Consider the following 143,414-nt stretch of genomic DNA (forward strand, 5'->3'; position numbering starts at 1 on the left):
GAGTGCCATCCTGTGTCCCAGACTGAATCACAAGCACATTGTGCAGTAACAGTGCAGTTCTGTTTCAGTCACTGAGGACGATCCACTTGCAAAGAGAATCTGCCAGGCGCTGCTTTCGCGAGGCCTTCTGACGACTGGAACACTCTGCCTAGGCATCCCAGAAAGGAGTACGTTGCCCTTGCTATGAATGTGAAGACTGCTCCAGGGGACCTACTTTGCCTAGGCTTCCTCAGAAGCCAGCGACCGCTCTTGTAGCACACAGTGGTCATCACGAGAGATTGGTGCACGATACACTGCCCTATGTGTTCCCAGGGGCATAGCAGAGTTAAGGCACTCCTTTTCAGAGTATGGCTTCGTGGCTACCACTGCACACTCAACTCTGCTGATGTGAAACACTGGACTTTACCTTGTAGACTTAGGTCACCTTTCATTTGTATGGAGCTGAATCTGCAGTGCCGTGGGATGAGTTTCTAGAAAGCAATTGCCAGCACATTATTGCCATTGAGAGAACGCAGCCTTGGCCCAAAGCCACATTCCTGCAGTGAAGAGAAGATGAGCCGCTAAGGCTGTTCAGGCAGCCTTGAAGCCCAAAGCAAGTGACTTCCATTCCAGGAGAATAAAAGGCTCCCATCGGTGTCCCACTTTCAAGCTTGATGACACAGCATGTTATCTGAAGATTAAGCCTAGCTATGTAGTACTAGGGAAAGACTGCCTCCTTCTGCTAAGAAAGGTTTTCACGTGGGGAGTGCTGTACGTGCAGAAGAGCATTCCCCCGCCGGGCAAAAGTTAGGCCTTGGTGAATCTGGATGGTCCCAGAAGTCCAGCATTGTCACAGAAAAAGCTGTTCGTTGTTTTCAGGCTGGAACTAAACATCTAGCATCCGACTGCCGTAGGGAGACGTATTTGGGAGCCCACAGGTTTCACTGGTGAGGCACAGTGGTGTTTCTCCGAAGAATCCAAATGCCTCCCTGGCTACGCCAGCATGGAATGTAAGGCTGCTTGGAACGGCGTTCCTGAGGCCGTTTGAATGCTGTATGAACGAGAGCTGTGGAGCAATCCGGGCAGGGCTTTGCCATTACCGCTGCACTTTCACAGCCTTAAAGCCAGCGAACCCAGTTGCTTCCTGGGACTCAAACACAGCAGAAGATTTGGACGGCATTCAGTGCCCTTTCACAGATGTTACAACGAAGGTGAGTGCACAATGAGTCGTGAAATACCAAACAGTGTTGCAGCCTTCCTCTATCACATGCTTCTTCGCTCCTAGGGCATAGCTAAGCTGACTATGGGAGAAATCTGGACTTTTACTTGAGCACAGGGGTGTCAGTTCTTTGCCGGCAAGCTCCAGTGTGCTCCTGGAGGAGCTCCCAGCAAGGAACCGAGACCAGCATGCCTCAAACGATTACACTCAAGTTCTTTCGTGATGCCGTCAGGAAGCAAAGAGAAGATGGGCAGCAGGAGTGATTTTTCTGGCAGCTTTCAAACCGCACCTGTCTCGCCTACCCCCGACGAAATGAAGGTTTTGCCAGGGTTGCCCGGTTTCAAACTTGAGCTCATAAGGTTATCCTCAGTAGTTTCTGACTACCTCAAGGAAACACACGGGACACACAGGGCTCTTCTCTGGAGACCCTTTGGGCTCTGGGGCCTCTGCATTGGCTGAAATGGGTAAGTATTTCAGGACCTTAGGTAGGCCTCGGTGAGCATGGCTGTGGCACATACTTAACAGTGTGAAGTGTGAAAAATGTACTGGTCTTCAGGCTGGATGCAAAGGTTAGCTTTCGCCTCTGTGAGATTGCTATCCTGTGTCCCAGACTGAATCACAAGCACATTGTGCAGTAACAGTGCAGTTCTGTTTCAGTCACTGAGGACGATCGACTTGCAAAGAGAATCTGCCAGGCGCTGCTTTCGCGAGGCCTTCTGACGACTGGAACACTCTGCCTAGGCATCCCAGAAAGGAGTACGTTGCCCTTGCTATGAATGTGAAGAGTGCTCCAGGGGACCTACTTCGCCTAGGGTTCCTCAGAAGCCAGCGACCGCTCTTGTAGCACACAGTGGTCATCACGAGAGATTGGTGCACGATACACTGCCCTATGTGTTCCCAGGGGCATAGCAGAGTTAAGGCACTCCTTTTCAGAGTATGGCTTCGTGGCTACCACTGCACACTCAACTCTGCTGATGTGAAACACTGGACTTTACCTTGTAGACTTAGGTCACCTTTCATTTGTATGGAGCTGAATCTGCAGTGCCGTGGGATGAGTTTCTAGAAAGCAATTGCCAGCACATTATTGCCATTGAGAGAACGCAGCCTTGGCCCAAAGCCACATTCCTGCAGTGAAGAGAAGATGAGCCGCTAAGGCTGTTCAGGCAGCCTTGAAGCCCAAAGCAAGTGACTTCCATTCCAGGAGAATAAAAGGCTCCCATCGGTGTCCCACTTTCAAGCTTGATGACACAGCATGTTATCTGAAGATTAAGCCTAGCTATGTAGTACTAGGGAAAGACTGCCTCCTTCTGCTAAGAAAGGTTTTCACGTGGGGAGTGCTGTACGTGCAGAAGAGCATTCCCCCGCCGGGCAAAAGTTAGGCCTTGGTGAATCTGGATGGTCCCAGAAGTCCAGCATTGTCACAGAAAAAGCTGTTCGTTGTTTTCAGGCTGGAACTAAACATCTAGCATCCGACTGCCGTAGGGAGACGTATTTGGGAGCCCACAGGTTTCACTGGTGAGGCACAGTGGTGTTTCTCCGAAGAATCCAAATGCCTCCCTGGCTACGCCAGCATGGAATGTAAGGCTGCTTGGAACGGCGTTCCTGAGGCCGTTTGAATGCTGTATGAACGAGAGCTGTGGAGCAATCCGGGCAGGGCTTTGCCATTACCGCTGCACTTTCACAGCCTTAAAGCCAGCGAACCCAGTTGCTTCCTGGGACTCAAACACAGCAGAAGATTTGGACGGCATTCAGTGCCCTTTCACAGATGTTACAACGAAGGTGAGTGCACAATGAATCGTGAAATACGTAACAGTGTGGCAGCCTTCCTTTAACACATGCTTCTTCGCTCCTAGGGAATAGCTAAGCTGACTAAGGGAGAAATCTGGACTTTTACTTGAGCCCAGGGGTGCCAGTTCTTTGCCGCCAAGCTCCAGTGTGCTCTTGGAGGAACTCCCAGGAAGGAACCGAGACCAGCATGCCTCATACGATGACACTCAAGTTCTTTCGTGATGCCGTCAGGCAACAAAGAAAAGATGGGCAGCAGGAGTGATTTTCAGGCAGCTTTCAAACCGCACCTGTCTCGCCTACCACGGACGAAATGAAGGTTTTGCCAGGGTTGCCCGGTTTCAGACTTGAGCTCATAAGGTTATCCTCAGTAGTTTCTGACTACCTCAAGGAAACACACGGGACCCACAGGGCTCTTCCCTGGAGACCCTTTGGGCACAGGGACCTCTGCATAGGATGAAATGGGTAAGTATTTCAGTACCTTAGGTAGGCTTCGAGGACCATGGCTGTTGCACATACAACAGTGGAAGTGTGAAAAATATACTGGTCTTCAGGCTGGATGCAAAAGTTAGCTTTCGCCTCTGTGAGAGTGCCATCCTGTGTCCCAGACTGAATCACAAGCACATTGTGCAGTAACAGTGCAGTTCTGTTTCAGTCACTGAGGACGATCGACTTGCAAAGAGAATCTGCCAGGCGCTGCTTTCGCGAGGCCTTCTGACGACTGGAACACTCTGCCTAGGCATCCCAGAAAGGAGTACGTTGCCCTTGCTATGAATGTGAAGACTGCTCCCGGGGACCTACTTCGCCTAGGCTTCCTCAGAAGCCAGCGACCGCTCTTGTAGCACACAGTGGTCATCACGAGAGATTGGTGCACGATACACTGCCCTATGTGTTCCCAGGGGCATAGCAGAGTTAAGGCACTCCTTTTCAGAGTATGGCTTCGTGGCTACCACTGCACACTCAACTCTGCTGATGTGAAACACTGGACTTTACCTTGTAGACTTAGGTCACCTTTCCTTTGTATGGAGCTGAATCTGCAGTGCCGTGGGATGAGTTTCTAGAAAGCAATTGCCAGCACATTATTGCCATTGAGAGAACGCAGCCTTGGCCCAAAGCCACATTCCTGCAGTGAAGAGAAGATGAGCCGCTAAGGCTGTTCAGGCAGCCTTGAAGCCCAAAGCAAGTGACTTCCATTCCAGGAGAATAAAAGGCTCCCATCGGTGTCCCACTTTCAAGCTTGATGACACAGCATGTTATCTGAAGATTAAGCCTAGCTATGTAGTACTAGGGAAAGACTGCCTCCTTCTGCTAAGAAAGGTTTTCACGTGGGGAGTGCTGTACGTGCAGAAGAGCATTCCCCCGCCGGGCAAAAGTTAGGCCTTGGTGAATCTGGATGGTCCCAGAAGTCCAGCATTGTCACAGAAAAAGCTGTTCGTTGTTTTCAGGCTGGAACTAAACATCTAGCATCCGACTGCCGTAGGGAGACGTATTTGGGAGCCCACAGGTTTCACTGGTGAGGCACAGTGGTGTTTCTCCGAAGAATCCAAATGCCTCCCTGGCTACGCCAGCATGGAATGTAAGGCTGCTTGGAACGGCGTTCCTGAGGCCGTTTGAATGCTGTATGAACGAGAGCTGTGGAGCAATCCGGGCAGGGCTTTGCCATTACCGCTGCACTTTCACAGCCTTAAAGCCAGCGAACCCAGTTGCTTCCTGGGACTCAAACACAGCAGAAGATTTGGACGGCATTCAGTGCCCTTTCACAGATGTTACAACGAAGGTGAGTGCACAATGAATCGTGAAATACGTAACAGTGTGGCAGCCTTCCTTTAACACATGCTTCTTCGCTCCTAGGGCATAGCTAAGCTGACTAAGGGAGAAATCTGGACTTTTACTTGAGCCCAGGGGTGCCAGTTCTTTGCCGCCAAGCTTCAGTGTGCTCTTGGAGGAACTCCCAGGAAGGAACCGAGACCAGCATGCCTCATACGATGACACTCAAGTTCTTTCGTGATGCCGTCAGGCAACAAAGAAAAGATGGGCAGCAGGAGTGATTTTCAGGCAGCTTTCAAACCGCACCTGTCTCGCCTACCACGGACGAAATGAAGGTTTTGCCAGGGTTGCCCGGTTTCAGACTTGAGCTCATAAGGTTATCCTCAGTAGTTTCTGACTACCTCAAGGAAACACACGGGACCCACAGGGCTCTTCCCTGGAGACCCTTTGGGCACAGGGACCTCTGCATAGGATGAAATGGGTAAGTATTTCAGTACCTTAGGTAGGCTTCGAGGACCATGGCTGTTGCACATACAACAGTGGAAGTGTGAAAAATATACTGGTCTTCAGGCTGGATGCAAAAGTTAGCTTTCGCCTCTGTGAGAGTGCCATCCTGTGTCCCAGACTGAATCACAAGCACATTGTGCAGTAACAGTGCAGTTCTGTTTCAGTCACTGAGGACGATCGACTTGCAAAGAGAATCTGCCAGGCGCTGCTTTCGCGAGGCCTTCTGACGACTGGAACACTCTGCCTAGGCATCCCAGAAAGGAGTACGTTGCCCTTGCTATGAATGTGAAGACTGCTCCAGGGGACCTACTTTGCCTAGGCTTCCTCAGAAGCCAGCGACCGCTCTTGTAGCACACAGTGGTCATCACGAGAGATTGGTGCATGATACACTGCCCTATGTGTTCCCAGGGGCATAGCAGAGTTAAGGCACTCCTTTTCAGAGTATGGCTTCGTGGCTACCACTGCACACTCAACTCTGCTGATGTGAAACACTGGACTTTACCTTGTAGACTTAGGTCACCTTTCATTTGTATGGAGCTGAATCTGCAGTGCCGTGGGATGAGTTTCTAGAAAGCAATTGCCAGCACATTATTGCCATTGAGAGAACGCAGCCTTGGCCCAAAGCCACATTCCTGCAGTGAAGAGAAGATGAGCCGCTAAGGCTGTTCAGGCAGCCTTGAAGCCCAAAGCAAGTGACTTCCATTCCAGGAGAATAAAAGGCTCCCATCGGTGTCCCACTTTCAAGCTTGATGACACAGCATGTTATCTGAAGATTAAGCCTAGCTATGTAGTACTAGGGAAAGACTGCCTCCTTCTGCTAAGAAAGGTTTTCACGTGGGGAGTGCTGTACGTGCAGAAGAGCATTCCCCCGCCGGGCAAAAGTTAGGCCTTGGTGAATCTGGATGGTCCCAGAAGTCCAGCATTGTCACAGAAAAAGCTGTTCGTTGTTTTCAGGCTGGAACTAAACATCTAGCATCCGACTGCCGTAGGGAGACGTATTTGGGAGCCCACAGGTTTCACTGGTGAGGCACAGTGGTGTTTCTCCGAAGAATCCAAATGCCTCCCTGGCTACGCCAGCATGGAATGTAAGGCTGCTTGGAACGGCGTTCCTGAGGCCGTTTGAATGCTGTATGAACGAGAGCTGTGGAGCAATCCGGGCAGGGCTTTGCCATTACCGCTGCACTTTCACAGCCTTAAAGCCAGCGAACCCAGTTGCTTCCTGGGACTCAAACACAGCAGAAGATTTGGACGGCATTCAGTGCCCTTTCACAGATGTTACAACGAAGGTGAGTGCACAATGAGTCGTGAAATACCAAACAGTGTTGCAGCCTTCCTCTATCACATGCTTCTTCGCTCCTAGGGCATAGCTAAGCTGACTATGGGAGAAATCTGGACTTTTACTTGAGCACAGGGGTGTCAGTTCTTTGCCGGCAAGCTCCAGTGTGCTCCTGGAGGAGCTCCCAGCAAGGAACCGAGACCAGCATGCCTCAAACGATTACACTCAAGTTCTTTCGTGATGCCGTCAGGAAGCAAAGAGAAGATGGGCAGCAGGAGTGATTTTTCTGGCAGCTTTCAAACCGCACCTGTCTCGCCTACCCCCGACGAAATGAAGGTTTTGCCAGGGTTGCCCGGTTTCAAACTTGAGCTCATAAGGTTATCCTCAGTAGTTTCTGACTACCTCAAGGAAACACACGGGACACACAGGGCTCTTCTCTGGAGACCCTTTGGGCTCTGGGGCCTCTGCATTGGCTGAAATGGGTAAGTATTTCAGGACCTTAGGTAGGCCTCGGTGAGCATGGCTGTGGCACATACTTAACAGTGTGAAGTGTGAAAAATGTACTGGTCTTCAGGCTGGATGCAAAGGTTAGCTTTCGCCTCTGTGAGATTGCTATCCTGTGTCCCAGACTGAATCACAAGCACATTGTGCAGTAACAGTGCAGTTCTGTTTCAGTCACTGAGGACGATCGACTTGCAAAGAGAATCTGCCAGGCGCTGCTTTCGCGAGGCCTTCTGACGACTGGAACACTCTGCCTAGGCATCCCAGAAAGGAGTACGTTGCCCTTGCTATGAATGTGAAGAGTGCTCCCGGGGACCTACTTCGCCTAGGGTTCCTCAGAAGCCAGCGACCGCTCTTGTAGCACACAGTGGTCATCACGAGAGATTGGTGCACGATACACTGCCCTATGTGTTCCCAGGGGCATAGCAGAGTTAAGGCACTCCTTTTCAGAGTATGGCTTCGTGGCTACCACTGCACACTCAACTCTGCTGATGTGAAACACTGGACTTTACCTTGTAGACTTAGGTCACCTTTCATTTGTATGGAGCTGAATCTGCAGTGCCGTGGGATGAGTTTCTAGAAAGCAATTGCCAGCACATTATTGCCATTGAGAGAACGCAGCCTTGGCCCAAAGCCACATTCCTGCAGTGAAGAGAAGATGAGCCGCTAAGGCTGTTCAGGCAGCCTTGAAGCCCAAAGCAAGTGACTTCCATTCCAGGAGAATAAAAGGCTCCCATCGGTGTCCCACTTTCAAGCTTGATGACACAGCATGTTATCTGAAGATTAAGCCTAGCTATGTAGTACTAGGGAAAGACTGCCTCCTTCTGCTAAGAAAGGTTTTCACGTGGGGAGTGCTGTACGTGCAGAAGAGCATTCCCCCGCCGGGCAAAAGTTAGGCCTTGGTGAATCTGGATGGTCCCAGAAGTCCAGCATTGTCACAGAAAAAGCTGTTCGTTGTTTTCAGGCTGGAACTAAACATCTAGCATCCGACTGCCGTAGGGAGACGTATTTGGGAGCCCACAGGTTTCACTGGTGAGGCACAGTGGTGTTTCTCCGAAGAATCCAAATGCCTCCCTGGCTACGCCAGCATGGAATGTAAGGCTGCTTGGAACGGCGTTCCTGAGGCCGTTTGAATGCTGTATGAACGAGAGCTGTGGAGCAATCCGGGCAGGGCTTTGCCATTACCGCTGCACTTTCACAGCCTTAAAGCCAGCGAACCCAGTTGCTTCCTGGGACTCAAACACAGCAGAAGATTTGGACGGCATTCAGTGCCCTTTCACAGATGTTACAACGAAGGTGAGTGCACAATGAATCGTGAAATACGTAACAGTGTGGCAGCCTTCCTTTAACACATGCTTCTTCGCTCCTAGGGAATAGCTAAGCTGACTAAGGGAGAAATCTGGACTTTTACTTGAGCCCAGGGGTGCCAGTTCTTTGCCGCCAAGCTCCAGTGTGCTCTTGGAGGAACTCCCAGGAAGGAACCGAGACCAGCATGCCTCATACGATGACACTCAAGTTCTTTCGTGATGCCGTCAGGCAACAAAGAAAAGATGGGCAGCAGGAGTGATTTTCAGGCAGCTTTCAAACCGCACCTGTCTCGCCTACCACGGACGAAATGAAGGTTTTGCCAGGGTTGCCCGGTTTCAGACTTGAGCTCATAAGGTTATCCTCAGTAGTTTCTGACTACCTCAAGGAAACACACGGGACCCACAGGGCTCTTCCCTGGAGACCCTTTGGGCACAGGGACCTCTGCATAGGATGAAATGGGTAAGTATTTCAGTACCTTAGGTAGGCTTCGAGGACCATGGCTGTTGCACATACAACAGTGGAAGTGTGAAAAATATACTGGTCTTCAGGCTGGATGCAAAAGTTAGCTTTCGCCTCTGTGAGAGTGCCATCCTGTGTCCCAGACTGAATCACAAGCACATTGTGCAGTAACAGTGCAGTTCTGTTTCAGTCACTGAGGACGATCGACTTGCAAAGAGAATCTGCCAGGCGCTGCTTTCGCGAGGCCTTCTGACGACTGGAACACTCTGCCTAGGCATCCCAGAAAGGAGTACGTTGCCCTTGCTATGAATGTGAAGACTGCTCCCGGGGACCTACTTCGCCTAGGCTTCCTCAGAAGCCAGCGACCGCTCTTGTAGCACACAGTGGTCATCACGAGAGATTGGTGCACGATACACTGCCCTATGTGTTCCCAGGGGCATAGCAGAGTTAAGGCACTCCTTTTCAGAGTATGGCTTCGTGGCTACCACTGCACACTCAACTCTGCTGATGTGAAACACTGGACTTTACCTTGTAGACTTAGGTCACCTTTCCTTTGTATGGAGCTGAATCTGCAGTGCCGTGGGATGAGTTTCTAGAAAGCAATTGCCAGCACATTATTGCCATTGAGAGAACGCAGCCTTGGCCCAAAGCCACATTCCTGCAGTGAAGAGAAGATGAGCCGCTAAGGCTGTTCAGGCAGCCTTGAAGCCCAAAGCAAGTGACTTCCATTCCAGGAGAATAAAAGGCTCCCATCGGTGTCCCACTTTCAAGCTTGATGACACAGCATGTTATCTGAAGATTAAGCCTAGCTATGTAGTACTAGGGAAAGACTGCCTCCTTCTGCTAAGAAAGGTTTTCACGTGGGGAGTGCTGTACGTGCAGAAGAGCATTCCCCCGCCGGGCAAAAGTTAGGCCTTGGTGAATCTGGATGGTCCCAGAAGTCCAGCATTGTCACAGAAAAAGCTGTTCGTTGTTTTCAGGCTGGAACTAAACATCTAGCATCCGACTGCCGTAGGGAGACGTATTTGGGAGCCCACAGGTTTCACTGGTGAGGCACAGTGGTGTTTCTCCGAAGAATCCAAATGCCTCCCTGGCTACGCCAGCATGGAATGTAAGGCTGCTTGGAACGGCGTTCCTGAGGCCGTTTGAATGCTGTATGAACGAGAGCTGTGGAGCAATCCGGGCAGGGCTTTGCCATTACCGCTGCACTTTCACAGCCTTAAAGCCAGCGAACCCAGTTGCTTCCTGGGACTCAAACACAGCAGAAGATTTGGACGGCATTCAGTGCCCTTTCACAGATGTTACAACGAAGGTGAGTGCACAATGAATCGTGAAATACGTAACAGTGTGGCAGCCTTCCTTTAACACATGCTTCTTCGCTCCTAGGGAATAGCTAAGCTGACTAAGGGAGAAATCTGGACTTTTACTTGAGCCCAGGGGTGCCAGTTCTTTGCCGCCAAGCTCCAGTGTGCTCTTGGAGGAACTCCCAGGAAGGAACCGAGACCAGCATGCCTCATACGATGACACTCAAGTTCTTTCGTGATGCCGTCAGGCAACAAAGAAAAGATGGGCAGCAGGAGTGATTTTCAGGCAGCTTTCAAACCGCACCTGTCTCGCCTACCACGGACGAAATGAAGGTTTTGCCAGGGTTGCCCGGTTTCAGACTTGAGCTCATAAGGTTATCCTCAGTAGTTTCTGACTACCTCAAGGAAACACACGGGACCCACAGGGCTCTTCCCTGGAGACCCTTTGGGCACAGGGACCTCTGCATAGGATGAAATGGGTAAGTATTTCAGTACCTTAGGTAGGCTTCGAGGACCATGGCTGTTGCACATACAACAGTGGAAGTGTGAAAAATATACTGGTCTTCAGGCTGGATGCAAAAGTTAGCTTTCGCCTCTGTGAGAGTGCCATCCTGTGTCCCAGACTGAATCACAAGCACATTGTGCAGTAACAGTGCAGTTCTGTTTCAGTCACTGAGGACGATCGACTTGCAAAGAGAATCTGCCAGGCGCTGCTTTCGCGAGGCCTTCTGACGACTGGAACACTCTGCCTAGGCATCCCAGAAAGGAGTACGTTGCCCTTGCTATGAATGTGAAGACTGCTCCCGGGGACCTACTTCGCCTAGGCTTCCTCAGAAGCCAGCGACCGCTCTTGTAGCACACAGTGGTCATCACGAGAGATTGGTGCACGATACACTGCCCTATGTGTTCCCAGGGGCATAGCAGAGTTAAGGCACTCCTTTTCAGAGTATGGCTTCGTGGCTACCACTGCACACTCAACTCTGCTGATGTGAAACACTGGACTTTACCTTGTAGACTTAGGTCACCTTTCCTTTGTATGGAGCTGAATCTGCAGTGCCGTGGGATGAGTTTCTAGAAAGCAATTGCCAGCACATTATTGCCATTGAGAGAACGCAGCCTTGGCCCAAAGCCACATTCCTGCAGTGAAGAGAAGATGAGCCGCTAAGGCTGTTCAGGCAGCCTTGAAGCCCAAAGCAAGTGACTTCCATTCCAGGAGAATAAAAGGCTCCCATCGGTGTCCCACTTTCAAGCTTGATGACACAGCATGTTATCTGAAGATTAAGCCTAGCTATGTAGTACTAGGGAAAGACTGCCTCCTTCTGCTAAGAAAGGTTTTCACGTGGGGAGTGCTGTACGTGCAGAAGAGCATTCCCCCGCCGGGCAAAAGTTAGGCCTTGGTGAATCTGGATGGTCCCAGAAGTCCAGCATTGTCACAGAAAAAGCTGTTCGTTGTTTTCAGGCTGGAACTAAACATCTAGCATCCGACTGCCGTAGGGAGACGTATTTGGGAGCCCACAGGTTTCACTGGTGAGGCACAGTGGTGTTTCTCCGAAGAATCCAAATGCCTCCCTGGCTACGCCAGCATGGAATGTAAGGCTGCTTGGAACGGCGTTCCTGAGGCCGTTTGAATGCTGTATGAACGAGAGCTGTGGAGCAATCCGGGCAGGGCTTTGCCATTACCGCTGCACTTTCACAGCCTTAAAGCCAGCGAACCCAGTTGCTTCCTGGGACTCAAACACAGCAGAAGATTTGGACGGCATTCAGTGCCCTTTCACAGATGTTACAACGAAGGTGAGTGCACAATGAATCGTGAAATACGTAACAGTGTGGCAGCCTTCCTTTAACACATGCTTCTTCGCTCCTAGGGCATAGCTAAGCTGACTAAGGGAGAAATCTGGACTTTTACTTGAGCCCAGGGGTGCCAGTTCTTTGCCGCCAAGCTCCAGTGTGCTCTTGGAGGAACTCCCAGGAAGGAACCGAGATCAGCATGCCTCATACGATGACACTCAAGTTCTTTCGTGATGCCGTCAGGCAACAAAGAAAAGATGGGCAGCAGGAGTGATTTTCAGGCAGCTTTCAAACCGCACCTGTCTTGCCTACCACGGACGAAATGAAGGTTTTGCCAGGGTTGCCCGGTTTCAGACTTGAGCTCATAAGGTTATCCTCAGTAGTTTCTGACTACCTCAAGGAAACACACGGGACCCACAGGGCTCTTCCCTGGAGACCCTTTGGGCACAGGGACCTCTGCATAGGATGAAATGGGTAAGTATTTCAGTACCTTAGGTAGGCTTCGAGGACCATGGCTGTTGCACATACAACAGTGGAAGTGTGAAAAATATACTGGTCTTCAGGCTGGATGCAAAAGTTAGCTTTCGCCTCTGTGAGAGTGCCATCCTGTGTCCCAGACTGAATCACAAGCACATTGTGCAGTAACAGTGCAGTTCTGTTTCAGTCACTGAGGACGATCGACTTGCAAAGAGAATCTGCCAGGCGCTGCTTTCGCGAGGCCTTCTGACGACTGGAACACTCTGCCTAGGCATCCCAGAAAGGAGTACGTTGCCCTTGCTATGAATGTGAAGACTGCTCCCGGGGACCTACTTCGCCTAGGCTTCCTCAGAAGCCAGCGACCGCTCTTGTAGCACACAGTGGTCATCACGAGAGATTGGTGCACGATACACTGCCCTATGTGTTCCCAGGGGCATAGCAGAGTTAAGGCACTCCTTTTCAGAGTATGGCTTCGTGGCTACCACTGCACACTCAACTCTGCTGATGTGAAACACTGGACTTTACCTTGTAGACTTAGGTCACCTTTCCTTTGTATGGAGCTGAATCTGCAGTGCCGTGGGATGAGTTTCTAGAAAGCAATTGCCAGCACATTATTGCCATTGAGAGAACGCAGCCTTGGCCCAAAGCCACATTCCTGCAGTGAAGAGAAGATGAGCCGCTAAGGCTGTTCAGGCAGCCTTGAAGCCCAAAGCAAGTGACTTCCATTCCAGGAGAATAAAAGGCTCCCATCGGTGTCCCACTTTCAAGCTTGATGACACAGCATGTTTTCTGAAGATTAAGCCTAGCTATGTAGTACTAGGGAAAGACTGCCTCCTTCTGCTAAGAAAGGTTTTCACGTGGGGAGTGCTGTACGTGCAGAAGAGCATTCCCCCGCCGGGCAAAAGTTAGGCCTTGGTGAATCTGGATGGTCCCAGAAGTCCAGCATTGTCACAGAAAAAGTTGTTCGTTGTTTTCAGGCTGGAACTAAACATCTAGCATCCGACTGCCGTAGGGAGACGTATTTGGGAGCCCACAGGTTTCACTGGTGAGGCACAGTGGTGTTTCTCCGAAGAATCCAAATGCCTCCCTGGCTACGCCAGCATGGAATGTAAGGCTGCTTGGAACGGCGTTCCTGAGGCCGTTTGAATGCTGTATGAACGAGAGCTGTGGAGCAATCCGGGCAGGGCTTTGCCATTACCGCTGCACTTTCACAGCCTTAAAACCAGCGAACCCAGTTGCTTCCTGGGACTCAAACACAGCAGAAGATTTGGACGGCATTCAGTGCCCTTTCACAGATGTTACAACGAAGGTGAGTGCACAATGAATCGTGAAATACGTAACAGTGTGGCAGCCTTCCTTTAACACATGCTTCTTCGCTCCTAGGGCATAGCTAAGCTGACTAAGGGAGAAATCTGGACTTTTACTTGAGCCCAGGGGTGCCAGTTCTTTGCCGCCAAGCTCCAGTGTGCTCTTGGAGGAACTCCCAGGAAGGAACCGAGATCAGCATGCCTCATACGATGACACTCAAGTTCTTTCGTGATGCCGTCAGGCAACAAAGAAAAGATGGGCAGCAGGAGTGATTTTCAGGCAGCTTTCAAACCGCACCTGTCTCGCCTACCACGGACGAAATGAAGGTTTTGCCAGGGTTGCCCGGTTTCAGACTTGAGCTCATAAGGTTATCCTCAGTAGTTTCTGACTACCTCAAGGAAACACACGGGACCCACAGGGCTCTTCCCTGGAGACCCTTTGGGCACAGGGACCTCTGCATAGGATGAAATGGGTAAGTATTTCAGTACCTTAGGTAGGCTTCGAGGACCATGGCTGTTGCACATACAACAGTGGAAGTGTGAAAAATATACTGGTCTTCAGGCTGGATGCAAAAGTTAGCTTTCGCCTCTGTGAGAGTGCCATCCTGTGTCCCAGACTGAATCACAAGCACATTGTGCAGTAACAGTGCAGTTCTGTTTCAGTCACTGAGGACGATCGACTTGCAAAGAGAATCTGCCAGGCGCTGCTTTCGCGAGGCCTTCTGACGACTGGAACACTCTGCCTAGGCATCCCAGAAAGGAGTACGTTGCCCTTGCTATGAATGTGAAGACTGCTCCCGGGGACGTACTTCGCCTAGGCTTCCTCAGAAGCCAGCGACCGCTCTTGTAGCACACAGTGGTCATCACGAGAGATTGGTGCACGATACACTGCCCTATGTGTTCCCAGGGGCATAGCAGAGTTAAGGCACTCCTTTTCAGAGTATGGCTTCGTGGCTACCACTGCACACTCAACTCTGCTGATGTGAAACACTGGACTTTACCTTGTAGACTTAGGTCACCTTTCCTTTGTATGGAGCTGAATCTGCAGTGCCGTGGGATGAGTTTCTAGAAAGCAATTGCCAGCACATTATTGCCATTGAGAGAACGCAGCCTTGGCCCAAAGCCACATTCCTGCAGTGAAGAGAAGATGAGCCGCTAAGGCTGTTCAGGCAGCCTTGAAGCCCAAAGCAAGTGACTTCCATTCCAGGAGAATAAAAGGCTCCCATCGGTGTCCCACTTTCAAGCTTGATGACACAGCATGTTATCTGAAGATTAAGCCTAGCTATGTAGTACTAGGGAAAGACTGCCTCCTTCTGCTAAGAAAGGTTTTCACGTGGGGAGTGCTGTACGTGCAGAAGAGCATTCCCCCGCCGGGCAAAAGTTAGGCCTTGGTGAATCTGGATGGTCCCAGAAGTCCAGCATTGTCACAGAAAAAGCTGTTCGTTGTTTTCAGGCTGGAACTAAACATCTAGCATCCGACTGCCGTAGGGAGACGTATTTGGGAGCCCACAGGTTTCACTGGTGAGGCACAGTGGTGTTTCTCCGAAGAATCCAAATGCCTCCCTGGCTACGCCAGCATGGAATGTAAGGCTGCTTGGAACGGCGTTCCTGAGGCCGTTTGAATGCTGTATGAACGAGAGCTGTGGAGCAATCCGGGCAGGGCTTTGCCATTACCGCTGCACTTTCACAGCCTTAAAGCCAGCGAACCCAGTTGCTTCCTGGGACTCAAACACAGCAGAAGATTTGGACGGCATTCAGTGCCCTTTCACAGATGTTACAACGAAGGTGAGTGCACAATGAGTCGTGAAATACCAAACAGTGTTGCAGCCTTCCTCTATCACATGCTTCTTCGCTCCTAGGGCATAGCTAAGCTGACTATGGGAGAAATCTGGACTTTTACTTGAGCACAGGGGTGTCAGTTCTTTGCCGGCAAGCTCCAGTGTGCTCCTGGAGGAGCTCCCAGCAAGGAACCGAGACCAGCATGCCTCAAACGATTACACTCAAGTTCTTTCGTGATGCCGTCAGGAAGCAAAGAGAAGATGGGCAGCAGGAGTGATTTTTCTGGCAGCTTTCAAACCGCACCTGTCTCGCCTACCCCCGACGAAATGAAGGTTTTGCCAGGGTTGCCCGGTTTCAAACTTGAGCTCATAAGGTTATCCTCAGTAGTTTCTGACTACCTCAAGGAAACACACGGGACCCACAGGGCTCCTCTCTGGAGACCCTTTGGGCTCAGGGGCCTCTGCATTGGATGAAATGGGTAAGTATTTCAGGACCTTAGGTAGGCCTCGGTGAGCATGGCTGTTGCACATACTTAACAGTGTGAAGTGTGAAAAATGTACTGGTCTTCAGGCTGGATGCAAAGGTTAGCTTTCGCCTCTGTGAGATTGCTATCCTGTGTCCCAGACTGAATCACAAGCACGTTGTGCAGTAACAGTGCAGTTCTGTTTCAGTCACTGAGGACGATCGACTTGCAAAGAGAATCTGCCAGGCGCTGCTTTCGCGAGGCCTTTTGACGACTGGAACACTCTGCCTAGGCATCCCAGAAAGGAGTACGTTGCCCTTGCTATGAATGTGAAGAGTGCTCCAGGGGACCTACTTCGCCTAGGGTTCCTCAGAAGCCAGCGACCGCTCTTGTAGCACACAGTGGTCATCACGAGAGATTGGTGCACGATACACTGCCCTATGTGTTCCCAGGGGCATAGCAGAGTTAAGGCACTCCTTTTCAGAGTATGGCTTCGTGGCTACCACTGCACACTCAACTCTGCTGATGTGAAACACTGGACTTTACCTTGTAGACTTAGGTCACCTTTCATTTGTATGGAGCTGAATCTGCAGTGCCGTGGGATGAGTTTCTAGAAAGCAATTGCCAGCACATTATTGCCATTGAGAGAACGCAGCCTTGGCCCAAAGCCACATTCCTGCAGTGAAGAGAAGATGAGCCGCTAAGGCTGTTCAGGCAGCCTTGAAGCCCAAAGCAAGTGACTTCCATTCCAGGAGAATAAAAGGCTCCCATCGGTGTCCCACTTTCAAGCTTGATGACACAGCATGTTATCTGAAGATTAAGCCTAGCTATGTAGTACTAGGGAAAGACTGCCTCCTTCTGCTAAGAAAGGTTTTCACGTGGGGAGTGCTGTACGTGCAGAAGAGCATTCCCCCGCCGGGCAAAAGTTAGGCCTTGGTGAATCTGGATGGTCCCAGAAGTCCAGCATTGTCACAGAAAAAGCTGTTCGTTGTTTTCAGGCTGGAACTAAACATCTAGCATCCGACTGCCGTAGGGAGACGTATTTGGGAGCCCACAGGTTTCACTGGTGAGGCACAGTGGTGTTTCTCCGAAGAATCCAAATGCCTCCCTGGCTACGCCAGCATGGAATGTAAGGCTGCTTGGAACGGCGTTCCTGAGGCCGTTTGAATGCTGTACAAACGAGAGCTGTCGAGCAATCCGGGCATATCTTTGCCATTACCGCTGCACGATCACAGCCTGTAAGCCAACGAACCCAGTTGCTTCCTGGGACTCAAACGCAGCTGAAGACTAGGATAGCATTCAGTGCCCTTTCACAGATGTTACAACGAAGGTGAGTGCACAATGAATCGTGAAATACGTAACAGTGTGGCAGCCTTCCTTTAACACATGCTTCTTCGCTCCTAGGGCATAGCTAAGCTGACTAAGGGAGAAATCTGGACTTTTACTTGAGCCCAGGGGTGCCAGTTCTTTGCCGCCAAGCTCCAGTGTGCTCTTGGAGGAACTCCCAGGAAGGAACCGAGACCAGCATGCCTCATACGATGACACTCAAGTTCTTTCGTGATGCCGTCAGGCAACAAAGAAAAGATGGGCAGCAGGAGTGATTTTCAGGCAGCTTTCAAACCGCACCTGTCTCGCCTACCACGGACGAAATGAAGGTTTTGCCAGGGTTGCCCGGTTTCAGACTTGAGCTCATAAGGTTATCCTCAGTAGTTTCTGACTACCTCAAGGAAACACACCGGACCCACAGGGCTCTTCCCTGGAGACCCTTTGGGCACAGGGACCTCTGCATAGGATGAAATGGGTAAGTATTTCAGTACCTTAGGTAGGCTTCGAGGACCATGGCTGTTGCACATACAACAGTGGAAGTGTGAAAAATATACTGGTCTTCAGGCTGGATGCAAAAGTTAGCTTTCGCCTCTGTGAGAGTGCCATCCTGTGTCCCAGACTGAATCACAAGCACATTGTGCAGTAACAGTGCAGTTCTGTTTCAGTCACTGAGGACGATCCACTTGCAAAGAGAATCTGCCAGGCGCTGCTTTCGCGAGGCCTTCTGACGACTGGAACACTCTGCCTAGGCATCCCAGAAAGGAGTACGTTGCCCTTGCTATGAATGTGAAGACTGCTCCCGGGGACGTACTTCGCCTAGGCTTCCTCAGAAGCCAGCGACCGCTCTTGTAGCACACAGTGGTCATCACGAGAGATTGGTGCACGATACACTGCCCTATGTGTTCCCAGGGGCATAGCAGAGTTAAGGCACTCCTTTTCAGAGTATGGCTTCGTGGCTACCACTGCACACTCAACTCTGCTGATGTGAAACACTGGACTTTACCTTGTAGACTTAGGTCACCTTTCCTTTGTATGGAGCTGAATCTGCAGTGCCGTGGGATGAGTTTCTAGAAAGCAATTGCCAGCACATTATTGCCATTGAGAGAACGCAGCCTTGGCCCAAAGCCACATTCCTGCAGTGAAGAGAAGATGAGCCGCTAAGGCTGTTCAGGCAGCCTTGAAGCCCAAAGCAAGTGACTTCCATTCCAGGAGAATAAAAGGCTCCCATCGGTGTCCCACTTTCAAGCTTGATGACACAGCATGTTATCTGAAGATTAAGCCTAGCTATGTAGTACTAGGGAAAGACTGCCTCCTTCTGCTAAGAAAGGTTTTCACGTGGGGAGTGCTGTACGTGCAGAAGAGCATTCCCCCGCCGGGCAAAAGTTAGGCCTTGGTGAATCTGGATGGTCCCAGAAGTCCAGCATTGTCACAGAAAAAGCTGTTCGTTGTTTTCAGGCTGGAACTAAACATCTAGCATCCGACTGCCGTAGGGAGACGTATTTGGGAGCCCACAGGTTTCACTGGTGAGGCACAGTGGTGTTTCTCCGAAGAATCCAAATGCCTCCCTGGCTACGCCAGCATGGAATGTAAGGCTGCTTGGAACGGCGTTCCTGAGGCCGTTTGAATGCTGTATGAACGAGAGCTGTGGAGCAATCCGGGCAGGGCTTTGCCATTACCGCTGCACTTTCACAGCCTTAAAGCCAGCGAACCCAGTTGCTTCCTGGGACTCAAACACAGCAGAAGATTTGGACGGCATTCAGTGCCCTTTCACAGATGTTACAACGAAGGTGAGTGCACAATGAGTCGTGAAATACCAAACAGTGTTGCAGCCTTCCTCTATCACATGCTTCTTCGCTCCTAGGGCATAGCTAAGCTGACTATGGGAGAAATCTGGACTTTTACTTGAGCACAGGGGTGTCAGTTCTTTGCCGGCAAGCTCCAGTGTGCTCCTGGAGGAGCTCCCAGCAAGGAACCGAGACCAGCATGCCTCAAACGATTACACTCAAGTTCTTTCGTGATGCCGTCAGGAAGCAAAGAGAAGATGGGCAGCAGGAGTGATTTTTCTGGCAGCTTTCAAACCGCACCTGTCTCGCCTACCCCCGACGAAATGAAGGTTTTGCCAGGGTTGCCCGGTTTCAAACTTGAGCTCATAAGGTTATCCTCAGTAGTTTCTGACTACCTCAAGGAAACACACGGGACCCACAGGGCTCCTCTCTGGAGACCCTTTGGGCTCAGGGGCCTCTGCATTGGATGAAATGGGTAAGTATTTCAGGACCTTAGGTAGGCCTCGGTGAGCATGGCTGTTGCACATACTTAACAGTGTGAAGTGTGAAAAATGTACTGGTCTTCAGGCTGGATGCAAAGGTTAGCTTTCGCCTCTGTGAGATTGCTATCCTGTGTCCCAGACTGAATCACAAGCACGTTGTGCAGTAACAGTGCAGTTCTGTTTCAGTCACTGAGGACGATCGACTTGCAAAGAGAATCTGCCAGGCGCTGCTTTCGCGAGGCCTTTTGACGACTGGAACACTCTGCCTAGGCATCCCAGAAAGGAGTACGTTGCCCTTGCTATGAATGTGAAGAGTGCTCCAGGGGACCTACTTCGCCTAGGGTTCCTCAGAAGCCAGCGACCGCTCTTGTAGCACACAGTGGTCATCACGAGAGATTGGTGCACGATACACTGCCCTATGTGTTCCCAGGGGCATAGCAGAGTTAAGGCACTCCTTTTCAGAGTATGGCTTCGTGGCTACCACTGCACACTCAACTCTGCTGATGTGAAACACTGGACTTTACCTTGTAGACTTAGGTCACCTTTCATTTGTATGGAGCTGAATCTGCAGTGCCGTGGGATGAGTTTCTAGAAAGCAATTGCCAGCACATTATTGCCATTGAGAGAACGCAGCCTTGGCCCAAAGCCACATTCCTGCAGTGAAGAGAAGATGAGCCGCTAAGGCTGTTCAGGCAGCCTTGAAGCCCAAAGCAAGTGACTTCCATTCCAGGAGAATAAAAGGCTCCCATCGGTGTCCCACTTTCAAGCTTGATGACACAGCATGTTATCTGAAGATTAAGCCTAGCTATGTAGTACTAGGGAAAGACTGCCTCCTTCTGCTAAGAAAGGTTTTCACGTGGGGAGTGCTGTACGTGCAGAAGAGCATTCCCCCGCCGGGCAAAAGTTAGGCCTTGGTGAATCTGGATGGTCCCAGAAGTCCAGCATTGTCACAGAAAAAGCTGTTCGTTGTTTTCAGGCTGGAACTAAACATCTAGCATCCGACTGCCGTAGGGAGACGTATTTGGGAGCCCACAGGTTTCACTGGTGAGGCACAGTGGTGTTTCTCCGAAGAATCCAAATGCCTCCCTGGCTACGCCAGCATGGAATGTAAGGCTGCTTGGAACGGCGTTCCTGAGGCCGTTTGAATGCTGTATGAACGAGAGCTGTGGAGCAATCCGGGCAGGGCTTTGCCATTACCGCTGCACTTTCACAGCCTTAAAGCCAGCGAACCCAGTTGCTTCCTGGGACTCAAACACAGCAGAAGATTTGGACGGCATTCAGTGCCCTTTCACAGATGTTACAACGAAGGTGAGTGCACAATGAATCGTGAAATACGTAACAGTGTGGCAGCCTTCCTTTAACACATGCTTCTTCGCTCCTAGGGCATAGCTAAGCTGACTAAGGGAGAAATCTGGACTTTTACTTGAGCCCAGGGGTGCCAGTTCTTTGCCGCCAAGCTCCAGTGTGCTCTTGGAGGAACTCCCAGGAAGGAACCGAGACCAGCATGCCTCATACGATGACACTCAAGTTCTTTCGTGATGCCGTCAGGCAACAAAGAAAAGATGGGCAGCAGGAGTGATTTTCAGGCAGCTTTCAAACCGCACCTGTCTCGCCTACCACGGACGAAATGAAGGTTTTGCCAGGGTTGCCCGGTTTCAGACTTGAGCTCATAAGGTTATCCTCAGTAGTTTCTGACTACCTCAAGGAAACACACGGGACCCACAGGGCTCTTCCCTGGAGACCCTTTGGGCACAGGGACCTCTGCATAGGATGAAATGGGTAAGTATTTCAGTACCTTAGGTAGGCTTCGAGGACCATGGCTGTTGCACATACAACAGTGGAAGTGTGAAAAATATACTGGTCTTCAGGCTGGATGCAAAAGTTAGCTTTCGCCTCTGTGAGAGTGCCATCCTGTGTCCCAGACTGAATCACAAGCACATTGTGCAGTAACAGTGCAGTTCTGTTTCAGTCACTGAGGACGATCCACTTGCAAAGAGAATCTGCCAGGCGCTGCTTTCGCGAGGCCTTCTGACGACTGGAACACTCTGCCTAGGCATCCCAGAAAGGAGTACGTTGCCCTTGCTATGAATGTGAAGACTGCTCCCGGGGACCTACTTCGCCTAGGCTTCCTCAGAAGCCAGCGACCGCTCTTGTAGCACACAGTGGTCATCACGAGAGATTGGTGCACGATACACTGCCCTATGTGTTCCCAGGGGCATAGCAGAGTTAAGGCACTCCTTTTCAGAGTATGGCTTCGTGGCTACCACTGCACACTCAACTCTGCTGATGTGAAACACTGGACTTTACCTTGTAGACTTAGGTCACCTTTCCTTTGTATGGAGCTGAATCTGCAGTGCCGTGGGATGAGTTTCTAGAAAGCAATTGCCAGCACATTATTGCCATTGAGAGAACGCAGCCTTGGCCCAAAGCCACATTCCTGCAGTGAAGAGAAGATGAGCCGCTAAGGCTGTTCAGGCAGCCTTGAAGCCCAAAGCAAGTGACTTCCATTCCAGGAGAATAAAAGGCTCCCATCGGTGTCCCACTTTCAAGCTTGATGACACAGCATGTTATCTGAAGATTAAGCCTAGCTATGTAGTACTAGGGAAAGACTGCCTCCTTCTGCTAAGAAAGGTTTTCACGTGGGGAGTGCTGTACGTGCAGAAGAGCATTCCCCCGCCGGGCAAAAGTTAGGCCTTGGTGAATCTGGATGGTCCCAGAAGTCCAGCATTGTCACAGAAAAAGCTGTTCGTTGTTTTCAGGCTGGAACTAAACATCTAGCATCCGACTGCCGTAGGGAGACGTATTTGGGAGCCCACAGGTTTCACTGGTGAGGCACAGTGGTGTTTCTCCGAAGAATCCAAATGCCTCCCTGGCTACGCCAGCATGGAATGTAAGGCTGCTTGGAACGGCGTTCCTGAGGCCGTTTGAATGCTGTATGAACGAGAGCTGTGGAGCAATCCGGGCAGGGCTTTGCCATTACCGCTGCACTTTCACAGCCTTAAAGCCAGCGAACCCAGTTGCTTCCTGTGACTCAAACACAGCAGAAGATTTGGACGGCATTCAGTGCCCTTTCACAGATGTTACAACGAAGGTGAGTGCACAATGAGTCGTGAAATACCAAACAGTGTTGCAGCCTTCCTCTATCACATGCTTCTTCGCTCCTAGGGCATAGCTAAGCTGACTATGGGAGAAATCTGGACTTTTACTTGAGCACAGGGGTGTCAGTTCTTTGCCGGCAAGCTCCAGTGTGCTCCTGGAGGAGCTCCCAGCAAGGAACCGAGACCAGCATGCCTCAAACGATTACACTCAAGTTCTTTCGTGATGCCGTCAGGAAGCAAAGAGAAGATGGGCAGCAGGAGTGATTTTTCTGGCAGCTTTCAAACCGCACCTGTCTCGCCTACCCCCGACGAAATGAAGGTTTTGCCAGGGTTGCCCGGTTTCAAACTTGAGCTCATAAGGTTATCCTCAGTAGTTTCTGACTACCTCAAGGAAACACACGGGACCCACAGGGCTCTTCTCCGGAGACCCTTTGGGCTCAGGGGCCTCTGCATTGGATGAAATGGATAAGTATTTCAGGACCTTAGGTAGGCCTCGGTGAGCATGGCTGTTGCACATACTTAACAGTGTGAAGTGTGAAAAATGTACTGGTCTTCAGGCTGGATGCAAAGGTTAGCTTTCGCCTCTGTGAGATTGCTATCCTGTGTCCCAGACTGAATCACAAGCACGTTGTGCAGTAACAGTGCAGTTCTGTTTCAGTCACTGAGGACGATCGACTTGCAAAGAGAATCTGCCAGGCGCTGCTTTCGCGAGGCCTTTTGACGACTGGAACACTCTGCCTAGGCATCCCAGAAAGGAGTACGTTGCCCTTGCTATGAATGTGAAGAGTGCTCCCGGGGACCTACTTCGCCTAGGGTTCCTCAGAAGCCAGCGACCGCTCTTGTAGCACACAGTGGTCATCACGAGAGATTGGTGCACGATACACTGCCCTATGTGTTCCCAGGGGCATAGCAGAGTTAAGGCACTCCTTTTCAGAGTATGGCTTCGTGGCTACCACTGCACACTCAACTCTGCTGATGTGAAACACTGGACTTTACCTTGTAGACTTAGGTCACCTTTCCTTTGTATGGAGCTGAATCTGCAGTGCCGTGGGATGAGTTTCTAGAAAGCAATTGCCAGCACATTATTGCCATTGAGAGAACGCAGCCTTGGCCCAAAGCCACATTCCTGCAGTGAAGAGAAGATGAGCCGCTAAGGCTGTTCAGGCAGCCTTGAAGCCCAAAGCAAGTGACTTCCATTCCAGGAGAATAAAAGGCTCCCATCGGTGTCCCACTTTCAAGCTTGATGACACAGCATGTTATCTGAAGATTAAGCCTAGCTATGTAGTACTAGGGAAAGACTGCCTCCTTCTGCTAAGAAAGGTTTTCACGTGGGGAGTGCTGTACGTGCAGAAGAGCATTCCCCCGCCGGGCAAAAGTTAGGCCTTGGTGAATCTGGATGGTCCCAGAAGTCCAGCATTGTCACAGAAAAAGCTGTTCGTTGTTTTCAGGCTGGAACTAAACATCTAGCATCCGACTGCCGTAGGGAGACGTATTTGGGAGCCCACAGGTTTCACTGGTGAGGCACAGTGGTGTTTCTCCGAAGAATCCAAATGCCTCCCTGGCTACGCCAGCATGGAATGTAAGGCTGCTTGGAACGGCGTTCCTGAGGCCGTTTGAATGCTGTATGAACGAGAGCTGTGGAGCAATCCGGGCAGGGCTTTGCCATTACCGCTGCACTTTCACAGCCTTAAAGCCAGCGAACCCAGTTGCTTCCTGGGACTCAAACACAGCAGAAGATTTGGACGGCATTCAGTGCCCTTTCACAGATGTTACAACGAAGGTGAGTGCACAATGAATCGTGAAATACGTAACAGTGTGGCAGCCTTCCTTTAACACATGCTTCTTCGCTCCTAGGGCATAGCTAAGCTGACTAAGGGAGAAATCTGGACTTTTACTTGAGCCCAGGGGTGCCAGTTCTTTGCCGCCAAGCTCCAGTGTGCTCTTGGAGGAACTCCCAGGAAGGAACCGAGACCAGCATGCCTCATACGATGACACTCAAGTTCTTTCGTGATGCCGTCAGGCAACAAAGAAAAGATGGGCAGCAGGAGTGATTTTCAGGCAGCTTTCAAACCGCACCTGTCTCGCCTACCACGGACGAAATGAAGGTTTTGCCAGGGTTGCCCGGTTTCAGACTTGAGCTCATAAGGTTATCCTCAGTAGTTTCTGACTACCTCAAGGAAACACACGGGACCCACAGGGCTCTTCCCTGGAGACCCTTTGGGCACAGGGACCTCTGCATAGGATGAAATGGGTAAGTATTTCAGTACCTTAGGTAGGCTTCGAGGACCATGGCTGTTGCACATACAACAGTGGAAGTGTGAAAAATATACTGGTCTTCAGGCTGGATGCAAAAGTTAGCTTTCGCCTCTGTGAGAGTGCCATCCTGTGTCCCAGACTGAATCACAAGCACATTGTGCAGTAACAGTGCAGTTCTGTTTCAGTCACTGAGGACGATCGACTTGCAAAGAGAATCTGCCAGGCGCTGCTTTCGCGAGGCCTTCTGACGACTGGAACACTCTGCCTAGGCATCCCAGAAAGGAGTACGTTGCCCTTGCTATGAATGTGAAGACTGCTCCCGGGGACCTACTTCGCCTAGGCTTCCTCAGAAGCCAGCGACCGCTCTTGTAGCACACAGTGGTCATCACGAGAGATTGGTGCACGATACACTGCCCTATGTGTTCCCAGGGGCATAGCAGAGTTAAGGCACTCCTTTTCAGAGTATGGCTTCGTGGCTACCACTGCACACTCAACTCTGCTGATGTGAAACACTGGACTTTACCTTGTAGACTTAGGTCACCTTTCCTTTGTATGGAGCTGAATCTGCAGTGCCGTGGGATGAGTTTCTAGAAAGCAATTGCCAGCACATTATTGCCATTGAGAGAACGCAGCCTTGGCCCAAAGCCACATTCCTGCAGTGAAGAGAAGATGAGCCGCTAAGGCTGTTCAGGCAGCCTTGAAGCCCAAAGCAAGTGACTTCCATTCCAGGAGAATAAAAGGCTCCCATCGGTGTCCCACTTTCAAGCTTGATGACACAGCATGTTATCTGAAGATTAAGCCTAGCTATGTAGTACTAGGGAAAGACTGCCTCCTTCTGCTAAGAAAGGTTTTCACGTGGGGAGTGCTGTACGTGCAGAAGAGCATTCCCCCGCCGGGCAAAAGTTAGGCCTTGGTGAATCTGGATGGTCCCAGAAGTCCAGCATTGTCACAGAAAAAGCTGTTCGTTGTTTTCAGGCTGGAACTAAACATCTAGCATCCGACTGCCGTAGGGAGACGTATTTGGGAGCCCACAGGTTTCACTGGTGAGGCACAGTGGTGTTTCTCCGAAGAATCCAAATGCCTCCCTGGCTACGCCAGCATGGAATGTAAGGCTGCTTGGAACGGCGTTCCTGAGGCCGTTTGAATGCTGTATGAACGAGAGCTGTGGAGCAATCCGGGCAGGGCTTTGCCATTACCGCTGCACTTTCACAGCCTTAAAGCCAGCGAACCCAGTTGCTTCCTGTGACTCAAACACAGCAGAAGATTTGGACGGCATTCAGTGCCCTTTCACAGATGTTACAACGAAGGTGAGTGCACAATGAATCGTGAAATACGTAACAGTGTGGCAGCCTTCCTTTAACACATGCTTCTTCGCTCCTAGGGCATAGCTAAGCTGACTAAGGGAGAAATCTGGACTTTTACTTGAGCCCAGGGGTGCCAGTTCTTTGCCGCCAAGCTCCAGTGTGCTCTTGGAGGAACTCCCAGGAAGGAACCGAGATCAGCATGCCTCATACGATGACACTCAAGTTCTTTCGTGATGCCGTCAGGCAACAAAGAAAAGATGGGCAGCAGGAGTGATTTTCAGGCAGCTTTCAAACCGCACCTGTCTCGCCTACCACGGACGAAATGAAGGTTTTGCCAGGGTTGCCCGGTTTCAGACTTGAGCTCATAAGGTTATCCTCAGTAGTTTCTGACTACCTCAAGGAAACACACGGGACCCACAGGGCTCTTCCCTGGAGACCCTTTGGGCACAGGGACCTCTGCATAGGATGAAATGGGTAAGTATTTCAGTACCTTAGGTAGGCTTCGAGGACCATGGCTGTTGCACATACAACAGTGGAAGTGTGAAAAATATACTGGTCTTCAGGCTGGATGCAAAAGTTAGCTTTCGCCTCTGTGAGAGTGCCATCCTGTGTCCCAGACTGAATCACAAGCACATTGTGCAGTAACAGTGCAGTTCTGTTTCAGTCACTGAGGACGATCGACTTGCAAAGAGAATCTGCCAGGCGCTGCTTTCGCGAGGCCTTCTGACGACTGGAACACTCTGCCTAGGCATCCCAGAAAGGAGTACGTTGCCCTTGCTATGAATGTGAAGACTGCTCCCGGGGACCTACTTCGCCTAGGCTTCCTCAGAAGCCAGCGACCGCTCTTGTAGCACACAGTGGTCATCATGAGAGATTGGTGCACGATACACTGCCCTATGTGTTCCCAGGGGCATAGCAGAGTTAAGGCACTCCTTTTCAGAGTATGGCTTCGTGGCTACCACTGCACACTCAACTCTGCTGATGTGAAACACTGGACTTTACCTTGTAGACTTAGGTCACCTTTCCTTTGTATGGAGCTGAATCTGCAGTGCCGTGGGATGAGTTTCTAGAAAGCAATTGCCAGCACATTATTGCCATTGAGAGAACGCAGCCTTGGCCCAAAGCCACATTCCTGCAGTGAAGAGAAGATGAGCCGCTAAGGCTGTTCAGGCAGCCTTGAAGCCCAAAGCAAGTGACTTCCATTCCAGGAGAATAAAAGGCTCCCATCGGTGTCCCACTTTCAAGCTTGATGACACAGCATGTTATCTGAAGATTAAGCCTAGCTATGTAGTACTAGGGAAAGACTGCCTCCTTCTGCTAAGAAAGGTTTTCACGTGGGGAGTGCTGTACGTGCAGAAGAGCATTCCCCCGCCGGGCAAAAGTTAGGCCTTGGTGAATCTGGATGGTCCCAGAAGTCCAGCATTGTCACAGAAAAAGCTGTTCGTTGTTTTCAGGCTGGAACTAAACATCTAGCATCCGACTGCCGTAGGGAGACGTATTTGGGAGCCCACAGGTTTCACTGGTGAGGCACAGTGGTGTTTCTCCGAAGAATCCAAATGCCTCCCTGGCTACGCCAGCATGGAATGTAAGGCTGCTTGGAACGGCGTTCCTGAGGCCGTTTGAATGCTGTATGAACGAGAGCTGTGGAGCAATCCGGGCAGGGCTTTGCCATTACCGCTGCACTTTCACAGCCTTAAAGCCAGCGAACCCAGTTGCTTCCTGGGACTCAAACACAGCAGAAGATTTGGACGGCATTCAGTGCCCTTTCACAGATGTTACAACGAAGGTGAGTGCACAATGAGTCGTGAAATACCAAACAGTGTTGCAGCCTTCCTCTATCACATGCTTCTTCGCTCCTAGGGCATAGCTAAGCTGACTATGGGAGAAATCTGGACTTTTACTTGAGCACAGGGGTGTCAGTTCTTTGCCGGCAAGCTCCAGTGTGCTCCTGGAGGAGCTCCCAGCAAGGAACCGAGACCAGCATGCCTCAAACGATTACACTCAAGTTCTTTCGTGATGCCGTCAGGAAGCAAAGAGAAGATGGGCAGCAGGAGTGATTTTTCTGGCAGCTTTCAAACCGCACCTGTCTCGCCTACCCCCGACGAAATGAAGGTTTTGCCAGGGTTGCCCGGTTTCAAACTTGAGCTCATAAGGTTATCCTCAGTAGTTTCTGACTACCTCAAGGAAACACACGGGACCCACAGGGCTCTTCTCTGGAGACCCTTTGGGCTCTGGGGCCTCTGCATTGGCTGAAATGGGTAAGTATTTCAGGACCTTAGGTAGGCCTCGGTGAGCATGGCTGTGGCACATACTTAACAGTGTGAAGTGTGAAAAATGTACTGGTCTTCAGGCTGGATGCAAAGGTTAGCTTTCGCCTCTGTGAGATTGCTATCCTGTGTCCCAGACTGAATCACAAGCACGTTGTGCAGTAACAGTGCAGTTCTGTTTCAGTCACTGAGGACGATCGACTTGCAAAGAGAATCTGCCAGGCGCTGCTTTCGCGAGGCCTTTTGACGACTGGAACACTCTGCCTAGGCATCCCAGAAAGGAGTACGTTGCCCTTGCTATGAATGTGAAGACTGCTCCCGGGGACCTACTTCGCCTAGGCTTCCTCAGAAGCCAGCGACCGCTCTTGTAGCACACAGTGGTCATCACGAGAGATTGGTGCACGATACACTGCCCTATGTGTTCCCAGGGGCATAGCAGAGTTAAGGCACTCCTTTTCAGAGTATGGCTTCGTGGCTACCACTGCACACTCAACTCTGCTGATGTGAAACACTGGACTTTACCTTGTAGACTTAGGTCACCTTTCCTTTGTATGGAGCTGAATCTGCAGTGCCGTGGGATGAGTTTCTAGAAAGCAATTGCCAGCACATTATTGCCATTGAGAGAACGCAGCCTTGGCCCAAAGCCACATTCCTGCAGTGAAGAGAAGATGAGCCGCTAAGGCTGTTCAGGCAGCCTTGAAGCCCAAAGCAAGTGACTTCCATTCCAGGAGAATAAAAGGCTCCCATCGGTGTCCCACTTTCAAGCTTGATGACACAGCATGTTATCTGAAGATTAAGCCTAGCTATGTAGTACTAGGGAAAGACTGCCTCCTTCTGCTAAGAAAGGTTTTCACGTGGGGAGTGCTGTACGTGCAGAAGAGCATTCCCCCGCCGGGCAAAAGTTAGGCCTTGGTGAATCTGGATGGTCCCAGAAGTCCAGCATTGTCACAGAAAAAGCTGTTCGTTGTTTTCAGGCTGGAACTAAACATCTAGCATCCGACTGCCGTAGGGAGACGTATTTGGGAGCCCACAGGTTTCACTGGTGAGGCACAGTGGTGTTTCTCCGAAGAATCCAAATGCCTCCCTGGCTACGCCAGCATGGAATGTAAGGCTGCTTGGAACGGCGTTCCTGAGGCCGTTTGAATGCTGTATGAACGAGAGCTGTGGAGCAATCCGGGCAGGGCTTTGCCATTACCGCTGCACTTTCACAGCCTTAAAGCCAGCGAACCCAGTTGCTTCCTGGGACTCAAACACAGCAGAAGATTTGGACGGCATTCAGTGCCCTTTCACAGATGTTACAACGAAGGTGAGTGCACAATGAGTCGTGAAATACCAAACAGTGTTGCAGCCTTCCTCTATCACATGCTTCTTCGCTCCTAGGGCATAGCTAAGCTGACTATGGGAGAAATCTGGACTTTTACTTGAGCACAGGGGTGTCAGTTCTTTGCCGGCAAGCTCCAGTGTGCTCCTGGAGGAGCTCCCAGCAAGGAACCGAGACCAGCATGCCTCAAACGATTACACTCAAGTTCTTTCGTGATGCCGTCAGGAAGCAAAGAGAAGATGGGCAGCAGGAGTGATTTTTCTGGCAGCTTTCAAACCGCACCTGTCTCGCCTACCCCCGACGAAATGAAGGTTTTGCCAGGGTTGCCCGGTTTCAAACTTGAGCTCATAAGGTTATCCTCAGTAGTTTCTGACTACCTCAAGGAAACACACGGGACCCACAGGGCTCTTCTCTGGAGACCCTTTGGGCTCTGGGGCCTCTGCATTGGCTGAAATGGGTAAGTATTTCAGGACCTTAGGTAGGCCTCGGTGAGCATGGCTGTGGCACATACTTAACAGTGTGAAGTGTGAAAAATGTACTGGTCTTCAGGCTGGATGCAAAGGTTAGCTTTCGCCTCTGTGAGATTGCTATCCTGTGTCCCAGACTGAATCACAAGCACGTTGTGCAGTAACAGTGCAGTTCTGTTTCAGTCACTGAGGACGATCGACTTGCAAAGAGAATCTGCCAGGCGCTGCTTTCGCGAGGCCTTTTGACGACTGGAACACTCTGCCTAGGCATCCCAGAAAGGAGTACGTTGCCCTTGCTATGAATGTGAAGACTGCTCCCGGGGACCTACTTCGCCTAGGCTTCCTCAGAAGCCAGCGACCGCTCTTGTAGCACACAGTGGTCATCACGAGAGATTGGTGCACGATACACTGCCCTATGTGTTCCCAGGGGCATAGCAGAGTTAAGGCACTCCTTTTCAGAGTATGGCTTCGTGGCTACCACTGCACACTCAACTCTGCTGATGTGAAACACTGGACTTTACCTTGTAGACTTAGGTCACCTTTCCTTTGTATGGAGCTGAATCTGCAGTGCCGTGGGATGAGTTTCTAGAAAGCAATTGCCAGCACATTATTGCCATTGAGAGAACGCAGCCTTGGCCCAAAGCCACATTCCTGCAGTGAAGAGAAGATGAGCCGCTAAGGCTGTTCAGGCAGCCTTGAAGCCCAAAGCAAGTGACTTCCATTCCAGGAGAATAAAAGGCTCCCATCGGTGTCCCACTTTCAAGCTTGATGACACAGCATGTTATCTGAAGATTAAGCCTAGCTATGTAGTACTAGGGAAAGACTGCCTCCTTCTGCTAAGAAAGGTTTTCACGTGGGGAGTGCTGTACGTGCAGAAGAGCATTCCCCCGCCGGGCAAAAGTTAGGCCTTGGTGAATCTGGATGGTCCCAGAAGTCCAGCATTGTCACAGAAAAAGCTGTTCGTTGTTTTCAGGCTGGAACTAAACATCTAGCATCCGACTGCCGTAGGGAGACGTATTTGGGAGCCCACAGGTTTCACTGGTGAGGCACAGTGGTGTTTCTCCGAAGAATCCAAATGCCTCCCTGGCTACGCCAGCATGGAATGTAAGGCTGCTTGGAACGGCGTTCCTGAGGCCGTTTGAATGCTGTATGAACGAGAGCTGTGGAGCAATCCGGGCAGGGCTTTGCCATTACCGCTGCACTTTCACAGCCTTAAAGCCAGCGAACCCAGTTGCTTCCTGGGACTCAAACACAGCAGAAGATTTGGACGGCATTCAGTGCCCTTTCACAGATGTTACAACGAAGGTGAGTGCACAATGAGTCGTGAAATACCAAACAGTGTTGCAGCCTTCCTCTATCACATGCTTCTTCGCTCCTAGGGCATAGCTAAGCTGACTATGGGAGAAATCTGGACTTTTACTTGAGCACAGGGGTGTCAGTTCTTTGCCGGCAAGCTCCAGTGTGCTCCTGGAGGAGCTCCCAGCAAGGAACCGAGACCAGCATGCCTCAAACGATTACACTCAAGTTCTTTCGTGATGCCGTCAGGAAGCAAAGAGAAGATGGGCAGCAGGAGTGATTTTTCTGGCAGCTTTCAAACCGCACCTGTCTCGCCTACCCCCGACGAAATGAAGGTTTTGCCAGGGTTGCCCGGTTTCAAACTTGAGCTCATAAGGTTATCCTCAGTAGTTTCTGACTACCTCAAGGAAACACACGGGACCCACAGGGCTCTTCTCTGGAGACCCTTTGGGCTCTGGGGCCTCTGCATTGGCTGAAATGGGTAAGTATTTCAGGACCTTAGGTAGGCCTCGGTGAGCATGGCTGTGGCACATACTTAACAGTGTGAAGTGTGAAAAATGTACTGGTCTTCAGGCTGGATGCAAAGGTTAGCTTTCGCCTCTGTGAGATTGCTATCCTGTGTCCCAGACTGAATCACAAGCACGTTGTGCAGTAACAGTGCAGTTCTGTTTCAGTCACTGAGGACGATCGACTTGCAAAGAGAATCTGCCAGGCGCTGCTTTCGCGAGGCCTTTTGACGACTGGAACACTCTGCCTAGGCATCCCAGAAAGGAGTACGTTGCCCTTGCTATGAATGTGAAGACTGCTCCCGGGGACCTACTTCGCCTAGGCTTCCTCAGAAGCCAGCGACCGCTCTTGTAGCACACAGTGGTCATCACGAGAGATTGGTGCACGATACACTGCCCTATGTGTTCCCAGGGGCATAGCAGAGTTAAGGCACTCCTTTTCAGAGTATGGCTTCGTGGCTACCACTGCACACTCAACTCTGCTGATGTGAAACACTGGACTTTACCTTGTAGACTTAGGTCACCTTTCCTTTGTATGGAGCTGAATCTGCAGTGCCGTGGGATGAGTTTCTAGAAAGCAATTGCCAGCACATTATTGCCATTGAGAGAACGCAGCCTTGGCCCAAAGCCACATTCCTGCAGTGAAGAGAAGATGAGCCGCTAAGGCTGTTCAGGCAGCCTTGAAGCCCAAAGCAAGTGACTTCCATTCCAGGAGAATAAAAGGCTCCCATCGGTGTCCCACTTTCAAGCTTGATGACACAGCATGTTATCTGAAGATTAAGCCTAGCTATGTAGTACTAGGGAAAGACTGCCTCCTTCTGCTAAGAAAGGTTTTCACGTGGGGAGTGCTGTACGTGCAGAAGAGCATTCCCCCGCCGGGCAAAAGTTAGGCCTTGGTGAATCTGGATGGTCCCAGAAGTCCAGCATTGTCACAGAAAAAGCTGTTCGTTGTTTTCAGGCTGGAACTAAACATCTAGCATCCGACTGCCGTAGGGAGACGTATTTGGGAGCCCACAGGTTTCACTGGTGAGGCACAGTGGTGTTTCTCCGAAGAATCCAAATGCCTCCCTGGCTACGCCAGCATGGAATGTAAGGCTGCTTGGAACGGCGTTCCTGAGGCCGTTTGAATGCTGTATGAACGAGAGCTGTGGAGCAATCCGGGCAGGGCTTTGCCATTACCGCTGCACTTTCACAGCCTTAAAGCCAGCGAACCCAGTTGCTTCCTGTGACTCAAACACAGCAGAAGATTTGGACGGCATTCAGTGCCCTTTCACAGATGTTACAACGAAGGTGAGTGCACAATGAATCGTGAAATACGTAACAGTGTGGCAGCCTTCCTTTAACACATGCTTCTTCGCTCCTAGGGCATAGCTAAGCTGACTAAGGGAGAAATCTGGACTTTTACTTGAGCCCAGGGGTGCCAGTTCTTTGCCGCCAAGCTCCAGTGTGCTCTTGGAGGAACTCCCAGGAAGGAACCGAGATCAGCATGCCTCATACGATGACACTCAAGTTCTTTCGTGATGCCGTCAGGCAACAAAGAAAAGATGGGCAGCAGGAGTGATTTTCAGGCAGCTTTCAAACCGCACCTGTCTCGCCTACCACGGACGAAATGAAGGTTTTGCCAGGGTTGCCCGGTTTCAGACTTGAGCTCATAAGGTTATCCTCAGTAGTTTCTGACTACCTCAAGGAAACACACGGGACCCACAGGGCTCTTCCCTGGAGACCCTTTGGGCACAGGGACCTCTGCATAGGATGAAATGGGTAAGTATTTCAGTACCTTAGGTAGGCTTCGAGGACCATGGCTGTTGCACATACAACAGTGGAAGTGTGAAAAATATACTGGTCTTCAGGCTGGATGCAAAAGTTAGCTTTCGCCTCTGTGAGAGTGCCATCCTGTGTCCCAGACTGAATCACAAGCACATTGTGCAGTAACAGTGCAGTTCTGTTTCAGTCACTGAGGACGATCGACTTGCAAAGAGAATCTGCCAGGCGCTGCTTTCGCGAGGCCTTCTGACGACTGGAACACTCTGCCTAGGCATCCCAGAAAGGAGTACGTTGCCCTTGCTATGAATGTGAAGACTGCTCCCGGGGACCTACTTCGCCTAGGCTTCCTCAGAAGCCAGCGACCGCTCTTGTAGCACACAGTGGTCATCACGAGAGATTGGTGCACGATACACTGCCCTATGTGTTCCCAGGGGCATAGCAGAGTTAAGGCACTCCTTTTCAGAGTATGGCTTCGTGGCTACCACTGCACACTCAACTCTGCTGATGTGAAACACTGGACTTTACCTTGTAGACTTAGGTCACCTTTCCTTTGTATGGAGCTGAATCTGCAGTGCCGTGGGATGAGTTTCTAGAAAGCAATTGCCAGCACATTATTGCCATTGAGAGAACGCAGCCTTGGCCCAAAGCCACATTCCTGCAGTGAAGAGAAGATGAGCCGCTAAGGCTGTTCAGGCAGCCTTGAAGCCCAAAGCAAGTGACTTCCATTCCAGGAGAATAAAAGGCTCCCATCGGTGTCCCACTTTCAAGCTTGATGACACAGCATGTTATCTGAAGATTAAGCCTAGCTATGTAGTACTAGGGAAAGACTGCCTCCTTCTGCTAAGAAAGGTTTTCACGTGGGGAGTGCTGTACGTGCAGAAGAGCATTCCCCCGCCGGGCAAAAGTTAGGCCTTGGTGAATCTGGATGGTCCCAGAAGTCCAGCATTGTCACAGAAAAAGCTGTTCGTTGTTTTCAGGCTGGAACTAAACATCTAGCATCCGACTGCCGTAGGGAGACGTATTTGGGAGCCCACAGGTTTCACTGGTGAGGCACAGTGGTGTTTCTCCGAAGAATCCAAATGCCTCCCTGGCTACGCCAGCATGGAATGTAAGGCTGCTTGGAACGGCGTTCCTGAGGCCGTTTGAATGCTGTATGAACGAGAGCTGTGGAGCAATCCGGGCAGGGCTTTGCCATTACCGCTGCACTTTCACAGCCTTAAAGCCAGCGAACCCAGTTGCTTCCTGGGACTCAAACACAGCAGAAGATTTGGACGGCATTCAGTGCCCTTTCACAGATGTTACAACGAAGGTGAGTGCACAATGAGTCGTGAAATACCAAACAGTGTTGCAGCCTTCCTCTATCACATGCTTCTTCGCTCCTAGGGCATAGCTAAGCTGACTATGGGAGAAATCTGGACTTTTACTTGAGCACAGGGGTGTCAGTTCTTTGCCGGCAAGCTCCAGTGTGCTCCTGGAGGAGCTCCCAGCAAGGAACCGAGACCAGCATGCCTCAAACGATTACACTCAAGTTCTTTCGTGATGCCGTCAGGAAGCAAAGAGAAGATGGGCAGCAGGAGTGATTTTTCTGGCAGCTTTCAAACCGCACCTGTCTCGCCTACCCCCGACGAAATGAAGGTTTTGCCAGGGTTGCCCGGTTTCAAACTTGAGCTCATAAGGTTATCCTCAGTAGTTTCTGACTACCTCAAGGAAACACACGGGACCCACAGGGCTCTTCTCTGGAGACCCTTTGGGCTCTGGGGCCTCTGCATTGGCTGAAATGGGTAAGTATTTCAGGACCTTAGGTAGGCCTCGGTGAGCATGGCTGTGGCACATACTTAACAGTGTGAAGTGTGAAAAATGTACTGGTCTTCAGGCTGGATGCAAAGGTTAGCTTTCGCCTCTGTGAGATTGCTATCCTGTGTCCCAGACTGAATCACAAGCACGTTGTGCAGTAACAGTGCAGTTCTGTTTCAGTCACTGAGGACGATCGACTTGCAAAGAGAATCTGCCAGGCGCTGCTTTCGCGAGGCCTTTTGACGACTGGAACACTCTGCCTAGGCATCCCAGAAAGGAGTACGTTGCCCTTGCTATGAATGTGAAGACTGCTCCCGGGGACCTACTTCGCCTAGGCTTCCTCAGAAGCCAGCGACCGCTCTTGTAGCACACAGTGGTCATCACGAGAGATTGGTGCACGATACACTGCCCTATGTGTTCCCAGGGGCATAGCAGAGTTAAGGCACTCCTTTTCAGAGTATGGCTTCGTGGCTACCACTGCACACTCAACTCTGCTGATGTGAAACACTGGACTTTACCTTGTAGACTTAGGTCACCTTTCCTTTGTATGGAGCTGAATCTGCAGTGCCGTGGGATGAGTTTCTAGAAAGCAATTGCCAGCACATTATTGCCATTGAGAGAACGCAGCCTTGGCCCAAAGCCACATTCCTGCAGTGAAGAGAAGATGAGCCGCTAAGGCTGTTCAGGCAGCCTTGAAGCCCAAAGCAAGTGACTTCCATTCCAGGAGAATAAAAGGCTCCCATCGGTGTCCCACTTTCAAGCTTGATGACACAGCATGTTATCTGAAGATTAAGCCTAGCTATGTAGTACTAGGGAAAGACTGCCTCCTTCTGCTAAGAAAGGTTTTCACGTGGGGAGTGCTGTACGTGCAGAAGAGCATTCCCCCGCCGGGCAAAAGTTAGGCCTTGGTGAATCTGGATGGTCCCAGAAGTCCAGCATTGTCACAGAAAAAGCTGTTCGTTGTTTTCAGGCTGGAACTAAACATCTAGCATCCGACTGCCGTAGGGAGACGTATTTGGGAGCCCACAGGTTTCACTGGTGAGGCACAGTGGTGTTTCTCCGAAGAATCCAAATGCCTCCCTGGCTACGCCAGCATGGAATGTAAGGCTGCTTGGAACGGCGTTCCTGAGGCCGTTTGAATGCTGTATGAACGAGAGCTGTGGAGCAATCCGGGCAGGGCTTTGCCATTACCGCTGCACTTTCACAGCCTTAAAGCCAGCGAACCCAGTTGCTTCCTGGGACTCAAACACAGCAGAAGATTTGGACGGCATTCAGTGCCCTTTCACAGATGTTACAACGAAGGTGAGTGCACAATGAGTCGTGAAATACCAAACAGTGTTGCAGCCTTCCTCTATCACATGCTTCTTCGCTCCTAGGGCATAGCTAAGCTGACTATGGGAGAAATCTGGACTTTTACTTGAGCACAGGGGTGTCAGTTCTTTGCCGGCAAGCTCCAGTGTGCTCCTGGAGGAGCTCCCAGCAAGGAACCGAGACCAGCATGCCTCAAACGATTACACTCAAGTTCTTTCGTGATGCCGTCAGGAAGCAAAGAGAAGATGGGCAGCAGGAGTGATTTTTCTGGCAGCTTTCAAACCGCACCTGTCTCGCCTACCCCCGACGAAATGAAGGTTTTGCCAGGGTTGCCCGGTTTCAAACTTGAGCTCATAAGGTTATCCTCAGTAGTTTCTGACTACCTCAAGGAAACACACGGGACCCACAGGGCTCTTCTCTGGAGACCCTTTGGGCTCTGGGGCCTCTGCATTGGCTGAAATGGGTAAGTATTTCAGGACCTTAGGTAGGCCTCGGTGAGCATGGCTGTGGCACATACTTAACAGTGTGAAGTGTGAAAAATGTACTGGTCTTCAGGCTGGATGCAAAGGTTAGCTTTCGCCTCTGTGAGATTGCTATCCTGTGTCCCAGACTGAATCACAAGCACGTTGTGCAGTAACAGTGCAGTTCTGTTTCAGTCACTGAGGACGATCGACTTGCAAAGAGAATCTGCCAGGCGCTGCTTTCGCGAGGCCTTTTGACGACTGGAACACTCTGCCTAGGCATCCCAGAAAGGAGTACGTTGCCCTTGCTATGAATGTGAAGACTGCTCCCGGGGACCTACTTCGCCTAGGCTTCCTCAGAAGCCAGCGACCGCTCTTGTAGCACACAGTGGTCATCACGAGAGATTGGTGCACGATACACTGCCCTATGTGTTCCCAGGGGCATAGCAGAGTTAAGGCACTCCTTTTCAGAGTATGGCTTCGTGGCTACCACTGCACACTCAACTCTGCTGATGTGAAACACTGGACTTTACCTTGTAGACTTAGGTCACCTTTCCTTTGTATGGAGCTGAATCTGCAGTGCCGTGGGATGAGTTTCTAGAAAGCAATTGCCAGCACATTATTGCCATTGAGAGAACGCAGCCTTGGCCCAAAGCCACATTCCTGCAGTGAAGAGAAGATGAGCCGCTAAGGCTGTTCAGGCAGCCTTGAAGCCCAAAGCAAGTGACTTCCATTCCAGGAGAATAAAAGGCTCCCATCGGTGTCCCACTTTCAAGCTTGATGACACAGCATGTTATCTGAAGATTAAGCCTAGCTATGTAGTACTAGGGAAAGACTGCCTCCTTCTGCTAAGAAAGGTTTTCACGTGGGGAGTGCTGTACGTGCAGAAGAGCATTCCCCCGCCGGGCAAAAGTTAGGCCTTGGTGAATCTGGATGGTCCCAGAAGTCCAGCATTGTCACAGAAAAAGCTGTTCGTTGTTTTCAGGCTGGAACTAAACATCTAGCATCCGACTGCCGTAGGGAGACGTATTTGGGAGCCCACAGGTTTCACTGGTGAGGCACAGTGGTGTTTCTCCGAAGAATCCAAATGCCTCCCTGGCTACGCCAGCATGGAATGTAAGGCTGCTTGGAACGGCGTTCCTGAGGCCGTTTGAATGCTGTATGAACGAGAGCTGTGGAGCAATCCGGGCAGGGCTTTGCCATTACCGCTGCACTTTCACAGCCTTAAAGCCAGCGAACCCAGTTGCTTCCTGTGACTCAAACACAGCAGAAGATTTGGACGGCATTCAGTGCCCTTTCACAGATGTTACAACGAAGGTGAGTGCACAATGAATCGTGAAATACGTAACAGTGTGGCAGCCTTCCTTTAACACATGCTTCTTCGCTCCTAGGGCATAGCTAAGCTGACTAAGGGAGAAATCTGGACTTTTACTTGAGCCCAGGGGTGCCAGTTCTTTGCCGCCAAGCTCCAGTGTGCTCTTGGAGGAACTCCCAGGAAGGAACCGAGATCAGCATGCCTCATACGATGACACTCAAGTTCTTTCGTGATGCCGTCAGGCAACAAAGAAAAGATGGGCAGCAGGAGTGATTTTCAGGCAGCTTTCAAACCGCACCTGTCTCGCCTACCACGGACGAAATGAAGGTTTTGCCAGGGTTGCCCGGTTTCAGACTTGAGCTCATAAGGTTATCCTCAGTAGTTTCTGACTACCTCAAGGAAACACACGGGACCCACAGGGCTCTTCCCTGGAGACCCTTTGGGCACAGGGACCTCTGCATAGGATGAAATGGGTAAGTATTTCAGTACCTTAGGTAGGCTTCGAGGACCATGGCTGTTGCACATACAACAGTGGAAGTGTGAAAAATATACTGGTCTTCAGGCTGGATGCAAAAGTTAGCTTTCGCCTCTGTGAGAGTGCCATCCTGTGTCCCAGACTGAATCACAAGCACATTGTGCAGTAACAGTGCAGTTCTGTTTCAGTCACTGAGGACGATCGACTTGCAAAGAGAATCTGCCAGGCGCTGCTTTCGCGAGGCCTTCTGACGACTGGAACACTCTGCCTAGGCATCCCAGAAAGGAGTACGTTGCCCTTGCTATGAATGTGAAGACTGCTCCCGGGGACCTACTTCGCCTAGGCTTCCTCAGAAGCCAGCGACCGCTCTTGTAGCACACAGTGGTCATCACGAGAGATTGGTGCACGATACACTGCCCTATGTGTTCCCAGGGGCATAGCAGAGTTAAGGCACTCCTTTTCAGAGTATGGCTTCGTGGCTACCACTGCACACTCAACTCTGCTGATGTGAAACACTGGACTTTACCTTGTAGACTTAGGTCACCTTTCCTTTGTATGGAGCTGAATCTGCAGTGCCGTGGGATGAGTTTCTAGAAAGCAATTGCCAGCACATTATTGCCATTGAGAGAACGCAGCCTTGGCCCAAAGCCACATTCCTGCAGTGAAGAGAAGATGAGCCGCTAAGGCTGTTCAGGCAGCCTTGAAGCCCAAAGCAAGTGACTTCCATTCCAGGAGAATAAAAGGCTCCCATCGGTGTCCCACTTTCAAGCTTGATGACACAGCATGTTATCTGAAGATTAAGCCTAGCTATGTAGTACTAGGGAAAGACTGCCTCCTTCTGCTAAGAAAGGTTTTCACGTGGGGAGTGCTGTACGTGCAGAAGAGCATTCCCCCGCCGGGCAAAAGTTAGGCCTTGGTGAATCTGGATGGTCCCAGAAGTCCAGCATTGTCACAGAAAAAGCTGTTCGTTGTTTTCAGGCTGGAACTAAACATCTAGCATCCGACTGCCGTAGGGAGACGTATTTGGGAGCCCACAGGTTTCACTGGTGAGGCACAGTGGTGTTTCTCCGAAGAATCCAAATGCCTCCCTGGCTACGCCAGCATGGAATGTAAGGCTGCTTGGAACGGCGTTCCTGAGGCCGTTTGAATGCTGTATGAACGAGAGCTGTGGAGCAATCCGGGCAGGGCTTTGCCATTACCGCTGCACTTTCACAGCCTTAAAGCCAGCGAACCCAGTTGCTTCCTGGGACTCAAACACAGCAGAAGATTTGGACGGCATTCAGTGCCCTTTCACAGATGTTACAACGAAGGTGAGTGCACAATGAGTCGTGAAATACCAAACAGTGTTGCAGCCTTCCTCTATCACATGCTTCTTCGCTCCTAGGGCATAGCTAAGCTGACTATGGGAGAAATCTGGACTTTTACTTGAGCACAGGGGTGTCAGTTCTTTGCCGGCAAGCTCCAGTGTGCTCCTGGAGGAGCTCCCAGCAAGGAACCGAGACCAGCATGCCTCAAACGATTACACTCAAGTTCTTTCGTGATGCCGTCAGGAAGCAAAGAGAAGATGGGCAGCAGGAGTGATTTTTCTGGCAGCTTTCAAACCGCACCTGTCTCGCCTACCCCCGACGAAATGAAGGTTTTGCCAGGGTTGCCCGGTTTCAAACTTGAGCTCATAAGGTTATCCTCAGTAGTTTCTGACTACCTCAAGGAAACACACGGGACCCACAGGGCTCTTCTCTGGAGACCCTTTGGGCTCTGGGGCCTCTGCATTGGCTGAAATGGGTAAGTATTTCAGGACCTTAGGTAGGCCTCGGTGAGCATGGCTGTGGCACATACTTAACAGTGTGAAGTGTGAAAAATGTACTGGTCTTCAGGCTGGATGCAAAGGTTAGCTTTCGCCTCTGTGAGATTGCTATCCTGTGTCCCAGACTGAATCACAAGCACGTTGTGCAGTAACAGTGCAGTTCTGTTTCAGTCACTGAGGACGATCGACTTGCAAAGAGAATCTGCCAGGCGCTGCTTTCGCGAGGCCTTTTGACGACTGGAACACTCTGCCTAGGCATCCCAGAAAGGAGTACGTTGCCCTTGCTATGAATGTGAAGACTGCTCCCGGGGACCTACTTCGCCTAGGCTTCCTCAGAAGCCAGCGACCGCTCTTGTAGCACACAGTGGTCATCACGAGAGATTGGTGCACGATACACTGCCCTATGTGTTCCCAGGGGCATAGCAGAGTTAAGGCACTCCTTTTCAGAGTATGGCTTCGTGGCTACCACTGCACACTCAACTCTGCTGATGTGAAACACTGGACTTTACCTTGTAGACTTAGGTCACCTTTCCTTTGTATGGAGCTGAATCTGCAGTGCCGTGGGATGAGTTTCTAGAAAGCAATTGCCAGCACATTATTGCCATTGAGAGAACGCAGCCTTGGCCCAAAGCCACATTCCTGCAGTGAAGAGAAGATGAGCCGCTAAGGCTGTTCAGGCAGCCTTGAAGCCCAAAGCAAGTGACTTCCATTCCAGGAGAATAAAAGGCTCCCATCGGTGTCCCACTTTCAAGCTTGATGACACAGCATGTTATCTGAAGATTAAGCCTAGCTATGTAGTACTAGGGAAAGACTGCCTCCTTCTGCTAAGAAAGGTTTTCACGTGGGGAGTGCTGTACGTGCAGAAGAGCATTCCCCCGCCGGGCAAAAGTTAGGCCTTGGTGAATCTGGATGGTCCCAGAAGTCCAGCATTGTCACAGAAAAAGCTGTTCGTTGTTTTCAGGCTGGAACTAAACATCTAGCATCCGACTGCCGTAGGGAGACGTATTTGGGAGCCCACAGGTTTCACTGGTGAGGCACAGTGGTGTTTCTCCGAAGAATCCAAATGCCTCCCTGGCTACGCCAGCATGGAATGTAAGGCTGCTTGGAACGGCGTTCCTGAGGCCGTTTGAATGCTGTATGAACGAGAGCTGTGGAGCAATCCGGGCAGGGCTTTGCCATTACCGCTGCACTTTCACAGCCTTAAAGCCAGCGAACCCAGTTGCTTCCTGGGACTCAAACACAGCAGAAGATTTGGACGGCATTCAGTGCCCTTTCACAGATGTTACAACGAAGGTGAGTGCACAATGAGTCGTGAAATACCAAACAGTGTTGCAGCCTTCCTCTATCACATGCTTCTTCGCTCCTAGGGCATAGCTAAGCTGACTATGGGAGAAATCTGGACTTTTACTTGAGCACAGGGGTGTCAGTTCTTTGCCGGCAAGCTCCAGTGTGCTCCTGGAGGAGCTCCCAGCAAGGAACCGAGACCAGCATGCCTCAAACGATTACACTCAAGTTCTTTCGTGATGCCGTCAGGAAGCAAAGAGAAGATGGGCAGCAGGAGTGATTTTTCTGGCAGCTTTCAAACCGCACCTGTCTCGCCTACCCCCGACGAAATGAAGGTTTTGCCAGGGTTGCCCGGTTTCAAACTTGAGCTCATAAGGTTATCCTCAGTAGTTTCTGACTACCTCAAGGAAACACACGGGACCCACAGGGCTCTTCTCTGGAGACCCTTTGGGCTCTGGGGCCTCTGCATTGGCTGAAATGGGTAAGTATTTCAGGACCTTAGGTAGGCCTCGGTGAGCATGGCTGTGGCACATACTTAACAGTGTGAAGTGTGAAAAATGTACTGGTCTTCAGGCTGGATGCAAAGGTTAGCTTTCGCCTCTGTGAGATTGCTATCCTGTGTCCCAGACTGAATCACAAGCACGTTGTGCAGTAACAGTGCAGTTCTGTTTCAGTCACTGAGGACGATCGACTTGCAAAGAGAATCTGCCAGGCGCTGCTTTCGCGAGGCCTTTTGACGACTGGAACACTCTGCCTAGGCATCCCAGAAAGGAGTACGTTGCCCTTGCTATGAATGTGAAGACTGCTCCCGGGGACCTACTTCGCCTAGGCTTCCTCAGAAGCCAGCGACCGCTCTTGTAGCACACAGTGGTCATCACGAGAGATTGGTGCACGATACACTGCCCTATGTGTTCCCAGGGGCATAGCAGAGTTAAGGCACTCCTTTTCAGAGTATGGCTTCGTGGCTACCACTGCACACTCAACTCTGCTGATGTGAAACACTGGACTTTACCTTGTAGACTTAGGTCACCTTTCCTTTGTATGGAGCTGAATCTGCAGTGCCGTGGGATGAGTTTCTAGAAAGCAATTGCCAGCACATTATTGCCATTGAGAGAACGCAGCCTTGGCCCAAAGCCACATTCCTGCAGTGAAGAGAAGATGAGCCGCTAAGGCTGTTCAGGCAGCCTTGAAGCCCAAAGCAAGTGACTTCCATTCCAGGAGAATAAAAGGCTCCCATCGGTGTCCCACTTTCAAGCTTGATGACACAGCATGTTATCTGAAGATTAAGCCTAGCTATGTAGTACTAGGGAAAGACTGCCTCCTTCTGCTAAGAAAGGTTTTCACGTGGGGAGTGCTGTACGTGCAGAAGAGCATTCCCCCGCCGGGCAAAAGTTAGGCCTTGGTGAATCTGGATGGTCCCAGAAGTCCAGCATTGTCACAGAAAAAGCTGTTCGTTGTTTTCAGGCTGGAACTAAACATCTAGCATCCGACTGCCGTAGGGAGACGTATTTGGGAGCCCACAGGTTTCACTGGTGAGGCACAGTGGTGTTTCTCCGAAGAATCCAAATGCCTCCCTGGCTACGCCAGCATGGAATGTAAGGCTGCTTGGAACGGCGTTCCTGAGGCCGTTTGAATGCTGTATGAACGAGAGCTGTGGAGCAATCCGGGCAGGGCTTTGCCATTACCGCTGCACTTTCACAGCCTTAAAGCCAGCGAACCCAGTTGCTTCCTGGGACTCAAACACAGCAGAAGATTTGGACGGCATTCAGTGCCCTTTCACAGATGTTACAACGAAGGTGAGTGCACAATGAGTCGTGAAATACCAAACAGTGTTGCAGCCTTCCTCTATCACATGCTTCTCGCTCCTAGGGCATAGCTAAGCTGACTATGGGAGAAATCTGGACTTTTACTTGAGCACAGGGGTGTCAGTTCTTTGCCGGCAAGCTCCAGTGTGCTCCTGGAGGAGCTCCCAGCAAGGAACCGAGACCAGCATGCCTCAAACGATTACACTCAAGTTCTTTCGTGATGCCGTCAGGAAGCAAAGAGAAGATGGGCAGCAGGAGTGATTTTTCTGGCAGCTTTCAAACCGCACCTGTCTCGCCTACCCCCGACGAAATGAAGGTTTTGCCAGGGTTGCCCGGTTTCAAACTTGAGCTCATAAGGTTATCCTCAGTAGTTTCTGACTACCTCAAGGAAACACACGGGACCCACAGGGCTCTTCTCTGGAGACCCTTTGGGCTCTGGGGCCTCTGCATTGGCTGAAATGGGTAAGTATTTCAGGACCTTAGGTAGGCCTCGGTGAGCATGGCTGTGGCACATACTTAACAGTGTGAAGTGTGAAAAATGTACTGGTCTTCAGGCTGGATGCAAAGGTTAGCTTTCGCCTCTGTGAGATTGCTATCCTGTGTCCCAGACTGAATCACAAGCACGTTGTGCAGTAACAGTGCAGTTCTGTTTCAGTCACTGAGGACGATCGACTTGCAAAGAGAATCTGCCAGGCGCTGCTTTCGCGAGGCCTTTTGACGACTGGAACACTCTGCCTAGGCATCCCAGAAAGGAGTACGTTGCCCTTGCTATGAATGTGAAGACTGCTCCCGGGGACCTACTTCGCCTAGGCTTCCTCAGAAGCCAGCGACCGCTCTTGTAGCACACAGTGGTCATCACGAGAGATTGGTGCACGATACACTGCCCTATGTGTTCCCAGGGGCATAGCAGAGTTAAGGCACTCCTTTTCAGAGTATGGCTTCGTGGCTACCACTGCACACTCAACTCTGCTGATGTGAAACACTGGACTTTACCTTGTAGACTTAGGTCACCTTTCCTTTGTATGGAGCTGAATCTGCAGTGCCGTGGGATGAGTTTCTAGAAAGCAATTGCCAGCACATTATTGCCATTGAGAGAACGCAGCCTTGGCCCAAAGCCACATTCCTGCAGTGAAGAGAAGATGAGCCGCTAAGGCTGTTCAGGCAGCCTTGAAGCCCAAAGCAAGTGACTTCCATTCCAGGAGAATAAAAGGCTCCCATCGGTGTCCCACTTTCAAGCTTGATGACACAGCATGTTATCTGAAGATTAAGCCTAGCTATGTAGTACTAGGGAAAGACTGCCTCCTTCTGCTAAGAAAGGTTTTCACGTGGGGAGTGCTGTACGTGCAGAAGAGCATTCCCCCGCCGGGCAAAAGTTAGGCCTTGGTGAATCTGGATGGTCCCAGAAGTCCAGCATTGTCACAGAAAAAGCTGTTCGTTGTTTTCAGGCTGGAACTAAACATCTAGCATCCGACTGCCGTAGGGAGACGTATTTGGGAGCCCACAGGTTTCACTGGTGAGGCACAGTGGTGTTTCTCCGAAGAATCCAAATGCCTCCCTGGCTACGCCAGCATGGAATGTAAGGCTGCTTGGAACGGCGTTCCTGAGGCCGTTTGAATGCTGTATGAACGAGAGCTGTGGAGCAATCCGGGCAGGGCTTTGCCATTACCGCTGCACTTTCACAGCCTTAAAGCCAGCGAACCCAGTTGCTTCCTGGGACTCAAACACAGCAGAAGATTTGGACGGCATTCAGTGCCCTTTCACAGATGTTACAACGAAGGTGAGTGCACAATGAGTCGTGAAATACCAAACAGTGTTGCAGCCTTCCTCTATCACATGCTTCTTCGCTCCTAGGGCATAGCTAAGCTGACTATGGGAGAAATCTGGACTTTTACTTGAGCACAGGGGTGTCAGTTCTTTGCCGGCAAGCTCCAGTGTGCTCCTGGAGGAGCTCCCAGCAAGGAACCGAGACCAGCATGCCTCATACGATGACACTCAAGTTCTTTCGTGATGCCGTCAGGAAGCAAAGAGAAGATGGGCAGCAGGAGTGATTTTTCTGGCAGCTTTCAAACCGCACCTGTCTCGCCTACCCCCGACGAAATGAAGGTTTTGCCAGGGTTGCCCGGTTTCAAACTTGAGCTCATAAGGTTATCCTCAGTAGTTTCTGACTACCTCAAGGAAACACACGGGACCCACAGGGCTCTTCTCTGGAGACCCTTTGGGCTCTGGGGCCTCTGCATTGGCTGAAATGGGTAAGTATTTCAGGACCTTAGGTAGGCCTCGGTGAGCATGGCTGTGGCACATACTTAACAGTGTGAAGTGTGAAAAATGTACTGGTCTTCAGGCTGGATGCAAAGGTTAGCTTTCGCCTCTGTGAGATTGCTATCCTGTGTCCCAGACTGAATCACAAGCACGTTGTGCAGTAACAGTGCAGTTCTGTTTCAGTCACTGAGGACGATCGACTTGCAAAGAGAATCTGCCAGGCGCTGCTTTCGCGAGGCCTTTTGACGACTGGAACACTCTGCCTAGGCATCCCAGAAAGGAGTACGTTGCCCTTGCTATGAATGTGAAGAGTGCTCCCGGGGACCTACTTCGCCTAGGGTTCCTCAGAAGCCAGCGACCGCTCTTGTAGCACACAGTGGTCATCACGAGAGATTGGTGCACGATACACTGCCCTATGTGTTCCCAGGGGCATAGCAGAGTTAAGGCACTCCTTTTCAGAGTATGGCTTCGTGGCTACCACTGCACACTCAACTCTTCTGATGTGAAACACTGGACTTTACCTTGTAGACTTAGGTCACCTTTCATTTGTATGGAGCTGAATCTGCAGTGCCGTGGGATGAGTTTCTAGAAAGCAATTGCCAGCACATTATTGCCATTGAGAGAACGCAGCCTTGGCCCAAAGCCACATTCCTGCAGTGAAGAGAAGATGAGCCGCTAAGGCTGTTCAGGCAGCCTTGAAGCCCAAAGCAAGTGACTTCCATTCCAGGAGAATAAAAGGCTCCCATCGGTGTCCCACTTTCAAGCTTGATGACACAGCATGTTATCTGAAGATTAAGCCTAGCTATGTAGTACTAGGGAAAGACTGCCTCCTTCTGCTAAGAAAGGTTTTCACGTGGGGAGTGCTGTACGTGCAGAAGAGCATTCCCCCGCCGGGCAAAAGTTAGGCCTTGGTGAATCTGGATGGTCCCAGAAGTCCAGCATTGTCACAGAAAAAGCTGTTCGTTGTTTTCAGGCTGGAACTAAACATCTAGCATCCGACTGCCGTAGGGAGACGTATTTGGGAGCCCACAGGTTTCACTGGTGAGGCACAGTGGTGTTTCTCCGAAGAATCCAAATGCCTCCCTGGCTACGCCAGCATGGAATGTAAGGCTGCTTGGAACGGCGTTCCTGAGGCCGTTTGAATGCTGTACAAACGAGAGCTGTCGAGCAATCCGGGCAGATCTTTGCCATTACCGCTGCACGATCACAGCCTGTAAGCCAACGAACCCAGTTGCTTCCTGGGACTCAAACGCAGCTGAAGACTAGGATAGCATTCAGTGCCCTTTCACAGATGTTACAACGAAGGTGAGTGCACAATGAATCGTGAAATACGTAACAGTGTGGCAGCCTTCCTTTAACACATGCTTCTTCGCTCCTAGGGCATAGCTAAGCTGACTAAGGGAGAAATCTGGACTTTTACTTGAGCCCAGGGGTGCCAGTTCTTTGCCGCCAAGCTCCAGTGTGCTCTTGGAGGAACTCCCAGGAAGGAACCGAGACCAGCATGCCTCATACGATGACACTCAAGTTCTTTCGTGATGCCGTCAGGCAACAAAGAAAAGATGGGCAGCAGGAGTGATTTTCAGGCAGCTTTCAAACCGCACCTGTCTCGCCTACCACGGACGAAATGAAGGTTTTGCCAGGGTTGCCCGGTTTCAGACTTGAGCTCATAAGGTTATCCTCAGTAGTTTCTGACTACCTCAAGGAAACACACGGGACCCACAGGGCTCTTCCCTGGAGACCCTTTGGGCACAGGGACCTCTGCATAGGATGAAATGGGTAAGTATTTCAGTACCTTAGGTAGGCTTCGAGGACCATGGCTGTTGCACATACAACAGTGGAAGTGTGAAAAATATACTGGTCTTCAGGCTGGATGCAAAAGTTAGCTTTCGCCTCTGTGAGAGTGCCATCCTGTGTCCCAGACTGAATCACAAGCACATTGTGCAGTAACAGTGCAGTTCTGTTTCAGTCACTGAGGACGATCCACTTGCAAAGAGAATCTGCCAGGCGCTGCTTTCGCGAGGCCTTCTGACGACTGGAACACTCTGCCTAGGCATCCCAGAAAGGAGTACGTTGCCCTTGCTATGAATGTGAAGAGTGCTCCCGGGGACCTACTTCGCCTAGGCTTCCTCAGAAGCCAGCGACCGCTCTTGTAGCACACAGTGGTCATCACGAGAGATTGGTGCACGATACACTGCCCTATGTGTTCCCAGGGGCATAGCAGAGTTAAGGCACTCCTTTTCAGAGTATGGCTTCGTGGCTACCACTGCACACTCAACTCTGCTGATGTGAAACACTGGACTTTACCTTGTAGACTTAGGTCACCTTTCATTTGTATGGAGCTGAATCTGCAGTGCCGTGGGATGAGTTTCTAGAAAGCAATTGCCAGCACATTATTGCCATTGAGAGAACGCAGCCTTGGCCCAAAGCCACATTCCTGCAGTGAAGAGAAGATGAGCCGCTAAGGCTGTTCAGGCAGCCTTGAAGCCCAAAGCAAGTGACTTCCATTCCAGGAGAATAAAAGGCTCCCATCGGTGTCCCACTTTCAAGCTTGATGACACAGCATGTTATCTGAAGATTAAGCCTAGCTATGTAGTACTAGGGAAAGACTGCCTCCTTCTGCTAAGAAAGGTTTTCACGTGGGGAGTGCTGTACGTGCAGAAGAGCATTCCCCCGCCGGGCAAAAGTTAGGCCTTGGTGAATCTGGATGGTCCCAGAAGTCCAGCATTGTCACAGAAAAAGCTGTTCGTTGTTTTCAGGCTGGAACTAAACATCTAGCATCCGACTGCCGTAGGGAGACGTATTTGGGAGCCCACAGGTTTCACTGGTGAGGCACAGTGGTGTTTCTCCGAAGAATCCAAATGCCTCCCTGGCTACGCCAGCATGGAATGTAAGGCTGCTTGGAACGGCGTTCCTGAGGCCGTTTGAATGCTGTATGAACGAGAGCTGTGGAGCAATCCGGGCAGGGCTTTGCCATTACCGCTGCACTTTCACAGCCTTAAAGCCAGCGAACCCAGTTGCTTCCTGGGACTCAAACACAGCAGAAGATTTGGACGGCATTCAGTGCCCTTTCACAGATGTTACAACGAAGGTGAGTGCACAATGAATCGTGAAATACGTAACAGTGTGGCAGCCTTCCTTTAACACATGCTTCTTCGCTCCTAGGGCATAGCTAAGCTGACTAAGGGAGAAATCTGGACTTTTACTTGAGCCCAGGGGTGCCAGTTCTTTGCCGCCAAGCTCCAGTGTGCTCTTGGAGGAACTCCCAGGAAGGAACCGAGACCAGCATGCCTCATACGATGACACTCAAGTTCTTTCGTGATGCCGTCAGGCAACAAAGAAAAGATGGGCAGCAGGAGTGATTTTCAGGCAGCTTTCAAACCGCACCTGTCTCGCCTACCACGGACGAAATGAAGGTTTTGCCAGGGTTGCCCGGTTTCAGACTTGAGCTCATAAGGTTATCCTCAGTAGTTTCTGACTACCTCAAGGAAACACACGGGACCCACAGGGCTCTTCCCTGGAGACCCTTTGGGCACAGGGACCTCTGCATAGGATGAAATGGGTAAGTATTTCAGTACCTTAGGTAGGCTTCGAGGACCATGGCTGTTGCACATACAACAGTGGAAGTGTGAAAAATATACTGGTCTTCAGGCTGGATGCAAAAGTTAGCTTTCGCCTCTGTGAGAGTGCCATCCTGTGTCCCAGACTGAATCACAAGCACATTGTGCAGTAACAGTGCAGTTCTGTTTCAGTCACTGAGGACGATCCACTTGCAAAGAGAATCTGCCAGGCGCTGCTTTCGCGAGGCCTTCTGACGACTGGAACACTCTGCCTAGGCATCCCAGAAAGGAGTACGTTGCCCTTGCTATGAATGTGAAGACTGCTCCAGGGGACCTACTTTGCCTAGGGTTCCTCAGAAGCCAGCGACCGCTCTTGTAGCACACAGTGGTCATCACGAGAGATTGGTGCACGATACACTGCCCTATGTGTTCCCAGGGGCATAGCAGAGTTAAGGCACTCCTTTTCAGAGTATGGCTTCGTGGCTACCACTGCACACTCAACTCTGCTGATGTGAAACACTGGACTTTACCTTGTAGACTTAGGTCACCTTTCATTTGTATGGAGCTGAATCTGCAGTGCCGTGGGATGAGTTTCTAGAAAGCAATTGCCAGCACATTATTGCCATTGAGAGAACGCAGCCTTGGCCCAAAGCCACATTCCTGCAGTGAAGAGAAGATGAGCCGCTAAGGCTGTTCAGGCAGCCTTGAAGCCCAAAGCAAGTGACTTCCATTCCAGGAGAATAAAAGGCTCCCATCGGTGTCCCACTTTCAAGCTTGATGACACAGCATGTTATCTGAAGATTAAGCCTAGCTATGTAGTACTAGGGAAAGACTGCCTCCTTCTGCTAAGAAAGGTTTTCACGTGGGGAGTGCTGTACGTGCAGAAGAGCATTCCCCCGCCGGGCAAAAGTTAGGCCTTGGTGAATCTGGATGGTCCCAGAAGTCCAGCATTGTCACAGAAAAAGCTGTTCGTTGTTTTCAGGCTGGAACTAAACATCTAGCATCCGACTGCCGTAGGGAGACGTATTTGGGAGCCCACAGGTTTCACTGGTGAGGCACAGTGGTGTTTCTCCGAAGAATCCAAATGCCTCCCTGGCTACGCCAGCATGGAATGTAAGGCTGCTTGGAACGGCGTTCCTGAGGCCGTTTGAATGCTGTATGAACGAGAGCTGTGGAGCAATCCGGGCAGGGCTTTGCCATTACCGCTGCACTTTCACAGCCTTAAAGCCAGCGAACCCAGTTGCTTCCTGGGACTCAAACACAGCAGAAGATTTGGACGGCATTCAGTGCCCTTTCACAGATGTTACAACGAAGGTGAGTGCACAATGAGTCGTGAAATACCAAACAGTGTTGCAGCCTTCCTCTATCACATGCTTCTTCGCTCCTAGGGCATAGCTAAGCTGACTATGGGAGAAATCTGGACTTTTACTTGAGCACAGGGGTGTCAGTTCTTTGCCGGCAAGCTCCAGTGTGCTCCTGGAGGAGCTCCCAGCAAGGAACCGAGACCAGCATGCCTCAAACGATTACACTCAAGTTCTTTCGTGATGCCGTCAGGAAGCAAAGAGATGGGCAGCAGGAGTGATTTTTCTGGCAGCTTTCAAACCGCACCTGTCTCGCCTACCCCCGACGAAATGAAGGTTTTGCCAGGGTTGCCCGGTTTCAAACTTGAGCTCATAAGGTTATCCTCAGTAGTTTCTGACTACCTCAAGGAAACACACGGGACCCACAGGGCTCTTCTCTGGAGACCCTTTGGGCTCTGGGGCCTCTGCATTGGCTGAAATGGGTAAGTATTTCAGGACCTTAGGTAGGCCTCGGTGAGCATGGCTGTGGCACATACTTAACAGTGTGAAGTGTGAAAAATGTACTGGTCTTCAGGCTGGATGCAAAGGTTAGCTTTCGCCTCTGTGAGATTGCTATCCTGTGTCCCAGACTGAATCACAAGCACGTTGTGCAGTAACAGTGCAGTTCTGTTTCAGTCACTGAGGACGATCGACTTGCAAAGAGAATCTGCCAGGCGCTGCTTTCGCGAGGCCTTTTGACGACTGGAACACTCTGCCTAGGCATCCCAGAAAGGAGTACGTTGCCCTTGCTATGAATGTGAAGAGTGCTCCCGGGGACCTACTTCGCCTAGGGTTCCTCAGAAGCCAGCGACCGCTCTTGTAGCACACAGTGGTCATCACGAGAGATTGGTGCACGATACACTGCCCTATGTGTTCCCAGGGGCATAGCAGAGTTAAGGCACTCCTTTTCAGAGTATGGCTTCGTGGCTACCACTGCACACTCAACTCTGCTGATGTGAAACACTGGACTTTACCTTGTAGACTTAGGTCACCTTTCATTTGTATGGAGCTGAATCTGCAGTGCCGTGGGATGAGTTTCTAGAAAGCAATTGCCAGCACATTATTGCCATTGAGAGAACGCAGCCTTGGCCCAAAGCCACATTCCTGCAGTGAAGAGAAGATGAGCCGCTAAGGCTGTTCAGGCAGCCTTGAAGCCCAAAGCAAGTGACTTCCATTCCAGGAGAATAAAAGGCTCCCATCGGTGTCCCACTTTCAAGCTTGATGACACAGCATGTTATCTGAAGATTAAGCCTAGCTATGTAGTACTAGGGAAAGACTGCCTCCTTCTGCTAAGAAAGGTTTTCACGTGGGGAGTGCTGTACGTGCAGAAGAGCATTCCCCCGCCGGGCAAAAGTTAGGCCTTGGTGAATCTGGATGGTCCCAGAAGTCCAGCATTGTCACAGAAAAAGCTGTTCGTTGTTTTCAGGCTGGAACTAAACATCTAGCATCCGACTGCCGTAGGGAGACGTATTTGGGAGCCCACAGGTTTCACTGGTGAGGCACAGTGGTGTTTCTCCGAAGAATCCAAATGCCTCCCTGGCTACGCCAGCATGGAATGTAAGGCTGCTTGGAACGGCGTTCCTGAGGCCGTTTGAATGCTGTACAAACGAGAGCTGTCGAGCAATCCGGGCAGATCTTTGCCATTACCGCTGCACGATCACAGCCTGTAAGCCAACGAACCCAGTTGCTTCCTGGGACTCAAACGCAGCTGAAGACTAGGATAGCATTCAGTGCCCTTTCACAGATGTTACAACGAAGGTGAGTGCACAATGAATCGTGAAATACGTAACAGTGTGGCAGCCTTCCTTTAACACATGCTTCTTCGCTCCTAGGGCATAGCTAAGCTGACTAAGGGAGAAATCTGGACTTTTACTTGAGCCCAGGGGTGCCAGTTCTTTGCCGCCAAGCTCCAGTGTGCTCTTGGAGGAACTCCCAGGAAGGAACCGAGACCAGCATGCCTCATACGATGACACTCAAGTTCTTTCGTGATGCCGTCAGGCAACAAAGAAAAGATGGGCAGCAGGAGTGATTTTCAGGCAGCTTTCAAACCGCACCTGTCTCGCCTACCACGGACGAAATGAAGGTTTTGCCAGGGTTGCCCGGTTTCAGACTTGAGCTCATAAGGTTATCCTCAGTAGTTTCTGACTACCTCAAGGAAACACACGGGACCCACAGGGCTCTTCCCTGGAGACCCTTTGGGCACAGGGACCTCTGCATAGGATGAAATGGGTAAGTATTTCAGTACCTTAGGTAGGCTTCGAGGACCATGGCTGTTGCACATACAACAGTGGAAGTGTGAAAAATATACTGGTCTTCAGGCTGGATGCAAAAGTTAGCTTTCGCCTCTGTGAGAGTGCCATCCTGTGTCCCAGACTGAATCACAAGCACATTGTGCAGTAACAGTGCAGTTCTGTTTCAGTCACTGAGGACGATCCACTTGCAAAGAGAATCTGCCAGGCGCTGCTTTCGCGAGGCCTTCTGACGACTGGAACACTCTGCCTAGGCATCCCAGAAAGGAGTACGTTGCCCTTGCTATGAATGTGAAGACTGCTCCAGGGGACCTACTTTGCCTAGGCTTCCTCAGAAGCCAGCGACCGCTCTTGTAGCACACAGTGGTCATCACGAGAGATTGGTGCACGATACACTGCCCTATGTGTTCCCAGGGGCATAGCAGAGTTAAGGCACTCCTTTTCAGAGTATGGCTTCGTGGCTACCACTGCACACTCAACTCTGCTGATGTGAAACACTGGACTTTACCTTGTAGACTTAGGTCACCTTTCCTTTGTATGGAGCTGAATCTGCAGTGCCGTGGGATGAGTTTCTAGAAAGCAATTGCCAGCACATTATTGCCATTGAGAGAACGCAGCCTTGGCCCAAAGCCACATTCCTGCAGTGAAGAGAAGATGAGCCGCTAAGGCTGTTCAGGCAGCCTTGAAGCCCAAAGCAAGTGACTTCCATTCCAGGAGAATAAAAGGCTCCCATCGGTGTCCCACTTTCAAGCTTGATGACACAGCATGTTATCTGAAGATTAAGCCTAGCTATGTAGTACTAGGGAAAGACTGCCTCCTTCTGCTAAGAAAGGTTTTCACGTGGGGAGTGCTGTACGTGCAGAAGAGCATTCCCCCGCCGGGCAAAAGTTAGGCCTTGGTGAATCTGGATGGTCCCAGAAGTCCAGCATTGTCACAGAAAAAGCTGTTCGTTGTTTTCAGGCTGGAACTAAACATCTAGCATCCGACTGCCGTAGGGAGACGTATTTGGGAGCCCACAGGTTTCACTGGTGAGGCACAGTGGTGTTTCTCCGAAGAATCCAAATGCCTCCCTGGCTACGCCAGCATGGAATGTAAGGCTGCTTGGAACGGCGTTCCTGAGGCCGTTTGAATGCTGTATGAACGAGAGCTGTGGAGCAATCCGGGCAGGGCTTTGCCATTACCGCTGCACTTTCACAGCCTTAAAGCCAGCGAACCCAGTTGCTTCCTGGGACTCAAACACAGCAGAAGATTTGGACGGCATTCAGTGCCCTTTCACAGATGTTACAACGAAGGTGAGTGCACAATGAGTCGTGAAATACCAAACAGTGTTGCAGCCTTCCTCTATCACATGCTTCTTCGCTCCTAGGGCATAGCTAAGCTGACTATGGGAGAAATCTGGACTTTTACTTGAGCACAGGGGTGTCAGTTCTTTGCCGGCAAGCTCCAGTGTGCTCCTGGAGGAGCTCCCAGCAAGGAACCAAGACCAGCATGCCTCAAACGATTACACTCAAGTTCTTTCGTGATGCCGTCAGGAAGCAAAGAGAAGATGGGCAGCAGGAGTGATTTTTCTGGCAGCTTTCAAACCGCACCTGTCTCGCCTACCCCCGACGAAATGAAGGTTTTGCCAGGGTTGCCCGGTTTCAAACTTGAGCTCATAAGGCTATCCTCAGTAGTTTCTGACTACCTCAAGGAAACACACGGGACCCACAGGGCTCTTCTCTGGAGACCCTTTGGGCTCAGGGGCCTCTGCATTGGCTGAAATGGGTAAGTATTTCAGGACCTTAGGTAGGCCTCGGTGAGCATGGCTGTTGCACATACTTAACAGTGTGAAGTGTGAAAAATGTACTGGTCTTCAGGCTGGATGCAAAGGTTAGCTTTCGCCTCTGTGAGATTGCTATCCTGTGTCCCAGACTGAATCACAAGCACGTTGTGCAGTAACAGTGCAGTTCTGTTTCAGTCACTGAGGACGATCGACTTGCAAAGAGAATCTGCCAGGCGCTGCTTTCGCGAGGCCTTTTGACGACTGGAACACTCTGCCTAGGCATCCCAGAAAGGAGTACGTTGCCCTTGCTATGAATGTGAAGAGTGCTCCCGGGGACCTACTTCGCCTAGGGTTCCTCAGAAGCCAGCGACCGCTCTTGTAGCACACAGTGGTCATCACGAGAGATTGGTGCACGATACACTGCCCTATGTGTTCCCAGGGGCATAGCAGAGTTAAGGCACTCCTTTTCAGAGTATGGCTTCGTGGCTACCACTGCACACTCAACTCTGCTGATGTGAAACACTGGACTTTACCTTGTAGACTTAGGTCACCTTTCATTTGTATGGAGCTGAATCTGCAGTGCCGTGGGATGAGTTTCTAGAAAGCAATTGCCAGCACATTATTGCCATTGAGAGAACGCAGCCTTGGCCCAAAGCCACATTCCTGCAGTGAAGAGAAGATGAGCCGCTAAGGCTGTTCAGGCAGCCTTGAAGCCCAAAGCAAGTGACTTCCATTCCAGGAGAATAAAAGGCTCCCATCGGTGTCCCACTTTCAAGCTTGATGACACAGCATGTTATCTGAAGATTAAGCCTAGCTATGTAGTACTAGGGAAAGACTGCCTCCTTCTGCTAAGAAAGGTTTTCACGTGGGGAGTGCTGTACGTGCAGAAGAGCATTCCCCCGCCGGGCAAAAGTTAGGCCTTGGTGAATCTGGATGGTCCCAGAAGTCCAGCATTGTCACAGAAAAAGCTGTTCGTTGTTTTCAGGCTGGAACTAAACATCTAGCATCCGACTGCCGTAGGGAGACGTATTTGGGAGCCCACAGGTTTCACTGGTGAGGCACAGTGGTGTTTCTCCGAAGAATCCAAATGCCTCCCTGGCTACGCCAGCATGGAATGTAAGGCTGCTTGGAACGGCGTTCCTGAGGCCGTTTGAATGCTGTATGAACGAGAGCTGTGGAGCAATCCGGGCAGGGCTTTGCCATTACCGCTGCACTTTCACAGCCTTAAAGCCAGCGAACCCAGTTGCTTCCTGGGACTCAAACACAGCAGAAGATTTGGACGGCATTCAGTGCCCTTTCACAGATGTTACAACGAAGGTGAGTGCACAATGAATCGTGAAATACGTAACAGTGTGGCAGCCTTCCTTTAACACATGCTTCTTCGCTCCTAGGGCATAGCTAAGCTGACTAAGGGAGAAATCTGGACTTTTACTTGAGCCCAGGGGTGCCAGTTCTTTGCCGCCAAGCTCCAGTGTGCTCTTGGAGGAACTCCCAGGAAGGAACCGAGACCAGCATGCCTCATACGATGACACTCAAGTTCTTTCGTGATGCCGTCAGGCAACAAAGAAAAGATGGGCAGCAGGAGTGATTTTCAGGCAGCTTTCAAACCGCACCTGTCTCGCCTACCACGGACGAAATGAAGGTTTTGCCAGGGTTGCCCGGTTTCAGACTTGAGCTCATAAGGTTATCCTCAGTAGTTTCTGACTACCTCAAGGAAACACACGGGACCCACAGGGCTCTTCCCTGGAGACCCTTTGGGCACAGGGACCTCTGCATAGGATGAAATGGGTAAGTATTTCAGTACCTTAGGTAGGCTTCGAGGACCATGGCTGTTGCACATACAACAGTGGAAGTGTGAAAAATATACTGGTCTTCAGGCTGGATGCAAAAGTTAGCTTTCGCCTCTGTGAGAGTGCCATCCTGTGTCCCAGACTGAATCACAAGCACATTGTGCAGTAACAGTGCAGTTCTGTTTCAGTCACTGAGGACGATCCACTTGCAAAGAGAATCTGCCAGGCGCTGCTTTCGCGAGGCCTTCTGACGACTGGAACACTCTGCCTAGGCATCCCAGAAAGGAGTACGTTGCCCTTGCTATGAATGTGAAGACTGCTCCAGGGGACCTACTTTGCCTAGGGTTCCTCAGAAGCCAGCGACCGCTCTTGTAGCACACAGTGGTCATCACGAGAGATTGGTGCACGATACACTGCCCTATGTGTTCCCAGGGGCATAGCAGAGTTAAGGCACTCCTTTTCAGAGTATGGCTTCGTGGCTACCACTGCACACTCAACTCTGCTGATGTGAAACACTGGACTTTACCTTGTAGACTTAGGTCACCTTTCATTTGTATGGAGCTGAATCTGCAGTGCCGTGGGATGAGTTTCTAGAAAGCAATTGCCAGCACATTATTGCCATTGAGAGAACGCAGCCTTGGCCCAAAGCCACATTCCTGCAGTGAAGAGAAGATGAGCCGCTAAGGCTGTTCAGGCAGCCTTGAAGCCCAAAGCAAGTGACTTCCATTCCAGGAGAATAAAAGGCTCCCATCGGTGTCCCACTTTCAAGCTTGATGACACAGCATGTTATCTGAAGATTAAGCCTAGCTATGTAGTACTAGGGAAAGACTGCCTCCTTCTGCTAAGAAAGGTTTTCACGTGGGGAGTGCTGTACGTGCAGAAGAGCATTCCCCCGCCGGGCAAAAGTTAGGCCTTGGTGAATCTGGATGGTCCCAGAAGTCCAGCATTGTCACAGAAAAAGCTGTTCGTTGTTTTCAGGCTGGAACTAAACATCTAGCATCCGACTGCCGTAGGGAGACGTATTTGGGAGCCCACAGGTTTCACTGGTGAGGCACAGTGGTGTTTCTCCAAAGAATCCAAATGCCTCCCTGGCTACGCCAGCATGGAATGTAAGGCTGCTTGGAACGGCATTCCTGAGGCCGTTTGAATGCTGTATGAACGAGAGCTGTGGAGCAATCCGGGCAGGGCTTTGCCATTACCGCTGCACTTTCACAGCCTTAAAGCCAGCGAACCCAGTTGCTTCCTGGGACTCAAACACAGCAGAAGATTTGGACGGCATTCAGTGCCCTTTCACAGATGTTACAACGAAGGTGAGTGCACAATGAATCGTGAAATACGTAACAGTGTGGCAGCCTTCCTTTAACACATGCTTCTTCGCTCCTAGGGCATAGCTAAGCTGACTAAGGGAGAAATCTGGACTTTTACTTGAGCCCAGGGGTGCCAGTTCTTTGCCGCCAAGCTCCAGTGTGCTCTTGGAGGAACTCCCAGGAAGGAACCGAGACCAGCATGCCTCATACGATGACACTCAAGTTCTTTCGTGATGCCGTCAGGCAACAAAGAAAAGATGGGCAGCAGGAGTGATTTTCAGGCAGCTTTCAAACCGCACCTGTCTCGCCTACCACGGACGAAATGAAGGTTTTGCCAGGGTTGCCCGGTTTCAGACTTGAGCTCATAAGGTTATCCTCAGTAGTTTCTGACTACCTCAAGGAAACACACGGGACCCACAGGGCTCTTCCCTGGAGACCCTTTGGGCACAGGGACCTCTGCATAGGATGAAATGGGTAAGTATTTCAGTACCTTAGGTAGGCTTCGAGGACCATGGCTGTTGCACATACAACAGTGGAAGTGTGAAAAATATACTGGTCTTCAGGCTGGATGCAAAAGTTAGCTTTCGCCTCTGTGAGAGTGCCATCCTGTGTCCCAGACTGAATCACAAGCACATTGTGCAGTAACAGTGCAGTTCTGTTTCAGTCACTGAGGACGATCCACTTGCAAAGAGAATCTGCCAGGCGCTGCTTTCGCGAGGCCTTCTGACGACTGGAACACTCTGCCTAGGCATCCCAGAAAGGAGTACGTTGCCCTTGCTATGAATGTGAAGACTGCTCCAGGGGACCTACTTTGCCTAGGCTTCCTCAGAAGCCAGCGACCGCTCTTGTAGCACACAGTGGTCATCACGAGAGATTGGTGCACGATACACTGCCCTATGTGTTCCCAGGGGCATAGCAGAGTTAAGGCACTCCTTTTCAGAGTATGGCTTCGTGGCTACCACTGCACACTCAACTCTGCTGATGTGAAACACTGGACTTTACCTTGTAGACTTAGGTCACCTTTCATTTGTATGGAGCTGAATCTGCAGTGCCGTGGGATGAGTTTCTAGAAAGCAATTGCCAGCACATTATTGCCATTGAGAGAACGCAGCCTTGGCCCAAAGCCACATTCCTGCAGTGAAGAGAAGATGAGCCGCTAAGGCTGTTCAGGCAGCCTTGAAGCCCAAAGCAAGTGACTTCCATTCCAGGAGAATAAAAGGCTCCCATCGGTGTCCCACTTTCAAGCTTGATGACACAGCATGTTATCTGAAGATTAAGCCTAGCTATGTAGTACTAGGGAAAGACTGCCTCCTTCTGCTAAGAAAGGTTTTCACGTGGGGAGTGCTGTACGTGCAGAAGAGCATTCCCCCGCCGGGCAAAAGTTAGGCCTTGGTGAATCTGGATGGTCCCAGAAGTCCAGCATTGTCACAGAAAAAGCTGTTCGTTGTTTTCAGGCTGGAACTAAACATCTAGCATCCGACTGCCGTAGGGAGACGTATTTGGGAGCCCACAGGTTTCACTGGTGAGGCACAGTGGTGTTTCTCCGAAGAATCCAAATGCCTCCCTGGCTACGCCAGCATGGAATGTAAGGCTGCTTGGAACGGCGTTCCTGAGGCCGTTTGAATGCTGTATGAACGAGAGCTGTGGAGCAATCCGGGCAGGGCTTTGCCATTACCGCTGCACTTTCACAGCCTTAAAGCCAGCGAACCCAGTTGCTTCCTGGGACTCAAACACAGCAGAAGATTTGGACGGCATTCAGTGCCCTTTCACAGATGTTACAACGAAGGTGAGTGCACAATGAGTCGTGAAATACCAAACAGTGTTGCAGCCTTCCTCTATCACATGCTTCTTCGCTCCTAGGGCATAGCTAAGCTGACTATGGGAGAAATCTGGACTTTTACTTGAGCACAGGGGTGTCAGTTCTTTGCCGGCAAGCTCCAGTGTGCTCCTGGAGGAGCTCCCAGCAAGGAACCGAGACCAGCATGCCTCAAACGATTACACTCAAGTTCTTTCGTGATGCCGTCAGGAAGCAAAGAGAAGATGGGCAGCAGGAGTGATTTTTCTGGCAGCTTTCAAACCGCACCTGTCTCGCCTACCCCCGACGAAATGAAGGTTTTGCCAGGGTTGCCCGGTTTCAAACTTGAGCTCATAAGGTTATCCTCAGTAGTTTCTGACTACCTCAAGGAAACACACGGGACACACAGGGCTCTTCTCTGGAGACCCTTTGGGCTCTGGGGCCTCTGCATTGGCTGAAATGGGTAAGTATTTCAGGACCTTAGGTAGGCCTCGGTGAGCATGGCTGTGGCACATACTTAACAGTGTGAAGTGTGAAAAATGTACTGGTCTTCAGGCTGGATGCAAAGGTTAGCTTTCGCCTCTGTGAGATTGCTATCCTGTGTCCCAGACTGAATCACAAGCACATTGTGCAGTAACAGTGCAGTTCTGTTTCAGTCACTGAGGACGATCGACTTGCAAAGAGAATCTGCCAGGCGCTGCTTTCGCGAGGCCTTCTGACGACTGGAACACTCTGCCTAGGCATCCCAGAAAGGAGTACGTTGCCCTTGCTATGAATGTGAAGAGTGCTCCCGGGGACCTACTTCGCCTAGGGTTCCTCAGAAGCCAGCGACCGCTCTTGTAGCACACAGTGGTCATCACGAGAGATTGGTGCACGATACACTGCCCTATGTGTTCCCAGGGGCATAGCAGAGTTAAGGCACTCCTTTTCAGAGTATGGCTTCGTGGCTACCACTGCACACTCAACTCTGCTGATGTGAAACACTGGACTTTACCTTGTAGACTTAGGTCACCTTTCATTTGTATGGAGCTGAATCTGCAGTGCCGTGGGATGAGTTTCTAGAAAGCAATTGCCAGCACATTATTGCCATTGAGAGAACGCAGCCTTGGCCCAAAGCCACATTCCTGCAGTGAAGAGAAGATGAGCCGCTAAGGCTGTTCAGGCAGCCTTGAAGCCCAAAGCAAGTGACTTCCATTCCAGGAGAATAAAAGGCTCCCATCGGTGTCCCACTTTCAAGCTTGATGACACAGCATGTTATCTGAAGATTAAGCCTAGCTATGTAGTACTAGGGAAAGACTGCCTCCTTCTGCTAAGAAAGGTTTTCACGTGGGGAGTGCTGTACGTGCAGAAGAGCATTCCCCCGCCGGGCAAAAGTTAGGCCTTGGTGAATCTGGATGGTCCCAGAAGTCCAGCATTGTCACAGAAAAAGCTGTTCGTTGTTTTCAGGCTGGAACTAAACATCTAGCATCCGACTGCCGTAGGGAGACGTATTTGGGAGCCCACAGGTTTCACTGGTGAGGCACAGTGGTGTTTCTCCGAAGAATCCAAATGCCTCCCTGGCTACGCCAGCATGGAATGTAAGGCTGCTTGGAACGGCGTTCCTGAGGCCGTTTGAATGCTGTATGAACGAGAGCTGTGGAGCAATCCGGGCAGGGCTTTGCCATTACCGCTGCACTTTCACAGCCTTAAAGCCAGCGAACCCAGTTGCTTCCTGGGACTCAAACACAGCAGAAGATTTGGACGGCATTCAGTGCCCTTTCACAGATGTTACAACGAAGGTGAGTGCACAATGAATCGTGAAATACGTAACAGTGTGGCAGCCTTCCTTTAACACATGCTTCTTCGCTCCTAGGGAATAGCTAAGCTGACTAAGGGAGAAATCTGGACTTTTACTTGAGCCCAGGGGTGCCAGTTCTTTGCCGCCAAGCTCCAGTGTGCTCTTGGAGGAACTCCCAGGAAGGAACCGAGACCAGCATGCCTCATACGATGACACTCAAGTTCTTTCGTGATGCCGTCAGGCAACAAAGAAAAGATGGGCAGCAGGAGTGATTTTCAGGCAGCTTTCAAACCGCACCTGTCTCGCCTACCACGGACGAAATGAAGGTTTTGCCAGGGTTGCCCGGTTTCAGACTTGAGCTCATAAGGTTATCCTCAGTAGTTTCTGACTACCTCAAGGAAACACACGGGACCCACAGGGCTCTTCCCTGGAGACCCTTTGGGCACAGGGACCTCTGCATAGGATGAAATGGGTAAGTATTTCAGTACCTTAGGTAGGCTTCGAGGACCATGGCTGTTGCACATACAACAGTGGAAGTGTGAAAAATATACTGGTCTTCAGGCTGGATGCAAAAGTTAGCTTTCGCCTCTGTGAGAGTGCCATCCTGTGTCCCAGACTGAATCACAAGCACATTGTGCAGTAACAGTGCAGTTCTGTTTCAGTCACTGAGGACGATCCACTTGCAAAGAGAATCTGCCAGGCGCTGCTTTCGCGAGGCCTTCTGACGACTGGAACACTCTGCCTAGGCATCCCAGAAAGGAGTACGTTGCCCTTGCTATGAATGTGAAGACTGCTCCCGGGGACCTACTTCGCCTAGGCTTCCTCAGAAGCCAGCGACCGCTCTTGTAGCACACAGTGGTCATCACGAGAGATTGGTGCACGATACACTGCCCTATGTGTTCCCAGGGGCATAGCAGAGTTAAGGCACTCCTTTTCAGAGTATGGCTTCGTGGCTACCACTGCACACTCAACTCTGCTGATGTGAAACACTGGACTTTACCTTGTAGACTTAGGTCACCTTTCCTTTGTATGGAGCTGAATCTGCAGTGCCGTGGGATGAGTTTCTAGAAAGCAATTGCCAGCACATTATTGCCATTGAGAGAACGCAGCCTTGGCCCAAAGCCACATTCCTGCAGTGAAGAGAAGATGAGCCGCTAAGGCTGTTCAGGCAGCCTTGAAGCCCAAAGCAAGTGACTTCCATTCCAGGAGAATAAAAGGCTCCCATCGGTGTCCCACTTTCAAGCTTGATGACACAGCATGTTATCTGAAGATTAAGCCTAGCTATGTAGTACTAGGGAAAGACTGCCTCCTTCTGCTAAGAAAGGTTTTCACGTGGGGAGTGCTGTACGTGCAGAAGAGCATTCCCCCGCCGGGCAAAAGTTAGGCCTTGGTGAATCTGGATGGTCCCAGAAGTCCAGCATTGTCACAGAAAAAGCTGTTCGTTGTTTTCAGGCTGGAACTAAACATCTAGCATCCGACTGCCGTAGGGAGACGTATTTGGGAGCCCACAGGTTTCACTGGTGAGGCACAGTGGTGTTTCTCCGAAGAATCCAAATGCCTCCCTGGCTACGCCAGCATGGAATGTAAGGCTGCTTGGAACGGCGTTCCTGAGGCCGTTTGAATGCTGTATGAACGAGAGCTGTGGAGCAATCCGGGCAGGGCTTTGCCATTACCGCTGCACTTTCACAGCCTTAAAGCCAGCGAACCCAGTTGCTTCCTGGGACTCAAACACAGCAGAAGATTTGGACGGCATTCAGTGCCCTTTCACAGATGTTACAACGAAGGTGAGTGCACAATGAGTCGTGAAATACCAAACAGTGTTGCAGCCTTCCTCTATCACATGCTTCTTCGCTCCTAGGGCATAGCTAAGCTGACTATGGGAGAAATCTGGACTTTTACTTGAGCACAGGGGTGTCAGTTCTTTGCCGGCAAGCTCCAGTGTGCTCCTGGAGGAGCTCCCAGCAAGGAACCGAGACCAGCATGCCTCAAACGATTACACTCAAGTTCTTTCGTGATGCCGTCAGGAAGCAAAGAGAAGATGGGCAGCAGGAGTGATTTTTCTGGCAGCTTTCAAACCGCACCTGTCTCGCCTACCCCCGACGAAATGAAGGTTTTGCCAGGGTTGCCCGGTTTCAAACTTGAGCTCATAAGGTTATCCTCAGTAGTTTCTGACTACCTCAAGGAAACACACGGGACCCACAGGGCTCTTCTCTGGAGACCCTTTGGGCTCAGGGGCCTCTGCATTGGATGAAATGGGTAAGTATTTCAGGACCTTAGGTAGGCCTCGGTGAGCATGGCTGTTGCACATACTTAACAGTGTGAAGTGTGAAAAATGTACTGGTCTTCAGGCTGGATGCAAAGGTTAGCTTTCGCCTCTGTGAGATTGCTATCCTGTGTCCCAGACTGAATCACAAGCACGTTGTGCAGTAACAGTGCAGTTCTGTTTCAGTCACTGAGGACGATCGACTTGCAAAGAGAATCTGCCAGGCGCTGCTTTCGCGAGGCCTTTTGACGACTGGAACACTCTGCCTAGGCATCCCAGAAAGGAGTACGTTGCCCTTGCTATGAATGTGAAGAGTGCTCCCGGGGACCTACTTCGCCTAGGGTTCCTCAGAAGCCAGCGACCGCTCTTGTAGCACACAGTGGTCATCACGAGAGATTGGTGCACGATACACTGCCCTATGTGTTCCCAGGGGCATAGCAGAGTTAAGGCACTCCTTTTCAGAGTATGGCTTCGTGGCTACCACTGCACACTCAACTCTGCTGATGTGAAACACTGGACTTTACCTTGTAGACTTAGGTCACCTTTCATTTGTATGGAGCTGAATCTGCAGTGCCGTGGGATGAGTTTCTAGAAAGCAATTGCCAGCACATTATTGCCATTGAGAGAACGCAGCCTTGGCCCAAAGCCACATTCCTGCAGTGAAGAGAAGATGAGCCGCTAAGGCTGTTCAGGCAGCCTTGAAGCCCAAAGCAAGTGACTTCCATTCCAGGAGAATAAAAGGCTCCCATCGGTGTCCCACTTTCAAGCTTGATGACACAGCATGTTATCTGAAGATTAAGCCTAGCTATGTAGTACTAGGGAAAGACTGCCTCCTTCTGCTAAGAAAGGTTTTCACGTGGGGAGTGCTGTACGTGCAGAAGAGCATTCCCCCGCCGGGCAAAAGTTAGGCCTTGGTGAATCTGGATGGTCCCAGAAGTCCAGCATTGTCACAGAAAAAGCTGTTCGTTGTTTTCAGGCTGGAACTAAACATCTAGCATCCGACTGCCGTAGGGAGACGTATTTGGGAGCCCACAGGTTTCACTGGTGAGGCACAGTGGTGTTTCTCCGAAGAATCCAAATGCCTCCCTGGCTACGCCAGCATGGAATGTAAGGCTGCTTGGAACGGCGTTCCTGAGGCCGTTTGAATGCTGTACAAACGAGAGCTGTCGAGCAATCCGGGCAGATCTTTGCCATTACCGCTGCACGATCACAGCCTGTAAGCCAACGAACCCAGTTGCTTCCTGGGACTCAAACGCAGCTGAAGACTAGGATAGCATTCAGTGCCCTTTCACAGATGTTACAACGAAGGTGAGTGCACAATGAATCGTGAAATACGTAACAGTGTGGCAGCCTTCCTTTAACACATGCTTCTTCGCTCCTAGGGCATAGCTAAGCTGACTAAGGGAGAAATCTGGACTTTTACTTGAGCCCAGGGGTGCCAGTTCTTTGCCGCCAAGCTCCAGTGTGCTCTTGGAGGAACTCCCAGGAAGGAACCGAGACCAGCATGCCTCATACGATGACACTCAAGTTCTTTCGTGATGCCGTCAGGCAACAAAGAAAAGATGGGCAGCAGGAGTGATTTTCAGGCAGCTTTCAAACCGCACCTGTCTCGCCTACCACGGACGAAATGAAGGTTTTGCCAGGGTTGCCCGGTTTCAGACTTGAGCTCATAAGGTTATCCTCAGTAGTTTCTGACTACCTCAAGGAAACACACGGGACCCACAGGGCTCTTCCCTGGAGACCCTTTGGGCACAGGGACCTCTGCATAGGATGAAATGGGTAAGTATTTCAGTACCTTAGGTAGGCTTCGAGGACCATGGCTGTTGCACATACAACAGTGGAAGTGTGAAAAATATACTGGTCTTCAGGCTGGATGCAAAAGTTAGCTTTCGCCTCTGTGAGAGTGCCATCCTGTGTCCCAGACTGAATCACAAGCACATTGTGCAGTAACAGTGCAGTTCTGTTTCAGTCACTGAGGACGATCCACTTGCAAAGAGAATCTGCCAGGCGCTGCTTTCGCGAGGCCTTCTGACGACTGGAACACTCTGCCTAGGCATCCCAGAAAGGAGTACGTTGCCCTTGCTATGAATGTGAAGACTGCTCCAGGGGACCTACTTTGCCTAGGCTTCCTCAGAAGCCAGCGACCGCTCTTGTAGCACACAGTGGTCATCACGAGAGATTGGTGCACGATACACTGCCCTATGTGTTCCCAGGGGCATAGCAGAGTTAAGGCACTCCTTTTCAGAGTATGGCTTCGTGGCTACCACTGCACACTCAACTCTGCTGATGTGAAACACTGGACTTTACCTTGTAGACTTAGGTCACCTTTCCTTTGTATGGAGCTGAATCTGCAGTGCCGTGGGATGAGTTTCTAGAAAGCAATTGCCAGCACATTATTGCCATTGAGAGAACGCAGCCTTGGCCCAAAGCCACATTCCTGCAGTGAAGAGAAGATGAGCCGCTAAGGCTGTTCAGGCAGCCTTGAAGCCCAAAGCAAGTGACTTCCATTCCAGGAGAATAAAAGGCTCCCATCGGTGTCCCACTTTCAAGCTTGATGACACAGCATGTTATCTGAAGATTAAGCCTAGCTATGTAGTACTAGGGAAAGACTGCCTCCTTCTGCTAAGAAAGGTTTTCACGTGGGGAGTGCTGTACGTGCAGAAGAGCATTCCCCCGCCGGGCAAAAGTTAGGCCTTGGTGAATCTGGATGGTCCCAGAAGTCCAGCATTGTCACAGAAAAAGCTGTTCGTTGTTTTCAGGCTGGAACTAAACATCTAGCATCCGACTGCCGTAGGGAGACGTATTTGGGAGCCCACAGGTTTCACTGGTGAGGCACAGTGGTGTTTCTCCGAAGAATCCAAATGCCTCCCTGGCTACGCCAGCATGGAATGTAAGGCTGCTTGGAACGGCGTTCCTGAGGCCGTTTGAATGCTGTACAAACGAGAGCTGTCGAGCAATCCGGGCAGATCTTTGCCATTACCGCTGCACGATCACAGCCTGTAAGCCAACGAACCCAGTTGCTTCCTGGGACTCAAACGCAGCTGAAGACTAGGATAGCATTCAGTGCCCTTTCACAGATGTTACAACGAAGGTGAGTGCACAATGAATCGTGAAATACGTAACAGTGTGGCAGCCTTCCTTTAACACATGCTTCTTCGCTCCTAGGGCATAGCTAAGCTGACTAAGGGAGAAATCTGGACTTTTACTTGAGCCCAGGGGTGCCAGTTCTTTGCCGCCAAGCTCCAGTGTGCTCTTGGAGGAACTCCCAGGAAGGAACCGAGACCAGCATGCCTCATACGATGACACTCAAGTTCTTTCGTGATGCCGTCAGGCAACAAAGAAAAGATGGGCAGCAGGAGTGATTTTCAGGCAGCTTTCAAACCGCACCTGTCTCGCCTACCACGGACGAAATGAAGGTTTTGCCAGGGTTGCCCGGTTTCAGACTTGAGCTCATAAGGTTATCCTCAGTAGTTTCTGACTACCTCAAGGAAACACACGGGACCCACAGGGCTCTTCCCTGGAGACCCTTTGGGCACAGGGACCTCTGCATAGGATGAAATGGGTAAGTATTTCAGTACCTTAGGTAGGCTTCGAGGACCATGGCTGTTGCACATACAACAGTGGAAGTGTGAAAAATATACTGGTCTTCAGGCTGGATGCAAAAGTTAGCTTTCGCCTCTGTGAGAGTGCCATCCTGTGTCCCAGACTGAATCACAAGCACATTGTGCAGTAACAGTGCAGTTCTGTTTCAGTCACTGAGGACGATCGACTTGCAAAGAGAATCTGCCAGGCGCTGCTTTCGCGAGGCCTTCTGACGACTGGAACACTCTGCCTAGGCATCCCAGAAAGGAGTACGTTGCCCTTGCTATGAATGTGAAGACTGCTCCCGGGGACCTACTTCGCCTAGGCTTCCTCAGAAGCCAGCGACCGCTCTTGTAGCACACAGTGGTCATCACGAGAGATTGGTGCACGATACACTGCCCTATGTGTTCCCAGGGGCATAGCAGAGTTAAGGCACTCCTTTTCAGAGTATGGCTTCGTGGCTACCACTGCACACTCAACTCTGCTGATGTGAAACACTGGACTTTACCTTGTAGACTTAGGTCACCTTTCCTTTGTATGGAGCTGAATCTGCAGTGCCGTGGGATGAGTTTCTAGAAAGCAATTGCCAGCACATTATTGCCATTGAGAGAACGCAGCCTTGGCCCAAAGCCACATTCCTGCAGTGAAGAGAAGATGAGCCGCTAAGGCTGTTCAGGCAGCCTTGAAGCCCAAAGCAAGTGACTTCCATTCCAGGAGAATAAAAGGCTCCCATCGGTGTCCCACTTTCAAGCTTGATGACACAGCATGTTATCTGAAGATTAAGCCTAGCTATGTAGTACTAGGGAAAGACTGCCTCCTTCTGCTAAGAAAGGTTTTCACGTGGGGAGTGCTGTACGTGCAGAAGAGCATTCCCCCGCCGGGCAAAAGTTAGGCCTTGGTGAATCTGGATGGTCCCAGAAGTCCAGCATTGTCACAGAAAAAGCTGTTCGTTGTTTTCAGGCTGGAACTAAACATCTAGCATCCGACTGCCGTAGGGAGACGTATTTGGGAGCCCACAGGTTTCACTGGTGAGGCACAGTGGTGTTTCTCCGAAGAATCCAAATGCCTCCCTGGCTACGCCAGCATGGAATGTAAGGCTGCTTGGAACGGCGTTCCTGAGGCCGTTTGAATGCTGTATGAACGAGAGCTGTGGAGCAATCCGGGCAGGGCTTTGCCATTACCGCTGCACTTTCACAGCCTTAAAGCCAGCGAACCCAGTTGCTTCCTGGGACTCAAACACAGCAGAAGATTTGGACGGCATTCAGTGCCCTTTCACAGATGTTACAACGAAGGTGAGTGCACAATGAATCGTGAAATACGTAACAGTGTGGCAGCCTTCCTTTAACACATGCTTCTTCGCTCCTAGGGCATAGCTAAGCTGACTAAGGGAGAAATCTGGACTTTTACTTGAGCCCAGGGGTGCCAGTTCTTTGCCGCCAAGCTCCAGTGTGCTCTTGGAGGAACTCCCAGGAAGGAACCGAGATCAGCATGCCTCATACGATGACACTCAAGTTCTTTCGTGATGCCGTCAGGCAACAAAGAAAAGATGGGCAGCAGGAGTGATTTTCAGGCAGCTTTCAAACCGCACCTGTCTCGCCTACCACGGACGAAATGAAGGTTTTGCCAGGGTTGCCCGGTTTCAGACTTGAGCTCATAAGGTTATCCTCAGTAGTTTCTGACTACCTCAAGGAAACACACGGGACCCACAGGGCTCTTCCCTGGAGACCCTTTGGGCACAGGGACCTCTGCATAGGATGAAATGGGTAAGTATTTCAGTACCTTAGGTAGGCTTCGAGGACCATGGCTGTTGCACATACAACAGTGGAAGTGTGAAAAATATACTGGTCTTCAGGCTGGATGCAAAAGTTAGCTTTCGCCTCTGTGAGAGTGCCATCCTGTGTCCCAGACTGAATCACAAGCACATTGTGCAGTAACAGTGCAGTTCTGTTTCAGTCACTGAGGACGATCGACTTGCAAAGAGAATCTGCCAGGCGCTACTTTCGCGAGGCCTTCTGACGACTGGAACACTCTGCCTAGGCATCCCAGAAAGGAGTACGTTGCCCTTGCTATGAATGTGAAGACTGCTCCCGGGGACCTACTTCGCCTAGGCTTCCTCAGAAGCCAGCGACCGCTCTTGTAGCACACAGTGGTCATCACGAGAGATTGGTGCACGATACACTGCCCTATGTGTTCCCAGGGGCATAGCAGAGTTAAGGCACTCCTTTTCAGAGTATGGCTTCGTGGCTACCACTGCACACTCAACTCTGCTGATGTGAAACACTGGACTTTACCTTGTAGACTTAGGTCACCTTTCCTTTGTATGGAGCTGAATCTGCAGTGCCGTGGGATGAGTTTCTAGAAAGCAATTGCCAGCACATTATTGCCATTGAGAGAACGCAGCCTTGGCCCAAAGCCACATTCCTGCAGTGAAGAGAAGATGAGCCGCTAAGGCTGTTCAGGCAGCCTTGAAGCCCAAAGCAAGTGACTTCCATTCCAGGAGAATAAAAGGCTCCCATCGGTGTCCCACTTTCAAGCTTGATGACACAGCATGTTATCTGAAGATTAAGCCTAGCTATGTAGTACTAGGGAAAGACTGCCTCCTTCTGCTAAGAAAGGTTTTCACGTGGGGAGTGCTGTACGTGCAGAAGAGCATTCCCCCGCCGGGCAAAAGTTAGGCCTTGGTGAATCTGGATGGTCCCAGAAGTCCAGCATTGTCACAGAAAAAGCTGTTCGTTGTTTTCAGGCTGGAACTAAACATCTAGCATCCGACTGCCGTAGGGAGACGTATTTGGGAGCCCACAGGTTTCACTGGTGAGGCACAGTGGTGTTTCTCCGAAGAATCCAAATGCCTCCCTGGCTACGCCAGCATGGAATGTAAGGCTGCTTGGAACGGCGTTCCTGAGGCCGTTTGAATGCTGTATGAACGAGAGCTGTGGAGCAATCCGGGCAGGGCTTTGCCATTACCGCTGCACTTTCACAGCCTTAAAGCCAGCGAACCCAGTTGCTTCCTGGGACTCAAACACAGCAGAAGATTTGGACGGCATTCAGTGCCCTTTCACAGATGTTACAACGAAGGTGAGTGCACAATGAGTCGTGAAATACCAAACAGTGTTGCAGCCTTCCTCTATCACATGCTTCTTCGCTCCTAGGGCATAGCTAAGCTGACTATGGGAGAAATCTGGACTTTTACTTGAGCACAGGGGTGTCAGTTCTTTGCCGGCAAGCTCCAGTGTGCTCCTGGAGGAGCTCCCAGCAAGGAACCGAGACCAGCATGCCTCAAACGATTACACTCAAGTTCTTTCGTGATGCCGTCAGGAAGCAAAGAGAAGATGGGCAGCAGGAGTGATTTTTCTGGCAGCTTTCAAACCGCACCTGTCTCGCCTACCCCCGACGAAATGAAGGTTTTGCCAGGGTTGCCCGGTTTCAAACTTGAGCTCATAAGGTTATCCTCAGTAGTTTCTGACTACCTCAAGGAAACACACGGGACCCACAGGGCTCTTCTCTGGAGACCCTTTGGGCTCAGGGGCCTCTGCATTGGCTGAAATGGGTAAGTATTTCAGGACCTTAGGTAGGCCTCGGTGAGCATGGCTGTTGCACATACTTAACAGTGTGAAGTGTGAAAAATGTACTGGTCTTCAGGCTGGATGCAAAGGTTAGCTTTCGCCTCTGTGAGATTGCTATCCTGTGTCCCAGACTGAATCACAAGCACGTTGTGCAGTAACAGTGCAGTTCTGTTTCAGTCACTGAGGACGATCGACTTGCAAAGAGAATCTGCCAGGCGCTGCTTTCGCGAGGCCTTTTGACGACTGGAACACTCTGCCTAGGCATCCCAGAAAGGAGTACGTTGCCCTTGCTATGAATGTGAAGAGTGCTCCCGGGGACCTACTTCGCCTAGGGTTCCTCAGAAGCCAGCGACCGCTCTTGTAGCACACAGTGGTCATCACGAGAGATTGGTGCACGATACACTGCCCTATGTGTTCCCAGGGGCATAGCAGAGTTAAGGCACTCCTTTTCAGAGTATGGCTTCGTGGCTACCACTGCACACTCAACTCTGCTGATGTGAAACACTGGACTTTACCTTGTAGACTTAGGTCACCTTTCATTTGTATGGAGCTGAATCTGCAGTGCCGTGGGATGAGTTTCTAGAAAGCAATTGCCAGCACATTATTGCCATTGAGAGAACGCAGCCTTGGCCCAAAGCCACATTCCTGCAGTGAAGAGAAGATGAGCCGCTAAGGCTGTTCAGGCAGCCTTGAAGCCCAAAGCAAGTGACTTCCATTCCAGGAGAATAAAAGGCTCCCATCGGTGTCCCACTTTCAAGCTTGATGACACAGCATGTTATCTGAAGATTAAGCCTAGCTATGTAGTACTAGGGAAAGACTGCCTCCTTCTGCTAAGAAAGGTTTTCACGTGGGGAGTGCTGTACGTGCAGAAGAGCATTCCCCCGCCGGGCAAAAGTTAGGCCTTGGTGAATCTGGATGGTCCCAGAAGTCCAGCATTGTCACAGAAAAAGCTGTTCGTTGTTTTCAGGCTGGAACTAAACATCTAGCATCCGACTGCCGTAGGGAGACGTATTTGGGAGCCCACAGGTTTCACTGGTGAGGCACAGTGGTGTTTCTCCGAAGAATCCAAATGCCTCCCTGGCTACGCCAGCATGGAATGTAAGGCTGCTTGGAACGGCGTTCCTGAGGCCGTTTGAATGCTGTACAAACGAGAGCTGTCGAGCAATCCGGGCAGATCTTTGCCATTACCGCTGCACGATCACAGCCTGTAAGCCAACGAACCCAGTTGCTTCCTGGGACTCAAACGCAGCTGAAGACTAGGATAGCATTCAGTGCCCTTTCACAGATGTTACAACGAAGGTGAGTGCACAATGAATCGTGAAATACGTAACAGTGTGGCAGCCTTCCTTTAACACATGCTTCTTCGCTCCTAGGGCATAGCTAAGCTGACTAAGGGAGAAATCTGGACTTTTACTTGAGCCCAGGGGTGCCAGTTCTTTGCCGCCAAGCTCCAGTGTGCTCTTGGAGGAACTCCCAGGAAGGAACCGAGACCAGCATGCCTCATACGATGACACTCAAGTTCTTTCGTGATGCCGTCAGGCAACAAAGAAAAGATGGGCAGCAGGAGTGATTTTCAGGCAGCTTTCAAACCGCACCTGTCTCGCCTACCACGGACGAAATGAAGGTTTTGCCAGGGTTGCCCGGTTTCAGACTTGAGCTCATAAGGTTATCCTCAGTAGTTTCTGACTACCTCAAGGAAACACACGGGACCCACAGGGCTCTTCCCTGGAGACCCTTTGGGCACAGGGACCTCTGCATAGGATGAAATGGGTAAGTATTTCAGTACCTTAGGTAGGCTTCGAGGACCATGGCTGTTGCACATACAACAGTGGAAGTGTGAAAAATATACTGGTCTTCAGGCTGGATGCAAAAGTTAGCTTTCGCCTCTGTGAGAGTGCCATCCTGTGTCCCAGACTGAATCACAAGCACATTGTGCAGTAACAGTGCAGTTCTGTTTCAGTCACTGAGGACGATCGACTTGCAAAGAGAATCTGCCAGGCGCTGCTTTCGCGAGGCCTTCTGACGACTGGAACACTCTGCCTAGGCATCCCAGAAAGGAGTACGTTGCCCTTGCTATGAATGTGAAGACTGCTCCAGGGGACCTACTTTGCCTAGGCTTCCTCAGAAGCCAGCGACCGCTCTTGTAGCACACAGTGGTCATCACGAGAGATTGGTGCACGATACACTGCCCTATGTGTTCCCAGGGGCATAGCAGAGTTAAGGCACTCCTTTTCAGAGTATGGCTTCGTGGCTACCACTGCACACTCAACTCTGCTGATGTGAAACACTGGACTTTACCTTGTAGACTTAGGTCACCTTTCATTTGTATGGAGCTGAATCTGCAGTGCCGTGGGATGAGTTTCTAGAAAGCAATTGCCAGCACATTATTGCCATTGAGAGAACGCAGCCTTGGCCCAAAGCCACATTCCTGCAGTGAAGAGAAGATGAGCCGCTAAGGCTGTTCAGGCAGCCTTGAAGCCCAAAGCAAGTGACTTCCATTCCAGGAGAATAAAAGGCTCCCATCGGTGTCCCACTTTCAAGCTTGATGACACAGCATGTTATCTGAAGATTAAGCCTAGCTATGTAGTACTAGGGAAAGACTGCCTCCTTCTGCTAAGAAAGGTTTTCACGTGGGGAGTGCTGTACGTGCAGAAGAGCATTCCCCCGCCGGGCAAAAGTTAGGCCTTGGTGAATCTGGATGGTCCCAGAAGTCCAGCATTGTCACAGAAAAAGCTGTTCGTTGTTTTCAGGCTGGAACTAAACATCTAGCATCCGACTGCCGTAGGGAGACGTATTTGGGAGCCCACAGGTTTCACTGGTGAGGCACAGTGGTGTTTCTCCAAAGAATCCAAATGCCTCCCTGGCTACGCCAGCATGGAATGTAAGGCTGCTTGGAACGGCGTTCCTGAGGCCGTTTGAATGCTGTACAAACGAGAGCTGTCGAGCAATCCGGGCAGATCTTTGCCATTACCGCTGCACGATCACAGCCTGTAAGCCAACGAACCCAGTTGCTTCCTGGGACTCAAACGCAGCTGAAGACTAGGATAGCATTCAGTGCCCTTTCACAGATGTTACAACGAAGGTGAGTGCACAATGAATCGTGAAATACGTAACAGTGTGGCAGCCTTCCTTTAACACATGCTTCTTCGCTCCTAGGGCATAGCTAAGCTGACTAAGGGAGAAATCTGGACTTTTACTTGAGCCCAGGGGTGCCAGTTCTTTGCCGCCAAGCTCCAGTGTGCTCTTGGAGGAACTCCCAGGAAGGAACCGAGACCAGCATGCCTCATACGATGACACTCAAGTTCTTTCGTGATGCCGTCAGGCAACAAAGAAAAGATGGGCAGCAGGAGTGATTTTCAGGCAGCTTTCAAACCGCACCTGTCTCGCCTACCACGGACGAAATGAAGGTTTTGCCAGGGTTGCCCGGTTTCAGACTTGAGCTCATAAGGTTATCCTCAGTAGTTTCTGACTACCTCAAGGAAACACACGGGACCCACAGGGCTCTTCCCTGGAGACCCTTTGGGCACAGGGACCTCTGCATAGGATGAAATGGGTAAGTATTTCAGTACCTTAGGTAGGCTTCGAGGACCATGGCTGTTGCACATACAACAGTGGAAGTGTGAAAAATATACTGGTCTTCAGGCTGGATGCAAAAGTTAGCTTTCGCCTCTGTGAGAGTGCCATCCTGTGTCCCAGACTGAATCACAAGCACATTGTGCAGTAACAGTGCAGTTCTGTTTCAGTCACTGAGGACGATCGACTTGCAAAGAGAATCTGCCAGGCGCTGCTTTCGCGAGGCCTTCTGACGACTGGAACACTCTGCCTAGGCATCCCAGAAAGGAGTACGTTGCCCTTGCTATGAATGTGAAGACTGCTCCAGGGGACCTACTTTGCCTAGGCTTCCTCAGAAGCCAGCGACCGCTCTTGTAGCACACAGTGGTCATCACGAGAGATTGGTGCACGATACACTGCCCTATGTGTTCCCAGGGGCATAGCAGAGTTAAGGCACTCCTTTTCAGAGTATGGCTTCGTGGCTACCACTGCACACTCAACTCTGCTGATGTGAAACACTGGACTTTACCTTGTAGACTTAGGTCACCTTTCATTTGTATGGAGCTGAATCTGCAGTGCCGTGGGATGAGTTTCTAGAAAGCAATTGCCAGCACATTATTGCCATTGAGAGAACGCAGCCTTGGCCCAAAGCCACATTCCTGCAGTGAAGAGAAGATGAGCCGCTAAGGCTGTTCAGGCAGCCTTGAAGCCCAAAGCAAGTGACTTCCATTCCAGGAGAATAAAAGGCTCCCATCGGTGTCCCACTTTCAAGCTTGATGACACAGCATGTTATCTGAAGATTAAGCCTAGCTATGTAGTACTAGGGAAAGACTGCCTCCTTCTGCTAAGAAAGGTTTTCACGTGGGGAGTGCTGTACGTGCAGAAGAGCATTCCCCCGCCGGGCAAAAGTTAGGCCTTGGTGAATCTGGATGGTCCCAGAAGTCCAGCATTGTCACAGAAAAAGCTGTTCGTTGTTTTCAGGCTGGAACTAAACATCTAGCATCCGACTGCCGTAGGGAGACGTATTTGGGAGCCCACAGGTTTCACTGGTGAGGCACAGTGGTGTTTCTCCAAAGAATCCAAATGCCTCCCTGGCTACGCCAGCATGGAATGTAAGGCTGCTTGGAACGGCGTTCCTGAGGCCGTTTGAATGCTGTATGAACGAGAGCTGTGGAGCAATCCGGGCAGGGCTTTGCCATTACCGCTGCACTTTCACAGCCTTAAAGCCAGCGAACCCAGTTGCTTCCTGGGACTCAAACGCAGCTGAAGACTAGGATAGCATTCAGTGCCCTTTCACAGATGTTACAACGAAGGTGAGTGCACAATGAATCGTGAAATACGTAACAGTGTGGCAGCCTTCCTTTAACACATGCTTCTTCGCTCCTAGGGCATAGCTAAGCTGACTAAGGGAGAAATCTGGACTTTTACTTGAGCCCAGGGGTGCCAGTTCTTTGCCGCCAAGCTCCAGTGTGCTCTTGGAGGAACTCCCAGGAAGGAACCGAGACCAGCATGCCTCATACGATGACACTCAAGTTCTTTCGTGATGCCGTCAGGCAACAAAGAAAAGATGGGCAGCAGGAGTGATTTTCAGGCAGCTTTCAAACCGCACCTGTCTCGCCTACCACGGACGAAATGAAGGTTTTGCCAGGGTTGCCCGGTTTCAGACTTGAGCTCATAAGGTTATCCTCAGTAGTTTCTGACTACCTCAAGGAAACACACGGGACCCACAGGGCTCTTCCCTGGAGACCCTTTGGGCACAGGGACCTCTGCATAGGATGAAATGGGTAAGTATTTCAGTACCTTAGGTAGGCTTCGAGGACCATGGCTGTTGCACATACAACAGTGGAAGTGTGAAAAATATACTGGTCTTCAGGCTGGATGCAAAAGTTAGCTTTCGCCTCTGTGAGAGTGCCATCCTGTGTCCCAGACTGAATCACAAGCACATTGTGCAGTAACAGTGCAGTTCTGTTTCAGTCACTGAGGACGATCGACTTGCAAAGAGAATCTGCCAGGCGCTGCTTTCGCGAGGCCTTCTGACGACTGGAACACTCTGCCTAGGCATCCCAGAAAGGAGTACGTTGCCCTTGCTATGAATGTGAAGACTGCTCCAGGGGACCTACTTTGCCTAGGCTTCCTCAGAAGCCAGCGACCGCTCTTGTAGCACACAGTGGTCATCACGAGAGATTGGTGCACGATACACTGCCCTATGTGTTCCCAGGGGCATAGCAGAGTTAAGGCACTCCTTTTCAGAGTATGGCTTCGTGGCTACCACTGCACACTCAACTCTGCTGATGTGAAACACTGGACTTTACCTTGTAGACTTAGGTCACCTTTCATTTGTATGGAGCTGAATCTGCAGTGCCGTGGGATGAGTTTCTAGAAAGCAATTGCCAGCACATTATTGCCATTGAGAGAACGCAGCCTTGGCCCAAAGCCACATTCCTGCAGTGAAGAGAAGATGAGCCGCTAAGGCTGTTCAGGCAGCCTTGAAGCCCAAAGCAAGTGACTTCCATTCCAGGAGAATAAAAGGCTCCCATCGGTGTCCCACTTTCAAGCTTGATGACACAGCATGTTATCTGAAGATTAAGCCTAGCTATGTAGTACTAGGGAAAGACTGCCTCCTTCTGCTAAGAAAGGTTTTCACGTGGGGAGTGCTGTACGTGCAGAAGAGCATTCCCCCGCCGGGCAAAAGTTAGGCCTTGGTGAATCTGGATGGTCCCAGAAGTCCAGCATTGTCACAGAAAAAGCTGTTCGTTGTTTTCAGGCTGGAACTAAACATCTAGCATCCGACTGCCGTAGGGAGACGTATTTGGGAGCCCACAGGTTTCACTGGTGAGGCACAGTGGTGTTTCTCCAAAGAATCCAAATGCCTCCCTGGCTACGCCAGCATGGAATGTAAGGCTGCTTGGAACGGCGTTCCTGAGGCCGTTTGAATGCTGTATGAACGAGAGCTGTGGAGCAATCCGGGCAGGGCTTTGCCATTACCGCTGCACTTTCACAGCCTTAAAGCCAGCGAACCCAGTTGCTTCCTGGGACTCAAACACAGCAGAAGATTTGGACGGCATTCAGTGCCCTTTCACAGATGTTACAACGAAGGTGAGTGCACAATGAGTCGTGAAATACCAAACAGTGTTGCAGCCTTCCTCTATCACATGCTTCTTCGCTCCTAGGGCATAGCTAAGCTGACTATGGGAGAAATCTGGACTTTTACTTGAGCACAGGGGTGTCAGTTCTTTGCCGGCAAGCTCCAGTGTGCTCCTGGAGGAGCTCCCAGCAAGGAACCGAGACCAGCATGCCTCAAACGATTACACTCAAGTTCTTTCGTGATGCCGTCAGGAAGCAAAGAGAAGATGGGCAGCAGGAGTGATTTTTCTGGCAGCTTTCAAACCGCACCTGTCTCGCCTACCCCCGACGAAATGAAGGTTTTGCCAGGGTTGCCCGGTTTCAAACTTGAGCTCATAAGGTTATCCTCAGTAGTTTCTGACTACCTCAAGGAAACACACGGGACCCACAGGGCTCTTCTCTGGAGACCCTTTGGGCTCAGGGGCCTCTGCATTGGATGAAATGGGTAAGTATTTCAGGACCTTAGGTAGGCCTCGGTGAGCATGGCTGTTGCACATACTTAACAGTGTGAAGTGTGAAAAATGTACTGGTCTTCAGGCTGGATGCAAAGGTTAGCTTTCGCCTCTGTGAGATTGCTATCCTGTGTCCCAGACTGAATCACAAGCACGTTGTGCAGTAACAGTGCAGTTCTGTTTCAGTCACTGAGGACGATCGACTTGCAAAGAGAATCTGCCAGGCGCTGCTTTCGCGAGGCCTTTTGACGACTGGAACACTCTGCCTAGGCATCCCAGAAAGGAGTACGTTGCCCTTGCTATGAATGTGAAGAGTGCTCCCGGGGACCTACTTCGCCTAGGGTTCCTCAGAAGCCAGCGACCGCTCTTGTAGCACACAGTGGTCATCACGAGAGATTGGTGCACGATACACTGCCCTATGTGTTCCCAGGGGCATAGCAGAGTTAAGGCACTCCTTTTCAGAGTATGGCTTCGTGGCTACCACTGCACACTCAACTCTGCTGATGTGAAACACTGGACTTTACCTTGTAGACTTAGGTCACCTTTCCTTTGTATGGAGCTGAATCTGCAGTGCCGTGGGATGAGTTTCTAGAAAGCAATTGCCAGCACATTATTGCCATTGAGAGAACGCAGCCTTGGCCCAAAGCCACATTCCTGCAGTGAAGAGAAGATGAGCCGCTAAGGCTGTTCAGGCAGCCTTGAAGCCCAAAGCAAGTGACTTCCATTCCAGGAGAATAAAAGGCTCCCATCGGTGTCCCACTTTCAAGCTTGATGACACAGCATGTTATCTGAAGATTAAGCCTAGCTATGTAGTACTAGGGAAAGACTGCCTCCTTCTGCTAAGAAAGGTTTTCACGTGGGGAGTGCTGTACGTGCAGAAGAGCATTCCCCCGCCGGGCAAAAGTTAGGCCTTGGTGAATCTGGATGGTCCCAGAAGTCCAGCATTGTCACAGAAAAAGCTGTTCGTTGTTTTCAGGCTGGAACTAAACATCTAGCATCCGACTGCCGTAGGGAGACGTATTTGGGAGCCCACAGGTTTCACTGGTGAGGCACAGTGGTGTTTCTCCGAAGAATCCAAATGCCTCCCTGGCTACGCCAGCATGGAATGTAAGGCTGCTTGGAACGGCGTTCCTGAGGCCGTTTGAATGCTGTATGAACGAGAGCTGTGGAGCAATCCGGGCAGGGCTTTGCCATTACCGCTGCACTTTCACAGCCTTAAAGCCAGCGAACCCAGTTGCTTCCTGGGACTCAAACACAGCAGAAGATTTGGACGGCATTCAGTGCCCTTTCACAGATGTTACAACGAAGGTGAGTGCACAATGAATCGTGAAATACGTAACAGTGTGGCAGCCTTCCTTTAACACATGCTTCTTCGCTCCTAGGGCATAGCTAAGCTGACTAAGGGAGAAATCTGGACTTTTACTTGAGCCCAGGGGTGCCAGTTCTTTGCCGCCAAGCTCCAGTGTGCTCTTGGAGGAACTCCCAGGAAGGAACCGAGACCAGCATGCCTCATACGATGACACTCAAGTTCTTTCGTGATGCCGTCAGGCAACAAAGAAAAGATGGGCAGCAGGAGTGATTTTCAGGCAGCTTTCAAACCGCACCTGTCTCGCCTACCACGGACGAAATGAAGGTTTTGCCAGGGTTGCCCGGTTTCAGACTTGAGCTCATAAGGTTATCCTCAGTAGTTTCTGACTACCTCAAGGAAACACACGGGACCCACAGGGCTCTTCCCTGGAGACCCTTTGGGCACAGGGACCTCTGCATAGGATGAAATGGGTAAGTATTTCAGTACCTTAGGTAGGCTTCGAGGACCATGGCTGTTGCACATACAACAGTGGAAGTGTGAAAAATATACTGGTCTTCAGGCTGGATGCAAAAGTTAGCTTTCGCCTCTGTGAGAGTGCCATCCTGTGTCCCAGACTGAATCACAAGCACATTGTGCAGTAACAGTGCAGTTCTGTTTCAGTCATTGAGGACGATCCACTTGCAAAGAGAATCTGCCAGGCGCTGCTTTCGCGAGGCCTTCTGACGACTGGAACACTCTGCCTAGGCATCCCAGAAAGGAGTACGTTGCCCTTGCTATGAATGTGAAGACTGCTCCAGGGGACCTACTTTGCCTAGGCTTCCTCAGAAGCCAGCGACCGCTCTTGTAGCACACAGTGGTCATCACGAGAGATTGGTGCACGATACACTGCCCTATGTGTTCCCAGGGGCATAGCAGAGTTAAGGCACTCCTTTTCAGAGTATGGCTTCGTGGCTACCACTGCACACTCAACTCTGCTGATGTGAAACACTGGACTTTACCTTGTAGACTTAGGTCACCTTTCATTTGTATGGAGCTGAATCTGCAGTGCCGTGGGATGAGTTTCTAGAAAGCAATTGCCAGCACATTATTGCCATTGAGAGAACGCAGCCTTGGCCCAAAGCCACATTCCTGCAGTGAAGAGAAGATGAGCCGCTAAGGCTGTTCAGGCAGCCTTGAAGCCCAAAGCAAGTGACTTCCATTCCAGGAGAATAAAAGGCTCCCATCGGTGTCCCACTTTCAAGCTTGATGACACAGCATGTTATCTGAAGATTAAGCCTAGCTATGTAGTACTAGGGAAAGACTGCCTCCTTCTGCTAAGAAAGGTTTTCACGTGGGGAGTGCTGTACGTGCAGAAGAGCATTCCCCCGCCGGGCAAAAGTTAGGCCTTGGTGAATCTGGATGGTCCCAGAAGTCCAGCATTGTCACAGAAAAAGCTGTTCGTTGTTTTCAGGCTGGAACTAAACATCTAGCATCCGACTGCCGTAGGGAGACGTATTTGGGAGCCCACAGGTTTCACTGGTGAGGCACAGTGGTGTTTCTCCGAAGAATCCAAATGCCTCCCTGGCTACGCCAGCATGGAATGTAAGGCTGCTTGGAACGGCGTTCCTGAGGCCGTTTGAATGCTGTATGAACGAGAGCTGTGGAGCAATCCGGGCAGGGCTTTGCCATTACCGCTGCACTTTCACAGCCTTAAAGCCAGCGAACCCAGTTGCTTCCTGGGACTCAAACACAGCAGAAGATTTGGACGGCATTCAGTGCCCTTTCACAGATGTTACAACGAAGGTGAGTGCACAATGAGTCGTGAAATACCAAACAGTGTTGCAGCCTTCCTCTATCACATGCTTCTTCGCTCCTAGGGCATAGCTAAGCTGACTATGGGAGAAATCTGGACTTTTACTTGAGCACAGGGGTGTCAGTTCTTTGCCGGCAAGCTCCAGTGTGCTCCTGGAGGAGCTCCCAGCAAGGAACCGAGACCAGCATGCCTCAAACGATTACACTCAAGTTCTTTCGTGATGCCGTCAGGAAGCAAAGAGAAGATGGGCAGCAGGAGTGATTTTTCTGGCAGCTTTCAAACCGCACCTGTCTCGCCTACCCCCGACGAAATGAAGGTTTTGCCAGGGTTGCCCGGTTTCAAACTTGAGCTCATAAGGTTATCCTCAGTAGTTTCTGACTACCTCAAGGAAACACACGGGACCCACAGGGCTCTTCTCTGGAGACCCTTTGGGCTCAGGGGCCTCTGCATTGGCTGAAATGGGTAAGTATTTCAGGACCTTAGGTAGGCCTCGGTGAGCATGGCTGTGGCACATACTTAACAGTGTGAAGTGTGAAAAATGTACTGGTCTTCAGGCTGGATGCAAAGGTTAGCTTTCGCCTCTGTGAGATTGCTATCCTGTGTCCCAGACTGAATCACAAGCACATTGTGCAGTAACAGTGCAGTTCTGTTTCAGTCACTGAGGACGATCCACTTGCAAAGAGAATCTGCCAGGCGCTGCTTTCGCGAGGCCTTCTGACGACTGGAACACTCTGCCTAGGCATCCCAGAAAGGAGTACGTTGCCCTTGCTATGAATGTGAAGAGTGCTCCCGGGGACCTACTTCGCCTAGGGTTCCTCAGAAGCCAGCGACCGCTCTTGTAGCACACAGTGGTCATCACGAGAGATTGGTGCACGATACACTGCCCTATGTGTTCCCAGGGGCATAGCAGAGTTAAGGCACTCCTTTTCAGAGTATGGCTTCGTGGCTACCACTGCACACTCAACTCTGCTGATGTGAAACACTGGACTTTACCTTGTAGACTTAGGTCACCTTTCCTTTGTATGGAGCTGAATCTGCAGTGCCGTGGGATGAGTTTCTAGAAAGCAATTGCCAGCACATTATTGCCATTGAGAGAACGCAGCCTTGGCCCAAAGCCACATTCCTGCAGTGAAGAGAAGATGAGCCGCTAAGGCTGTTCAGGCAGCCTTGAAGCCCAAAGCAAGTGACTTCCATTCCAGGAGAATAAAAGGCTCCCATCGGTGTCCCACTTTCAAGCTTGATGACACAGCATGTTATCTGAAGATTAAGCCTAGCTATGTAGTACTAGGGAAAGACTGCCTCCTTCTGCTAAGAAAGGTTTTCACGTGGGGAGTGCTGTACGTGCAGAAGAGCATTCCCCCGCCGGGCAAAAGTTAGGCCTTGGTGAATCTGGATGGTCCCAGAAGTCCAGCATTGTCACAGAAAAAGCTGTTCGTTGTTTTCAGGCTGGAACTAAACATCTAGCATCCGACTGCCGTAGGGAGACGTATTTGGGAGCCCACAGGTTTCACTGGTGAGGCACAGTGGTGTTTCTCCGAAGAATCCAAATGCCTCCCTGGCTACGCCAGCATGGAATGTAAGGCTGCTTGGAACGGCGTTCCTGAGGCCGTTTGAATGCTGTATGAACGAGAGCTGTGGAGCAATCCGGGCAGGGCTTTGCCATTACCGCTGCACTTTCACAGCCTTAAAGCCAGCGAACCCAGTTGCTTCCTGGGACTCAAACACAGCAGAAGATTTGGACGGCATTCAGTGCCCTTTCACAGATGTTACAACGAAGGTGAGTGCACAATGAATCGTGAAATACGTAACAGTGTGGCAGCCTTCCTTTAACACATGCTTCTTCGCTCCTAGGGCATAGCTAAGCTGACTAAGGGAGAAATCTGGACTTTTACTTGAGCCCAGGGGTGCCAGTTCTTTGCCGCCAAGCTCCAGTGTGCTCTTGGAGGAACTCCCAGGAAGGAACCGAGACCAGCATGCCTCATACGATGACACTCAAGTTCTTTCGTGATGCCGTCAGGCAACAAAGAAAAGATGGGCAGCAGGAGTGATTTTCAGGCAGCTTTCAAACCGCACCTGTCTCGCCTACCACGGACGAAATGAAGGTTTTGCCAGGGTTGCCCGGTTTCAGACTTGAGCTCATAAGGTTATCCTCAGTAGTTTCTGACTACCTCAAGGAAACACACGGGACCCACAGGGCTCTTCCCTGGAGACCCTTTGGGCACAGGGACCTCTGCATAGGATGAAATGGGTAAGTATTTCAGTACCTTAGGTAGGCTTCGAGGACCATGGCTGTTGCACATACAACAGTGGAAGTGTGAAAAATATACTGGTCTTCAGGCTGGATGCAAAAGTTAGCTTTCGCCTCTGTGAGAGTGCCATCCTGTGTCCCAGACTGAATCACAAGCACATTGTGCAGTAACAGTGCAGTTCTGTTTCAGTCACTGAGGACGATCGACTTGCAAAGAGAATCTGCCAGGCGCTGCTTTCGCGAGGCCTTCTGACGACTGGAACACTCTGCCTAGGCATCCCAGAAAGGAGTACGTTGCCCTTGCTATGAATGTGAAGACTGCTCCCGGGGACCTACTTCGCCTAGGCTTCCTCAGAAGCCAGCGACCGCTCTTGTAGCACACAGTGGTCATCACGAGAGATTGGTGCACGATACACTGCCCTATGTGTTCCCAGGGGCATAGCAGAGTTAAGGCACTCCTTTTCAGAGTATGGCTTCGTGGCTACCACTGCACACTCAACTCTGCTGATGTGAAACACTGGACTTTACCTTGTAGACTTAGGTCACCTTTCCTTTGTATGGAGCTGAATCTGCAGTGCCGTGGGATGAGTTTCTAGAAAGCAATTGCCAGCACATTATTGCCATTGAGAGAACGCAGCCTTGGCCCAAAGCCACATTCCTGCAGTGAAGAGAAGATGAGCCGCTAAGGCTGTTCAGGCAGCCTTGAAGCCCAAAGCAAGTGACTTCCATTCCAGGAGAATAAAAGGCTCCCATCGGTGTCCCACTTTCAAGCTTGATGACACAGCATGTTATCTGAAGATTAAGCCTAGCTATGTAGTACTAGGGAAAGACTGCCTCCTTCTGCTAAGAAAGGTTTTCACGTGGGGAGTGCTGTACGTGCAGAAGAGCATTCCCCCGCCGGGCAAAAGTTAGGCCTTGGTGAATCTGGATGGTCCCAGAAGTCCAGCATTGTCACAGAAAAAGCTGTTCGTTGTTTTCAGGCTGGAACTAAACATCTAGCATCCGACTGCCGTAGGGAGACGTATTTGGGAGCCCACAGGTTTCACTGGTGAGGCACAGTGGTGTTTCTCCGAAGAATCCAAATGCCTCCCTGGCTACGCCAGCATGGAATGTAAGGCTGCTTGGAACGGCGTTCCTGAGGCCGTTTGAATGCTGTATGAACGAGAGCTGTGGAGCAATCCGGGCAGGGCTTTGCCATTACCGCTGCACTTTCACAGCCTTAAAGCCAGCGAACCCAGTTGCTTCCTGGGACTCAAACACAGCAGAAGATTTGGACGGCATTCAGTGCCCTTTCACAGATGTTACAACGAAGGTGAGTGCACAATGAGTCGTGAAATACCAAACAGTGTTGCAGCCTTCCTCTATCACATGCTTCTTCGCTCCTAGGGCATAGCTAAGCTGACTATGGGAGAAATCTGGACTTTTACTTGAGCACAGGGGTGTCAGTTCTTTGCCGGCAAGCTCCAGTGTGCTCCTGGAGGAGCTCCCAGCAAGGAACCGAGACCAGCATGCCTCAAACGATTACACTCAAGTTCTTTCGTGATGCCGTCAGGAAGCAAAGAGAAGATGGGCAGCAGGAGTGATTTTTCTGGCAGCTTTCAAACCGCACCTGTCTCGCCTACCCCCGACGAAATGAAGGTTTTGCCAGGGTTGCCCGGTTTCAAACTTGAGCTCATAAGGTTATCCTCAGTAGTTTCTGACTACCTCAAGGAAACACACGGGACCCACAGGGCTCTTCTCTGGAGACCCTTTGGGCTCAGGGGCCTCTGCATTGGATGAAATGGGTAAGTATTTCAGGACCTTAGGTAGGCCTCGGTGAGCATGGCTGTTGCACATACTTAACAGTGTGAAGTGTGAAAAATGTACTGGTCTTCAGGCTGGATGCAAAGGTTAGCTTTCGCCTCTGTGAGATTGCTATCCTGTGTCCCAGACTGAATCACAAGCACGTTGTGCAGTAACAGTGCAGTTCTGTTTCAGTCACTGAGGACGATCGACTTGCAAAGAGAATCTGCCAGGCGCTGCTTTCGCGAGGCCTTTTGACGACTGGAACACTCTGCCTAGGCATCCCAGAAAGGAGTACGTTGCCCTTGCTATGAATGTGAAGAGTGCTCCCGGGGACCTACTTCGCCTAGGGTTCCTCAGAAGCCAGCGACCGCTCTTGTAGCACACAGTGGTCATCACGAGAGATTGGTGCACGATACACTGCCCTATGTGTTCCCAGGGGCATAGCAGAGTTAAGGCACTCCTTTTCAGAGTATGGCTTCGTGGCTACCACTGCACACTCAACTCTGCTGATGTGAAACACTGGACTTTACCTTGTAGACTTAGGTCACCTTTCATTTGTATGGAGCTGAATCTGCAGTGCCGTGGGATGAGTTTCTAGAAAGCAATTGCCAGCACATTATTGCCATTGAGAGAACGCAGCCTTGGCCCAAAGCCACATTCCTGCAGTGAAGAGAAGATGAGCCGCTAAGGCTGTTCAGGCAGCCTTGAAGCCCAAAGCAAGTGACTTCCATTCCAGGAGAATAAAAGGCTCCCATCGGTGTCCCACTTTCAAGCTTGATGACACAGCATGTTATCTGAAGATTAAGCCTAGCTATGTAGTACTAGGGAAAGACTGCCTCCTTCTGCTAAGAAAGGTTTTCACGTGGGGAGTGCTGTACGTGCAGAAGAGCATTCCCCCGCCGGGCAAAAGTTAGGCCTTGGTGAATCTGGATGGTCCCAGAAGTCCAGCATTGTCACAGAAAAAGCTGTTCGTTGTTTTCAGGCTGGAACTAAACATCTAGCATCCGACTGCCGTAGGGAGACGTATTTGGGAGCCCACAGGTTTCACTGGTGAGGCACAGTGGTGTTTCTCCGAAGAATCCAAATGCCTCCCTGGCTACGCCAGCATGGAATGTAAGGCTGCTTGGAACGGCGTTCCTGAGGCCGTTTGAATGCTGTACAAACGAGAGCTGTCGAGCAATCCGGGCAGATCTTTGCCATTATCGCTGCACGATCACAGCCTGTAAGCCAACGAACCCAGTTGCTTCCTGGGACTCAAACGCAGCTGAAGACTAGGATAGCATTCAGTGCCCTTTCACAGATGTTACAACGAAGGTGAGTGCACAATGAATCGTGAAATACGTAACAGTGTGGCAGCCTTCCTTTAACACATGCTTCTTCGCTCCTAGGGCATAGCTAAGCTGACTAAGGGAGAAATCTGGACTTTTACTTGAGCCCAGGGGTGCCAGTTCTTTGCCGCCAAGCTCCAGTGTGCTCTTGGAGGAACTCCCAGGAAGGAACCGAGACCAGCATGCCTCATACGATGACACTCAAGTTCTTTCGTGATGCCGTCAGGCAACAAAGAAAAGATGGGCAGCAGGAGTGATTTTCAGGCAGCTTTCAAACCGCACCTGTCTCGCCTACCACGGACGAAATGAAGGTTTTGCCAGGGTTGCCCGGTTTCAGACTTGAGCTCATAAGGTTATCCTCAGTAGTTTCTGACTACCTCAAGGAAACACACGGGACCCACAGGGCTCTTCCCTGGAGACCCTTTGGGCACAGGGACCTCTGCATAGGATGAAATGGGTAAGTATTTCAGTACCTTAGGTAGGCTTCGAGGACCATGGCTGTTGCACATACAACAGTGGAAGTGTGAAAAATATACTGGTCTTCAGGCTGGATGCAAAAGTTAGCTTTCGCCTCTGTGAGAGTGCCATCCTGTGTCCCAGACTGAATCACAAGCACATTGTGCAGTAACAGTGCAGTTCTGTTTCAGTCATTGAGGACGATCCACTTGCAAAGAGAATCTGCCAGGCGCTGCTTTCGCGAGGCCTTCTGACGACTGGAACACTCTGCCTAGGCATCCCAGAAAGGAGTACGTTGCCCTTGCTATGAATGTGAAGACTGCTCCAGGGGACCTACTTTGCCTAGGCTTCCTCAGAAGCCAGCGACCGCTCTTGTAGCACACAGTGGTCATCACGAGAGATTGGTGCACGATACACTGCCCTATGTGTTCCCAGGGGCATAGCAGAGTTAAGGCACTCCTTTTCAGAGTATGGCTTCGTGGCTACCACTGCACACTCAACTCTGCTGATGTGAAACACTGGACTTTACCTTGTAGACTTAGGTCACCTTTCCTTTGTATGGAGCTGAATCTGCAGTGCCGTGGGATGAGTTTCTAGAAAGCAATTGCCAGCACATTATTGCCATTGAGAGAACGCAGCCTTGGCCCAAAGCCACATTCCTGCAGTGAAGAGAAGATGAGCCGCTAAGGCTGTTCAGGCAGCCTTGAAGCCCAAAGCAAGTGACTTCCATTCCAGGAGAATAAAAGGCTCCCATCGGTGTCCCACTTTCAAGCTTGATGACACAGCATGTTATCTGAAGATTAAGCCTAGCTATGTAGTACTAGGGAAAGACTGCCTCCTTCTGCTAAGAAAGGTTTTCACGTGGGGAGTGCTGTACGTGCAGAAGAGCATTCCCCCGCCGGGCAAAAGTTAGGCCTTGGTGAATCTGGATGGTCCCAGAAGTCCAGCATTGTCACAGAAAAAGCTGTTCGTTGTTTTCAGGCTGGAACTAAACATCTAGCATCCGACTGCCGTAGGGAGACGTATTTGGGAGCCCACAGGTTTCACTGGTGAGGCACAGTGGTGTTTCTCCGAAGAATCCAAATGCCTCCCTGGCTACGCCAGCATGGAATGTAAGGCTGCTTGGAACGGCGTTCCTGAGGCCGTTTGAATGCTGTACAAACGAGAGCTGTCGAGCAATCCGGGCAGATCTTTGCCATTACCGCTGCACGATCACAGCCTGTAAGCCAACGAACCCAGTTGCTTCCTGGGACTCAAACGCAGCTGAAGACTAGGATAGCATTCAGTGCCCTTTCACAGATGTTACAACGAAGGTGAGTGCACAATGAATCGTGAAATACGTAACAGTGTGGCAGCCTTCCTTTAACACATGCTTCTTCGCTCCTAGGGCATAGCTAAGCTGACTAAGGGAGAAATCTGGACTTTTACTTGAGCCCAGGGGTGCCAGTTCTTTGCCGCCAAGCTCCAGTGTGCTCTTGGAGGAACTCCCAGGAAGGAACCGAGACCAGCATGCCTCATACGATGACACTCAAGTTCTTTCGTGATGCCGTCAGGCAACAAAGAAAAGATGGGCAGCAGGAGTGATTTTCAGGCAGCTTTCAAACCGCACCTGTCTCGCCTACCACGGACGAAATGAAGGTTTTGCCAGGGTTGCCCGGTTTCAGACTTGAGCTCATAAGGTTATCCTCAGTAGTTTCTGACTACCTCAAGGAAACACACGGGACCCACAGGGCTCTTCCCTGGAGACCCTTTGGGCACAGGGACCTCTGCATAGGATGAAATGGGTAAGTATTTCAGTACCTTAGGTAGGCTTCGAGGACCATGGCTGTTGCACATACAACAGTGGAAGTGTGAAAAATATACTGGTCTTCAGGCTGGATGCAAAAGTTAGCTTTCGCCTCTGTGAGAGTGCCATCCTGTGTCCCAGACTGAATCACAAGCACATTGTGCAGTAACAGTGCAGTTCTGTTTCAGTCACTGAGGACGATCGACTTGCAAAGAGAATCTGCCAGGCGCTGCTTTCGCGAGGCCTTCTGACGACTGGAACACTCTGCCTAGGCATCCCAGAAAGGAGTACGTTGCCCTTGCTATGAATGTGAAGACTGCTCCAGGGGACCTACTTTGCCTAGGCTTCCTCAGAAGCCAGCGACCGCTCTTGTAGCACACAGTGGTCATCACGAGAGATTGGTGCACGATACACTGCCCTATGTGTTCCCAGGGGCATAGCAGAGTTAAGGCACTCCTTTTCAGAGTATGGCTTCGTGGCTACCACTGCACACTCAACTCTGCTGATGTGAAACACTGGACTTTACCTTGTAGACTTAGGTCACCTTTCATTTGTATGGAGCTGAATCTGCAGTGCCGTGGGATGAGTTTCTAGAAAGCAATTGCCAGCACATTATTGCCATTGAGAGAACGCAGCCTTGGCCCAAAGCCACATTCCTGCAGTGAAGAGAAGATGAGCCGCTAAGGCTGTTCAGGCAGCCTTGAAGCCCAAAGCAAGTGACTTCCATTCCAGGAGAATAAAAGGCTCCCATCGGTGTCCCACTTTCAAGCTTGATGACACAGCATGTTATCTGAAGATTAAGCCTAGCTATGTAGTACTAGGGAAAGACTGCCTCCTTCTGCTAAGAAAGGTTTTCACGTGGGGAGTGCTGTACGTGCAGAAGAGCATTCCCCCGCCGGGCAAAAGTTAGGCCTTGGTGAATCTGGATGGTCCCAGAAGTCCAGCATTGTCACAGAAAAAGCTGTTCGTTGTTTTCAGGCTGGAACTAAACATCTAGCATCCGACTGCCGTAGGGAGACGTATTTGGGAGCCCACAGGTTTCACTGGTGAGGCACAGTGGTGTTTCTCCAAAGAATCCAAATGCCTCCCTGGCTACGCCAGCATGGAATGTAAGGCTGCTTGGAACGGCGTTCCTGAGGCCGTTTGAATGCTGTACAAACGAGAGCTGTCGAGCAATCCGGGCAGATCTTTGCCATTACCGCTGCACGATCACAGCCTGTAAGCCAACGAACCCAGTTGCTTCCTGGGACTCAAACGCAGCTGAAGACTAGGATAGCATTCAGTGCCCTTTCACAGATGTTACAACGAAGGTGAGTGCACAATGAATCGTGAAATACGTAACAGTGTGGCAGCCTTCCTTTAACACATGCTTCTTCGCTCCTAGGGCATAGCTAAGCTGACTAAGGGAGAAATCTGGACTTTTACTTGAGCCCAGGGGTGCCAGTTCTTTGCCGCCAAGCTCCAGTGTGCTCTTGGAGGAACTCCCAGGAAGGAACCGAGACCAGCATGCCTCATACGATGACACTCAAGTTCTTTCGTGATGCCGTCAGGCAACAAAGAAAAGATGGGCAGCAGGAGTGATTTTCAGGCAGCTTTCAAACCGCACCTGTCTCGCCTACCACGGACGAAATGAAGGTTTTGCCAGGGTTGCCCGGTTTCAGACTTGAGCTCATAAGGTTATCCTCAGTAGTTTCTGACTACCTCAAGGAAACACACGGGACCCACAGGGCTCTTCCCTGGAGACCCTTTGGGCACAGGGACCTCTGCATAGGATGAAATGGGTAAGTATTTCAGTACCTTAGGTAGGCTTCGAGGACCATGGCTGTTGCACATACAACAGTGGAAGTGTGAAAAATATACTGGTCTTCAGGCTGGATGCAAAAGTTAGCTTTCGCCTCTGTGAGAGTGCCATCCTGTGTCCCAGACTGAATCACAAGCACATTGTGCAGTAACAGTGCAGTTCTGTTTCAGTCACTGAGGACGATCGACTTGCAAAGAGAATCTGCCAGGCGCTGCTTTCGCGAGGCCTTCTGACGACTGGAACACTCTGCCTAGGCATCCCAGAAAGGAGTACGTTGCCCTTGCTATGAATGTGAAGACTGCTCCAGGGGACCTACTTTGCCTAGGCTTCCTCAGAAGCCAGCGACCGCTCTTGTAGCACACAGTGGTCATCACGAGAGATTGGTGCACGATACACTGCCCTATGTGTTCCCAGGGGCATAGCAGAGTTAAGGCACTCCTTTTCAGAGTATGGCTTCGTGGCTACCACTGCACACTCAACTCTGCTGATGTGAAACACTGGACTTTACCTTGTAGACTTAGGTCACCTTTCATTTGTATGGAGCTGAATCTGCAGTGCCGTGGGATGAGTTTCTAGAAAGCAATTGCCAGCACATTATTGCCATTGAGAGAACGCAGCCTTGGCCCAAAGCCACATTCCTGCAGTGAAGAGAAGATGAGCCGCTAAGGCTGTTCAGGCAGCCTTGAAGCCCAAAGCAAGTGACTTCCATTCCAGGAGAATAAAAGGCTCCCATCGGTGTCCCACTTTCAAGCTTGATGACACAGCATGTTATCTGAAGATTAAGCCTAGCTATGTAGTACTAGGGAAAGACTGCCTCCTTCTGCTAAGAAAGGTTTTCACGTGGGGAGTGCTGTACGTGCAGAAGAGCATTCCCCCGCCGGGCAAAAGTTAGGCCTTGGTGAATCTGGATGGTCCCAGAAGTCCAGCATTGTCACAGAAAAAGCTGTTCGTTGTTTTCAGGCTGGAACTAAACATCTAGCATCCGACTGCCGTAGGGAGACGTATTTGGGAGCCCACAGGTTTCACTGGTGAGGCACAGTGGTGTTTCTCCAAAGAATCCAAATGCCTCCCTGGCTACGCCAGCATGGAATGTAAGGCTGCTTGGAACGGCGTTCCTGAGGCCGTTTGAATGCTGTACAAACGAGAGCTGTCGAGCAATCCGGGCAGATCTTTGCCATTACCGCTGCACGATCACAGCCTGTAAGCCAACGAACCCAGTTGCTTCCTGGGACTCAAACGCAGCTGAAGACTAGGATAGCATTCAGTGCCCTTTCACAGATGTTACAACGAAGGTGAGTGCACAATGAATCGTGAAATACGTAACAGTGTGGCAGCCTTCCTTTAACACATGCTTCTTCGCTCCTAGGGCATAGCTAAGCTGACTAAGGGAGAAATCTGGACTTTTACTTGAGCCCAGGGGTGCCAGTTCTTTGCCGCCAAGCTCCAGTGTGCTCTTGGAGGAACTCCCAGGAAGGAACCGAGACCAGCATGCCTCATACGATGACACTCAAGTTCTTTCGTGATGCCGTCAGGCAACAAAGAAAAGATGGGCAGCAGGAGTGATTTTCAGGCAGCTTTCAAACCGCACCTGTCTCGCCTACCACGGACGAAATGAAGGTTTTGCCAGGGTTGCCCGGTTTCAGACTTGAGCTCATAAGGTTATCCTCAGTAGTTTCTGACTACCTCAAGGAAACACACGGGACCCACAGGGCTCTTCCCTGGAGACCCTTTGGGCACAGGGACCTCTGCATAGGATGAAATGGGTAAGTATTTCAGTACCTTAGGTAGGCTTCGAGGACCATGGCTGTTGCACATACAACAGTGGAAGTGTGAAAAATATACTGGTCTTCAGGCTGGATGCAAAAGTTAGCTTTCGCCTCTGTGAGAGTGCCATCCTGTGTCCCAGACTGAATCACAAGCACATTGTGCAGTAACAGTGCAGTTCTGTTTCAGTCACTGAGGACGATCGACTTGCAAAGAGAATCTGCCAGGCGCTGCTTTCGCGAGGCCTTCTGACGACTGGAACACTCTGCCTAGGCATCCCAGAAAGGAGTACGTTGCCCTTGCTATGAATGTGAAGACTGCTCCAGGGGACCTACTTTGCCTAGGCTTCCTCAGAAGCCAGCGACCGCTCTTGTAGCACACAGTGGTCATCACGAGAGATTGGTGCACGATACACTGCCCTATGTGTTCCCAGGGGCATAGCAGAGTTAAGGCACTCCTTTTCAGAGTATGGCTTCGTGGCTACCACTGCACACTCAACTCTGCTGATGTGAAACACTGGACTTTACCTTGTAGACTTAGGTCACCTTTCATTTGTATGGAGCTGAATCTGCAGTGCCGTGGGATGAGTTTCTAGAAAGCAATTGCCAGCACATTATTGCCATTGAGAGAACGCAGCCTTGGCCCAAAGCCACATTCCTGCAGTGAAGAGAAGATGAGCCGCTAAGGCTGTTCAGGCAGCCTTGAAGCCCAAAGCAAGTGACTTCCATTCCAGGAGAATAAAAGGCTCCCATCGGTGTCCCACTTTCAAGCTTGATGACACAGCATGTTATCTGAAGATTAAGCCTAGCTATGTAGTACTAGGGAAAGACTGCCTCCTTCTGCTAAGAAAGGTTTTCACGTGGGGAGTGCTGTACGTGCAGAAGAGCATTCCCCCGCCGGGCAAAAGTTAGGCCTTGGTGAATCTGGATGGTCCCAGAAGTCCAGCATTGTCACAGAAAAAGCTGTTCGTTGTTTTCAGGCTGGAACTAAACATCTAGCATCCGACTGCCGTAGGGAGACGTATTTGGGAGCCCACAGGTTTCACTGGTGAGGCACAGTGGTGTTTCTCCAAAGAATCCAAATGCCTCCCTGGCTACGCCAGCATGGAATGTAAGGCTGCTTGGAACGGCGTTCCTGAGGCCGTTTGAATGCTGTATGAACGAGAGCTGTGGAGCAATCCGGGCAGGGCTTTGCCATTACCGCTGCACTTTCACAGCCTTAAAGCCAGCGAACCCAGTTGCTTCCTGGGACTCAAACGCAGCTGAAGACTAGGATAGCATTCAGTGCCCTTTCACAGATGTTACAACGAAGGTGAGTGCACAATGAATCGTGAAATACGTAACAGTGTGGCAGCCTTCCTTTAACACATGCTTCTTCGCTCCTAGGGCATAGCTAAGCTGACTAAGGGAGAAATCTGGACTTTTACTTGAGCCCAGGGGTGCCAGTTCTTTGCCGCCAAGCTCCAGTGTGCTCTTGGAGGAACTCCCAGGAAGGAACCGAGACCAGCATGCCTCATACGATGACACTCAAGTTCTTTCGTGATGCCGTCAGGCAACAAAGAAAAGATGGGCAGCAGGAGTGATTTTCAGGCAGCTTTCAAACCGCACCTGTCTCGCCTACCACGGACGAAATGAAGGTTTTGCCAGGGTTGCCCGGTTTCAGACTTGAGCTCATAAGGTTATCCTCAGTAGTTTCTGACTACCTCAAGGAAACACACGGGACCCACAGGGCTCTTCCCTGGAGACCCTTTGGGCACAGGGACCTCTGCATAGGATGAAATGGGTAAGTATTTCAGTACCTTAGGTAGGCTTCGAGGACCATGGCTGTTGCACATACAACAGTGGAAGTGTGAAAAATATACTGGTCTTCAGGCTGGATGCAAAAGTTAGCTTTCGCCTCTGTGAGAGTGCCATCCTGTGTCCCAGACTGAATCACAAGCACATTGTGCAGTAACAGTGCAGTTCTGTTTCAGTCACTGAGGACGATCGACTTGCAAAGAGAATCTGCCAGGCGCTGCTTTCGCGAGGCCTTCTGACGACTGGAACACTCTGCCTAGGCATCCCAGAAAGGAGTACGTTGCCCTTGCTATGAATGTGAAGACTGCTCCAGGGGACCTACTTTGCCTAGGCTTCCTCAGAAGCCAGCGACCGCTCTTGTAGCACACAGTGGTCATCACGAGAGATTGGTGCACGATACACTGCCCTATGTGTTCCCAGGGGCATAGCAGAGTTAAGGCACTCCTTTTCAGAGTATGGCTTCGTGGCTACCACTGCACACTCAACTCTGCTGATGTGAAACACTGGACTTTACCTTGTAGACTTAGGTCACCTTTCATTTGTATGGAGCTGAATCTGCAGTGCCGTGGGATGAGTTTCTAGAAAGCAATTGCCAGCACATTATTGCCATTGAGAGAACGCAGCCTTGGCCCAAAGCCACATTCCTGCAGTGAAGAGAAGATGAGCCGCTAAGGCTGTTCAGGCAGCCTTGAAGCCCAAAGCAAGTGACTTCCATTCCAGGAGAATAAAAGGCTCCCATCGGTGTCCCACTTTCAAGCTTGATGACACAGCATGTTATCTGAAGATTAAGCCTAGCTATGTAGTACTAGGGAAAGACTGCCTCCTTCTGCTAAGAAAGGTTTTCACGTGGGGAGTGCTGTACGTGCAGAAGAGCATTCCCCCGCCGGGCAAAAGTTAGGCCTTGGTGAATCTGGATGGTCCCAGAAGTCCAGCATTGTCACAGAAAAAGCTGTTCGTTGTTTTCAGGCTGGAACTAAACATCTAGCATCCGACTGCCGTAGGGAGACGTATTTGGGAGCCCACAGGTTTCACTGGTGAGGCACAGTGGTGTTTCTCCAAAGAATCCAAATGCCTCCCTGGCTACGCCAGCATGGAATGTAAGGCTGCTTGGAACGGCGTTCCTGAGGCCGTTTGAATGCTGTATGAACGAGAGCTGTGGAGCAATCCGGGCAGGGCTTTGCCATTACCGCTGCACTTTCACAGCCTTAAAGCCAGCGAACCCAGTTGCTTCCTGGGACTCAAACACAGCAGAAGATTTGGACGGCATTCAGTGCCCTTTCACAGATGTTACAACGAAGGTGAGTGCACAATGAGTCGTGAAATACCAAACAGTGTTGCAGCCTTCCTCTATCACATGCTTCTTCGCTCCTAGGGCATAGCTAAGCTGACTATGGGAGAAATCTGGACTTTTACTTGAGCACAGGGGTGTCAGTTCTTTGCCGGCAAGCTCCAGTGTGCTCCTGGAGGAGCTCCCAGCAAGGAACCGAGACCAGCATGCCTCAAACGATTACACTCAAGTTCTTTCGTGATGCCGTCAGGAAGCAAAGAGAAGATGGGCAGCAGGAGTGATTTTTCTGGCAGCTTTCAAACCGCACCTGTCTCGCCTACCCCCGACGAAATGAAGGTTTTGCCAGGGTTGCCCGGTTTCAAACTTGAGCTCATAAGGTTATCCTCAGTAGTTTCTGACTACCTCAAGGAAACACACGGGACCCACAGGGCTCTTCTCTGGAGACCCTTTGGGCTCAGGGGCCTCTGCATTGGCTGAAATGGGTAAGTATTTCAGGACCTTAGGTAGGCCTCGGTGAGCATGGCTGTTGCACATACTTAACAGTGTGAAGTGTGAAAAATGTACTGGTCTTCAGGCTGGATGCAAAGGTTAGCTTTCGCCTCTGTGAGATTGCTATCCTGTGTCCCAGACTGAATCACAAGCACGTTGTGCAGTAACAGTGCAGTTCTGTTTCAGTCACTGAGGACGATCGACTTGCAAAGAGAATCTGCCAGGCGCTGCTTTCGCGAGGCCTTTTGACGACTGGAACACTCTGCCTAGGCATCCCAGAAAGGAGTACGTTGCCCTTGCTATGAATGTGAAGAGTGCTCCCGGGGACCTACTTCGCCTAGGGTTCCTCAGAAGCCAGCGACCGCTCTTGTAGCACACAGTGGTCATCACGAGAGATTGGTGCACGATACACTGCCCTATGTGTTCCCAGGGGCATAGCAGAGTTAAGGCACTCCTTTTCAGAGTATGGCTTCGTGGCTACCACTGCACACTCAACTCTGCTGATGTGAAACACTGGACTTTACCTTGTAGACTTAGGTCACCTTTCCTTTGTATGGAGCTGAATCTGCAGTGCCGTGGGATGAGTTTCTAGAAAGCAATTGCCAGCACATTATTGCCATTGAGAGAACGCAGCCTTGGCCCAAAGCCACATTCCTGCAGTGAAGAGAAGATGAGCCGCTAAGGCTGTTCAGGCAGCCTTGAAGCCCAAAGCAAGTGACTTCCATTCCAGGAGAATAAAAGGCTCCCATCGGTGTCCCACTTTCAAGCTTGATGACACAGCATGTTATCTGAAGATTAAGCCTAGCTATGTAGTACTAGGGAAAGACTGCCTCCTTCTGCTAAGAAAGGTTTTCACGTGGGGAGTGCTGTACGTGCAGAAGAGCATTCCCCCGCCGGGCAAAAGTTAGGCCTTGGTGAATCTGGATGGTCCCAGAAGTCCAGCATTGTCACAGAAAAAGCTGTTCGTTGTTTTCAGGCTGGAACTAAACATCTAGCATCCGACTGCCGTAGGGAGACGTATTTGGGAGCCCACAGGTTTCACTGGTGAGGCACAGTGGTGTTTCTCCGAAGAATCCAAATGCCTCCCTGGCTACGCCAGCATGGAATGTAAGGCTGCTTGGAACGGCGTTCCTGAGGCCGTTTGAATGCTGTATGAACGAGAGCTGTGGAGCAATCCGGGCAGGGCTTTGCCATTACCGCTGCACTTTCACAGCCTTAAAGCCAGCGAACCCAGTTGCTTCCTGGGACTCAAACACAGCAGAAGATTTGGACGGCATTCAGTGCCCTTTCACAGATGTTACAACGAAGGTGAGTGCACAATGAATCGTGAAATACGTAACAGTGTGGCAGCCTTCCTTTAACACATGCTTCTTCGCTCCTAGGGCATAGCTAAGCTGACTAAGGGAGAAATCTGGACTTTTACTTGAGCCCAGGGGTGCCAGTTCTTTGCCGCCAAGCTCCAGTGTGCTCTTGGAGGAACTCCCAGGAAGGAACCGAGACCAGCATGCCTCATACGATGACACTCAAGTTCTTTCGTGATGCCGTCAGGCAACAAAGAAAAGATGGGCAGCAGGAGTGATTTTCAGGCAGCTTTCAAACCGCACCTGTCTCGCCTACCACGGACGAAATGAAGGTTTTGCCAGGGTTGCCCGGTTTCAGACTTGAGCTCATAAGGTTATCCTCAGTAGTTTCTGACTACCTCAAGGAAACACACGGGACCCACAGGGCTCTTCCCTGGAGACCCTTTGGGCACAGGGACCTCTGCATAGGATGAAATGGGTAAGTATTTCAGTACCTTAGGTAGGCTTCGAGGACCATGGCTGTTGCACATACAACAGTGGAAGTGTGAAAAATATACTGGTCTTCAGGCTGGATGCAAAAGTTAGCTTTCGCCTCTGTGAGAGTGCCATCCTGTGTCCCAGACTGAATCACAAGCACATTGTGCAGTAACAGTGCAGTTCTGTTTCAGTCATTGAGGACGATCCACTTGCAAAGAGAATCTGCCAGGCGCTGCTTTCGCGAGGCCTTCTGACGACTGGAACACTCTGCCTAGGCATCCCAGAAAGGAGTACGTTGCCCTTGCTATGAATGTGAAGACTGCTCCAGGGGACCTACTTTGCCTAGGCTTCCTCAGAAGCCAGCGACCGCTCTTGTAGCACACAGTGGTCATCACGAGAGATTGGTGCACGATACACTGCCCTATGTGTTCCCAGGGGCATAGCAGAGTTAAGGCACTCCTTTTCAGAGTATGGCTTCGTGGCTACCACTGCACACTCAACTCTGCTGATGTGAAACACTGGACTTTACCTTGTAGACTTAGGTCACCTTTCATTTGTATGGAGCTGAATCTGCAGTGCCGTGGGATGAGTTTCTAGAAAGCAATTGCCAGCACATTATTGCCATTGAGAGAACGCAGCCTTGGCCCAAAGCCACATTCCTGCAGTGAAGAGAAGATGAGCCGCTAAGGCTGTTCAGGCAGCCTTGAAGCCCAAAGCAAGTGACTTCCATTCCAGGAGAATAAAAGGCTCCCATCGGTGTCCCACTTTCAAGCTTGATGACACAGCATGTTATCTGAAGATTAAGCCTAGCTATGTAGTACTAGGGAAAGACTGCCTCCTTCTGCTAAGAAAGGTTTTCACGTGGGGAGTGCTGTACGTGCAGAAGAGCATTCCCCCGCCGGGCAAAAGTTAGGCCTTGGTGAATCTGGATGGTCCCAGAAGTCCAGCATTGTCACAGAAAAAGCTGTTCGTTGTTTTCAGGCTGGAACTAAACATCTAGCATCCGACTGCCGTAGGGAGACGTATTTGGGAGCCCACAGGTTTCACTGGTGAGGCACAGTGGTGTTTCTCCAAAGAATCCAAATGCCTCCCTGGCTACGCCAGCATGGAATGTAAGGCTGCTTGGAACGGCGTTCCTGAGGCCGTTTGAATGCTGTATGAACGAGAGCTGTGGAGCAATCCGGGCAGGGCTTTGCCATTACCGCTGCACTTTCACAGCCTTAAAGCCAGCGAACCCAGTTGCTTCCTGTGACTCAAACACAGCAGAAGATTTGGACGGCATTCAGTGCCCTTTCACAGATGTTACAACGAAGGTGAGTGCACAATGAGTCGTGAAATACCAAACATTGTTGCAGCCTTCCTCTATCACATGCTTCTTCGCTCCTAGGGCATAGCTAAGCTGACTATGGGAGAAATCTGGACTTTTACTTGAGCACAGGGGTGTCAGTTCTTTGCCGGCAAGCTCCAGTGTGCTCCTGGAGGAGCTCCCAGCAAGGAACCGAGACCAGCATGCCTCAAACGATTACACTCAAGTTCTTTCGTGATGCCGTCAGGAAGCAAAGAGAAGATGGGCAGCAGGAGTGATTTTTCTGGCAGCTTTCAAACCGCACCTGTCTCGCCTACCCCCGACGAAATGAAGGTTTTGCCAGGGTTGCCCGGTTTCAAACTTGAGCTCATAAGGTTATCCTCAGTAGTTTCTGACTACCTCAAGGAAACACACGGGACCCACAGGGCTCTTCTCTGGAGACCCTTTGGGCTCAGGGGCCTCTGCATTGGCTGAAATGGGTAAGTATTTCAGGACCTTAGGTAGGCCTCGGTGAGCATGGCTGTGGCACATACTTAACAGTGTGAAGTGTGAAAAATGTACTGGTCTTCAGGCTGGATGCAAAGGTTAGCTTTCGCCTCTGTGAGATTGCTATCCTGTGTCCCAGACTGAATCACAAGCACATTGTGCAGTAACAGTGCAGTTCTGTTTCAGTCACTGAGGACGATCGACTTGCAAAGAGAATCTGCCAGGCGCTGCTTTCGCGAGGCCTTCTGACGACTGGAACACTCTGCCTAGGCATCCCAGAAAGGAGTACGTTGCCCTTGCTATGAATGTGAAGAGTGCTCCCGGGGACCTACTTCGCCTAGGGTTCCTCAGAAGCCAGCGACCGCTCTTGTAGCACACAGTGGTCATCACGAGAGATTGGTGCACGATACACTGCCCTATGTGTTCCCAGGGGCATAGCAGAGTTAAGGCACTCCTTTTCAGAGTATGGCTTCGTGGCTACCACTGCACACTCAACTCTGCTGATGTGAAACACTGGACTTTACCTTGTAGACTTAGGTCACCTTTCCTTTGTATGGAGCTGAATCTGCAGTGCCGTGGGATGAGTTTCTAGAAAGCAATTGCCAGCACATTATTGCCATTGAGAGAACGCAGCCTTGGCCCAAAGCCACATTCCTGCAGTGAAGAGAAGATGAGCCGCTAAGGCTGTTCAGGCAGCCTTGAAGCCCAAAGCAAGTGACTTCCATTCCAGGAGAATAAAAGGCTCCCATCGGTGTCCCACTTTCAAGCTTGATGACACAGCATGTTATCTGAAGATTAAGCCTAGCTATGTAGTACTAGGGAAAGACTGCCTCCTTCTGCTAAGAAAGGTTTTCACGTGGGGAGTGCTGTACGTGCAGAAGAGCATTCCCCCGCCGGGCAAAAGTTAGGCCTTGGTGAATCTGGATGGTCCCAGAAGTCCAGCATTGTCACAGAAAAAGCTGTTCGTTGTTTTCAGGCTGGAACTAAACATCTAGCATCCGACTGCCGTAGGGAGACGTATTTGGGAGCCCACAGGTTTCACTGGTGAGGCACAGTGGTGTTTCTCCGAAGAATCCAAATGCCTCCCTGGCTACGCCAGCATGGAATGTAAGGCTGCTTGGAACGGCGTTCCTGAGGCCGTTTGAATGCTGTATGAACGAGAGCTGTGGAGCAATCCGGGCAGGGCTTTGCCATTACCGCTGCACTTTCACAGCCTTAAAGCCAGCGAACCCAGTTGCTTCCTGGGACTCAAACACAGCAGAAGATTTGGACGGCATTCAGTGCCCTTTCACAGATGTTACAACGAAGGTGAGTGCACAATGAATCGTGAAATACGTAACAGTGTGGCAGCCTTCCTTTAACACATGCTTCTTCGCTCCTAGGGCATAGCTAAGCTGACTAAGGGAGAAATCTGGACTTTTACTTGAGCCCAGGGGTGCCAGTTCTTTGCCGCCAAGCTCCAGTGTGCTCTTGGAGGAACTCCCAGGAAGGAACCGAGACCAGCATGCCTCATACGATGACACTCAAGTTCTTTCGTGATGCCGTCAGGCAACAAAGAAAAGATGGGCAGCAGGAGTGATTTTCAGGCAGCTTTCAAACCGCACCTGTCTCGCCTACCACGGACGAAATGAAGGTTTTGCCAGGGTTGCCCGGTTTCAGACTTGAGCTCATAAGGTTATCCTCAGTAGTTTCTGACTACCTCAAGGAAACACACGGGACCCACAGGGCTCTTCCCTGGAGACCCTTTGGGCACAGGGACCTCTGCATAGGATGAAATGGGTAAGTATTTCAGTACCTTAGGTAGGCTTCGAGGACCATGGCTGTTGCACATACAACAGTGGAAGTGTGAAAAATATACTGGTCTTCAGGCTGGATGCAAAAGTTAGCTTTCGCCTCTGTGAGAGTGCCATCCTGTGTCCCAGACTGAATCACAAGCACATTGTGCAGTAACAGTGCAGTTCTGTTTCAGTCACTGAGGACGATCGACTTGCAAAGAGAATCTGCCAGGCGCTGCTTTCGCGAGGCCTTCTGACGACTGGAACACTCTGCCTAGGCATCCCAGAAAGGAGTACGTTGCCCTTGCTATGAATGTGAAGACTGCTCCAGGGGACCTACTTTGCCTAGGCTTCCTCAGAAGCCAGCGACCGCTCTTGTAGCACACAGTGGTCATCACGAGAGATTGGTGCACGATACACTGCCCTATGTGTTCCCAGGGGCATAGCAGAGTTAAGGCACTCCTTTTCAGAGTATGGCTTCGTGGCTACCACTGCACACTCAACTCTGCTGATGTGAAACACTGGACTTTACCTTGTAGACTTAGGTCACCTTTCATTTGTATGGAGCTGAATCTGCAGTGCCGTGGGATGAGTTTCTAGAAAGCAATTGCCAGCACATTATTGCCATTGAGAGAACGCAGCCTTGGCCCAAAGCCACATTCCTGCAGTGAAGAGAAGATGAGCCGCTAAGGCTGTTCAGGCAGCCTTGAAGCCCAAAGCAAGTGACTTCCATTCCAGGAGAATAAAAGGCTCCCATCGGTGTCCCACTTTCAAGCTTGATGACACAGCATGTTATCTGAAGATTAAGCCTAGCTATGTAGTACTAGGGAAAGACTGCCTCCTTCTGCTAAGAAAGGTTTTCACGTGGGGAGTGCTGTACGTGCAGAAGAGCATTCCCCCGCCGGGCAAAAGTTAGGCCTTGGTGAATCTGGATGGTCCCAGAAGTCCAGCATTGTCACAGAAAAAGCTGTTCGTTGTTTTCAGGCTGGAACTAAACATCTAGCATCCGACTGCCGTAGGGAGACGTATTTGGGAGCCCACAGGTTTCACTGGTGAGGCACAGTGGTGTTTCTCCGAAGAATCCAAATGCCTCCCTGGCTACGCCAGCATGGAATGTAAGGCTGCTTGGAACGGCGTTCCTGAGGCCGTTTGAATGCTGTATGAACGAGAGCTGTGGAGCAATCCGGGCAGGGCTTTGCCATTACCGCTGCACTTTCACAGCCTTAAAGCCAGCGAACCCAGTTGCTTCCTGGGACTCAAACACAGCAGAAGATTTGGACGGCATTCAGTGCCCTTTCACAGATGTTACAACGAAGGTGAGTGCACAATGAGTCGTGAAATACCAAACAGTGTTGCAGCCTTCCTCTATCACATGCTTCTTCGCTCCTAGGGCATAGCTAAGCTGACTATGGGAGAAATCTGGACTTTTACTTGAGCACAGGGGTGTCAGTTCTTTGCCGGCAAGCTCCAGTGTGCTCCTGGAGGAGCTCCCAGCAAGGAACCGAGACCAGCATGCCTCAAACGATTACACTCAAGTTCTTTCGTGATGCCGTCAGGAAGCAAAGAGAAGATGGGCAGCAGGAGTGATTTTTCTGGCAGCTTTCAAACCGCACCTGTCTCGCCTACCCCCGACGAAATGAAGGTTTTGCCAGGGTTGCCCGGTTTCAAACTTGAGCTCATAAGGTTATCCTCAGTAGTTTCTGACTACCTCAAGGAAACACACGGGACCCACAGGGCTCTTCTCTGGAGACCCTTTGGGCTCAGGGGCCTCTGCATTGGCTGAAATGGGTAAGTATTTCAGGACCTTAGGTAGGCCTCGGTGAGCATGGCTGTGGCACATACTTAACAGTGTGAAGTGTGAAAAATGTACTGGTCTTCAGGCTGGATGCAAAGGTTAGCTTTCGCCTCTGTGAGATTGCTATCCTGTGTCCCAGACTGAATCACAAGCACATTGTGCAGTAACAGTGCAGTTCTGTTTCAGTCACTGAGGACGATCGACTTGCAAAGAGAATCTGCCAGGCGCTGCTTTCGCGAGGCCTTCTGACGACTGGAACACTCTGCCTAGGCATCCCAGAAAGGAGTACGTTGCCCTTGCTATGAATGTGAAGAGTGCTCCCGGGGACCTACTTCGCCTAGGGTTCCTCAGAAGCCAGCGACCGCTCTTGTAGCACACAGTGGTCATCACGAGAGATTGGTGCACGATACACTGCCCTATGTGTTCCCAGGGGCATAGCAGAGTTAAGGCACTCCTTTTCAGAGTATGGCTTCGTGGCTACCACTGCACACTCAACTCTGCTGATGTGAAACACTGGACTTTACCTTGTAGACTTAGGTCACCTTTCATTTGTATGGAGCTGAATCTGCAGTGCCGTGGGATGAGTTTCTAGAAAGCAATTGCCAGCACATTATTGCCATTGAGAGAACGCAGCCTTGGCCCAAAGCCACATTCCTGCAGTGAAGAGAAGATGAGCCGCTAAGGCTGTTCAGGCAGCCTTGAAGCCCAAAGCAAGTGACTTCCATTCCAGGAGAATAAAAGGCTCCCATCGGTGTCCCACTTTCAAGCTTGATGACACAGCATGTTATCTGAAGATTAAGCCTAGCTATGTAGTACTAGGGAAAGACTGCCTCCTTCTGCTAAGAAAGGTTTTCACGTGGGGAGTGCTGTACGTGCAGAAGAGCATTCCCCCGCCGGGCAAAAGTTAGGCCTTGGTGAATCTGGATGGTCCCAGAAGTCCAGCATTGTCACAGAAAAAGCTGTTCGTTGTTTTCAGGCTGGAACTAAACATCTAGCATCCGACTGCCGTAGGGAGACGTATTTGGGAGCCCACAGGTTTCACTGGTGAGGCACAGTGGTGTTTCTCCGAAGAATCCAAATGCCTCCCTGGCTACGCCAGCATGGAATGTAAGGCTGCTTGGAACGGCGTTCCTGAGGCCGTTTGAATGCTGTATGAACGAGAGCTGTGGAGCAATCCGGGCAGGGCTTTGCCATTACCGCTGCACTTTCACAGCCTTAAAGCCAGCGAACCCAGTTGCTTCCTGGGACTCAAACACAGCAGAAGATTTGGACGGCATTCAGTGCCCTTTCACAGATGTTACAACGAAGGTGAGTGCACAATGAATCGTGAAATACGTAACAGTGTGGCAGCCTTCCTTTAACACATGCTTCTTCGCTCCTAGGGCATAGCTAAGCTGACTAAGGGAGAAATCTGGACTTTTACTTGAGCCCAGGGGTGCCAGTTCTTTGCCGCCAAGCTCCAGTGTGCTCTTGGAGGAACTCCCAGGAAGGAACCGAGACCAGCATGCCTCATACGATGACACTCAAGTTCTTTCGTGATGCCGTCAGGCAACAAAGAAAAGATGGGCAGCAGGAGTGATTTTCAGGCAGCTTTCAAACCGCACCTGTCTCGCCTACCACGGACGAAATGAAGGTTTTGCCAGGGTTGCCCGGTTTCAAACTTGAGCTCATAAGGTTATCCTCAGTAGTTTCTGACTACCTCAAGGAAACACACGGGACCCACAGGGCTCTTCCCTGGAGACCCTTTGGGCACAGGGACCTCTGCATAGGATGAAATGGGTAAGTATTTCAGTACCTTAGGTAGGCTTCGAGGACCATGGCTGTTGCACATACAACAGTGGAAGTGTGAAAAATATACTGGTCTTCAGGCTGGATGCAAAAGTTAGCTTTCGCCTCTGTGAGAGTGCCATCCTGTGTCCCAGACTGAATCACAAGCACATTGTGCAGTAACAGTGCAGTTCTGTTTCAGTCACTGAGGACGATCGACTTGCAAAGAGAATCTGCCAGGCGCTGCTTTCGCGAGGCCTTCTGACGACTGGAACACTCTGCCTAGGCATCCCAGAAAGGAGTACGTTGCCCTTGCTATGAATGTGAAGACTGCTCCCGGGGACCTACTTCGCCTAGGCTTCCTCAGAAGCCAGCGACCGCTCTTGTAGCACACAGTGGTCATCACGAGAGATTGGTGCACGATACACTGCCCTATGTGTTCCCAGGGGCATAGCAGAGTTAAGGCACTCCTTTTCAGAGTATGGCTTCGTGGCTACCACTGCACACTCAACTCTGCTGATGTGAAACACTGGACTTTACCTTGTAGACTTAGGTCACCTTTCCTTTGTATGGAGCTGAATCTGCAGTGCCGTGGGATGAGTTTCTAGAAAGCAATTGCCAGCACATTATTGCCATTGAGAGAACGCAGCCTTGGCCCAAAGCCACATTCCTGCAGTGAAGAGAAGATGAGCCGCTAAGGCTGTTCAGGCAGCCTTGAAGCCCAAAGCAAGTGACTTCCATTCCAGGAGAATAAAAGGCTCCCATCGGTGTCCCACTTTCAAGCTTGATGACACAGCATGTTATCTGAAGATTAAGCCTAGCTATGTAGTACTAGGGAAAGACTGCCTCCTTCTGCTAAGAAAGGTTTTCACGTGGGGAGTGCTGTACGTGCAGAAGAGCATTCCCCCGCCGGGCAAAAGTTAGGCCTTGGTGAATCTGGATGGTCCCAGAAGTCCAGCATTGTCACAGAAAAAGCTGTTCGTTGTTTTCAGGCTGGAACTAAACATCTAGCATCCGACTGCCGTAGGGAGACGTATTTGGGAGCCCACAGGTTTCACTGGTGAGGCACAGTGGTGTTTCTCCGAAGAATCCAAATGCCTCCCTGGCTACGCCAGCATGGAATGTAAGGCTGCTTGGAACGGCGTTCCTGAGGCCGTTTGAATGCTGTATGAACGAGAGCTGTGGAGCAATCCGGGCAGGGCTTTGCCATTACCGCTGCACTTTCACAGCCTTAAAGCCAGCGAACCCAGTTGCTTCCTGGGACTCAAACACAGCAGAAGATTTGGACGGCATTCAGTGCCCTTTCACAGATGTTACAACGAAGGTGAGTGCACAATGAGTCGTGAAATACCAAACAGTGTTGCAGCCTTCCTCTATCACATGCTTCTTCGCTCCTAGGGCATAGCTAAGCTGACTATGGGAGAAATCTGGACTTTTACTTGAGCACAGGGGTGTCAGTTCTTTGCCGGCAAGCTCCAGTGTGCTCCTGGAGGAGCTCCCAGCAAGGAACCGAGACCAGCATGCCTCAAACGATTACACTCAAGTTCTTTCGTGATGCCGTCAGGAAGCAAAGAGAAGATGGGCAGCAGGAGTGATTTTTCTGGCAGCTTTCAAACCGCACCTGTCTCGCCTACCCCCGACGAAATGAAGGTTTTGCCAGGGTTGCCCGGTTTCAAACTTGAGCTCATAAGGTTATCCTCAGTAGTTTCTGACTACCTCAAGGAAACACACGGGACCCACAGGGCTCTTCTCTGGAGACCCTTTGGGCTCAGGGGCCTCTGCATTGGATGAAATGGGTAAGTATTTCAGGACCTTAGGTAGGCCTCGGTGAGCATGGCTGTTGCACATACTTAACAGTGTGAAGTGTGAAAAATGTACTGGTCTTCAGGCTGGATGCAAAGGTTAGCTTTCGCCTCTGTGAGATTGCTATCCTGTGTCCCAGACTGAATCACAAGCACGTTGTGCAGTAACAGTGCAGTTCTGTTTCAGTCACTGAGGACGATCGACTTGCAAAGAGAATCTGCCAGGCGCTGCTTTCGCGAGGCCTTTTGACGACTGGAACACTCTGCCTAGGCATCCCAGAAAGGAGTACGTTGCCCTTGCTATGAATGTGAAGAGTGCTCCCGGGGACCTACTTCGCCTAGGGTTCCTCAGAAGCCAGCGACCGCTCTTGTAGCACACAGTGGTCATCACGAGAGATTGGTGCACGATACACTGCCCTATGTGTTCCCAGGGGCATAGCAGAGTTAAGGCACTCCTTTTCAGAGTATGGCTTCGTGGCTACCACTGCACACTCAACTCTGCTGATGTGAAACACTGGACTTTACCTTGTAGACTTAGGTCACCTTTCATTTGTATGGAGCTGAATCTGCAGTGCCGTGGGATGAGTTTCTAGAAAGCAATTGCCAGCACATTATTGCCATTGAGAGAACGCAGCCTTGGCCCAAAGCCACATTCCTGCAGTGAAGAGAAGATGAGCCGCTAAGGCTGTTCAGGCAGCCTTGAAGCCCAAAGCAAGTGACTTCCATTCCAGGAGAATAAAAGGCTCCCATCGGTGTCCCACTTTCAAGCTTGATGACACAGCATGTTATCTGAAGATTAAGCCTAGCTATGTAGTACTAGGGAAAGACTGCCTCCTTCTGCTAAGAAAGGTTTTCACGTGGGGAGTGCTGTACGTGCAGAAGAGCATTCCCCCGCCGGGCAAAAGTTAGGCCTTGGTGAATCTGGATGGTCCCAGAAGTCCAGCATTGTCACAGAAAAAGCTGTTCGTTGTTTTCAGGCTGGAACTAAACATCTAGCATCCGACTGCCGTAGGGAGACGTATTTGGGAGCCCACAGGTTTCACTGGTGAGGCACAGTGGTGTTTCTCCGAAGAATCCAAATGCCTCCCTGGCTACGCCAGCATGGAATGTAAGGCTGCTTGGAACGGCGTTCCTGAGGCCGTTTGAATGCTGTACAAACGAGAGCTGTCGAGCAATCCGGGCAGATCTTTGCCATTATCGCTGCACGATCACAGCCTGTAAGCCAACGAACCCAGTTGCTTCCTGGGACTCAAACGCAGCTGAAGACTAGGATAGCATTCAGTGCCCTTTCACAGATGTTACAACGAAGGTGAGTGCACAATGAATCGTGAAATACGTAACAGTGTGGCAGCCTTCCTTTAACACATGCTTCTTCGCTCCTAGGGCATAGCTAAGCTGACTAAGGGAGAAATCTGGACTTTTACTTGAGCCCAGGGGTGCCAGTTCTTTGCCGCCAAGCTCCAGTGTGCTCTTGGAGGAACTCCCAGGAAGGAACCGAGACCAGCATGCCTCATACGATGACACTCAAGTTCTTTCGTGATGCCGTCAGGCAACAAAGAAAAGATGGGCAGCAGGAGTGATTTTCAGGCAGCTTTCAAACCGCACCTGTCTCGCCTACCACGGACGAAATGAAGGTTTTGCCAGGGTTGCCCGGTTTCAGACTTGAGCTCATAAGGTTATCCTCAGTAGATTCTGACTACCTCAAGGAAACACACGGGACCCACAGGGCTCTTCCCTGGAGACCCTTTGGGCACAGGGACCTCTGCATAGGATGAAATGGGTAAGTATTTCAGTACCTTAGGTAGGCTTCGAGGACCATGGCTGTTGCACATACAACAGTGGAAGTGTGAAAAATATACTGGTCTTCAGGCTGGATGCAAAAGTTAGCTTTCGCCTCTGTGAGAGTGCCATCCTGTGTCCCAGACTGAATCACAAGCACATTGTGCAGTAACAGTGCAGTTCTGTTTCAGTCACTGAGGACGATCCACTTGCAAAGAGAATCTGCCAGGCGCTGCTTTCGCGAGGCCTTCTGACGACTGGAACACTCTGCCTAGGCATCCCAGAAAGGAGTACGTTGCCCTTGCTATGAATGTGAAGACTGCTCCAGGGGACCTACTTTGCCTAGGCTTCCTCAGAAGCCAGCGACCGCTCTTGTAGCACACAGTGGTCATCACGAGAGATTGGTGCACGATACACTGCCCTATGTGTTCCCAGGGGCATAGCAGAGTTAAGGCACTCCTTTTCAGAGTATGGCTTCGTGGCTACCACTGCACACTCAACTCTGCTGATGTGAAACACTGGACTTTACCTTGTAGACTTAGGTCACCTTTCATTTGTATGGAGCTGAATCTGCAGTGCCGTGGGATGAGTTTCTAGAAAGCAATTGCCAGCACATTATTGCCATTGAGAGAACGCAGCCTTGGCCCAAAGCCACATTCCTGCAGTGAAGAGAAGATGAGCCGCTAAGGCTGTTCAGGCAGCCTTGAAGCCCAAAGCAAGTGACTTCCATTCCAGGAGAATAAAAGGCTCCCATCGGTGTCCCACTTTCAAGCTTGATGACACAGCATGTTATCTGAAGATTAAGCCTAGCTATGTAGTACTAGGGAAAGACTGCCTCCTTCTGCTAAGAAAGGTTTTCACGTGGGGAGTGCTGTACGTGCAGAAGAGCATTCCCCCGCCGGGCAAAAGTTAGGCCTTGGTGAATCTGGATGGTCCCAGAAGTCCAGCATTGTCACAGAAAAAGCTGTTCGTTGTTTTCAGGCTGGAACTAAACATCTAGCATCCGACTGCCGTAGGGAGACGTATTTGGGAGCCCACAGGTTTCACTGGTGAGGCACAGTGGTGTTTCTCCGAAGAATCCAAATGCCTCCCTGGCTACGCCAGCATGGAATGTAAGGCTGCTTGGAACGGCGTTCCTGAGGCCGTTTGAATGCTGTACAAACGAGAGCTGTCGAGCAATCCGGGCAGATCTTTGCCATTACCGCTGCACGATCACAGCCTGTAAGCCAACGAACCCAGTTGCTTCCTGGGACTCAAACGCAGCTGAAGACTAGGATAGCATTCAGTGCCCTTTCACAGATGTTACAACGAAGGTGAGTGCACAATGAATCGTGAAATACGTAACAGTGTGGCAGCCTTCCTTTAACACATGCTTCTTCGCTCCTAGGGCATAGCTAAGCTGACTAAGGGAGAAATCTGGACTTTTACTTGAGCCCAGGGGTGCCAGTTCTTTGCCGCCAAGCTCCAGTGTGCTCTTGGAGGAACTCCCAGGAAGGAACCGAGACCAGCATGCCTCATACGATGACACTCAAGTTCTTTCGTGATGCCGTCAGGCAACAAAGAAAAGATGGGCAGCAGGAGTGATTTTCAGGCAGCTTTCAAACCGCACCTGTCTCGCCTACCACGGACGAAATGAAGGTTTTGCCAGGGTTGCCCGGTTTCAGACTTGAGCTCATAAGGTTATCCTCAGTAGTTTCTGACTACCTCAAGGAAACACACGGGACCCACAGGGCTCTTCCCTGGAGACCCTTTGGGCACAGGGACCTCTGCATAGGATGAAATGGGTAAGTATTTCAGTACCTTAGGTAGGCTTCGAGGACCATGGCTGTTGCACATACAACAGTGGAAGTGTGAAAAATATACTGGTCTTCAGGCTGGATGCAAAAGTTAGCTTTCGCCTCTGTGAGAGTGCCATCCTGTGTCCCAGACTGAATCACAAGCACATTGTGCAGTAACAGTGCAGTTCTGTTTCAGTCACTGAGGACGATCGACTTGCAAAGAGAATCTGCCAGGCGCTGCTTTCGCGAGGCCTTCTGACGACTGGAACACTCTGCCTAGGCATCCCAGAAAGGAGTACGTTGCCCTTGCTATGAATGTGAAGACTGCTCCCGGGGACCTACTTCGCCTAGGCTTCCTCAGAAGCCAGCGACCGCTCTTGTAGCACACAGTGGTCATCACGAGAGATTGGTGCACGATACACTGCCCTATGTGTTCCCAGGGGCATAGCAGAGTTAAGGCACTCCTTTTCAGAGTATGGCTTCGTGGCTACCACTGCACACTCAACTCTGCTGATGTGAAACACTGGACTTTACCTTGTAGACTTAGGTCACCTTTCATTTGTATGGAGCTGAATCTGCAGTGCCGTGGGATGAGTTTCTAGAAAGCAATTGCCAGCACATTATTGCCATTGAGAGAACGCAGCCTTGGCCCAAAGCCACATTCCTGCAGTGAAGAGAAGATGAGCCGCTAAGGCTGTTCAGGCAGCCTTGAAGCCCAAAGCAAGTGACTTCCATTCCAGGAGAATAAAAGGCTCCCATCGGTGTCCCACTTTCAAGCTTGATGACACAGCATGTTATCTGAAGATTAAGCCTAGCTATGTAGTACTAGGGAAAGACTGCCTCCTTCTGCTAAGAAAGGTTTTCACGTGGGGAGTGCTGTACGTGCAGAAGAGCATTCCCCCGCCGGGCAAAAGTTAGGCCTTGGTGAATCTGGATGGTCCCAGAAGTCCAGCATTGTCACAGAAAAAGCTGTTCGTTGTTTTCAGGCTGGAACTAAACATCTAGCATCCGACTGCCGTAGGGAGACGTATTTGGGAGCCCACAGGTTTCACTGGTGAGGCACAGTGGTGTTTCTCCGAAGAATCCAAATGCCTCCCTGGCTACGCCAGCATGGAATGTAAGGCTGCTTGGAACGGCGTTCCTGAGGCCGTTTGAATGCTGTATGAACGAGAGCTGTGGAGCAATCCGGGCAGGGCTTTGCCATTACCGCTGCACTTTCACAGCCTTAAAGCCAGCGAACCCAGTTGCTTCCTGGGACTCAAACACAGCAGAAGATTTGGACGGCATTCAGTGCCCTTTCACAGATGTTACAACGAAGGTGAGTGCACAATGAATCGTGAAATACGTAACAGTGTGGCAGCCTTCCTTTAACACATGCTTCTTCGCTCCTAGGGCATAGCTAAGCTGACTAAGGGAGAAATCTGGACTTTTACTTGAGCCCAGGGGTGCCAGTTCTTTGCCGCCAAGCTCCAGTGTGCTCTTGGAGGAACTCCCAGGAAGGAACCGAGACCAGCATGCCTCATACGATGACACTCAAGTTCTTTCGTGATGCCGTCAGGCAACAAAGAAAAGATGGGCAGCAGGAGTGATTTTCAGGCAGCTTTCAAACCGCACCTGTCTCGCCTACCACGGACGAAATGAAGGTTTTGCCAGGGTTGCCCGGTTTCAGACTTGAGCTCATAAGGTTATCCTCAGTAGTTTCTGACTACCTCAAGGAAACACACGGGACCCACAGGGCTCTTCCCTGGAGACCCTTTGGGCACAGGGACCTCTGCATAGGATGAAATGGGTAAGTATTTCAGTACCTTAGGTAGGCTTCGAGGACCATGGCTGTTGCACATACAACAGTGGAAGTGTGAAAAATATACTGGTCTTCAGGCTGGATGCAAAAGTTAGCTTTCGCCTCTGTGAGAGTGCCATCCTGTGTCCCAGACTGAATCACAAGCACATTGTGCAGTAACAGTGCAGTTCTGTTTCAGTCACTGAGGACGATCGACTTGCAAAGAGAATCTGCCAGGCGCTGCTTTCGCGAGGCCTTCTGACGACTGGAACACTCTGCCTAGGCATCCCAGAAAGGAGTACGTTGCCCTTGCTATGAATGTGAAGACTGCTCCCGGGGACCTACTTCGCCTAGGCTTCCTCAGAAGCCAGCGACCGCTCTTGTAGCACACAGTGGTCATCACGAGAGATTGGTGCACGATACACTGCCCTATGTGTTCCCAGGGGCATAGCAGAGTTAAGGCACTCCTTTTCAGAGTATGGCTTCGTGGCTACCACTGCACACTCAACTCTGCTGATGTGAAACACTGGACTTTACCTTGTAGACTTAGGTCACCTTTCATTTGTATGGAGCTGAATCTGCAGTGCCGTGGGATGAGTTTCTAGAAAGCAATTGCCAGCACATTATTGCCATTGAGAGAACGCAGCCTTGGCCCAAAGCCACATTCCTGCAGTGAAGAGAAGATGAGCCGCTAAGGCTGTTCAGGCAGCCTTGAAGCCCAAAGCAAGTGACTTCCATTCCAGGAGAATAAAAGGCTCCCATCGGTGTCCCACTTTCAAGCTTGATGACACAGCATGTTATCTGAAGATTAAGCCTAGCTATGTAGTACTAGGGAAAGACTGCCTCCTTCTGCTAAGAAAGGTTTTCACGTGGGGAGTGCTGTACGTGCAGAAGAGCATTCCCCCGCCGGGCAAAAGTTAGGCCTTGGTGAATCTGGATGGTCCCAGAAGTCCAGCATTGTCACAGAAAAAGCTGTTCGTTGTTTTCAGGCTGGAACTAAACATCTAGCATCCGACTGCCGTAGGGAGACGTATTTGGGAGCCCACAGGTTTCACTGGTGAGGCACAGTGGTGTTTCTCCGAAGAATCCAAATGCCTCCCTGGCTACGCCAGCATGGAATGTAAGGCTGCTTGGAACGGCGTTCCTGAGGCCGTTTGAATGCTGTATGAACGAGAGCTGTGGAGCAATCCGGGCAGGGCTTTGCCATTACCGCTGCACTTTCACAGCCTTAAAGCCAGCGAACCCAGTTGCTTCCTGGGACTCAAACACAGCAGAAGATTTGGACGGCATTCAGTGCCCTTTCACAGATGTTACAACGAAGGTGAGTGCACAATGAGTCGTGAAATACCAAACAGTGTTGCAGCCTTCCTCTATCACATGCTTCTTCGCTCCTAGGGCATAGCTAAGCTGACTATGGGAGAAATCTGGACTTTTACTTGAGCACAGGGGTGTCAGTTCTTTGCCGGCAAGCTCCAGTGTGCTCCTGGAGGAGCTCCCAGCAAGGAACCGAGACCAGCATGCCTCAAACGATTACACTCAAGTTCTTTCGTGATGCCATCAGGAAGCAAAGAGAAGATGGGCAGCAGGAGTGATTTTTCTGGCAGCTTTCAAACCGCACCTGTCTCGCCTACCCCCGACGAAATGAAGGTTTTGCCAGGGTTGCCCGGTTTCAAACTTGAGCTCATAAGGTTATCCTCAGTAGTTTCTGACTACCTCAAGGAAACACACGGGACCCACAGGGCTCTTCTCTGGAGACCCTTTGGGCTCAGGGGCCTCTGCATTGGCTGAAATGGGTAAGTATTTCAGGACCTTAGGTAGGCCTCGGTGAGCATGGCTGTTGCACATACTTAACAGTGTGAAGTGTGAAAAATGTACTGGTCTTCAGGCTGGATGCAAAGGTTAGCTTTCGCCTCTGTGAGATTGCTATCCTGTGTCCCAGACTGAATCACAAGCACGTTGTGCAGTAACAGTGCAGTTCTGTTTCAGTCACTGAGGACGATCGACTTGCAAAGAGAATCTGCCAGGCGCTGCTTTCGCGAGGCCTTTTGACGACTGGAACACTCTGCCTAGGCATCCCAGAAAGGAGTACGTTGCCCTTGCTATGAATGTGAAGAGTGCTCCCGGGGACCTACTTCGCCTAGGGTTCCTCAGAAGCCAGCGACCGCTCTTGTAGCACACAGTGGTCATCACGAGAGATTGGTGCACGATACACTGCCCTATGTGTTCCCAGGGGCATAGCAGAGTTAAGGCACTCCTTTTCAGAGTATGGCTTCGTGGCTACCACTGCACACTCAACTCTGCTGATGTGAAACACTGGACTTTACCTTGTAGACTTAGGTCACCTTTCATTTGTATGGAGCTGAATCTGCAGTGCCGTGGGATGAGTTTCTAGAAAGCAATTGCCAGCACATTATTGCCATTGAGAGAACGCAGCCTTGGCCCAAAGCCACATTCCTGCAGTGAAGAGAAGATGAGCCGCTAAGGCTGTTCAGGCAGCCTTGAAGCCCAAAGCAAGTGACTTCCATTCCAGGAGAATAAAAGGCTCCCATCGGTGTCCCACTTTCAAGCTTGATGACACAGCATGTTATCTGAAGATTAAGCCTAGCTATGTAGTACTAGGGAAAGACTGCCTCCTTCTGCTAAGAAAGGTTTTCACGTGGGGAGTGCTGTACGTGCAGAAGAGCATTCCCCCGCCGGGCAAAAGTTAGGCCTTGGTGAATCTGGATGGTCCCAGAAGTCCAGCATTGTCACAGAAAAAGCTGTTCGTTGTTTTCAGGCTGGAACTAAACATCTAGCATCCGACTGCCGTAGGGAGACGTATTTGGGAGCCCACAGGTTTCACTGGTGAGGCACAGTGGTGTTTCTCCGAAGAATCCAAATGCCTCCCTGGCTACGCCAGCATGGAATGTAAGGCTGCTTGGAACGGCGTTCCTGAGGCCGTTTGAATGCTGTACAAACGAGAGCTGTCGAGCAATCCGGGCAGATCTTTGCCATTATCGCTGCACGATCACAGCCTGTAAGCCAACGAACCCAGTTGCTTCCTGGGACTCAAACGCAGCTGAAGACTAGGATAGCATTCAGTGCCCTTTCACAGATGTTACAACGAAGGTGAGTGCACAATGAATCGTGAAATACGTAACAGTGTGGCAGCCTTCCTTTAACACATGCTTCTTCGCTCCTAGGGCATAGCTAAGCTGACTAAGGGAGAAATCTGGACTTTTACTTGAGCCCAGGGGTGCCAGTTCTTTGCCGCCAAGCTCCAGTGTGCTCTTGGAGGAACTCCCAGGAAGGAACCGAGACCAGCATGCCTCATACGATGACACTCAAGTTCTTTCGTGATGCCGTCAGGCAACAAAGAAAAGATGGGCAGCAGGAGTGATTTTCAGGCAGCTTTCAAACCGCACCTGTCTCGCCTACCACGGACGAAATGAAGGTTTTGCCAGGGTTGCCCGGTTTCAGACTTGAGCTCATAAGGTTATCCTCAGTAGATTCTGACTACCTCAAGGAAACACACGGGACCCACAGGGCTCTTCCCTGGAGACCCTTTGGGCACAGGGACCTCTGCATAGGATGAAATGGGTAAGTATTTCAGTACCTTAGGTAGGCTTCGAGGACCATGGCTGTTGCACATACAACAGTGGAAGTGTGAAAAATATACTGGTCTTCAGGCTGGATGCAAAAGTTAGCTTTCGCCTCTGTGAGAGTGCCATCCTGTGTCCCAGACTGAATCACAAGCACATTGTGCAGTAACAGTGCAGTTCTGTTTCAGTCACTGAGGACGATCCACTTGCAAAGAGAATCTGCCAGGCGCTGCTTTCGCGAGGCCTTCTGACGACTGGAACACTCTGCCTAGGCATCCCAGAAAGGAGTACGTTGCCCTTGCTATGAATGTGAAGACTGCTCCAGGGGACCTACTTTGCCTAGGCTTCCTCAGAAGCCAGCGACCGCTCTTGTAGCACACAGTGGTCATCACGAGAGATTGGTGCACGATACACTGCCCTATGTGTTCCCAGGGGCATAGCAGAGTTAAGGCACTCCTTTTCAGAGTATGGCTTCGTGGCTACCACTGCACACTCAACTCTGCTGATGTGAAACACTGGACTTTACCTTGTAGACTTAGGTCACCTTTCATTTGTATGGAGCTGAATCTGCAGTGCCGTGGGATGAGTTTCTAGAAAGCAATTGCCAGCACATTATTGCCATTGAGAGAACGCAGCCTTGGCCCAAAGCCACATTCCTGCAGTGAAGAGAAGATGAGCCGCTAAGGCTGTTCAGGCAGCCTTGAAGCCCAAAGCAAGTGACTTCCATTCCAGGAGAATAAAAGGCTCCCATCGGTGTCCCACTTTCAAGCTTGATGACACAGCATGTTATCTGAAGATTAAGCCTAGCTATGTAGTACTAGGGAAAGACTGCCTCCTTCTGCTAAGAAAGGTTTTCACGTGGGGAGTGCTGTACGTGCAGAAGAGCATTCCCCCGCCGGGCAAAAGTTAGGCCTTGGTGAATCTGGATGGTCCCAGAAGTCCAGCATTGTCACAGAAAAAGCTGTTCGTTGTTTTCAGGCTGGAACTAAACATCTAGCATCCGACTGCCGTAGGGAGACGTATTTGGGAGCCCACAGGTTTCACTGGTGAGGCACAGTGGTGTTTCTCCGAAGAATCCAAATGCCTCCCTGGCTACGCCAGCATGGAATGTAAGGCTGCTTGGAACGGCGTTCCTGAGGCCGTTTGAATGCTGTACAAACGAGAGCTGTGGAGCAATCCGGGCAGATCTTTGCCATTACCGCTGCACGATCACAGCCTGTAAGCCAACGAACCCAGTTGCTTCCTGGGACTCAAACGCAGCTGAAGACTAGGATAGCATTCAGTGCCCTTTCACAGATGTTACAACGAAGGTGAGTGCACAATGAATCGTGAAATACGTAACAGTGTGGCAGCCTTCCTTTAACACATGCTTCTTCGCTCCTAGGGCATAGCTAAGCTGACTAAGGGAGAAATCTGGACTTTTACTTGAGCCCAGGGGTGCCAGTTCTTTGCCGCCAAGCTCCAGTGTGCTCTTGGAGGAACTCCCAGGAAGGAACCGAGACCAGCATGCCTCATACGATGACACTCAAGTTCTTTCGTGATGCCGTCAGGCAACAAAGAAAAGATGGGCAGCAGGAGTGATTTTCAGGCAGCTTTCAAACCGCACCTGTCTCGCCTACCACGGACGAAATGAAGGTTTTGCCAGGGTTGCCCGGTTTCAGACTTGAGCTCATAAGGTTATCCTCAGTAGTTTCTGACTACCTCAAGGAAACACACGGGACCCACAGGGCTCTTCCCTGGAGACCCTTTGGGCACAGGGACCTCTGCATAGGATGAAATGGGTAAGTATTTCAGTACCTTAGGTAGGCTTCGAGGACCATGGCTGTTGCACATACAACAGTGGAAGTGTGAAAAATATACTGGTCTTCAGGCTGGATGCAAAAGTTAGCTTTCGCCTCTGTGAGAGTGCCATCCTGTGTCCCAGACTGAATCACAAGCACATTGTGCAGTAACAGTGCAGTTCTGTTTCAGTCACTGAGGACGATCGACTTGCAAAGAGAATCTGCCAGGCGCTGCTTTCGCGAGGCCTTCTGACGACTGGAACACTCTGCCTAGGCATCCCAGAAAGGAGTACGTTGCCCTTGCTATGAATGTGAAGACTGCTCCCGGGGACCTACTTCGCCTAGGCTTCCTCAGAAGCCAGCGACCGCTCTTGTAGCACACAGTGGTCATCACGAGAGATTGGTGCACGATACACTGCCCTATGTGTTCCCAGGGGCATAGCAGAGTTAAGGCACTCCTTTTCAGAGTATGGCTTCGTGGCTACCACTGCACACTCAACTCTGCTGATGTGAAACACTGGACTTTACCTTGTAGACTTAGGTCACCTTTCATTTGTATGGAGCTGAATCTGCAGTGCCGTGGGATGAGTTTCTAGAAAGCAATTGCCAGCACATTATTGCCATTGAGAGAACGCAGCCTTGGCCCAAAGCCACATTCCTGCAGTGAAGAGAAGATGAGCCGCTAAGGCTGTTCAGGCAGCCTTGAAGCCCAAAGCAAGTGACTTCCATTCCAGGAGAATAAAAGGCTCCCATCGGTGTCCCACTTTCAAGCTTGATGACACAGCATGTTATCTGAAGATTAAGCCTAGCTATGTAGTACTAGGGAAAGACTGCCTCCTTCTGCTAAGAAAGGTTTTCACGTGGGGAGTGCTGTACGTGCAGAAGAGCATTCCCCCGCCGGGCAAAAGTTAGGCCTTGGTGAATCTGGATGGTCCCAGAAGTCCAGCATTGTCACAGAAAAAGCTGTTCGTTGTTTTCAGGCTGGAACTAAACATCTAGCATCCGACTGCCGTAGGGAGACGTATTTGGGAGCCCACAGGTTTCACTGGTGAGGCACAGTGGTGTTTCTCCGAAGAATCCAAATGCCTCCCTGGCTACGCCAGCATGGAATGTAAGGCTGCTTGGAACGGCGTTCCTGAGGCCGTTTGAATGCTGTATGAACGAGAGCTGTGGAGCAATCCGGGCAGGGCTTTGCCATTACCGCTGCACTTTCACAGCCTTAAAGCCAGCGAACCCAGTTGCTTCCTGGGACTCAAACACAGCAGAAGATTTGGACGGCATTCAGTGCCCTTTCACAGATGTTACAACGAAGGTGAGTGCACAATGAGTCGTGAAATACCAAACAGTGTTGCAGCCTTCCTCTATCACATGCTTCTTCGCTCCTAGGGCATAGCTACGCTGACTATGGGAGAAATCTGGACTTTTACTTGAGCACAGGGGTGTCAGTTCTTTGCCGGCAAGCTCCAGTGTGCTCCTGGAGGAGCTCCCAGCAAGGAACCGAGACCAGCATGCCTCAAACGATTACACTCAAGTTCTTTCGTGATGCCGTCAGGCAGCAAAGAGAAGATGGGCAGCAGGAGTGATTTTTCTGGCAGCTTTCAAACCGCACCTGTCTCGCCTACCCCCGACGAAATGAAGGTTTTGCCAGGGTTGCCCGGTTTCAAACTTGAGCTCATAAGGTTATCCTCAGTAGTTTCTGACTACCTCAAGGAAACACACGGGACCCACAGGGCTCTTCTCTGGAGACCCTTTGGGCTCAGGGGCCTCTGCATTGGCTGAAATGGGTAAGTATTTCAGGACCTTAGGTAGGCCTCGGTGAGCATGGCTGTTGCACATACTTAACAGTGTGAAGTGTGAAAAATGTACTGGTCTTCAGGCTGGATGCAAAGGTTAGCTTTCGCCTCTGTGAGATTGCTATCCTGTGTCCCAGACTGAATCACAAGCACGTTGTGCAGTAACAGTGCAGTTCTGTTTCAGTCACTGAGGACGATCGACTTGCAAAGAGAATCTGCCAGGCGCTGCTTTCGCGAGGCCTTTTGACGACTGGAACACTCTGCCTAGGCATCCCAGAAAGGAGTACGTTGCCCTTGCTATGAATGTGAAGAGTGCTCCCGGGGACCTACTTCGCCTAGGGTTCCTCAGAAGCCAGCGACCGCTCTTGTAGCACACAGTGGTCATCACGAGAGATTGGTGCACGATACACTGCCCTATGTGTTCCCAGGGGCATAGCAGAGTTAAGGCACTCCTTTTCAGAGTATGGCTTCGTGGCTACCACTGCACACTCAACTCTGCTGATGTGAAACACTGGACTTTACCTTGTAGACTTAGGTCACCTTTCATTTGTATGGAGCTGAATCTGCAGTGCCGTGGGATGAGTTTCTAGAAAGCAATTGCCAGCACATTATTGCCATTGAGAGAACGCAGCCTTGGCCCAAAGCCACATTCCTGCAGTGAAGAGAAGATGAGCCGCTAAGGCTGTTCAGGCAGCCTTGAAGCCCAAAGCAAGTGACTTCCATTCCAGGAGAATAAAAGGCTCCCATCGGTGTCCCACTTTCAAGCTTGATGACACAGCATGTTATCTGAAGATTAAGCCTAGCTATGTAGTACTAGGGAAAGACTGCCTCCTTCTGCTAAGAAAGGTTTTCACGTGGGGAGTGCTGTACGTGCAGAAGAGCATTCCCCCGCCGGGCAAAAGTTAGGCCTTGGTGAATCTGGATGGTCCCAGAAGTCCAGCATTGTCACAGAAAAAGCTGTTCGTTGTTTTCAGGCTGGAACTAAACATCTAGCATCCGACTGCCGTAGGGAGACGTATTTGGGAGCCCACAGGTTTCACTGGTGAGGCACAGTGGTGTTTCTCCGAAGAATCCAAATGCCTCCCTGGCTACGCCAGCATGGAATGTAAGGCTGCTTGGAACGGCGTTCCTGAGGCCGTTTGAATGCTGTACAAACGAGAGCTGTCGAGCAATCCGGGCAGATCTTTGCCATTATCGCTGCACGATCACAGCCTGTAAGCCAACGAACCCAGTTGCTTCCTGGGACTCAAACGCAGCTGAAGACTAGGATAGCATTCAGTGCCCTTTCACAGATGTTACAACGAAGGTGAGTGCACAATGAATCGTGAAATACGTAACAGTGTGGCAGCCTTCCTTTAACACATGCTTCTTCGCTCCTAGGGCATAGCTAAGCTGACTAAGGGAGAAATCTGGACTTTTACTTGAGCCCAGGGGTGCCAGTTCTTTGCCGCCAAGCTCCAGTGTGCTCTTGGAGGAACTCCCAGGAAGGAACCGAGACCAGCATGCCTCATACGATGACACTCAAGTTCTTTCGTGATGCCGTCAGGCAACAAAGAAAAGATGGGCAGCAGGAGTGATTTTCAGGCAGCTTTCAAACCGCACCTGTCTCGCCTACCACGGACGAAATGAAGGTTTTGCCAGGGTTGCCCGGTTTCAGACTTGAGCTCATAAGGTTATCCTCAGTAGTTTCTGACTACCTCAAGGAAACACACGGGACCCACAGGGCTCTTCCCTGGAGACCCTTTGGGCACAGGGACCTCTGCATAGGATGAAATGGGTAAGTATTTCAGTACCTTAGGTAGGCTTCGAGGACCATGGCTGTTGCACATACAACAGTGGAAGTGTGAAAAATATACTGGTCTTCAGGCTGGATGCAAAAGTTAGCTTTCGCCTCTGTGAGAGTGCCATCCTGTGTCCCAGACTGAATCACAAGCACATTGTGCAGTAACAGTGCAGTTCTGTTTCAGTCACTGAGGACGATCGACTTGCAAAGAGAATCTGCCAGGCGCTGCTTTCGCGAGGCCTTCTGACGACTGGAACACTCTGCCTAGGCATCCCAGAAAGGAGTACGTTGCCCTTGCTATGAATGTGAAGACTGCTCCAGGGGACCTACTTTGCCTAGGCTTCCTCAGAAGCCAGCGACCGCTCTTGTAGCACACAGTGGTCATCACGAGAGATTGGTGCACGATACACTGCCCTATGTGTTCCCAGGGGCATAGCAGAGTTAAGGCACTCCTTTTCAGAGTATGGCTTCGTGGCTACCACTGCACACTCAACTCTGCTGATGTGAAACACTGGACTTTACCTTGTAGACTTAGGTCACCTTTCATTTGTATGGAGCTGAATCTGCAGTGCCGTGGGATGAGTTTCTAGAAAGCAATTGCCAGCACATTATTGCCATTGAGAGAACGCAGCCTTGGCCCAAAGCCACATTCCTGCAGTGAAGAGAAGATGAGCCGCTAAGGCTGTTCAGGCAGCCTTGAAGCCCAAAGCAAGTGACTTCCATTCCAGGAGAATAAAAGGCTCCCATCGGTGTCCCACTTTCAAGCTTGATGACACAGCATGTTATCTGAAGATTAAGCCTAGCTATGTAGTACTAGGGAAAGACTGCCTCCTTCTGCTAAGAAAGGTTTTCACGTGGGGAGTGCTGTACGTGCAGAAGAGCATTCCCCCGCCGGGCAAAAGTTAGGCCTTGGTGAATCTGGATGGTCCCAGAAGTCCAGCATTGTCACAGAAAAAGCTGTTCGTTGTTTTCAGGCTGGAACTAAACATCTAGCATCCGACTGCCGTAGGGAGACGTATTTGGGAGCCCACAGGTTTCACTGGTGAGGCACAGTGGTGTTTCTCCGAAGAATCCAAATGCCTCCCTGGCTACGCCAGCATGGAATGTAAGGCTGCTTGGAACGGCGTTCCTGAGGCCGTTTGAATGCTGTACAAACGAGAGCTGTGGAGCAATCCGGGCAGATCTTTGCCATTACCGCTGCACGATCACAGCCTGTAAGCCAACGAACCCAGTTGCTTCCTGGGACTCAAACGCAGCTGAAGACTAGGATAGCATTCAGTGCCCTTTCACAGATGTTACAACGAAGGTGAGTGCACAATGAATCGTGAAATACGTAACAGTGTGGCAGCCTTCCTTTAACACATGCTTCTTCGCTCCTAGGGCATAGCTAAGCTGACTAAGGGAGAAATCTGGACTTTTACTTGAGCCCAGGGGTGCCAGTTCTTTGCCGCCAAGCTCCAGTGTGCTCTTGGAGGAACTCCCAGGAAGGAACCGAGACCAGCATGCCTCATACGATGACACTCAAGTTCTTTCGTGATGCCGTCAGGCAACAAAGAAAAGATGGGCAGCAGGAGTGATTTTCAGGCAGCTTTCAAACCGCACCTGTCTCGCCTACCACGGACGAAATGAAGGTTTTGCCAGGGTTGCCCGGTTTCAGACTTGAGCTCATAAGGTTATCCTCAGTAGTTTCTGACTACCTCAAGGAAACACACGGGACCCACAGGGCTCTTCCCTGGAGACCCTTTGGGCACAGGGACCTCTGCATAGGATGAAATGGGTAAGTATTTCAGTACCTTAGGTAGGCTTCGAGGACCATGGCTGTTGCACATACAACAGTGGAAGTGTGAAAAATATACTGGTCTTCAGGCTGGATGCAAAAGTTAGCTTTCGCCTCTGTGAGAGTGCCATCCTGTGTCCCAGACTGAATCACAAGCACATTGTGCAGTAACAGTGCAGTTCTGTTTCAGTCACTGAGGACGATCGACTTGCAAAGAGAATCTGCCAGGCGCTGCTTTCGCGAGGCCTTCTGACGACTGGAACACTCTGCCTAGGCATCCCAGAAAGGAGTACGTTGCCCTTGCTATGAATGTGAAGACTGCTCCCGGGGACCTACTTCGCCTAGGCTTCCTCAGAAGCCAGCGACCGCTCTTGTAGCACACAGTGGTCATCACGAGAGATTGGTGCACGATACACTGCCCTATGTGTTCCCAGGGGCATAGCAGAGTTAAGGCACTCCTTTTCAGAGTATGGCTTCGTGGCTACCACTGCACACTCAACTCTGCTGATGTGAAACACTGGACTTTACCTTGTAGACTTAGGTCACCTTTCATTTGTATGGAGCTGAATCTGCAGTGCCGTGGGATGAGTTTCTAGAAAGCAATTGCCAGCACATTATTGCCATTGAGAGAACGCAGCCTTGGCCCAAAGCCACATTCCTGCAGTGAAGAGAAGATGAGCCGCTAAGGCTGTTCAGGCAGCCTTGAAGCCCAAAGCAAGTGACTTCCATTCCAGGAGAATAAAAGGCTCCCATCGGTGTCCCACTTTCAAGCTTGATGACACAGCATGTTATCTGAAGATTAAGCCTAGCTATGTAGTACTAGGGAAAGACTGCCTCCTTCTGCTAAGAAAGGTTTTCACGTGGGGAGTGCTGTACGTGCAGAAGAGCATTCCCCCGCCGGGCAAAAGTTAGGCCTTGGTGAATCTGGATGGTCCCAGAAGTCCAGCATTGTCACAGAAAAAGCTGTTCGTTGTTTTCAGGCTGGAACTAAACATCTAGCATCCGACTGCCGTAGGGAGACGTATTTGGGAGCCCACAGGTTTCACTGGTGAGGCACAGTGGTGTTTCTCCGAAGAATCCAAATGCCTCCCTGGCTACGCCAGCATGGAATGTAAGGCTGCTTGGAACGGCGTTCCTGAGGCCGTTTGAATGCTGTATGAACGAGAGCTGTGGAGCAATCCGGGCAGGGCTTTGCCATTACCGCTGCACTTTCACAGCCTTAAAGCCAGCGAACCCAGTTGCTTCCTGGGACTCAAACACAGCAGAAGATTTGGACGGCATTCAGTGCCCTTTCACAGATGTTACAACGAAGGTGAGTGCACAATGAGTCGTGAAATACCAAACAGTGTTGCAGCCTTCCTCTATCACATGCTTCTTCGCTCCTAGGGCATAGCTACGCTGACTATGGGAGAAATCTGGACTTTTACTTGAGCACAGGGGTGTCAGTTCTTTGCCGGCAAGCTCCAGTGTGCTCCTGGAGGAGCTCCCAGCAAGGAACCGAGACCAGCATGCCTCAAACGATTACACTCAAGTTCTTTCGTGATGCCGTCAGGCAGCAAAGAGAAGATGGGCAGCAGGAGTGATTTTTCTGGCAGCTTTCAAACCGCACCTGTCTCGCCTACCCCCGACGAAATGAAGGTTTTGCCAGGGTTGCCCGGTTTCAAACTTGAGCTCATAAGGTTATCCTCAGTAGTTTCTGACTACCTCAAGGAAACACACGGGACCCACAGGGCTCTTCTCTGGAGACCCTTTGGGCTCAGGGGCCTCTGCATTGGCTGAAATGGGTAAGTATTTCAGGACCTTAGGTAGGCCTCGGTGAGCATGGCTGTTGCACATACTTAACAGTGTGAAGTGTGAAAAATGTACTGGTCTTCAGGCTGGATGCAAAGGTTAGCTTTCGCCTCTGTGAGATTGCTATCCTGTGTCCCAGACTGAATCACAAGCACGTTGTGCAGTAACAGTGCAGTTCTGTTTCAGTCACTGAGGACGATCGACTTGCAAAGAGAATCTGCCAGGCGCTGCTTTCGCGAGGCCTTTTGACGACTGGAACACTCTGCCTAGGCATCCCAGAAAGGAGTACGTTGCCCTTGCTATGAATGTGAAGAGTGCTCCCGGGGACCTACTTCGCCTAGGGTTCCTCAGAAGCCAGCGACCGCTCTTGTAGCACACAGTGGTCATCACGAGAGATTGGTGCACGATACACTGCCCTATGTGTTCCCAGGGGCATAGCAGAGTTAAGGCACTCCTTTTCAGAGTATGGCTTCGTGGCTACCACTGCACACTCAACTCTGCTGATGTGAAACACTGGACTTTACCTTGTAGACTTAGGTCACCTTTCCTTTGTATGGAGCTGAATCTGCAGTGCCGTGGGATGAGTTTCTAGAAAGCAATTGCCAGCACATTATTGCCATTGAGAGAACGCAGCCTTGGCCCAAAGCCACATTCCTGCAGTGAAGAGAAGATGAGCCGCTAAGGCTGTTCAGGCAGCCTTGAAGCCCAAAGCAAGTGACTTCCATTCCAGGAGAATAAAAGGCTCCCATCGGTGTCCCACTTTCAAGCTTGATGACACAGCATGTTATCTGAAGATTAAGCCTAGCTATGTAGTACTAGGGAAAGACTGCCTCCTTCTGCTAAGAAAGGTTTTCACGTGGGGAGTGCTGTACGTGCAGAAGAGCATTCCCCCGCCGGGCAAAAGTTAGGCCTTGGTGAATCTGGATGGTCCCAGAAGTCCAGCATTGTCACAGAAAAAGCTGTTCGTTGTTTTCAGGCTGGAACTAAACATCTAGCATCCGACTGCCGTAGGGAGACGTATTTGGGAGCCCACAGGTTTCACTGGTGAGGCACAGTGGTGTTTCTCCGAAGAATCCAAATGCCTCCCTGGCTACGCCAGCATGGAATGTAAGGCTGCTTGGAACGGCGTTCCTGAGGCCGTTTGAATGCTGTATGAACGAGAGCTGTGGAGCAATCCGGGCAGGGCTTTGCCATTACCGCTGCACTTTCACAGCCTTAAAGCCAGCGAACCCAGTTGCTTCCTGGGACTCAAACACAGCAGAAGATTTGGACGGCATTCAGTGCCCTTTCACAGATGTTACAACGAAGGTGAGTGCACAATGAATCGTGAAATACGTAACAGTGTGGCAGCCTTCCTTTAACACATGCTTCTTCGCTCCTAGGGCATAGCTAAGCTGACTAAGGGAGAAATCTGGACTTTTACTTGAGCCCAGGGGTGCCAGTTCTTTGCCGCCAAGCTCCAGTGTGCTCTTGGAGGAACTCCCAGGAAGGAACCGAGATCAGCATGCCTCATACGATGACACTCAAGTTCTTTCGTGATGCCGTCAGGCAACAAAGAAAAGATGGGCAGCAGGAGTGATTTTCAGGCAGCTTTCAAACCGCACCTGTCTCGCCTACCACGGACGAAATGAAGGTTTTGCCAGGGTTGCCCGGTTTCAGACTTGAGCTCATAAGGTTATCCTCAGTAGTTTCTGACTACCTCAAGGAAACACACGGGACCCACAGGGCTCTTCCCTGGAGACCCTTTGGGCACAGGGACCTCTGCATAGGATGAAATGGGTAAGTATTTCAGTACCTTAGGTAGGCTTCGAGGACCATGGCTGTTGCACATACAACAGTGGAAGTGTGAAAAATATACTGGTCTTCAGGCTGGATGCAAAAGTTAGCTTTCGCCTCTGTGAGAGTGCCATCCTGTGTCCCAGACTGAATCACAAGCACATTGTGCAGTAACAGTGCAGTTCTGTTTCAGTCACTGAGGACGATCGACTTGCAAAGAGAATCTGCCAGGCGCTGCTTTCGCGAGGCCTTCTGACGACTGGAACACTCTGCCTAGGCATCCCAGAAAGGAGTACGTTGCCCTTGCTATGAATGTGAAGACTGCTCCCGGGGACCTACTTTGCCTAGGCTTCCTCAGAAGCCAGCGACCGCTCTTGTAGCACACAGTGGTCATCACGAGAGATTGGTGCACGATACACTGCCCTATGTGTTCCCAGGGGCATAGCAGAGTTAAGGCACTCCTTTTCAGAGTATGGCTTCGTGGCTACCACTGCACACTCAACTCTGCTGATGTGAAACACTGGACTTTACCTTGTAGACTTAGGTCACCTTTCATTTGTATGGATCTGAATCTGCAGTGCCGTGGGATGAGTTTCTAAAAAGCAATTGCCAGCACATTATTGCCATTGAGAGAACGCAGCCTTGGCCCACAGCCACATTCCTGCAGTGAAGAGAAGATGAGCCGCTAAGGCTGTTCAGCCAGCCTTGAAGCCCAAAGCAAGTGGCTTCTATTCCAGGAGAATGCGAACGTTCCCATCGGTGTTCCACTTCAAGCTTGATGACACAGCATGTTTATCTGAAGCTTCTGCCTACCTCTCAACTACCAGGGAAGTACTGCCTCCTTCTGCTAAGAAATGTTTTCACGTGGGGAGTGCTGTACGTGCAGAAGAGCATTCCCCCGCCGGGCAAAAGTTAGGCCTTGGTGAATCTGGATGGTCCCAGAAGTCCAGCATTGTCACAGAAAAAGCTGTTCGTTGTTTTCAGGCTGGAACTAAACATCTAGCATCCGACTGCCGTAGGGAGACGTATTTGGGAGCCCACAGGTTTCACTGGTGAGGCACAGTGGTGTTTCTCCGAAGAATCCAAATGCCTCCCTGGCTACGCCAGCATGGAATGTAAGGCTGCTTGGAACGGCGTTCCTGAGGCCGTTTGAATGCTGTACAAACGAGAGCTGTCGAGCAATCCGGGCAGATCTTTGCCATTACCGCTGCACGATCACAGCCTGTAAGCCAACGAACCCAGTTGCTTCCTGGGACTCAAACGCAGCTGAAGACTAGGATAGCATTCAGTGCCCTTTCACAGATGTTACAACGAAGGTGAGTGCACAATGAATCGTGAAATACGTAACAGTGTGGCAGCCTTCCTTTAACACATGCTTCTTCGCTCCTAGGGCATAGCTAAGCTGACTAAGGGAGAAATCTGGACTTTTACTTGAGCCCAGGGGTGCCAGTTCTTTGCCGCCAAGCTCCAGTGTGCTCTTGGAGGAACTCCCAGGAAGGAACCGAGACCAGCATGCCTCATACGATGACACTCAAGTTCTTTCGTGATGCCGTCAGGCAACAAAGAAAAGATGGGCAGCAGGAGTGATTTTCAGGCAGCTTTCAAACCGCACCTGTCTCGCCTACCACGGACGAAATGAAGGTTTTGCCAGGGTTGCCCGGTTTCAAACTTGAGCTCATAAGGTTATCCTCAGTAGTTTCTGACTACCTCAAGGAAACACACGGGACCCACAGGGCTCTTCCCTGGAGACCCTTTGGGCACAGGGACCTCTGCATAGGATGAAATGGGTAAGTATTTCAGTACCTTAGGTAGGCTTCGAGGACCATGGCTGTTGCACATACAACAGTGGAAGTGTGAAAAATATACTGGTCTTCAGGCTGGATGCAAAAGTTAGCTTTCGCCTCTGTGAGAGTGCCATCCTGTGTCCCAGACTGAATCACAAGCACATTGTGCAGTAACAGTGCAGTTCTGTTTCAGTCACTGAGGACGATCGACTTGCAAAGAGAATCTGCCAGGCGCTGCTTTCGCGAGGCCTTCTGACGACTGGAACACTCTGCCTAGGCATCCCAGAAAGGAGTACGTTGCCCTTGCTATGAATGTGAAGACTGCTCCCGGGGACCTACTTTGCCTAGGCTTCCTCAGAAGCCAGCGACCGCTCTTGTAGCACACAGTGGTCATCACGAGAGATTGGTGCACGATACACTGCCCTATGTGTTCCCAGGGGCATAGCAGAGTTAAGGCACTCCTTTTCAGAGTATGGCTTCGTGGCTACCACTGCACACTCAACTCTGCTGATGTGAAACACTGGACTTTACCTTGTAGACTTAGGTCACCTTTCATTTGTATGGATCTGAATCTGCAGTGCCGTGGGATGAGTTTCTAAAAAGCAATTGCCAGCACATTATTGCCATTGAGAGAACGCAGCCTTGGCCCACAGCCACATTCCTGCAGTGAAGAGAAGATGAGCCGCTAAGGCTGTTCAGCCAGCCTTGAAGCCCAAAGCAAGTGGCTTCCATTCCAGGAGAATGCGAACGTTCCCATCGGTGTTCCACTTCAAGCTTGATGACACAGCATGTTTATCTGAAGCTTCTGCCTACCTCTCAACTACCAGGGAAGTACTGCCTCCTTCTGCTAAGAAATGTTTTCACGTGGGGAGTGCTGTACGTGCAGAAGAGCATTCCCCCGCCGGGCAAAAGTTAGGCCTTGGTGAATCTGGATGGTCCCAGAAGTCCAGCATTGTCACAGAAAAAGCTGTTCGTTGTTTTCAGGCTGGAACTAAACATCTAGCATCCGACTGCCGTAGGGAGACGTATTTGGGAGCCCACAGGTTTCACTGGTGAGGCACAGTGGTGTTTCTCCGAAGAATCCAAATGCCTCCCTGGCTACGCCAGCATGGAATGTAAGGCTGCTTGGAACGGCGTTCCTGAGGCCGTTTGAATGCTGTACAAACGAGAGCTGTCGAGCAATCCGGGCAGATCTTTGCCATTACCGCTGCACGATCACAGCCTGTAAGCCAACGAACCCAGTTGCTTCCTGGGACTCAAACGCAGCTGAAGACTAAGATAGCATTCAGTGCCCTTTCACAGATGTTACAACGAAGGTGAGTGCACAATGAATCGTGAAATACGTAACAGTGTGGCAGCCTTCCTTTAACACATGCTTCTTCGCTCCTAGGGCATAGCTAAGCTGACTAAGGGAGAAATCTGGACTTTTACTTGAGCCCAGGGGTGCCAGTTCTTTGCCGCCAAGCTCCAGTGTGCTCTTGGAGGAACTCCCAGGAAGGAACCGAGACCAGCATGCCTCATACGATGACACTCAAGTTCTTTCGTGATGCCGTCAGGCAACAAAGAAAAGATGGGCAGCAGGAGTGATTTTCAGGCAGCTTTCAAACCGCACCTGTCTCGCCTACCACGGACGAAACGAAGGTTTTGCCAGGGTTGCCCGGTTTCAGACTTGAGCTCATAAGGTTATCCTCAGTAGTTTCTGACTACCTCAAGGAAACACACGGGACCCACAGGGCTCTTCCCTGGAGACCCTTTGGGCACAGGGACCTCTGCATAGGATGAAATGGGTAAGTATTTCAGTACCTTAGGTAGGCTTCGAGGACCATGGCTGTTGCACATACAACAGTGGAAGTGTGAAAAATATACTGGTCTTCAGGCTGGATGCAAAAGTTAGCTTTCGCCTCTGTGAGAGTGCCATCCTGTGTCCCAGACTGAATCACAAGCACATTGTGCAGTAACAGTGCAGTTCTGTTTCAGTCACTGAGGACGATCGACTTGCAAAGAGAATCTGCCAGGCGCTGCTTTCGCGAGGCCTTCTGACGACTGGAACACTCTGCCTAGGCATCCCAGAAAGGAGTACGTTGCCCTTGCTATGAATGTGAAGACTGCTCCCGGGGACCTACTTTGCCTAGGCTTCCTCAGAAGCCAGCGACCGCTCTTGTAGCACACAGTGGTCATCACGAGAGATTGGTGCACGATACACTGCCCTATGTGTTCCCAGGGGCATAGCAGAGTTAAGGCACTCCTTTTCAGAGTATGGCTTCGTGGCTACCACTGCACACTCAACTCTGCTGATGTGAAACACTGGACTTTACCTTGTAGACTTAGGTCACCTTTCATTTGTATGGATCTGAATCTGCAGTGCCGTGGGATGAGTTTCTAAAAAGCAATTGCCAGCACATTATTGCCATTGAGAGAACGCAGCCTTGGCCCACAGCCACATTCCTGCAGTGAAGAGAAGATGAGCCGCTAAGGCTGTTCAGCCAGCCTTGAAGCCCAAAGCAAGTGGCTTCCATTCCAGGAGAATGCGAACGTTCCCATCGGTGTTCCACTTCAAGCTTGATGACACAGCATGTTTATCTGAAGCTTCTGCCTACCTCTCAACTACCAGGGAAGTACTGCCTCCTTCTGCTAAGAAATGTTTTCACGTGGGGAGTGCTGTACGTGCAGAAGAGCATTCCCCCGCCGGGCAAAAGTTAGGCCTTGGTGAATCTGGATGGTCCCAGAAGTCCAGCATTGTCACAGAAAAAGCTGTTCGTTGTTTTCAGGCTGGAACTAAACATCTAGCATCCGACTGCCGTAGGGAGACGTATTTGGGAGCCCACAGGTTTCACTGGTGAGGCACAGTGGTGTTTCTCCGAAGAATCCAAATGCCTCCCTGGCTACGCCAGCATGGAATGTAAGGCTGCTTGGAACGGCGTTCCTGAGGCCGTTTGAATGCTGTACAAACGAGAGCTGTCGAGCAATCCGGGCAGATCTTTGCCATTACCGCTGCACGATCACAGCCTGTAAGCCAACGAACCCAGTTGCTTCCTGGGACTCAAACGCAGCTGAAGACTAAGATAGCATTCAGTGCCCTTTCACAGATGTTACAACGAAGGTGAGTGCACAATGAATCGTGAAATACGTAACAGTGTGGCAGCCTTCCTTTAACACATGCTTCTTCGCTCCTAGGGCATAGCTAAGCTGACTAAGGGAGAAATCTGGACTTTTACTTGAGCCCAGGGGTGCCAGTTCTTTGCCGCCAAGCTCCAGTGTGCTCTTGGAGGAACTCCCAGGAAGGAACCGAGACCAGCATGCCTCATACGATGACACTCAAGTTCTTTCGTGATGCCGTCAGGCAACAAAGAAAAGATGGGCAGCAGGAGTGATTTTCAGGCAGCTTTCAAACCGCACCTGTCTCGCCTACCACGGACGAAACGAAGGTTTTGCCAGGGTTGCCCGGTTTCAGACTTGAGCTCATAAGGTTATCCTCAGTAGTTTCTGACTACCTCAAGGAAACACACGGGACCCACAGGGCTCTTCCCTGGAGACCCTTTGGGCACAGGGACCTCTGCATAGGATGAAATGGGTAAGTATTTCAGTACCTTAGGTAGGCTTCGAGGACCATGGCTGTTGCACATACAACAGTGGAAGTGTGAAAAATATACTGGTCTTCAGGCTGGATGCAAAAGTTAGCTTTCGCCTCTGTGAGAGTGCCATCCTGTGTCCCAGACTGAATCACAAGCACATTGTGCAGTAACAGTGCAGTTCTGTTTCAGTCACTGAGGACGATCGACTTGCAAAGAGAATCTGCCAGGCGCTGCTTTCGCGAGGCCTTCTGACGACTGGAACACTCTGCCTAGGCATCCCAGAAAGGAGTACGTTGCCCTTGCTATGAATGTGAAGACTGCTCCCGGGGACCTACTTTGCCTAGGCTTCCTCAGAAGCCAGCGACCGCTCTTGTAGCACACAGTGGTCATCACGAGAGATTGGTGCACGATACACTGCCCTATGTGTTCCCAGGGGCATAGCAGAGTTAAGGCACTCCTTTTCAGAGTATGGCTTCGTGGCTACCACTGCACACTCAACTCTGCTGATGTGAAACACTGGACTTTACCTTGTAGACTTAGGTCACCTTTCATTTGTATGGAGCTGAATCTGCAGTGCCGTGGGATGAGTTTCTAGAAAGCAATTGCCAGCACATTATTGCCATTGAGAGAACGCAGCCTTGGCCCAAAGCCACATTCCTGCAGTGAAGAGAAGATGAGCCGCTAAGGCTGTTCAGGCAGCCTTGAAGCCCAAAGCAAGTGACTTCCATTCCAGGAGAATAAAAGGCTCCCATCGGTGTCCCACTTTCAAGCTTGATGACACAGCATGTTATCTGAAGATTAAGCCTAGCTATGTAGTACTAGGGAAAGACTGCCTCCTTCTGCTAAGAAAGGTTTTCACGTGGGGAGTGCTGTACGTGCAGAAGAGCATTCCCCCGCCGGGCAAAAGTTAGGCCTTGGTGAATCTGGATGGTCCCAGAAGTCCAGCATTGTCACAGAAAAAGCTGTTCGTTGTTTTCAGGCTGGAACTAAACATCTAGCATCCGACTGCCGTAGGGAGACGTATTTGGGAGCCCACAGGTTTCACTGGTGAGGCACAGTGGTGTTTCTCCGAAGAATCCAAATGCCTCCCTGGCTACGCCAGCATGGAATGTAAGGCTGCTTGGAACGGCGTTCCTGAGGCCGTTTGAATGCTGTACAAACGAGAGCTGTCGAGCAATCCGGGCAGATCTTTGCCATTACCGCTGCACGATCACAGCCTGTAAGCCAACGAACCCAGTTGCTTCCTGGGACTCAAACGCAGCTGAAGACTAGGATAGCATTCAGTGCCCTTTCACAGATGTTACAACGAAGGTGAGTGCACAATGAATCGTGAAATACGTAACAGTGTGGCAGCCTTCCTTTAACACATGCTTCTTCGCTCCTAGGGCATAGCTAAGGTGACTAAGGGAGAAATCTGGACTTTTACTTGAGCCCAGGGGTGCCAGTTCTTTGCCGCCAAGCTCCAGTGTGCTCTTGGAGGAACTCCCAGGAAGGAACCGAGACCAGCATGCCTCATACGATGACACTCAAGTTCTTTCGTGATGCCGTCAGGCAACAAAGAAAAGATGGGCAGCAGGAGTGATTTTCAGGCAGCTTTCAAACCGCACCTGTCTCGCCTACCACGGACGAAATGAAGGTTTTGCCAGGGTTGCCCGGTTTCAGACTTGAGCTCATAAGGTTATCCTCAGTAGTTTCTGACTACCTCAAGGAAACACACGGGACCCACAGGGCTCTTCCCTGGAGACCCTTTGGGCACAGGGACCTCTGCATAGGATGAAATGGGTAAGTATTTCAGTACCTTAGGTAGGCTTCGAGGACCATGGCTGTTGCACATACAACAGTGGAAGTGTGAAAAATATACTGGTCTTCAGGCTGGATGCAAAAGTTAGCTTTCGCCTCTGTGAGAGTGCCATCCTGTGTCCCAGACTGAATCACAAGCACATTGTGCAGTAACAGTGCAGTTCTGTTTCAGTCACTGAGGACGATCGACTTGCAAAGAGAATCTGCCAGGCGCTGCTTTCGCGAGGCCTTCTGACGACTGGAACACTCTGCCTAGGCATCCCAGAAAGGAGTACGTTGCCCTTGCTATGAATGTGAAGACTGCTCCCGGGGACCTACTTTGCCTAGGCTTCCTCAGAAGCCAGCGACCGCTCTTGTAGCACACAGTGGTCATCACGAGAGATTGGTGCACGATACACTGCCCTATGTGTTCCCAGGGGCATAGCAGAGTTAAGGCACTCCTTTTCAGAGTATGGCTTCGTGGCTACCACTGCACACTCAACTCTGCTGATGTGAAACACTGGACTTTACCTTGTAGACTTAGGTCACCTTTCATTTGTATGGAGCTGAATCTGCAGTGCCGTGGGATGAGTTTCTAGAAAGCAATTGCCAGCACATTATTGCCATTGAGAGAACGCAGCCTTGGCCCACAGCCACATTCCTGCAGTGAAGAGAAGATGAGCCGCTAAGGCTGTTCAGGCAGCCTTGAAGCCCAAAGCAAGTGACTTCCATTCCAGGAGAATAAAAGGCTCCCATCGGTGTCCCACTTTCAAGCTTGATGACACAGCATGTTATCTGAAGATTAAGCCTAGCTATGTAGTACTAGGGAAAGACTGCCTCCTTCTGCTAAGAAAGGTTTTCACGTGGGGAGTGTTGTACGTGCAGAAGAGCATTCCCCCGCCGGGCAAAAGTTAGGCCTTGGTGAATCTGGATGGTCCCAGAAGTCCTGCATTGTCACAGAAAAAGCTGTCCGTTGTTTTCAGGCTGGAACTAAACATGTAGCTTCCGACTGCCTTAGGGAGACGTATTTGGGAGCCCCCAGGTTTCACTTGTGAGGCACAGAGGTGTTTCTCCGAAGAATCCAAATGCCTCCCTGGCTACGCCAGCATGGAATGTAAGGCTGCTTGGAACGGCGTTCCTGAGGCCGTTTGAATGCTGTATGAACGAGAGCTGTGGAGCAATCCGGGCAGGGCTTTGCCATTACCGCTGCACGTTCACAGCCTTAAAGCCAACGAACCCAGTTGCTTCCTGGGACTCAAACACAGCAGAAGATTTGGACGGCATTCAGTGCCCTTTCACAGATGTTACAACGAAGGTGAGTGCACAATGAGTCGTGAAATACCAAACAGTGTTGCAGCCTTCCTCTATCACATGCTTCTTCGCTCCTAGGGCATAGCTAAGCTGACTATGGGAGAAATCTGGACTTTTACTTGAGCACAGGGGTGTCAGTTCTTTGCCGGCAAGCTCCAGTGTGCTCCTGGAGGAGCTCCCAGCAAGGAACCGAGACCAGCATGCCTCAAACGATTACACTCAAGTTCTTTCGTGATGCCGTCAGGCAGCAAAGAGAAGATGGGCAGCAGGAGTGATTTTTCTGGCAGCTTTCAAACCGCACCTGTCTCGCCTACCCCCGACGAAATGAAGGTTTTGCCAGGGTTGCCCGGTTTCAAACTTGAGCTCATAAGGTTATCCTCAGTAGTTTCTGACTACCTCAAGGAAACACACGGGACCCACAGGGCTCTTCCCTGGAGACCCTTTGGGCACAGGGACCTCTGCATAGGATGAAATGGGTAAGTATTTCAGTACCTTAGGTAGGCTTCGAGGACCATGGCTGTTGCACATACAACAGTGGAAGTGTGAAAAATATACTGGTCTTCAGGCTGGATGCAAAAGTTAGCTTTCGCCTCTGTGAGAGTGCCATCCTGTGTCCCAGACTGAATCACAAGCACATTGTGCAGTAACAGTGCAGTTCTGTTTCAGTCACTGAGGACGATCGACTTGCAAAGAGAATCTGCCAGGCGCTGCTTTCGCGAGGCCTTCTGACGACTGGAACACTCTGCCTAGGCATCCCAGAAAGGAGTACGTTGCCCTTGCTATGAATGTGAAGACTGCTCCCGGAGACCTACTTTGCCTAGGCTTCCTCAGAAGCCAGCGACCGCTCTTGTAGCACACAGTGGTCATCATGAGAGATTGGTGCACGATACACTGCCCTATGTGTTCCCAGGGGCATAGCAGAGTTAAGGCACTCCTTTTCAGAGTATGGCTTCGTGGCTACCACTGCACACTCAACTCTGCTGATGTGAAACACTGGACTTTACCTTGTAGACTTAGGTCACCTTTCATTTGTATGGAGCTGAATCTGCAGTGCCGTGGGATGAGTTTCTAGAAAGCAATTGCCAGCACATTATTGCCATTGAGAGAACGCAGCCTTGGCCCACAGCCACATTCCTGCAGTGAAGAGAAGATGAGCCGCTAAGGCTGTTCAGGCAGCCTTGAAGCCCAAAGCAAGTGACTTCCATTCCAGGAGAATAAAAGGCTCCCATCGGTGTCCCACTTTCAAGCTTGATGACACAGCATATTATCTGAAGATTAAGCCTAGCTATGTAGTACTAGGGAAAGACTGCCTCCTTCTGCTAAGAAAGGTTTTCACGTGGGGAGTGCTGTACGTGCAGAAGAGCATTCCCCCGCCGGGCAAAAGTTAGGCCTTGGTGAATCTGGATGGTCCCAGAAGTCCAGCATTGTCACAGAAAAAGCTGTTCGTTGTTTTCAGGCTGGAACTAAACATCTAGCATCCGACTGCCGTAGGGAGACGTATTTGGGAGCCCACAGGTTTCACTGGTGAGGCACAGTGGTGTTTCTCCGAAGAATCCAAATGCCTCCCTGGCTACGCCAGCATGGAATGTAAGGCTGCTTGGAACGGCGTTCCTGAGGCCGTTTGAATGCTGTACAAACGAGAGCTGTCGAGCAATCCGGGCAGATCTTTGCCATTACCGCTGCACGATCACAGCCTGTAAGCCAACGAACCCAGTTGCTTCCTGGGACTCAAACGCAGCTGAAGACTAGGATAGCATTCAGTGCCCTTTCACAGATGTTACAACGAAGGTGAGTGCACAATGAATCGTGAAATACGTAACAGTGTGGCAGCCTTCCTTTAACACATGCTTCTTCGCTCCTAATGCATAGCTAAGCTGACTAAGGGAGAAATCTGGACTTTTACTTGAGCCCAGGGGTGCCAGTTCTTTGCCGCCAAGCTCCAGTGTGCTCTTGGAGGAACTCCCAGGAAGGAACCGAGACCAGCATGCCTCATACGATGACACTCAAGTTCTTTCGTGATGCCGTCAGGCAACAAAGAAAAGATGGGCAGCAGGAGTGATTTTCAGGCAGCTTTCAAACCGCACCTGTCTCGCCTACCACGGACGAAACGAAGGTTTTGCCAGGGTTGCCCGGTTTCAGACTTGAGCTCATAAGGTTATCCTCAGTAGTTTCTGACTACCTCAAGGAAACACACGGGACCCACAGGGCTCTTCCCTGGAGACCCTTTGGGCACAGGGACCTCTGCATAGGATGAAATGGGTAAGTATTTCAGTACCTTAGGTAGGCTTCGAGGACCATGGCTGTTGCACATACAACAGTGGAAGTGTGAAAAATATACTGGTCTTCAGGCTGGATGCAAAAGTTAGCTTTCGCCTCTGTGAGAGTGCCATCCTGTGTCCCAGACTGAATCACAAGCACATTGTGCAGTAACAGTGCAGTTCTGTTTCAGTCACTGAGGACGATCGACTTGCAAAGAGAATCTGCCAGGCGCTGCTTTCGCGAGGCCTTCTGACGACTGGAACACTCTGCCTAGGCATCCCAGAAAGGAGTACGTTGCCCTTGCTATGAATGTGAAGACTGCTCCCGGAGACCTACTTTGCCTAGGCTTCCTCAGAAGCCAGCGACCGCTCTTGTAGCACACAGTGGTCATCATGAGAGATTGGTGCACGATACACTGCCCTATGTGTTCCCAGGGGCATAGCAGAGTTAAGGCACTCCTTTTCAGAGTATGGCTTCGTGGCTACCACTGCACACTCAACTCTGCTGATGTGAAACACTGGACTTTACCTTGTAGACTTAGGTCACCTTTCATTTGTATGGATCTGAATCTGCAGTGCCGTGGGATGAGTTTCTAGAAAGCAATTGCCAGCACATTATTGCCATTGAGAGAACGCAGCCTTGGCCCACAGCCACATTCCTGCAGTGAAGAGAAGATGAGCCGCTAAGGCTGTTCAGGCAGCCTTGAAGCCCAAAGCAAGTGACTTCCATTCCAGGAGAATAAAAGGCTCCCATCGGTGTCCCACTTTCAAGCTTGATGACACAGCATGTTATCTGAAGATTAAGCCTAGCTATGTAGTACTAGGGAAAGACTGCCTCCTTCTGCTAAGAAAGGTTTTCACGTGGGGAGTGCTGTACGTGCAGAAGAGCATTCCCCCGCCGGGCAAAAGTTAGGCCTTGGTGAATCTGGATGGTCCCAGAAGTCCAGCATTGTCACAGAAAAAGCTGTTCGTTGTTTTCAGGCTGGAACTAAACATCTAGCATCCGACTGCCGTAGGGAGACGTATTTGGGAGCCCACAGGTTTCACTGGTGAGGCACAGTGGTGTTTCTCCGAAGAATCCAAATGCCTCCCTGGCTACGCCAGCATGGAATGTAAGGCTGCTTGGAACGGCGTTCCTGAGGCCGTTTGAATGCTGTACAAACGAGAGCTGTCGAGCAATCCGGGCAGATCTTTGCCATTACCGCTGCACGATCACAGCCTGTAAGCCAACGAACCCAGTTGCTTCCTGGGACTCAAACGCAGCTGAAGACTAGGATAGCATTCAGTGCCCTTTCACAGATGTTACAACGAAGGTGAGTGCACAATGAATCGTGAAATACGTAACAGTGTGGCAGCCTTCCTTTAACACATGCTTCTTCGCTCCTAGGGCATAGCTAAGCTGACTAAGGGAGAAATCTGGACTTTTACTTGAGCCCAGGGGTGCCAGTTCTTTGCCGCCAAGCTCCAGTGTGCTCTTGGAGGAACTCCCAGGAAGGAACCGAGACCAGCATGCCTCATACGATGACACTCAAGTTCTTTCGTGATGCCGTCAGGCAACAAAGAAAAGATGGGCAGCAGGAGTGATTTTCAGGCAGCTTTCAAACCGCACCTGTCTCGCCTACCACGGACGAAACGAAGGTTTTGCCAGGGTTGCCCGGTTTCAGACTTGAGCTCATAAGGTTATCCTCAGTAGTTTCTGACTACCTCAAGGAAACACACGGGACCCACAGGGCTCTTCCCTGGAGACCCTTTGGGCACAGGGACCTCTGCATAGGATGAAATGGGTAAGTATTTCAGTACCTTAGGTAGGCTTCGAGGACCATGGCTGTTGCACATACAACAGTGGAAGTGTGAAAAATATACTGGTCTTCAGGCTGGATGCAAAAGTTAGCTTTCGCCTCTGTGAGAGTGCCATCCTGTGTCCCAGACTGAATCACAAGCACATTGTGCAGTGACAGTGCAGTTCTGTTTCAGTCACTGAGGACGATCGACTTGCAAAGAGAATCTGCCAGGCGCTGCTTTCGCGAGGCCTTCTGACGACTGGAACACTCTGCCTAGGCATCCCAGAAAGGAGTACGTTGCCCTTGCTATGAATGTGAAGACTGCTCCCGGAGACCTACTTTGCCTAGGCTTCCTCAGAAGCCAGCGACCGCTCTTGTAGCACACAGTGGTCATCATGAGAGATTGGTGCACGATACACTGCCCTATGTGTTCCCAGGGGCATAGCAGAGTTAAGGCACTCCTTTTCAGAGTATGGCTTCGTGGCTACCACTGCACACTCAACTCTGCTGATGTGAAACACTGGACTTTACCTTGTAGACTTAGGTCACCTTTCATTTGTATGGAGCTGAATCTGCAGTGCCGTGGGATGAGTTTCTAGAAAGCAATTGCCAGCACATTATTGCCATTGAGAGAACGCAGCCTTGGCCCACAGCCACATTCCTGCAGTGAAGAGAAGATGAGCCGCTAAGGCTGTTCAGGCAGCCTTGAAGCCCAAAGCAAGTGACTTCCATTCCAGGAGAATAAAAGGCTCCCATCGGTGTCCCACTTTCAAGCTTGATGACACAGCATATTATCTGAAGATTAAGCCTAGCTATGTAGTACTAGGGAAAGACTGCCTCCTTCTGCTAAGAAAGGTTTTCACGTGGGGAGTGCTGTACGTGCAGAAGAGCATTCCCCCGCCGGGCAAAAGTTAGGCCTTGGTGAATCTGGATGGTCCCAGAAGTCCAGCATTGTCACAGAAAAAGCTGTTCGTTGTTTTCAGGCTGGAACTAAACATCTAGCATCCGACTGCCGTAGGGAGACGTATTTGGGAGCCCACAGGTTTCACTGGTGAGGCACAGTGGTGTTTCTCCGAAGAATCCAAATGCCTCCCTGGCTACGCCAGCATGGAATGTAAGGCTGCTTGGAACGGCGTTCCTGAGGCCGTTTGAATGCTGTACAAACGAGAGCTGTCGAGCAATCCGGGCAGATCTTTGCCATTACCGCTGCACGATCACAGCCTGTAAGCCAACGAACCCAGTTGCTTCCTGGGACTCAAACGCAGCTGAAGACTAGGATAGCATTCAGTGCCCTTTCACAGATGTTACAACGAAGGTGAGTGCACAATGAATCGTGAAATACGTAACAGTGTGGCAGCCTTCCTTTAACACATGCTTCTTCGCTCCTAGGGCATAGCTAAGCTGACTAAGGGAGAAATCTGGACTTTTACTTGAGCCCAGGGGTGCCAGTTCTTTGCCGCCAAGCTCCAGTGTGCTCTTGGAGGAACTCCCAGGAAGGAACCGAGACCAGCATGCCTCATACGATGACACTCAAGTTCTTTCGTGATGCCGTCAGGCAACAAAGAAAAGATGGGCAGCAGGAGTGATTTTCAGGCAGCTTTCAAACCGCACCTGTCTCGCCTACCACGGACGAAATGAAGGTTTTGCCAGGGTTGCCCGGTTTCAAACTTGAGCTCATAAGGTTATCCTCAGTAGTTTCTGACTACCTCAAGGAAACACACGGGACCCACAGGGCTCTTCCCTGGAGACCCTTTGGGCACAGGGACCTCTGCATAGGATGAAATGGGTAAGTATTTCAGTACCTTAGGTAGGCTTCGAGGACCATGGCTGTTGCACATACAACAGTGGAAGTGTGAAAAATATACTGGTCTTCAGGCTGGATGCAAAAGTTAGCTTTCGCCTCTGTGAGAGTGCCATCCTGTGTCCCAGACTGAATCACAAGCACATTGTGCAGTAACAGTGCAGTTCTGTTTCAGTCACTGAGGACGATCGACTTGCAAAGAGAATCTGCCAGGCGCTGCTTTCGCGAGGCCTTCTGACGACTGGAACACTCTGCCTAGGCATCCCAGAAAGGAGTACGTTGCCCTTGCTATGAATGTGAAGACTGCTCCCGGGGACCTACTTTGCCTAGGCTTCCTCAGAAGCCAGCGACCGCTCTTGTAGCACACAGTGGTCATCATGAGAGATTGGTGCACGATACACTGCCCTATGTGTTCCCAGGGGCATAGCAGAGTTAAGGCACTCCTTTTCAGAGTATGGCTTCGTGGCTACCACTGCACACTCAACTCTGCTGATGTGAAACACTGGACTTTACCTTGTAGACTTAGGTCACCTTTCCTTTGTATGGAGCTGAATCTGCAGTGCCGTGGGATGAGTTTCTAGAAAGCAATTGCCAGCACATTATTGCCATTGAGAGAACGCAGCCTTGGCCCACAGCCACATTCCTGCAGTGAAGAGAAGATGAGCCGCTAAGGCTGTTCAGGCAGCCTTGAAGCCCAAAGCAAGTGACTTCCATTCCAGGAGAATAAAAGGCTCCCATCGGTGTCCCACTTTCAAGCTTGATGACACAGCATGTTATCTGAAGATTAAGCCTAGCTATGTAGTACTAGGGAAAGACTGCCTCCTTCTGCTAAGAAAGGTTTTCACGTGGGGAGTGCTGTACGTGCAGAAGAGCATTCCCCCGCCGGGCAAAAGTTAGGCCTTGGTGAATCTGGATGGTCCCAGAAGTCCAGCATTGTCACAGAAAAAGCTGTTCGTTGTTTTCAGGCTGGAACTAAACATCTAGCATCCGACTGCCGTAGGGAGACGTATTTGGGAGCCCACAGGTTTCACTGGTGAGGCACAGTGGTGTTTCTCCGAAGAATCCAAATGCCTCCCTGGCTACGCCAGCATGGAATGTAAGGCTGCTTGGAACGGCGTTCCTGAGGCCGTTTGAATGCTGTACAAACGAGAGCTGTCGAGCAATCCGGGCAGATCTTTGCCATTACCGCTGCACGATCACAGCCTGTAAGCCAACGAACCCAGTTGCTTCCTGGGACTCAAACGCAGCTGAAGACTAGGATAGCATTCAGTGCCCTTTCACAGATGTTACAACGAAGGTGAGTGCACAATGAATCGTGAAATACGTAACAGTGTGGCAGCCTTCCTTTAACACATGCTTCTTCGCTCCTAGGGCATAGCTAAGCTGACTAAGGGAGAAATCTGGACTTTTACTTGAGCCCAGGGGTGCCAGTTCTTTGCCGCCAAGCTCCAGTGTGCTCTTGGAGGAACTCCCAGGAAGGAACCGAGACCAGCATGCCTCATACGATGACACTCAAGTTCTTTCGTGATGCCGTCAGGCAACAAAGAAAAGATGGGCAGCAGGAGTGATTTTCAGGCAGCTTTCAAACCGCACCTGTCTCGCCTACCACGGACGAAATGAAGGTTTTGCCAGGGTTGCCCGGTTTCAAACTTGAGCTCATAAGGTTATCCTCAGTAGTTTCTGACTACCTCAAGGAAACACACGGGACCCACAGGGCTCTTCCCTGGAGACCCTTTGGGCACAGGGACCTCTGCATAGGATGAAATGGGTAAGTATTTCAGTACCTTAGGTAGGCTTCGAGGACCATGGCTGTTGCACATACAACAGTGGAAGTGTGAAAAATATACTGGTCTTCAGGCTGGATGCAAAAGTTAGCTTTCGCCTCTGTGAGAGTGCCATCCTGTGTCCCAGACTGAATCACAAGCACATTGTGCAGTAACAGTGCAGTTCTGTTTCAGTCACTGAGGACGATCGACTTGCAAAGAGAATCTGCCAGGCGCTGCTTTCGCGAGGCCTTCTGACGACTGGAACACTCTGCCTAGGCATCCCAGAAAGGAGTACGTTGCCCTTGCTATGAATGTGAAGACTGCTCCCGGGGACCTACTTTGCCTAGGCTTCCTCAGAAGCCAGCGACCGCTCTTGTAGCACACAGTGGTCATCATGAGAGATTGGTGCACGATACACTGCCCTATGTGTTCCCAGGGGCATAGCAGAGTTAAGGCACTCCTTTTCAGAGTATGGCTTCGTGGCTACCACTGCACACTCAACTCTGCTGATGTGAAACACTGGACTTTACCTTGTAGACTTAGGTCACCTTTCCTTTGTATGGAGCTGAATCTGCAGTGCCGTGGGATGAGTTTCTAGAAAGCAATTGCCAGCACATTATTGCCATTGAGAGAACGCAGCCTTGGCCCACAGCCACATTCCTGCAGTGAAGAGAAGATGAGCCGCTAAGGCTGTTCAGGCAGCCTTGAAGCCCAAAGCAAGTGACTTCCATTCCAGGAGAATAAAAGGCTCCCATCGGTGTCCCACTTTCAAGCTTGATGAC

The sequence above is a fragment of the Balaenoptera ricei genome, chromosome 15 (genome assembly GCF_028023285.1).
Source record: "Balaenoptera ricei isolate mBalRic1 chromosome 15, mBalRic1.hap2, whole genome shotgun sequence".
Classification (NCBI taxonomy): Eukaryota; Metazoa; Chordata; class Mammalia; order Artiodactyla; family Balaenopteridae; genus Balaenoptera; species Balaenoptera ricei.